Source organism: Malania oleifera, chromosome 9, assembly GCF_029873635.1.
Source record: "Malania oleifera isolate guangnan ecotype guangnan chromosome 9, ASM2987363v1, whole genome shotgun sequence".
Lineage (NCBI taxonomy): Eukaryota > Viridiplantae > Streptophyta > Magnoliopsida > Santalales > Ximeniaceae > Malania > Malania oleifera.
The window spans coordinates 96,477,600-96,621,778 of record NC_080425.1 but is presented as its reverse complement, the minus strand read 5'-3'; the positions used below and the strand labels follow the sequence as shown (position 1 = coordinate 96,621,778).

General features: G+C 36.1%; 6 protein-coding genes and 2 long non-coding RNA genes across 13 annotated transcripts; 4 read left to right on the top strand and 4 right to left on the bottom strand.

Annotated features, from left to right (window-relative positions):
• Positions 1 to 25,621: 25,621 nt before the first annotated feature.
• LOC131165083 (O-fucosyltransferase 20-like) lies at positions 25,622 to 30,090 on the top strand. The gene is made up of 6 exons (XM_058122748.1): positions 25,622 to 26,604; positions 27,409 to 27,577; positions 27,908 to 27,997; positions 28,226 to 28,509; positions 28,625 to 28,883; positions 29,316 to 30,090. Exons 1-6 carry the CDS (start codon positions 25,913 to 25,915, stop codon positions 29,550 to 29,552), a joined length of 1,731 nt encoding a protein of 576 aa, XP_057978731.1. The 5' UTR covers positions 25,622 to 25,912; the 3' UTR covers positions 29,553 to 30,090.
• Positions 30,091 to 31,439: 1,349 nt separating this feature from the next.
• Positions 31,440 to 42,563, top strand: LOC131165082 (thioredoxin-like protein Clot). The gene is made up of 2 exons (XM_058122747.1): positions 31,440 to 31,824; positions 42,174 to 42,563. The coding sequence occupies exons 1-2, from the start codon at positions 31,680 to 31,682 to the stop codon at positions 42,425 to 42,427; spliced, it is 399 nt and encodes a 132-aa protein (XP_057978730.1). The 5' UTR covers positions 31,440 to 31,679; the 3' UTR covers positions 42,428 to 42,563.
• A 1,209-nt stretch (positions 42,564 to 43,772) lies between these two features.
• LOC131165081 (multifunctional methyltransferase subunit TRM112 homolog A-like) lies at positions 43,773 to 49,356 on the bottom strand. The gene is made up of 2 exons (XM_058122746.1): positions 49,078 to 49,356; positions 43,773 to 44,486 (listed from the first exon to the last, which is right to left on the bottom strand). The coding sequence occupies exon 2, from the start codon at positions 44,412 to 44,414 to the stop codon at positions 44,046 to 44,048; it is 369 nt and encodes a 122-aa protein (XP_057978729.1). The 5' UTR covers positions 44,415 to 44,486; positions 49,078 to 49,356; the 3' UTR covers positions 43,773 to 44,045.
• Positions 49,357 to 50,586: 1,230 nt separating this feature from the next.
• On the bottom strand, positions 50,587 to 59,070 carry LOC131165080 (small ribosomal subunit protein cS22). Its single transcript, XM_058122745.1, has 4 exons — positions 58,513 to 59,070; positions 51,534 to 51,635; positions 51,114 to 51,413; positions 50,587 to 50,893 (listed from the first exon to the last, which is right to left on the bottom strand). The coding sequence occupies exons 1-4, from the start codon at positions 58,804 to 58,806 to the stop codon at positions 50,855 to 50,857; spliced, it is 735 nt and encodes a 244-aa protein (XP_057978728.1). The 5' UTR covers positions 58,807 to 59,070; the 3' UTR covers positions 50,587 to 50,854.
• A 19,736-nt stretch (positions 59,071 to 78,806) lies between these two features.
• LOC131165079 (uncharacterized) lies at positions 78,807 to 97,242 on the top strand. The gene is made up of 3 exons (XR_009139420.1): positions 78,807 to 78,911; positions 80,345 to 80,568; positions 96,934 to 97,242. It is a non-coding gene; the product is annotated as an uncharacterized LOC131165079 (long non-coding RNA).
• LOC131165078 (WAT1-related protein At5g07050-like) lies at positions 92,627 to 97,699 on the bottom strand. Its single transcript, XM_058122744.1, has 7 exons — positions 97,402 to 97,699; positions 96,199 to 96,261; positions 95,947 to 96,063; positions 95,539 to 95,779; positions 94,253 to 94,411; positions 93,124 to 93,275; positions 92,627 to 92,920 (listed from the first exon to the last, which is right to left on the bottom strand). The coding sequence occupies exons 1-7, from the start codon at positions 97,695 to 97,697 to the stop codon at positions 92,800 to 92,802; spliced, it is 1,149 nt and encodes a 382-aa protein (XP_057978727.1). The 5' UTR covers positions 97,698 to 97,699; the 3' UTR covers positions 92,627 to 92,799.
• Positions 97,700 to 98,685: 986 nt separating this feature from the next.
• Positions 98,686 to 127,148, top strand: LOC131165077 (uncharacterized). 6 transcript variants are annotated; one of them, XR_009139416.1, is made up of 7 exons: positions 98,686 to 98,936; positions 100,341 to 100,557; positions 100,670 to 100,744; positions 100,881 to 100,988; positions 123,740 to 123,874; positions 126,160 to 126,283; positions 126,685 to 127,148. It is a non-coding gene; the product is annotated as an uncharacterized LOC131165077 (long non-coding RNA). The 6 variants fall into 6 exon arrangements; XR_009139417.1 differs by having other exon boundaries at positions 126,653 to 127,148; XR_009139415.1 differs by lacking the exon at positions 126,160 to 126,283.
• Positions 103,140 to 126,165, bottom strand: LOC131165076 (WAT1-related protein At5g07050-like). The gene is made up of 8 exons (XM_058122742.1): positions 125,928 to 126,165; positions 124,268 to 124,330; positions 124,033 to 124,149; positions 123,614 to 123,854; positions 111,674 to 111,832; positions 104,553 to 104,704; positions 103,543 to 103,667; positions 103,140 to 103,417 (listed from the first exon to the last, which is right to left on the bottom strand). The coding sequence occupies exons 1-8, from the start codon at positions 126,143 to 126,145 to the stop codon at positions 103,386 to 103,388; spliced, it is 1,107 nt and encodes a 368-aa protein (XP_057978725.1). The 5' UTR covers positions 126,146 to 126,165; the 3' UTR covers positions 103,140 to 103,385.
• Positions 127,149 to 144,179: the final 17,031 nt, after the last annotated feature.

Here is a 144,179-nt window from a genome sequence, read left to right as displayed (position 1 = left end):
CATCCTTTAGTATTTTGCACATAAATTTTACTTTATAACTCCATATTGAACGTACTTGGTATCAACAGAAAGCTAAGGGAAAATTTCACAACTTTTATGTTGGACACTGTTTAAGATAAGGAGTTATTGATAGAGAAATGTGCCATCAATGCGGAAGAAGAAACATGAAGGGCTTTTTTTTTTGAAAAAAAAACTTGTTTTGGAAAAAAATGTTTTCATGAAAAGTTTATGCCCCTAAGGTCAATCTAAGGTCTTGGTCATCTTGTGAGAGCTTTAATTCAAATCATGTAATTATGCATACACAAATTGAAACAAAATTACTATTACAACTTAAAAAATAAATAAAATCTTCAGGCTTCTACTCCTTAATACTCCATGGAATACGCCATAATTTGTGCTCGATTAGGTACTCCTTGGCTTCCATTTTGCGTCCCTCATTTGTGCCTTCTACATCATAAATCTGCTTAAAGACTAAACACACAAATGAGAGGCTGTGATTTTTCATAATCAAAATAGGGATCGGACTCAAAAAGTCAACACAACGTACCCAGATCCTAACCCATTTACCCATTTACCCAACCTAGTTAACTAAACCTAGGCCTAAAGCCTACACTTAAGCCCAGCCAACCAAAAGCCTTAGGGCCAACTGCCCAAAAACCCAGCCCAAAATGTAAACAAAACCCTAAGGCTCAATCATAACCTAAAACTTAAACCTAATCCCTTAGCCCACTTGGCCCATATCCTAAAACCTAAACCAAGCCCAGAGCCTAACAACTCATTGCTAATCGAAAACCTTAGGGCAAACTACCCAAAACCTAAGCCCACTTTAAGCCGCCAGCCCAACCCAATTCGAATTAGACCCAACTTATGTCCTAACTCTAACCAGTCCAAAACTCAGCCTGAAATATAAACTAAACTCTAGGGCCCAATCCTAACCTAAAACCTAAACCTAATCCCAAAGCCCAGTCAGCCCAAATCCTAAAACCAAGCCTAGAGCCCAACAAGTCACTGCCTAGCCTAAGCCTATGAACCCAAATCCAAAGCCCACTTACCTTGAACCTAAGCTTGGTAAACTTAAACCTAACCATAGTCCAACCCAAACCCAAGATCTTTGTTTGGCTTGCAAGAAAATGTGAGAAAACCAAGGAAAATTGGAGAAAAGAAAGTAAGGAAGTGAAAATGGGTTTGGGACAGAAAGCAAAGCATAGAAAATAATAAAGGGGGGAGTTTACCTTTGAATTAATCTAAGTCTTGGATATGAAAGCAAAGAGCCCAAGGCTCTCAACTCATGTCTCCTTTTAATCAAAATCTACAATGAAAGTCATAAAGGAGTGAGATCTGGGATCGAAAAATATAGAAGAAGAGAGATTGAAAGAAAGATCCTAAGAAAGAGAGGAGTGAGGTCAAGAGTGAGGTTGAGGAGTAAAATAGAAAGAGAAATTGAAATATCAAAGAGAGAGGGCTTCCTTGAGATCGCCAAAGATGCAGATGTCGCCATAGGTTGTGGAAGCGGCTGGTGGCTTTGGGTTGCTAGGTTGAGAGAGTGACGCAAAGAGAAAGAAAGATTTTGAGTGAGTTTGGGAAAAAGGAATAACAAAAAGAAAGAAAGAAAAAAATAAAAATACATATAAGTTTTTTTTTTGGTAGTGAGCCATGTGTTACCCATCGGGTGGTGACATATGGCATATTTAGTCCGCACATTCTAAGTGATGTCACCCAATGACGTGGCACAATCTTGGTAATCCATGTTTTATTTTTCTATAGGCAGCTGAATCACTGCCATGTCAACAATCCCTGTGAGACATCCAATAATGTGGCCACAGAGATGGCCTAACTGATGAAATGTGTTGATGAATTATAGGAATCACAAAGACATCAACAAAGTTCAATGGTGGAAATGTCAAAGGACTTTCACCACACTGTGGTGACCTTGGAAGCTTAAATAGCCGATCTGATTGCAAAAATGAATATGATGGTCCTTACTATGGGAAACTCTGGAACTCTAGGGTTTAGCAAGAACAAGGTACTAGAACCTAGAACGTATGGGGGTGCCTATGATGCTAAGGAGTTGGAGAACTTTTTGTTTGATATGGAGCAGTACTTTCGCGCTTTGAGGATGGAATCAGAACAGGTAAAAGTGGATACTGAGACTATATACTCGGTTGGTGATGCTAAACTGTGGTGGTGTACCAAGGACAATGAAATTGAGAATGGTCATTGTGTAGTTGATTGTTGAGCATACTTGAAGAGAAATCTCAAAACCTAATTCTTTCTTGAGAATGTTGAGTATAAGGCTAGAAGAAAGCTGAGAGATCTCAACCATACTAGGTTAATTAGGGAATGTGTGAAACAATTTTCTACTTTAATGTTGTATATTAGGGGCATGTAGGAAAAGGACAAGTTGTTCTATTTTCTTGAGGGGTTGAAATCGTAAGCAAGGACAAAACTTCGTAGGCCAAGAGTTCAAGACTTGCCTAATGCACAAGCTACCACAGAATGCTTGATTGACTACACTGGTGATAATACTACTTCGTTTAAAGAAAGTGGCATAGGTGGAAACAACATAAAGTCTTTCTAAAATGGAAAAAAAAAAAGTGGGGAAGGTTGCAGTAAGGTGTCAAATTCAAAAGAAGCTTCATCGTCTCGAGGGTTCAACACACCAAATGGAAAGGGTAAATTTTTATGTTACTTAAGTTATGACCCTCATAGAGTTGTTGAGTGCCCTAACTAGTCATCATTTAATGCCTTACAAGCTTCCATCACGGAGGGGGCATTGGAGAGTGATGAGGAAGAGGAGAAGACCCCAAGGATGGGTGCAATACGGTTAATGAACGCAATGAAAAAGTAGGTGAAAGCACATGAAATTACACTAGTGAAAGAATTGATGTTTGTGTACTTGAGGATCAATGGGAAGAGTACCCATGCTATGGTGGATACCAGTGCTTCCATAATTTTGTTTCATAGGTAGAAACAGGGAGACTTGAGTTATCCTTGGGGAAGGATTAAAGACACATGGAAGCGGTGAATTTTGTAGCCCAACCTACTCTAAAAGTAGCCAAGCAAGTCATTGTGAAACTTGGGCAGTGGGCAGGTCATGCGAATTTCACAGCGGTGCCATTGGATAACTTTCAAGTCATTTTGGGAATGGAATTCCTGAGGGAGACTAAGGCAATGTCGATTTTTTTTTTTTTTTTTTTTTCTGGTTCTCTGTGTCTAATGAAAGATCACCTTTGAATGGTGCAAGCCATTGTGAAGAAAGGAGATAATGAGAAGTTCCTTTTAGCCATGCAACTTAAGAAGGTATTGTGAAGGGTGAACAGACGTATCTCGCACGGTGGTGGTAGAGGAAGAAGTAGGCCACGAGTTAGTGCCTACAACCATCCAAGTTGTGTTGGATGGGTACAAAAAGGCGAGTCCGGATAAGCTACCTCAGAACTTGCCTCCACGACGGGGTATGGAGCATGAGATCGAGTTATTGCCAAGAGTGAAACCACCTATTAAGGGGCTATGTCGGATGACGCCTTTAGAGCTACCAGAGTTGAGAAAACAACTCGATGGTTTTTTGGAAGTGGAATATATTCATCATTCCAAAGCATTATTCAGAGCACCAGTGTTGTTTCAAAGGAAATATGATGGCAGCATGCAGATGTGTGTAGATTATCGCATGCTCAACAAGGTAACAATTTGCAACAAGTATCCTATTCCATTGATTGCTGATATGTTTGATCAGCTGAGTCGTGCCAAGTACTTCACTAAACTTGACTTGAGATTAAGCTACTATTAGGTGAGAATTTTTTATGGGGACGAGCTAAAGACAACTTGTGTGATATGGTATGGGGCATATGAGTTATTGGTGATGCCATTCATGTTGACGAATGTGACTGCAACATTTTGTACCTTGATGAACCATATATTTCATGAGTACCTAGACAAGTTTGTCATGACGTACTTGGATGATATTGTTGTCTAGAGTTCCACTCTAAAGGAACATAAAGAGCATCTACGGAAAGTGTTATAAAGAATGAAGGACGAAAGTTTGTATGTGAAGAAAGAGAAGTGCTCTTTCGCTTGACGGAGCATCAAATTCCTTGGTCATATGATTGACTAAGGTTATATCAGGATGAATATGGAGAAGGTAAGAGCTATTCAAGAATGGAATATCCTAACGACTGTAAAGGAGCTAGTTGCTTTCCTGGTCTTGCCAACTATTATAGGAAGTTCGTAGAGGGTTACTCGAGGAGTATTTCTCTTTTGACAGAACTACTAAAGAAGGGTTAGGGGTGGAACTTGATAGAGAAAATGTTAGGGAGCCTTTGATGACTTGAAGAATGTCATGATGAGAAATTCGTTGCTTGCTCTTTCAAACATCATGAAACCCTTCGAAGTATAAATAGATGCATTGGACTATGCGTTTGGGGGAGTCTTATTATAGGAGGGACATCCTGTTGCGTACGATAGCCATAAGCTTAGTGAAGCGGAGCGGAAGTACACAACTCAGGAGGAGGAGAAGCTAGCGGTGATCCATTACTTCACATGTAGAAGCATTATTTACTTGGGTCAAGGTTTGTGGTAAAAATGGATAACTTGAGTGTTAGCCACTTCTTCACATAGCCGAAGTTGACACCTAAGCTGGGCCAAAGGTAAGAATTCTTGGCAGAATTTGATTTCTCATTTGAGCGCATAAGGTAAGGTGCTTAAACCAAGTTGCTGCAAGAATACCAAGCTTAACACACTTAACACTGAGTACCCTTATGTCGATGATGCAAGAGCACATCAAAGAGAATTTAGCCAAAGATTCAGTTACACAATTACTTATAAATCTAATAGAAGAGGGGAAAGCACGTCAATTATGGATAGAAGACAGATTGCAAATGACCCATGGTAGATGGCTCTTTGTGCCACAAGCTAGGGATCTGAGGAAGACATTGCTGATAAAATGTCATGATACTATGTGGGTTAGACATCCAGGATGATAGTGCACTTTGGAATTACTATAGTAAAGGTATTATTGGTCGTACATGAGTGATGATGTGGTTGATTATACCCAAACTTTTCTTACTTGCCAACAAGACAAGGTGGAGCGGAAGAACATTACAGAGCTGTTGGAGCCTCTACCAGTACCATCCAGACCGTGGGAAAGTATCTCATATAACTTCATCACCAACCTACCCAAAGTGGGGGATACATGGTCTATACTTATAGTTATAGACAGGTTTTCGAAGTACAATGCGTTTATACCTGCACTAGAGTATTGTTCGGCAGAGGACAACGCAACTATTCTTTAAGCATATCATGAAATATTGGGGTGTTCCCTAAGATATTATCAGTTATTGAGACTCAAGATTCACTAGCAACTTTTGGACAGAACTTTTCAGAATCCTTGGTTTACAGCTTGACATCTCTTCAAGCTATCACCCACAGATCGACGAGGAGATTCAATAGGCGGCTATTAGAAGAGTACTTGTGCCATTTCGTCAACACCATCTAGAAGAATTGGGTGCAATTACTTGATGTGGCTCAATTCTGTTTCAATGCTCGAAAGAGCTCAACAACCAACAAAAGTCCTTTTGAGCTTGTTATAGGCGAGTAACTGTTGCTACCTCACACAATGGATGAACTGTATAGAGGAAAGATTTCCAAAGCATATATATTCACCAAAGCATGGAGACAAAAATTAGAGATCGCTCGAGCCTACCTGGAGAAAGATTCTAAGCAGATAAAGAAGTGGACAGATCAGGGGGGAAGACCCCAACACTTCAATGTAGGTGACTTGGTGCTTGTTAAGCTCAATCTTGAATAGATCAAGTCACTATGAGGACAAGATAGGAGACCACTTCGTAAATATGAAGGACTAGTTCCCATCTTTGCCAAATTTGGGAAGGCCTTTTACATAATTGACCTGCATGCTTGGATGAAAATGCATCCCATGTCTCACATCAGCTACCTCAAGCCATTCAACATTGACACCAAAGATCTAAGCATAAGTCAGTCAACTATAGTAGAATTGAAAACAGTGCAACTCAACAGACAAGAAATTAAAGACATCCTTGCAGACAGAAGTTCACATCCTCAAGGAAGAAGCAGCATGAGTTCTTAGTGAAGTAGAAAGGCCTTGGCGAAGAAGAAATAAGATAGGTCCCGTGGAAGATATGCAATTGTACATGGACAAAGTTGAAGTGTACCTAATGTTGAAGTCCACGAGGATGTCGACCGCATAAGTGGGGGAGCGTCACGAGTCGAGCTTGCTCAAGGCATTGTGCTTACGTGTGACCGCTTGTATCATACGTTTGAGATAAGTTTCTATCATGTAAATACAAGTGTAGGGCTATTTCAAAGATAGTTTTTCCCTAAGTTAAAAAGGGGAGTATGACTCCTCGATCATATTGACATTTCCTAGTGCTAGAGTGAGAATAGCATAGAAAGATCTTTAGGGGAGGGTGGGTGTTCATCAACTTGTAAAACTCACTAGCTACTGTAAACGTATTTAGCCTACTTGTCTTCTTCGCTATACACATGTTGTTAATGGAGGTGTTGATAATGAATTACGTTGCTTCAATATTTACTGCTTACATGCCATTATTTTCATAAGTTACTTATTACTTCCACATATATTTGCTTGAATGACAATGAAAGTGCTCTATTGGTGAATTGGGGTAAACGCTAGGCTCACTAGTTAAGCAAGAGTGCTTTAACTAGCACCACACAATTCTTTCACAAAAGTGTGAAATATTCTGCCCATGACACCCTCCCACGTGTCATTTCCCTTATTTTCAAAAAAAAAAAAAAACACTCTAGCCATTCAAGTGTGGCCACATGTCACCTCGGATGACTAACACGTGGTGAACTCTAATTCGTTCCAACCTTCTTCTCTCCTTTAACCTGAGCTAACCTGAGGTTTCTCTAGTTAACCTGGTCAAATTGAGTCAATCAGTTTGACTAGGTTTATCTCCCTTATCTGCCCCCTATTTTTTAATTAATAATAATTTTAAATCCATTTAATTAAAAAAATTAGAAAAAGTGTAGAAAAATAACAAAAAGAAATTAGAAAAAATCAGGAAAAATTATTTGAGTCTTTTTTAACTCGAGTGGCCAAAAAAATAAAAAAAATAAAAAATAATTTACAATATTCGAACTTTTATATACTGTATGTATTACACACACACACACACACACACAGCCTCGACGGTGAATTAATAATCTCTATGTTGTCTTTGGCAGTACAAATTTCGAGATTTGAATTTGAATTTGTGAAGAAAATCAATATAATTTTGTATATATTTTATTTAAATTCACAAATACAAATCTAATATTCCAATTTCATGCTCTAAACATAAGGATAATTTGTTTATGTAATAATAATAGAGAACCATTGCAAATAGACTCACTAAAAAATAATAAAATAAAAAAAGGTGTGACGCCCCGATTTTCATACAATTTTTTTTTGTATAAATATTAATAATCAAACATTTGTCACGTCACAAACTCTGATACCATTCCAACATAACCCGACCGAAATGGGTACCGGGTAAACAGTCAATCTTACATAAACATGCCTAACAGCCGAAGTCAATATTTACAAACCATCTAAAATACAAATAACCAGAGTTCTATATATCCATACACATCCCCAAAAATCCGTAACATACTCTAGGAAATCATACATTCCTAATACAAAACACTTACCCTGACTATCAGGGTATTAGCTCCCTTTTATCTCAGAGCTCTATCTACTGGTCTGTCACGGTTTCCTGAAATATTTAAATATTTGGGTGAGACACCTCTCAGTAAGACGGAATAAATTATTTACAGTGTGTGGCGGTATGAGATTAGTTATATAATAATATATTCATTTAAGTGGTTATATCATCTGAGAAAATATATAGATATGTACTCATAATCATATAGATATAAAACATAATTTCATAAGCTTTGATACCATTTCTCATACTCATACATATGTAACCAATATTTATCAGCGAAAGTTCCCGAGGATGGGGGAGATTATATGCCCATACATGTAACGCCCTTCTGCTATGATATTGTTTGTATCCTTGCCCAATTAATTTGGGTGCGGTTACAACTGATACTTATCAGGGCACTCACCTTACTCAGTAAGGTCTTGGGTAGAGAGTTTTACTTTGCCCTAATTATTTGTGCAATTAAATTCACACTCTTTCATTTCTCATATTAATTTCACAATCTAACTCATGAGTGTCCACCAGTATCAAATACACATTTTGTCTGTAACTCATGGCTACCCTGAGGATATTCACATCGTCATGTATACACCCCCATTAACGGGTTGTGCGGCCCGAAGGTTGGACCTAACCGCGGTTGGCCTACCCATTTAGATCAAAACAAGGAATCTGTTTGTAGTACGTTTGACCTTCCCACTCATGGTCCAGACGCCAGGTGGCAAAACTAGCCTTCTTATTAGCTCAATCGACAGCCACACCACACTCTCCATGAGATCGTGTGGTTGCACTAACACCTCGCTAGCAACGGTACTGTGCTCTCTATCTAACTCTAGTCCATCAGGGTTTTCATTTCCACATTTCAGTATTTGCAATTCAGTATTTACGTTTCAGTATATTGGCACATTCATCACATCAGTAATAATCTCATCATTTTCTGTATCATTTTCATCATTTCAGTACACATTTCATCTCATATCAATATAAATTTAATTCAATTCAATATTTCTGTATAGAACATTTCTACACCAACATATCTCTATATCACATATTTCATCTTTTCAATAAAAACACATCTGTATCTCATATTTTATCATATCACTGTAAAAGCATATCTATATATCATATTTCATCATTCCTAGTAAAAACATATCTTTGTTTGACATTTCATCAATTCTATATATAAACCTCGTATCATTATACTTATATATATGCAAATATTATAGGGTTTCCATTTCTTCATATCTGTATAAAATATTTTAATATAATCATATCGTAGTCTCATTTCTTAGTACAATTCACATATTTCAATTTCAATTGCATTCCCAGTATTAAACAATCATTTCATATTTCTCATGCCACACCATTTTAAACTATTACTCATAATATAATATTATTCACAAGAAAAGATTCATCTCATAATTTCCAAAACTATATACCATATTCGCATTTCACATACTTTAATCAATCCTTTAATTTCCCAAAAACTACTGTTATAATTTATTTCTCTTACCTAGCTTACTGAGAAGGTGTTTTCCACAATCCCTAATTCCACGCCCGCAGCGTTTGAAGCTCAAAGCCCCGAAAATCATTCCCCTAGTTCAAACAACATCAACCTATAATTATTATCATTTAAACATCTCCAGGCGCAAACACACCATTAAATCAATTAAATACCAACATTTAACATCCTTACCTAGGCTTTGGAGTGGTGTCTGGAATGCCTAAATTGAAAATCTGCTTTGATTAAACTGCTAAAGATCACTCCTAGGATCTCGTGGTAGCTTCTGATCTTCAATTCGGTCTATAATCGGAACGAAATTGTAGAGAGAAGGGAGAGGGTGCCCGTAGGGTTCCGAGAGAGAGAGAGAGAGATATTTTTATTTGTTTAAAACAAATGAAGTTCGCAGCCCCCTTTAAAATCAACATTGCAAACAAAATCGTTGATGGTTTTCTACATTCCTCACAAAACCGTTGATGGTTTGGGTTTTTAACCCGCCATTTTTACCATTTTGCCTGTAATTGGCCCACAGTAAATACAAAACCATCGACGGTTTTTTGGTCTCCCATCAAATCGCCGACGATTCGCTCTACACCAAACCAAAAATCCTCTTTTCTTTTATTTTATTATTATTTAAATTTTCCGAGTCTCTATAAAAGGTCAAGAATCTTTTTTTTTTTTTTGGAGTTTCTTGCATTAAGAAGTGCTTCAAGTGTGCTCCGTGACAAAAGCAAGTTGGGTAAATTGGAGAAGTGTTTCAAGTGTGCTCTGTGATCATAGAATACCCTTACAATTGAAAGGAAAATTTTATAGGAAAGCTAAGACCAGTTATGCTATATGGCTCAGAATGTTGGGTAACGAAGAAACATAATATCTAAAAAGTAAAAGTTGCCGAAACGAGAATGCTTAGATGGATGAGTGATATAATATTGAAAGATAAATTAAGGAATGAATATACTCGTGGTAAGTTAGGTATAGCTCTTATAGAAGATAAGATAAGGGAGAGACAACTCAGATGATATTGACACTTGCAACGTAGGCCACATAGTGCACCAGTGAGGAAGATTGAGTTAGTTAGTGTGAGGGGGTATTAGAAGGGGTAGGAGTAGACCTAAAATAACTTGTGAGGAGATATTAAGTAAGGATTTAAAATTACTGAATCTATCAAAAGAAATGGTCTATGATAGCATAAATTGGCGAAAAATAATTCATATAACCAACCCACCTAATGGGACTTAAGGTTAGGTTTTGTTGTTGTTGTTCATGCATTAAGAAGCACTCTTATGCTTGTCTTATGTGTGCATTAACTATTTGAATATCCTTAATTGAGAGGACTATTTTATATAGGGTAAAAAATAATGACACCTCTTAAGATTTGATAAAAAGATAAAGATATCCATTAAGATTTTAAAAATTTTAATGACTTCTTGAAGTCCTTAATTATTAGTTTGAAAGGAAATATATATATTGGGAGTGGACATGCAGTAGTGGTGTTGAAGGACATTGGTCGCTAGCTGGCAAGCTAGTGCTGCTGCTGCTGAAGAGATGTACATATACATAGACCAAATAATAATTTGTGATTGAGGACAGAAATGCACATGGGGATGGGGGAGACAAACCTCACATGAAGGGAAGCATGCATGGCCCCATTCTCATTTTGCCTTCCTTCCTTCATTCCTAATTACAAAACACCTTCTTTTTCTTTTTCTTTTTTACAGTTTGTGTGTGTACATACGTACATATATATATATATATATATATATATATATATATATGCAGCATCGTCTAACATGGCATTTTCTTTCTTTGAAGTAGTTGAGATTCAGTGTAGGGCTTAAGTTTCGGTCACCAAATGGATGAAATTAATTTACATATTATGAAAAAAGCAAACAGCAGCAGCTGGTAGTGGTGGTTCAACTCTCTCCTCTCATCTGTTGTGACCTCCACCAATATTCAACTGCCCCAATTATATAAATAGATTTTATGATAATAAGAACAAGAAATGAATGAGTAGAGGTAGTAGTATTAATGGGCTTTCATAAATCCTGAACGCGATTAACTGTATTGGGGTTGCTTAACTAATAATTAAACAAAATTATCTTCCATTGGATCATTACTAATAATGGTCAGTGCAGCGTGTGTGTGTGTGTGGACAAAGACGCTACCAACCTCCACTCATATATTTTTTTACACGGCCATTCGTTTCGTTAATTCAATGGCTTAAATAACCCTCTCATAATTATGACTTTAATTCCCACTTATATGATTAGAATTATCCCTTCGTTTCTACTCTAATTTATATTCTTCATTTATAATACACACGCTATAAGATACAATGAATGAATGCATTGCGATATTCTTATTTGTTTCTGTTTTTTTTCTTCATTTATAGTTTTCTTGTGTCAATCAGAAATATTTTAAGTTGTTAAAAATTTAAGAAAAATTATAAGTGTTTATGATTTAATTGTGACTTATTTAAACGTATTACATATTTACGTTCAATGTAAATAATTAAAAATTATTTACACCTTATGTAGTATTTTTCAATAGTACCTATTTGTCTATTTTTATTTATTTAATACTTTTATAGGAATTTTTTTTAAAAAAAAGGGGGGGGGGGGTTCCAAAATGGAGAAAGATTAATTCCTTTATAGAAAGGAATTCTCATAGTTTCATGTGCACTCTTTACCATACTAAAATATCGTAGCATATTATGTATCACATAATTAACTCATAATTATTAGTAATTGGCCAATAAATAGACATGCATACAACAACAATAATAATAAGCCTTAAGTCTTATTAGACGAATCAATTTACATGAGTTAATTCTTTCTTACCAATTAAGAGCATTTTTCATTAATATTCTTAAAAAATGAATAGCTTCTGTACGTTGTCCATCTCCCAAGCATAAAATCAAGTTAATTCTTCAATAGTTCCATCATATGACTCGTAATCTTAATTCTGTGATAGTTATTAAAATTTTAAATATTATCTTTATTTTTGTATAAATGTATGAGCGTGTTTTTTCTCAATTCCTTTTGAATTTTCTTGATTTTGTATAATAATGTTAAATATATTAGTTAACCATATACTTCGTTATCCCCTAAACATTTCTAAACTTTAATTGGTATGTTATGTAGTCCTATAGATTTTTTACTTTTCCTCTTTTTTTAAGTCATATTAATTTCAAAAATTCTAATTTTGTGAACAAATCGTCTATTTTTAGTCTTTTCCTTATTTGTCATTTTCAAACTCAAGTGTTTAGTTTGATTTTCATTAACTAAATTATCTTCACCACCTCTTTTTCTTATGTCTTTTTTTTTTTTGGTTAAAATATTATCATTCTCATCCTTTATACATTTTACATCATCTAAAATTTTACATTTTTAAAAAAAAAATCTATCAAGTTTATAAATGTCTATTTTTTGCACATGCATGTGTGTGTGTGTATGTGTGTGTGTTTGTATAGGATTAAAAGCTATATGTTTAGCTTACTAACAATATTTTTTTTCACATTTTTTCTTACCTCTTTATGTTTTTCAAGATTTTCAATATTTCTACGATTTTAATATATTTTATATTAGTTTCTTTTTTATCTTTGCAGCTTTTTGTACATCTTGATCTCGTCACCAACTTTTTATTATTGCTCGAGTATCTTTCTTTAGATTCACCTGAAGCCTCTTTTGATATCTTTATGATAGAGTTAGCTATTCTATTCCACATAGTATTTGCATCTACCTTATCTTCTATTGTCTAATCACTCTCTTGAATTATTTAATCTTTGAATTTTGTTATATTGTCTCCCTTTAAACTCCACCACCTAGTTGTTGGGCTTTTTTGGAGCCTAGTTGTATTTGATCCGGATGATGACCCGACCCGAAATAATGTTGGGTGGAAAAACTATACTGCCGCACTTTGTATTTCCCCCCTAATAATAGTGAAATCCTTACAACTCTGTTGACGTAGGCAAACTACTGAATCACATAAATACTGTCTTGTGCGTGTGATTATTTTCTTTTTCTTTGGCGTGTGTTTTTCTCTATTTTGTTTTTTACAAGTTTTTTTTTTCTTTTTAGGAATTTCATGATAATTTCCTTACAACTGGTATTAGAGCCTAGGGTTAGGTTTAAGTGGGAGCAATGGTAGAGGAACCAGGAAAGGTGCCTGAAATAGAAAAGTTTGATGGCACAGACTTTGGTGTGCCATTGGATTCTAGAGGATTAAATCGAGGAGTATCTTTATGGGAAGAAGTTGCATCTACCACTTCTAGGGGAAAACCTGCAACTATGAAGGATGAGGAATGAACTTTTCTTGACAGACAGGTACTAGGAGTTATCAGGTTAACTCTATCTAGGTTTGTTGCACACAATGTTGTAAAGGAGAAGATCACAACAGATCTGATGAAGGCTTTGTCATGTATGTATGAAAAGCCGTCAGCAAACAACAAGGTGCATCTGATGAAGAAACTGTTCAATTTGAAGATGGCAAAGAATGCATTAGTAACACAACATTTGAACGAATTTAACATTATCACAAATCAATTGTCGTCTGTAGAAATTGATTTTGATGATGAGATCCGTGCACTAATCGTTTTGACTTCTTTTGTAACGCCTTGAACCCTTAAACCCGGGTCCGGTGCGTTATACCTGATAAAATTCTTGATAATCTATAATCAACATATACGCAGCGGAAAACATAAATATAATCTCCCAATTATATAATACCAGAGTTTTCTAAATCCATTTACCAACCATAATAAATTAATCATCCACCTGTATTCAAATATATACATATCTCCAAACATTATTTAGTATTCATAATATCAGTATGCTTCACAACCTTTCATAATATTTAGAAGACTTAAAATACAAAACATAAAACATAACATATACATCTCAAAATTAATATCGAAATATACCCTTTTCTTTTTCTATTTCCTAATAATGCTATAAAAACCTCGAGCTCTCAAAGCTCGACCTCGAGGATGTCCTGAAAAAGAAATACATTTATATTCGAGTGAGACACATCTCAGTAAAGGAAGAAATAATATATTAAAAGAGCGTGTGGCCAACATGAGGTAAAAAAAAAATATCATTTTTATTTCATTTGCAAATCATCATATAACATTGAAATCGTTTTCTGAACATAAACAATCATACGCAAATATTTAACCCACGAGATTACCCAAGGATAGAGGTGATTACCCGCCCATACAAGTAGTACCCCTCTGCTCTGATACTTAGGTAACCCTAAGGTCACTACTGAAGCATACCAGAGCACTCACTTTACTCAGTAAGGCCTCAAGTGTTAACTTGATCTCATACTCACGTATTCAACAACAGTTTACCGGTAAAGTCCCTAAGGATAGGGAATTCTACCTGCCCATACAAGTAGGTTCTCTCTGCCCTAATACGTTATACAATTACTGTCACATCTGAAGCAACTAGTGCCCTTGCCTTACTCAGCAAGCCCTCAGACGAAGAGTAAGTCTTGCCCAATCGTAGCACGTTTTACATACATAGATACTTCTAATATCATAATACATCATTCTTTCTATCGTTATTCAATCATTCACATTCTTTCATGTTCATAACTTAACATTTCCTTGTGTTTCACTTTAAGTGACTCTTTTCCATTTGCATCATTCACATTTTACATTTCATTTCATTGCATTATCATTCCTTGTCTTTTTATTTCATAACATTTTCATTTCATTCCTTTGTACTACAGCCGCTCTTTAGCCATCATCGGTTAGTCCACATAGAAATTCGCTAGAATCTGCTATAGTTAGTCCACATAGAAATGCGCTAGAATCTGCTAACCCAACTTTCAGCTGTCGTACCTTTACATGGTTGCATTTAAGATACACAAGTAACATTATCCATATCATATTTTATTCTCATTGCTTTACTTACTTAGCCTGTATCTCATACATTTAACATATAATTTGCACAGATTCTCATGCCACACAATTTAGTAGTAAAATTCATACATATTTCTCATAAAATAAGCCAACCCATATTTAACATTTATATGTTTAAAATACATTTCATTTCTTATTTAATTCATCAGAAAATTCTTTTCACTTTCATTCGTTCACTTTCACATATACATAACTATATCGACAATTCTAAGTTCAAAAAACATAAATTTCATGGCTGCCATTTTAAACTCACATAAAAAAAACATATATACATAAATAACACATAATCATTTTTAATTCATGAAAAACCTGATTTAATATATAAATTTTCCCCTTACCTTGTATCTTGAACTATGTCAACAGGGACCCCAAAAAGATGCTTGCAGCGCTCACCTGGACCTTGAAATTAAATTCCTAGTTCCAATAAATTATTCTTGAATAAAATATTATTTAAATATTTCCTAGGGCCATAATTCCTAAATAAATAATAATACCCGCAAATATACTCAAATTACCAAATTTCCTAAATCTCACTCTCGCTTTGGAGTAGGGCCTAAAAAACCTCAATTGGAAGTTTACCTACACCAAAATGACGACAACCGTGATTAGGACCATGTGGTGGTACCTCGATCGTCGATATAACCGCATATTAATAGCGAAATTGAGAAAATGAGAAAAAATTACCTTTCCCCAAGAGCAATGCCTTAACCATTCCCATGAAAAATCTGCTCTAGTTGAAATGTCGGCAACGGAACCAGAAATTCAACGGCACCTTTCGCTTCCCGATACGCTGCAAACTCATCGAGAAGTTGAGAGAAGGAGAGAGACGGAGACGGAGGTGGTTGGATGTAGGAAAATATATTCAGGGGGGGGGATGTCTGCGCTTTGACTTCTTCTTCTTCTTCTTTCACTTTATATATATTAAATTAAACATTTTTACATTGGATTTAAAAAAAAAACTAAAAAACTAATTGAAATAAGATATATTTAATTTAATAACTAATTATTTAATTATTTAATTTATCTTAATTTAATTTAATTTCTTTAATTTTAATTTTTTTTCTTTTTCTCACGCCATTCCTTTTATTTATTTATTTGTTCTTTTATCTACATTTTTATTATTTCAATCATTTTAATTTTTTGGGTCTTTACATCTTTGCCAAACAGTTGGGAGGCAATGAGGATGATAGTAAGCAATTCTATAGGAAAAGAAAAACTAAAGTACAATGACATACGAGATTTAATTCTGGCTGAGGAGATTCGCAGAAAAGATGCAGGTGAAACCTTAGGATTTGGTTCTGCCCTAAACCTTGAGACAAGAGGTAGAGGTAATGACGGAAATTCAAATCGGGGCAGATCAAAATCCAGAAATTCTAATTGAAATAGAAGTAAATCTAGATCAGGCCAACAAGTACAATGCTGAAACTATGGGAAAACAAGTCACTTTAGGAGGCAATGCAAAAGTCTTAAGAAGAAGAATGAAGATGATTATGCTAATGTTGTAATAGAAGAGGTACAAGATGCATTACTTCTTGCAGTAGACAGTCCCCTTGATAATTGGGTTTTGGACTCAGGAGCTTTGTTTCATACCACTCCACACCAAGAAATCATACAGAACTATGTTGCATGTGATTTTGGTAACGTGTATTTGGCTGATGGTACAACCTTGGATGTTGTGGGTATGGGAAATGTTTGGATGTCGTTGCCCAATGGATCTGTTTGGTTACTGGAGAAGGTTCGAAATATTCCTTGTAACGCTCCAACCCTCTAGGTGGGCCCGAAGTGCTACTAAACATAAATAACACACATATACAACCCGGCTAAATAAGGGAAAAATGGGTGCTCCATACTAATCTGTATAAACATACACCGTGGAAATACATACATCATCTAATACTTACAAGAGTTTGTAACTATTTCCCATATACATCCATGCATAAATAAAAACATAATCTGCTATTACAATCCCCAAAAGATATAGACACTGTCTAATATCCCACCAACTCTGGCAAGGATTGTCTACTATCTAAACTCAGCTCGGTAGAACGCTAGGCTCGATCTCTCGGAGGACTTGAAACAACATTTGTATACTAGGGTGAGACACCTCTCAGTAAGATGGATTAAATTATCATTAGTGTGTGGCTAGCATGAGATTTCGTGTGTACATATACTACTAACATTTAACTACATTTAATTGGCATTTTAAAATCTGTATTGCTTTATAAATTTGAAAATACATACTGCTCGCTCAATATAGCCCTTTTTATAGTAAATATGTCCATATATGCTTAGAAGATACAACCTGATTTTGTAGAACTAGCATCGTCACGTGCGTTCACATACTCTGCTCTAACATGTTTCCCCCCAAGGCAGGTTGTGCAGCCCGAAGGCTAGACCTAGCATATAGCAGACCAACTATAGTTAAGTCAATCTCTATAGTAGTACGATGGTGCCTACCCTTACCCGAAGATGCTACCTGGGTATAGTCATCCATAATTACTGTATTGGATGGAGCCCCAAAATTACTACATTGGGTAGTACTTTACCCAGGTCACCAATCGCCTTTCCCATATCCATGCTTCAACTAAGACGTTTGGTTGCACCTCTTTCCACATATAGCTACGCTACCGTGTTCATAACATATCTCTGATATACACAAGGCTTTAAAAGCATATATGACAATTTACATCATAATAAAACTGAAACATAATTTATTTCATAAAACTGTATACAACATAATCTATACGTATCTCTGTAAAATATCTGTCAAATACTGTCTCGGTAAAAATTGGCGTATCATAAACTCGGCTTTTAGCTGTTATATCTCATATCGGTATATAGCCGTCTTATCATATCTCGGCGTCAAACCGTTACATTTCAGTATTTCAAAAAACGTGCTTATTTAATGCCAATTAAAAATGTACTCATGCCACACAATTTTTCATCTGGTAACTCATAAATAAATCATCTGCTTGAGAAAGTAATTACTGCTGCTAAAATTGGGGTATGAATATCTCTAGGTTGTTATTTTACTAAATATAGATATGTAACTAATTACGGGTAAAATGGAGATAATCAACCCTACCTTCTTTGGTTGGTTTTAAAATAAGCTTATGGTTTAAAATAACAATTTCCCAACCGGCGAAAACGTTCATAAAGTCCAATACTATACTTTAAAAATATCATACTTTAATTTAAACTGTTGGTTTCAAAAATAAAGTCGGTTAACCAAACCTTAGGCTCGGGAACCCTAGAAAAGTTGTAATTGTATATATAAAAACCATTTTAACATTTCATTCAGTTAGAACTCATAAATGTAGTTGACATAATATAATCCCCTTACCTATTTCCTGAAAAACGACTCGAGACGCTCGAAAACCGAACCCTAGTTTTTTCCCCAGTTTAAGAATTCACTTCGCTAGACTTGTAGATATTCGACCCCTAATCCTCGTAGTAACTTCTGATCGTTGAAACGGGCAACGAACAACGAGAGATCGAAGAGAGAGAGAGTGTGGGTGCGGGTTAGAAAGAGAGAGAGAGAGAGATTTCCATTTCTTAATGAAGAAGCAAACAAAATCCTATTTATAGCCCCTTGACTCGGTCAAATTCATTGACGAAATGGCGCCTTCATCGACGAACTACAAAAGGTCGTTCGTCAACGAAAGAAGGGCTTCATCGATGAACCCTAAGCCTAATATTTTCGATCGTTTGGTATCTCTTCGTCAATGACACTCCGAATTTCGACAAAGAACCACAAAAGGGCCTTTGTTGACGAGAACATGGACTTTGTTGACGAAGCCTTCCATTCCACCTTTAAAATTTTCCTTTCTCATTTTCTTATTTAATTTCCAGGTTCGGGTCTCTACATTCCTGACCTGAGGAGGAATCTGATTTTTGTTGGACAACTTGATGATAAAGGGCATGCAGTATTGTTTGTTGGTTGTACTTAAAAGGCTACAAAGGGAGCCAGAGTATTGACTCGTGGAAAGAAGAATGAAGATGATTCTACTAATGCTGTAATAGAAGAGGTACAAGATGCATTACTGCAATTGAGTCTCTTGGACTTGAGGTCATATATAAAGTACTAGTCTTTTTTCCATGAGGTACAAGGGCATGCAATGTTGTTTGGGATCATTCTTTATTCTATATACCACTTGTCTGATTACCTCTTCTCTAAATTATCTCCTATTGATTGATAGTGGTGAGCTAGAGTATTATGATGAAGCCTTGCATGATGAAAATTCAAATAAGTGGGAGTTAGCCATAAAGGATGTGATGGATTCCTTGTTGGGAAATCAGACATGGGAACTGACTAAATTGCTAGTCGGGAAGAAGGTTTTGCACAACAAGTGGGTATATAGAAAAAAAATATGATCGCATGATGGTAGCAAGTATTATAAGGTCATATTAGTTGCCAAAGGGTTTCAATAAAAGAAGGGTATTGACTACTCATAAATATTTTCTCCAGTTGCGAAGATGTCAACAATTAGATTGGTACTGGGAATGATGGCTTTAGAAAACCTATATCTTGAGCAGTTAGATGTGAAAACGACATTCCTTCATGGTGACTTGGAGGAAGACATTTACATGATTCATCCAGTAGGGTTCATTGTTCAGAGATAAGAGAATCTAGTATGCAAACTGAGAAAGAGCTTGTATGGCCTAAAACAAGCTCTAAGATAGTATTACAAGAAATTTGATAGTTTTTGAGACATATTTAGCATAATCCTATGTTTGGGAAAGTTGTTGTATGTAGATGATATGCTCATTGTAGGGTCTAGTATTGAGGAGATTAATAATCTAAAGAAGCAATTGTCAAAATAGTTTACAATGAAAAATTTGGGAGCTGTAAAGCAAATCCTTGGTATGAGAATCATTAAAGACAAGGCTAATGAAGCTTTCACAGTTAGAGTATGTGAAGAAAATTCTCAGCAGGTTCAACATTAATGAAGCTAAACTAATGAGTACACCATTGGGTAGTAATTTCAAACCAAGCAAAGAACAGACACCAAAGACAGAAGAAGAAAGGGACCATATGAGTAAGGTGTCCTGTGCCTCAGCTATTGGCAACTTAATGTATGCTATGGTGTGTACAAGGCCGAACATTGCACATGTAGTGGAAGTGTAACGACCCAAATTTAAATTGGAAATTTGAGTAATAAAGAGAGAGGGAAATAGAGACAAAAACAGAAGGAGGCCGTAGACTCCACGTTCATCGACGACAATGCATTTGGAGAATAAAATAATTTTAAAGAGATTGCCTGAATTCGTCGACGAACACAGGGTTTCATCGACGAAGGCTTAAAGGATTTCATCGACGAACATAGGGCTTCGTCGACGAAGAAATGCCGAGAGGGGTTTTTGAGCTGACTGAATTTCGTCGACGAGGAGTGGATTTCGTCGACGAAATTTGTGAAGGACTCGTCAACGAAGGTCGGACTCGTCGACGAAATCCCCTGTATAAATATGTAAAAACCCGATTTTTAATCAATTTTCACGCTTCTCTCTCTCTCTCCTCTCTCTCCCCTTCGGCCCTCTCACTCTCTCTCTTTGATTTTGGCCCCACGAGTCGTCGGATCAAAGATTTGAGGCTACCACAACGTTCTTGGTGAAGTTCACTACGAGTTTGCCGGAGCGGATCGTTGGGAAAACGAAGTTGGAAATCATCCTTAGGTTGAGGTAAGGCTTTTTAAGACAAATTAGACTTTGAGGTAGTTATAAAAATTGATGTACGCATGAAAATACGGATGTTTAATACTGAAAATTTTGAGTTTCAGGGTATTGAATAGGAAATCTTACGGGGGTCAGGCTAGGAATTTGAGAGGCTTTCTCAGTAGCTAGGTAAGGGAATAAACTAAAGCAGATATTTTCTATGCAAGCTATTATAATTTATGAGTACATTTATTTTCAGAAAAGCATATGTTATATTTTTTATCATATATGAAACGTATGTTTGGAAAATACTGCTATTATGATTAAAAAGTATATGTATGTACGAGATGTTAGAAATGACGATTTTAGAACATGAAGCATGACTTTAAATGGCATATGTGTGGCATGAACATTACTTTTAGGTGAGGTGAATCATGATGTGAACGATTTTACGAGCGAAACATATTTTCAGATATTATGAAACGATGAGTATATGGTGATAGCTTTGACGATTATTTGACGAACGATGTATTTTTAGAATGTAACTACCTGAAACGATTGTGGCGCGAGGCCGTATTTATTATATTGTCGGCACGAGGCCGTATTTATATTTTGGCGCGAGACCACACTTATATTATCGGCGCGAGGCCGTATTTACTATGATTTTGGCACGAGGCCATATGTATGATTTTGGCGCGAGGCCGTATCTATGTTTTCGGCACGAGGCTGTGATGATGTTATGTATGATCATGTACTATATATTATTACAACCAGGATGTTAATTTAGTTCAAACCAGGAGCTCGGTATCGTAGCTATGGGTAGATCAGATTTGGCACGAGGTCGTATTAGTGCTAACCATTCCACGAGGGGATGAGAGATGGATAGTTGATGTGGCTTTCAGTAGAGTGTGGACGTCCACCTGGCAGTCCGGACTAGGGTGTGGCGGGCCCATCGTACTTACAAACATATTTGATTCAGTAGTGGTCGGCTAGCCATTGTCGGGTCTCACCTTCTGGCTGCACAACCCGTCATGGGGGGTAATACATGACATTAACTAGCTATTCATCTTAGGTTGATTTTCAGTATTACGAGTTATAACAGATGTTTATGTATGTTATGATTTATTAACGAATATGAAAATACATGATTATCTAGTATGATATTATGATTATTTCCAGAGTTATTAAATGTATGGTATATGTATAAGCACCTTAAATGTTCATGTTGTCACACAACTGTATTTAGTTTATTTTCCCTTACTGAGAAGTGTCTCACCCCCAACATTGATATATTTTTCAAAAAACCTAGAGAAACCGGCGGGTCAAGGCCGCCGTTGAGTGAGTGGAGCTTCCCTACTAGAAGGGTAAGCTTTGTACTAGAATCAGTAGATTTTTGTTATATAGTCCTAGTGTCCTTTTGATATTTTGAGGATTGTATATATGTACAGTATTAAAAGATGTAGTAAACTCTGGTATTATGTTTTTAGTAATATGTTTTATGGATGGATGTTTGGAATTTTCATGTTTACTATTGCTAGGTTTTTCGCTGTGTATGACAGGTGTCCCTGTACCCACGGGTTCGGGTTGACTATTTTATCCATGATGTGACATTTTATGTTAAGAAATTGAGGGACGTTACAGGGAGTTGTGAGCAGATTCATGAGTAGACCAAGAAAGCAGCATTGGGAGGCAATCAAGTGGATTCTGAGATATCTAAGGGGTTTATCAAATACATGTTTTGCTTTATAGGTGCAAGTTTGAAATTGCAGGGTTATGTAGATGCTGATTTTACTGGTGATATTGATAGTAGAAAGAGTACTACTGAGTTTGTATTTACTCTGGGTGGTACAACTATATCTTGGGCTTCAAATCTATAAAAGATTGTTACTTTGTCTACTACAGAAGCTGAATATGTTGCAGTAACTGAAGCTGGAAAGGAAATGATTTGACTACATGACTTGGTTGGAGATATGTGGTGGTGAACATTTACGAAGGAACATGTAGGCAAAGAGTGGAGCACAAGTATATCAATGGATTTGGCGATGGTGTTAGTGCATGAGAAGCTCACAGATGGGGTGGAGCTTTGATAAGTGGCGACAATGTAGGAGGCTTCCATGACAGTTAGAATTCGCAACTGTAACGATGGCATGATGGCGGATTGACGATCCATAATGCATGGGAAGGGGGTTGTGTGCAACATATGGTAAGGAGAACACAATGGTTGTAAATTGTGTGCAATCAACAATAGATGGTGAAGATTTAGTGATCATGGGGATCGGGTAGGTTCATGATAGAGCGTAAATGAGTCTTTAGCCATAGATCATGTGTAGAAATGATGGTTGATGGTAGAGCACAACTAGGGTATGTTTTAGAGGTAGAAATAGGAGAGGAAAGAGTTAGTGTTAGCGAAGATAGAGCTTTGAAAATCCATGAGACCTTTAACTCCCGCCACCCCCTTCGTGTGTATTTGGCTTTAATTGGTGTGAAGGATGGTTAGTAATTGTTAGCTTGATCGATCGACCAATGACAATGTGGGCAGACTATATAACAAATAAATAGTAAATAAGTAAATAAAGTTTAATTTTAAATGATAGAAAATAAAATTAAATAAAAAAATACCAAAAATTAGGGAAAATTAGAAAGCCAAAAAGTCATGAAAATCCCAAATTTCATAAATTTTCATAAATATATATATATATATATGTATGCATACACTAAATTTAAAAATCAATAAAAATTTGTAGAAAAAGGCATAAAATCTAGAAAAATAAAAAAATATTAAACAATTTTAGCACCTTAAGGCTTGTTTTCTATACACTATAAGTTGTGTTTGACATTTTTGCATGAGCTTTACATTTTATGTTTGTTGTTTTTCGCATGTGCTTGACTTGCTTTTATTTCTTCTACTTCTAATTTCACTGGTAATAAATTTGATGATGGGGCTATTGAGATTATGTCTTCTTATTCCATTTCGTTGCTTTTATAAGATGAAAGTTCATTTGATAAAAAAATCATTTTTTGATGATGGACTTTATGAAATTAATAATTGAAAATAATATTAGCCTTAAAAATTATCACCAACTTACATTTTATTCCGCCATTTATTTATAGTTTAAATATTCTCGTGCCTCGCCACTATGTGTACGTGTATGTAACAAATAAAATAAAGTTCATGTGTTGCGTGCACGTCGGTTCATATATCAAAATACGTAAGTATGCTTTAATTGAATACATGAATAAAAATTTTAAAGACCATATGAGAATAGCTCGGATAAAAAAATTGTTTGAAAAAAAAACAAACAAAAGAAATGAACTTATTTTAATATAATACATTTGGATTTAAAAAAAAAAAAGATAATTATCTTTTCGTTAAATCTGGATTCTTTTTTTTATTTCTTTTAAATGATTCCAAAATTTCAACCTCAGTAAGTGTTTAGGACCATTGCAGAATCTAAGATGTATAGTGGTTTGGACAGGGAAACAAATAATATAATAAAAGGTGGGGGGGGGGGGCGGGGGGGGGGGGGCGCACAGTACAGGCTGTGAGCGCCAGCAGATGATCAGAAATCACATGGACATGGGGGGCCCATGGATGCTTATTTATTTTGGGGACAACTGGCCATATTTATTTAACTGGAATCCCTTGCGTCTCAATTTCCAGTTTCCACTTCTCCTCTCCCTTATTTATTTCATTTCATCTTATTTATTTATTTATTAATAATAAGGCTTCTTTCTTACTTCTCAATTTCATACATTCAACAGCCTCCTTTTATTTTTCATTTTAAGGGTGGCTAAATTTTATTTTTATATATTTTATCTCATTTGATTGGATGAGATAGTTCTCGCTCAAGTAAAATAAAATAAAATATAATTTAAATTTTTAAAAGTCAAGATGATAGTTATTTTTAATTATTCCATTTAAGAAATAATAGACATCTGCATAGTAAAATTTAGACATAATTGTTCTTTATCTATTCCTTATTATTATGAACTCATAAAATATTTCACATTATTGTTCAATGAATTCGCATTATTATTCAATAACATAATATCATGTATAAATAATTGTAACTTACTAAAATTAATATATTCTTGAGAAAATTTTTTTTTACAAATCAAAGAAAACCTTATATTTTTACTTTCTAAAAATAATCTTTTGAATTATCATACTTATTTTAAAAAACTAGTAAATAATATACTTTCTTTTTTTAAAAAAAATAGAGAGAATATTCTATACATTCAATAATAATTATGTCTTTTCTTTAACCAACTTTTATTTATATATATATATATATATATATATATATTCTTTTCGCACAGAAAGCAATGTATTGCTACAGCTTTAACCTAACCCATATAATTCGTTATCCATCCTTAACAAACATATTTATAAATTAAAATTCAACTTTTAGATCCATTAAAGGTAAATAATTTGTTAGAAAAACATAACGAATTATAATATTTCTCAACATTGAATTAACATATGCATATACTAAAATATTGACGTAAGGTCCACGTCATAACAAAACGTATTTATTTATATGTTATTTTTAATGGCAAAATAAATCAACAAAAAAAATGGTGAACCGATAATTTAATATTTAAACAAATTAAAAGTAAATAAATTAAGTGGAATATTTTACGTGTAAACAATGTGAGGCAGTAAAGTCTAAGAAATTGAATGGAATTACTAGCAAGAGCGAAACGGTCAACGAAGGATACTCGTTTGGTATGACGACACAGGAAAAAAGAAAATCCACTTGTCACTTGACATGCGGAGCTACTCACACGGTCTACAATTAGACCTCCTTACGGAAATAAAATATATTTAAGTGCGCCCAATTTCCCATTCCCCCATTTCCCATCTCCGTCAATCCGCCCACCTTCAAAACGCAAAACAGTGAATCCATCTCCCTCCCTCCCCCTGTTCTGTTCTCGCTTGCATCTTCAACGCGTATTTATTGGATTTCGTGTTCCCGCCGCCTGCAACCTTCTCCTTCAATTCCTTCGACTTCTCTCTTTCTTTCTCTAAGCTCCGAGTAAGATCGAGCTGTCAAAGAAGAATACACACACACACATAGACGTTGCTTCCAGTTAATTAAAGCGGGTGGTCTAGATAGCTGAAATTGGGAATTCAAAATGGCAAAATTATCAAAGAACACCAAGAAGCTGTCTTACATTTCAGTGCCGTCCCAGATAATCACCTCTCTATCATCCTCATCTCTCCATTCCCTCCTCATCTCTCCCAAGAAATCTTCAAAGAATCAGTTCAAGCTATGGAGAAGGAGAAGCTTCAGGTTCTGGTTCTTGTCCCTCTTCTTCTTCTTCGCTCTTCTCGGGATGCTGAAGCTTCAGGGCCTCAATATCGACCCTCTGAATAGCCCCCCTTTTCCCCCAAACCCGTGCTCATCGATTCGCCAACCGACGGACGCCGTAGTTCCAAATTGGTATGTTGATGATTCGGGTGTACCGGGTATTCGATCAAAAATAATCTCAGATGGGAACGGGCACGGGCACGTTGATTCTGCCGGCACGGGTGTTCATAATGGATCCAAAACGGAGATTAGTAGCGTTGAAGTTGAAGACAGTCGTGAGTTTTGGAAGCAGCCTGATGGTTTGGGGTACCGACCCTGCCTGGACTTCAGCAAGGAGTATCGGAGGTCGAGCGTGGCGATTGCGAAGGACAGGACCAAGTATTTAATGGTTGTGGTTTCGGGTGGGATGAACCAGCAGAGGAACCAAATCGTTGATGCTGTTGTGATTGCAAGGATTCTTGGAGCTGCTCTGGTTGTTCCCATCTTGCAAGTCAACGTCATTTGGGGAGATGAAAGGTAAGGTTTGGCTAAAACCCATTAAAATCTTACTAGGCTTTTAGATTATAGTTTTAGCAAGCACCCTTTTTTTTGTTCCTCAGATGTTATTATTATTATTATTATTATGTTTCAATTTTTCTTTTGCTCCATCCATAAATTTGTTTTGTTTCTTTTTGGTGAGGGGAGGCTGATAATAATAGGACGAGGCAATTCTCTTTTTATCCCTCTCAAAATTCAAACCCCAGAGGAAGCAGCAGTGAGACATTTATTGACGAAAGTTTTAAGATTCTAGGAAGCACTTTTTTTTTTTTTTTTTCTTTTACCATTCACTCATTAAAGTTTGGACAAAACCATTATTTCCTTACCATATTTTTTTCTTTGCTAGCCGCGAAAGCTTTTAGGCTTTTAGGAAGCACCATTTTTGTGGGATATTTTTTTTGGCTTCAAAATGTTGGCCCTATGCATGAACTTGTATCATTTTGGCTCCTGTAACGTCTTGCCATTTTTGGGTAAATTGCCATTTAATTCGATTTAGCAGTTTACAAGTTTGTAAGCTATTCATTTAATGATCCTTTATTATTTTGATTCCAGTCCTAATTTTTGTACGGAAAATGTTGTAAAATTGCCCATATACCAACTTATTTTTGGGCCACAGCATTAATTTGGGTCCTTGCCGGTTAAACCTGGCAAACAAGAGTTTGTATTTTAGTTGCTATTTTATATGGTAAGGCTTTTAGGAGCATTGTCTCTTTTTTCTTGTTCATAACCCCTAAACAGAGGAGTGATATTTTTTTTTTTTTTTGGGGGGTTTGATTGGTGCAGTGAATTTTCTGATATATTTGATTCGGAGCACTTTAAGAGGGTTCTCGCCAATGATGTCCGAATAGTTTCTTCCTTGCCCTCTACTCACCTAATGTCAAGGCCAGTGGAGGAGAAACGCACTCCACTTCATGTCTCACCTCAATGGATTCGTGCTCGTTACCTCAGAAGAGTAAGAACAGATGATGATGTATTTGTTATTTGAGGAATTGGAAGTAATTAATATAAATGGATAGATCTTGAAATTTTGAATTTGTCAGAACAAATATTTCAGTAATCCGAAGCAATAAATTTATGAGCTGTCCGTGGTCGATTTGCTAAAAAAGATTAATACATTTAATCACCGGCATTTTGTGAAATATTTAACTGTCTCCAGTTCATTGCCAATTCATCTTGGTGTTTGGCAGCTTCTGTGAGGGCTGTATAATTGAAACCATGACTTGTGGTGCATGCCAACTGCTGAAAACAGACTTTGACTCATGTGATTTGTTGGCTTGTACAGCTGAGGAAGGAGGGTGTTTTGTTATTACGTGGTTTGGATTCGAGGCTATCAAAGGATCTCCCTTCCGATCTGCAGAAACTTCGATGCAAGGTATTTGTTGTTCTTATGTCTCTGTTTTTTGAATTTTTTTGTTTTCTTATATTCTTGGCTGGAGAGCCTTCATATGGCATGCATCATAAGTAATTGGTAAGCTACTCGATACTGCTATGAAATTGTCCTGCACTCTGAAAATACTGAATCTGTAAACTTTCCATTAATTGTTTCCCTGTACTCAATATTGCTTGTTTGATACCTTTTTTCTTTTGGCTGGGACCTCAGGTGGCTTTTCATGCGTTAAGGTTTGCCCCACAAATTCTAGAACTAGGTAACAAGCTTGCTGACAGGATGCGGAGCAAGGGTCCCTACCTTGCTCTTCATCTACGAATGGAGAAGGATGTGTGGGTGAGGACTGGCTGCCTTCCTGGTTTGAGCCATGAGTATGATGAGATAGTACACAATGAGAGGAAACTCCGGCCAGAGCTCCTAACTGCAAGATCGAACATGACTTACCATGAACGTAAGCTTGCAGGTCTCTGCCCCTTAAATGCCATGGAGGTTACTCGGTAAGTATTAACACATACTTTAGAATCCTCTTCCAGTTCTTTTTCCTTTTTTTTTTTTTTTTTTCAGGAAAAAAAAATGCTTGATGGACTATATTCTTCCTGTTTGGTGTTTTAGGCTGCTTAAAGCTCTCGGAGCTCCAAAAAATGCCAAAATATATTGGGCTGGAGGACATCCTTTTGGTGGGAAAGAAGCACTACTACCATTGATCAGAGAGTTTCCTCATTTCTACAACAAGGAAGACCTGGCCCTGCCTGGGGAACTCAAATCCTTTGCAAACAAAGCCTCCTTGATGGCTGCCATTGATTATATAGTTTCTGAAAAGAGTGATGTTTTTATGGCATCACATGGGGGAAATATGGGCCATGCAATTCAGGTACAGCCACTGTTCCTTTCTTTGCTACCATTGTTACTGTTGTCATTTATTTTGGTTTTCCAACTGGGTCTTCCTCATCAAGTATGGTGCGATCAATGCTTGGATATGCATGGTTTTTTAATTCTTTTTATTTTTAACATTTTGGTACTGAGGATAGCTGCAGACGCAATCTACGAAGGAAGGATTGCTTCCTGACAATATGGGGGAAAAAGTGCATATTATATATTGGTCTTACAAAATTTAGAACATCTTTTTCTTTTATACATCTCTTCACAATCAAATGGGAAAACCGTGTATGAATTTCTACTCTTTGGAAACTGAAAATGAAAAGAAAGAAAAAGGAAATGAAAAACGAGAGGGGAAGTGAACTTCCCTAGATATTGGAGCATGTTAAATCTATTTTGCGTCTAAGTCTGTGCATGGCTGATGCAGGGGCATAGGGCATTCGCAGGGCACAAGAAGCATATAACCCCAAACAAAAGGCAGATGCTGCATTATTTCCTCAACTCTTCCCTACCTGAGGCCGAATTCGATAGGATTATAATGGAGTTGCACCGTGACTCCTTAGGGCAGCCAGAGCTGCGGACTAGCAAATCCGGAAGGGATGTTACCAAGTATCCTGTTCCTGAGTGTATGTGTAACGATTCAAATACACATGCATTCTCATGATTCCATCATGAAGCCTTGATAATTACAGCAGACCACCTCATTGAAATTTTAACGAGAAACAGGAGCCGTTTGAATTAAAGTGGAAGGCTTCTGAGACGGCGCAGCATCTTAAAGAAGGTAATTTATTCACGGGAATTGTTTGGATGGAGGGAGGGAGGGAGGGAGGGAGGGAGGTGGGGGGCTGCTCTGGAGAGGGTGGCGACATTCAAAATTGATGCCCTTGTATGACAGCCACAGCAGTACCATGGAATATTTTTTGATTCTTTTATGAGAGGATTGTGTTTAGGAATTAAAGAGATACGTTTTTTTTTTTTTTTTTTTCTATCCTCTCCTTCCCTGAATTCTTTGAACTGCATTATATGCAGAGTAACTATACATGTATATTTGTGTAAAGGGATATTCTTTTTTAGTTTTGCATAGCTACCATATGAATGCCCTCTTTTGCGATTTGCGAACAGCTGATGTTAGAATTCAGAAGGGCTGAAAATTGTTATTCGATCATCTTGAACCATTTGGAATTTATGGCAAATTGTCATTTAGTTGCGAGTGTGAATTGAATTCCAATAAAAATCCATTTCTCGCCACTTGCTATTAATCAAAATTTAAAAAATAGTCGAACCAGGCACTGGAACTGTGACAACTGTCCCTCCTTAATTGACCTTAATTTCTCCTCTCCATCCACCGCCACATTTGATATCACCAAAATATTTTCCAATACCCCCAATTTTCAATCCAAACTGCATTTGATTACTATTATTTTTTTCCCTTATGGATAAATAACTAATAGCTCTGTCTCCTTTTTTAAAATATATTTTTTCATATACTTTTTCTTTATATTGGTAAAAAATTTGACTGGATCCTAACATTTAATCAAATTTTAACATGTTTGAGATTGACTCGATTAAACTAAAGTTTTAAATTGATTAAATGAGTTAAGTTTAATCTTTCTTTAAAATCGACTTGTTTATAAATTAAGTTTAAAACGAGCTATTATGAATTAAATATAATGTTAATTTAGAAGGATCTCTATGTTAGCACCGAAAGAGTCCATGGGTAGACTTAATACATATATAAGTGAGTATCAACTTGACTCAAAAGCTTAAACTTATTGGGTCTTAGGTCCAACCATGTATATAAGTACTCATCATCCATTTAATTTTTTCAATGTAAGATAAATTCACAAGTTCTAACTGCACCCCCTTGAACGGAAATCGTTTCCATTATGAAAGTAAGTTTAATTCTCCAATAATTGTTTAAGTGGGTCTTACTATTACGTCTTACGTGTCTCGGATTGCATTTCACATGCCTCCAAATCAATCTTACCTTCCACGTTTTGACCCTATTTGGATCCATCTTGCAAGCTTAGATGATCCTTATTGGCATCTATCACACACTTGGTTCTCCAACTGTTAGCTCGTTAGGAGAATTAGTTTCACGCTTCATTTTACGAATGCCACTCACCTAGAATTACAAACTATTAGCTTTGATATGAAAGAATTTATAAATGAACACTAACTTGACTCAAAAGTTTAAGTATATTGAGTCATGAGTCCAACCATATATATAAATGAGTGAACACCAACTTAACTCAAAAGTTTAAATCCATTGAGTCATCAACTTGACTCAAAAGGTTAAGTATATTGAGTCATGAGTCCAACCATATATATAAACATCCATCATTCACTCAATTTTTCGATTGTGGAATAAACTTATAAGTGGAATTTTTAACACTCTAAACTAAATATGTAAGTTAATAAATTTTTTAATAAAATAAAATATAGCATAATTTATATATATAAATATTTAAATTTCACACATTTTCAACTTCAATAATTCACAAATCGTATATTGCCTCGCATATTATGCAATTATTTTTTTAAAAAAAATAAAATTGTCAGACTAGGGGGTCCAACCGCGGAGAGGGGCATTCCGGGGATTTTTGCAGCGGCTGGTGGAGGAGATAAAATATGTTTGTATAAATGGCCGACCGGTCCCGGCATCCGCTCCGCCCAAAACAAAACCAAAAATCCAAATCAAAATCAAAAAGCAAAATCACCCATCTTTTGTCCTTTGGTTTCAGGAAATTGAGGCCTTGTGATCGAAACGAAGGGCAATTCAAAATTGAAAATGCCTCTGAAGACTTTGGACGCCACCGTTTCGAGCTTCGATAATGTGTTTGAGAAATTCCGAACTGAAGCCCCAAAGAACAAAGCCAATCTCATCCTCTTCTTGGCCGACAAAGACCCTTCTACTTCTCTCAGCTGGTGTCCTGGTATATTCTACCTTGTATTTATTATTCCCCTCTTCGCCCCCCCCCCCCCCCTTCCTATTTATTTATTTTTATATACCCACGGTAGAATAATTTATGAAACGCGCATATACCCATCTGGATTCTACTGGAAGTTAAAAAAAAAAAAAAAAACAATTGTGGTGGCATTTTATTTATTCTAGTTGGAGTTGGAATGTCATTTTCTGCATCTTCTTCCTGAAGGGTTTTTCCTTTTTTAAAGAAAAATTGTTTTCTGGTGAGTTTTGTACTTGTTTTTTGTATTTGAAGATTCCGTGTTACTGTATTTTTTAGCTTCCGCTGGTACATCTCAAGAACAGTAAATTAATAAATTAATAGAGATAAGAGGAGAAGAATTTTGTTTCTTGATGAAATTGTATTGTTTATAGCCTTCTTACGGTGGACCATATATGCGTTGGAAGAATTTATAACTGTGCATTTGGTTGTTGAGATACTTGAAGAACATTTTACTAGGCCTTTGGTTCAGGAATCTTACATATGGGAATAGTATGTCATGGATATAGAAATCCAAGATTGTCAAAGAGAAAATTGGATTTATTCATTTCCATGTTATGTGGGCATATCAGTTTTGGGGAAAAGCAATGCAATGAATGAACAATGGAAGGTTGAGCGTCAGTTGATTCATGAATGCCACATATCAAAATGCACCATAGGTGGGTTTCTGGTTTGCACCTGCATGCTGCTTGTTTTCACCCTGCAAATGGTTTGAATCTTGGCACACTTGAATGCTGCATCATCTATCTTCGCCTATGGATCATGAAAAATCCTGACCCCTCATTTGGGAGCTTAGAATTCAAACTTTTGATATGTAGTTATGTGAATTTGAATAAAATGCAATACAAAATTTTATTGAGTTGCAGTCCATCCATGAGAGAGAGAGAGAGAGAGAGAGAGGGAGGGAGAGGTAGAGTACACAAAACCAATAGGTGTTCCTGGCTATACCATTGCTTGCCTTGTTTTGGTGGTGAAATGAAGGCAACTATTGTCCAAGCATTGATGAGGTGTATAAGCAGGGGTCTGTGTGTTTAGGCAATGGAAAGTTGCGATGCTATGCTAGGGGCACAAATTTTTTACTCGGACCATGAACGAAGCCTCATGTTAAAAATAAAAAATAAAAAATAAAAAAAAAAACTAAAACTCTAACAGCATATATATATATATGATAGAAAAAAAGAAGATAATTTTTTGTAAGTGGAAAATGGTGTACATAATGTGAATGATTAGGACTCCTCTCCAACCAACTAGAAAAGATATAAAAAAAACTATAAACAAGGAAGGTACCAATATAAGAACAACAAAATACAATACAAAAGAGAAATCATTAAGTCTCTAACAAGTTTACACAATAGAAAACTCCTAAAAAAACCTAAGGAGTGCACCCACAAAAAGGCAATGAAAACCACTCTATTTGATAAAAGTCGTGAGGAAGTTGATTGATTTCTAAAAATCCTAGCATTTTTTTCTATCCACAAGGTCCAAAGAATAGAAAAATTGGTTGCATGCCATGGAGCTCTCCCATTCCTGTTCTTTCCAAAGCCCCATAAGCTAACCTGAAGCAAACCTCTCACGTTTCATTGAGCCACCCATTCTTCCCCAGCAAGAAAAGAAAGCCATTCCAAAGCTGTGATGCCACCTTGCAATGCAAGAAGATATGGGCATTGGACTCACGGTTTTCACAACGCACAAAGCACATATCAAGATTGAGAGCCACGTAGCTTTTCCTCTAAAGCAAATCATGCGTGTTGATCCTTTCTAGAATCATAGTCCAAACAAAAGCCCGTACATTCACCGGCACCTTAACCCTCCAAAGACAGTGTACTAAGGAAAAGGATTAGGGGTATAGTTTTTTAGTAGATAGGAAAGAAAAGATTTAGAAGAAAATATACCTAAATACTCCCCCTCTTACACTCTCTCAATGTCACTAAAAGAGGGATTGTGTTGGTCCAACAAGGAAATGAGGGTAGCGGGCTCATCAACGTCTCTTTCATTGAGATTTATGAAGCATTGGAAATTCCAATAAGAATGACTGCCCTTAGAAGGATAAGGGAACTGATAGGAGCATTATGAAGAGAAAAGAGCCTAAAAAATGAAGAACCTTTAGTTTCAATGGCTATAAAAACAAATTTTAAATCTTAGTTACTTGATGCTTTTAAGAACTTGTCTTACAATGTATGAATTACATCATGTATGTAGCTATAAGGGTTTAAACAAGTTCAACAATGTTCTATTATTCAATTAACAATATTATGCAGGGATGTTAGTCAACCCCCAATCATTGGCACAAAAGATTACTCTTTCAAGCAGATAGAGTTAAGATGCGCAAACAAATCCCTATAATTAGTGTGCACATTTACTCAAATGCATATTTCATGATATGGTATCATGATATGTGTCAACGTGTTCTTCTATAAATTGGTTGTAGAAGTGTGTTATGCATATAGCAGTACTTGAAAACTATTGGTGGCTTAATAATATCATTGGAAGTTAGGAGTACGCTACTACAAGCGTGTCAACATAGATTATCCTACTTCAAAACCACCCCTTGCCCTACCATCCAGCCCTTTAAAACATTGGAGCGATCATCGATGGGTCTTTTGTCTAAACTTGATGGCCTTTGTCAATGGTTATTTTAGTCATTTAGTATTATTGGTGTGTTGGTATTATGTTAATAAGTGAGAGTTAGTAAGGGTATTATGGTCATTAGGATGTATTTGATATATGTTATAAATAGAGAGAGAGACTTATCGTTGTGTTAGGTCTTTTAAAATTTCAACATTGTATCAGACCAAGATCCAACCTTAACTCTATCACCAAACCAAAATCAGTTGTTGCTGGAAAACTCCCGTCACTGCCCTTCTTAGAACAACCAAAACACTTTCATATTTCACAAAACCAACCACATAGTCAAAACAGCACCCTCTGAACTGTAACCTTGTAAAGTCCCATCGCCGAAAACCACCCCATGCACCCCCATGTGCTGGCCAACTGCCAATAGTTCGAACCCACACGCCGGCGTGTGAGATAGTTTCCAGCCACCTTTTGCTGCATTTTTTTCTCCACCATGTTTTGATTCCTTTCATAGACCATAACTTCAATTTTTTGGGCATGTGTTTTGTTCAAAGGTCCAATTTTTTTCAATCATGCACTTGTGGCAATCTATTAGTTGTTGTTCGGTATTAGTAAAGGCCATTGGTGAGTCTCTTGGAGTAATGGTAGTATTCATACGCTGATTTTGTGAGGTTGTGGCAATTTTATTTTAGTTTGTTGGTGACTTGTTTGTGGTTTTTTTAGTGGTGCACCTTGTTTGTGGTTATTCAGGTTAGTTTGATTGTTCATTTTGTTTGAGAGTGGTCTAGTTTGTGAATGTTGGGATGGAGTCTATGAATCCCCAAAACATGCTTTCTTCATCGCTACCACCGATAACAACTGAAAAGTTGGATGGAAAGAATTATGTTTAGTGATTTAAGGCTATTGAGGTTTATTTAATTGGATTAGGAAAATCTAACCACTTGTTCCAATCTAGGCCTTTTGATGAGAAGAGAAAAGAAGTGTGGATTCAGGAAGAAGCTTTGGTTGTTTCCCTCTTGTTCCAATTTGCACAAATGGGCATGCATCTGGACACAGGAAAGGAGTTTTGAGATTATGCCAAGCTTTTGTACTCTCGTAACATTACACATATATATATGATTTATCCTTGGAGCATTTCAGTTACAACAGTATTTTGGAGAGATGAAGCGTATTCACGAGGAGCATAACATTGTGCAACTTATAACCGCCAATGTTCGTGAGATGCATCAGATGATAGTTCTTCGAGTTCTAGCAAGTTTGGTAACCCAAGTGTGAGGCGGTCTAGTCCCAGCTACTTGGTAGTCTAGAGTTGCCATTGTTTTTTGATGTTTGTTCTCACGTCCTTCGTGCTTCCTCTAGCACACACTCCCTTGCTCTTACATCTAGCTTCAAGAAGAAAGCCTTTGCCACGTAGGGTGACTTAGGTTTTCAACCACAAAAGTTATTGAGTTGGTTCGAGCAGCTGTGGTGGAAGAGATAGATGAGGTAGAGGCACTCCTTACAAATTTTCTCATTGTGGATGAGATGGTCATACTATTGAGCAGTGTTGGGATCTCCACTGTCCACAGTAAACCTTCACATGTTGCCAATGCAACCACCATAGACTCCACGCCTTTGGGGGCAAGGGGGGAGCAGCGTACTATATATATGTCAATGGAGGAGGATTCCAAATTCCAACAGTATCAAACATCCCAACAATCTTCTTTTACCATTGCATCCCTTGCCCCAACAAGTAACCCTACAGATTGCTTGTCATCTAGTACTTCTTGCCCTAGTCCTTAGGTTATAGACTCCATCCACTAATCATATCATAGGTATACTCTTCTACTTTCTAGTATCTTGAAAACTTACCTTGTTTTATTCTTGTTGATGGATCCACCACAACTTCTAAGAGAATTGGGACTATAAATCCCAATTCCTCTATTTCTATTCTTTCAATTTTGTATATTACCAAGTTTCTTTTCAATGTTATATCAGTTAGCAAGATTCCCAAATCCATGTGTTGTTTACAAACATTCTTTCATGATTTTGTGGTCATTCAAGATTTGAAGACAAGGAAGACAATTGGCGGAGGGCATGAAGTTGGTGGACTTACTCACTTTGAGCTATTATCTCCTTCTACCTCCTGCACTACAACTACCACACCTCTCCAAATCTATTGTTGCTTTGGTCATCTTTCATTGGAAAAACTAAAACATCTAGTTCCTGATTTGAGTCCTATGTCTAGTCTTGATTGTGAGTCTTGTTAGTTGGAAAAGCATCATCATGTCCCTTGTGCTTCTCGAGTCAATAAATGGGGAGCGAGCCCTTTCGTGTTAGTGCATTCTAATGTTTGGCATCCTAGTCGAATTATGTCCAAGTCAAGTTTCCAATACTTTGTAACCTTTGTGGATGATTAGTCAAGGATGGCTTGGCTATATTTAATAATGATCGTTTTGAATTTTTTCATATATTTTGTCTTTTTCTGAAAGAAAGACTTTATTTGGTTTGCCAATTCAAATACTTCAGGATGGTAACGGTAAAGAGTATTTTAGTACTCAATTCACTATTTATATGACTCAATTTGGTATTGTTCATCAGTCATCTTATGCCCACACTCCTCATGATGTAGAGAGGAGTAATATACGCATCCTTGAAATCAATCTCACTTTATTAGATGCATCTACCTAAAGTATTTTGGAGTGATGATGTGCTTGCTCCTTGTAATCTTATCAATAGGATGTCGTCCTATGTTCTTAGTGGCAAATTCCCTACTCCATTATCTTCCCTAATTCACCTCTATTCTCTCTACCTCCTCTTATATTCAGGTGTGTGTTCCTTGTTCATCAGCTAACTACCGGGGTGGATAAGTTAGATCATTGTGCTATAAAAGTGTGTTTATGGGCTACTCGTACACTCATAAGGGATATCGTTGTTGTAGTCTTACTCTGCATTGCTTTTTTTGTTTTTTCCAGTGTCACTTTATTTGAGTGTACACCATACTGGTCTCAATCCCTAAGTGCTTTTGATCTCAATTAGTCTCCTCCTCTGCCTAATCTTCTAGATTCTAGTTTGTTGTCCTTACCCAAATCCACTTGTGTCTCCATGTAGTTTGAGGCCTTCTCATCATCTCGATCGTCCTAATTTGCATGTGTATCGCCACAACGGCTCCAAGGAAGAGAGTCCCCTCTAACTTCTACTACGACACCTTTGGTTTTCTTGTCTAATGATCATATTTCCCATAATGTTGATCCTCCTATTGCTGTCTAGAAAGGTAAAAGCACATGTACACAACATCCTATCTCCAACTTTGTTTGCTATGACTTCTTATTACCCTCCTATTATTGTTTTGGCACTACTCTATCATCTGTTGCCCTTCCTAAATTTGTTTTTGAAGCCTTAGCCCACTCTGGGTGGAGGAATGCAATGGTTGAAGAGATGAGTGCCTTATAGCAAAATGATACTTGGGAATTGGTGCCTCTTCCTCTTGACAAATTTGTGATTGGTTGTCGCTAGGTATATACTGTGAAAGTGAAACCTAATGGTTTTATGGCTTATTTGAAGGCACATCTTGTTGCTATGGGGTATACGCAAGTGTATGGTTTGGATTGTTCCAACACCTATTCCCCGATTGCTAAACTTACATCAATATGCCTATTATCTCCTTAGCCACCACTTGTATCAGTTAGATGTGAAGAACACCTTCTTGCCTAGTGAACTTGAGGAGGAAGTCTATATGGAGCAACCACCTAGGTTTATTGCTCAGGGGATTCAGGCTTAGTGTGTCACTCAAAAAGGCATTATATGGTTTAAAACAGTCTCCAGAGCATGGTTTGGTCGATTTAGTGTTGTAGTACTTGAGTTTGGCCTTCGACGGTGAGCAGTGGATCACTCTGTTTTTATTGTCATACTTCATCGGGTAGGATTCTTCTTATTGTGTATGGGGGCGATACTATAGTTATCGGTGATGATGATCAAGGTATTCAAAGTCTAAAACATTTTCTATAAACTAAATTTCAAACCAAAAATTTGGAACCATTGAAATACTTCTTGGGATCGAAGTATCCAGATATCGTATGGGAACGATTTTGTCACAAAGGAAGTATATTCTTGATCTTTTTGTTGCCTAAATGAGGACAATATTGGAGACTTGTTGGAAAGTTGAATAATGTCACAATCACTCTGCTGAACTTATCTTTCGCAACAAGTGTTGTGTGCCAATTTCTAGATTCTCTGAGGACAAGTCATTAGGACACAGTAATTCGCATCTTGAGATATCTCAAAGGTGCACTTGGGAGGGGTCTCTATACAAAGATCAAGTCACATTTGTATTCAAGGATATATTGATGCAGATAGGGCTGAATCACCTTCAAGCAGAAGATCCACAGCTGGCTACTATATCTTTGTTGGTGGTAACTTAGTATCCTTGAAGAGTAAGAAACAAATTGTAATGACCAAGTCAAGTGCTGAATCAGAGTATAGGGCCATGGCTCTCACTACATGTGAGCTTGTGGTATTGAAAAACATGTTGGAAGAATTGGGTTTTCCACATTATTAATCTATGGATTCGATGTATGATAATCAAGCTGCTCTTCATATTGCCTGCAGCCCGGTGTTCCATGAGCGAATAACACACATTTAAGTTGATTGCCACTTTGGTCGGGAGAACCTTATGCTGAAGCTCATTGCCACCACTTATGTGAAGTCTGATACACAGCTTGCTCTGATTTATTTACCAAAGCTTTGGGTAGTGCTCATGTTAAATTTATTTGTAACAAGCTAGGAGCATATAATATCTTAACTGTAACTTGAGGGGGAGTGTTAATGGTTATTTTAGTCATTTAGTATTATTACTGTGTTAATGTTATGTTAATAAGTGAGAGTTAGTAAGAGTATGATGGTCATTAGAATGTATTTGATATATATTATAAATAGCGGGAGAGACCTATCATTGTGTTAGGTCTTTCGTTTTACCAAAAATCTCAACAGCCTCTAAATAGAGACCATCTTTAAATTGTTTGGGTGAGGTTTGGGTGGCTCCATAGACTGTTCACAATTTTATAACAGTGAACTTTTGGGGTTTCAGAAAGGAAAGAAGGAGAATTTTTTGGAATCGTGCAGATTTTGCTACATTGTGGACACTTTAGCTTGAAAGGAATGCTAGAATTTTTAATGACCAGAAGACAACTCTGAACCTTCTTTAAGAGAGAGTTACTTTCCTGGCTTCTTTTTGGGCTCATTCTTTTGCAGTTCTTGAGGGACTTTCCCTGTCTAATATCCAGACTGGAAGGCTGCATTGATATAATTCTGAAGGAAATTGGATTCGTCTGTTTGTGTGTTTGAAGAAGCTCCAATATCAGTGACTTGCACAACGTTGCATCTTTCGCTTAATGATATTCAGACTCCCCACACTTCACTTTCACAATATAAACCACCTCCTCACCCCATCCCCACCACCTTCTCCCATCATCATCCCCACTGTGAACAAGGACAAATGACCTCACTGATGTAACCTCTTCATCTCCACCATCTCCTTCCATTGCAGTCCCTACTGCTTCCTCCCATGGATTATTCAATGGTGGGTCTCTGTTCCAAAATCAGATTGAGGGTGATCTGGATCCCTGCCTTAGATATATCTTGATGATCCGATTTTGGAAGGTGATTCGACTATCATAGAGACCATCGGACTAGTGTCTAGCAGATGAAAGCCGCAGAGTTGTGAATTGTGCTTTTTTTGTGATTCTTCTGGCTGGTGCAATCTTGTCCCTTTCTTTTTGGGTAAGATCTTGATATGATTTTGTATTTGCAAACCATATATATATATATTCTGTGATGCATTTTTTTTAATCAGTTTAGTGTAAATTGTATTTTTTGGCTTTTGTGTTTTGAGTTATTCTCACTAGTTATTCTTGCTTCTAGGCATCTTTTTTTCTTTTTTCTTTTTTTTTTTTACTACTGATCTGTTTTTTTTTTTTTTTTTGGGGGGGGGGGGGGGGGGGGTGTAATTTTGGTATTTAATTTTTCTTTTTTGGCAATTAGTATTTTTTGGAATTTGTGTTTCAGGCATTGTCACTGGTTATTCTTGTTTCATCCTTATTTTTGGCAATCAAACTGCTTTTGTCAACAAATATGCATATTCAAATGTTTTACGAACAAATAATTTAAATTGCTCAATGTTCAGTGCTTCAGTCAAACTTTGAATTCTGGTTCATTATTCAGACTTAATTCAGATTTTAGAACTTCAACACTTAGGGTAGTTTGGTAAAATTAAGTGAGAAGTGCTGAACACTGAATTTAAATCTGATTCTATGAACCATTTCTGAATTTTAACCAATGTCTGAATCTAACTGCTGAATTATTTTATCTGTTTGGTATTTAATATCTAAAAATGTGTTGTTTTTTAATTTTAACCCTTTGCACTATCTAAAACAGTGTTGTTTGATAACATTAAAAGGTAATTGCATAAATCAATGTTTTTTTAATACAATAATATTTTTCTTGTTATATATTAATTAATATTTATAAATAAAAAATAATATTATTAAACAGAAAGAAAAATTTATTCATCAAGTTTGCATGATAGATACTTATATATATATATATATATATATATATACATATATGTGTGTGTGTGTGTGTGTGTGTGTGTGTGCATTGTCTAATAAATCCCAAGCCTAAGGCTGCCATTTATTATGGCTTCCAAGCCCCATGCTCAAGGACTATGAAGTACAACAGCATGAGAGGAGAACGACTGTGAAGTACCTGAGAAGATGTTGCCGGAGGAGACCTGGAGCCAACTGGATTGCTGCCAGATGAGCGTGAGCAGCAGAATAGTATGATTATAAGAGGGGGATAGGGTTAATTTGTTTTTGGTTTATTGTTTTGTCATTTTTAGACCAGCTATGCTATATGGATCGGAATGTTGGGCGACAAAAAAACATAATATCCAAAAAGTAAAAGTTGCCGAGATGAGAATGCTTAGATGGATGAGTGGTATAACATTAAGATAAATTAAGAAATGAACATATTCGTGGTAAGTTAGGTCTAACTCCTATAGAAGATAAGATAAGGGAGGGACGACTCAAATGGTATGGATACTTGCAACGTAGGCCACATAATGCACCTGTGAGGAAGAGTGACTTAGTTACTATGGGGGGCAATAGAAGGGGTAGGGGTAGACCTAAAATAACTTGGGAGGAGATAAGAAGGATTTAATATCCTTGAATCTATCAAAAGAAATGGTCCATGATCGCATAAATTGACGGAAAAGGATTCATATAGCCGACCCCACCTAGTGAGACTAAGGTTTGGTTTTGTTGTTGTTGTTGTTTTGTCATTTTTATTTTTCTATGAGGGTAAAAATGTAAGTGAAATCTCTGATTTTTTTTTAAGACATGTCTCCATGTCTGATTTGGTTAGAGGATTTTAAAGAAAATTAAGAGCTCTCATCAAACAGTCTGATGTCTAATCGGTTCACTTATTTAGTGAACCAGCTCAGACAACCTCTATTTAAAGGTTATTCAAACAAATGGCCCCTTAATTATATTTCTAAGGTACGTTTGTGTCCCTCCAGACAATCTCCAACTTGTTTTTTTATTCTTAACAAAAGCAGTTTATATCAACTGGAATTTGAGGCAGACAGTGGGAGGAACATGAATTTATTAGATCCACGTACCTCCGTTAATCTTTCATTTCTGCCTTCATTCAACACTCATACCATATGCAAATTGCTGTGTCATTTCCATTTGAGAACTCATTCTTTGCAGACTGTGTGAGAGCTGAACCAGTGATACACAAGAAGCTGGAAGCATCAACTGGAGACGTGACACTCTTGAGAGCTTATGTTGGAGATAGACCCACATGGAGGAATCCCCAACACCCATGGAGAGTTGACTCAAAGTTCAAGCTGAGGGGAGTTCCAACACTAGTTTGCTGGGAGAATGACACAATCAAGGGTCGCCTCGAAGACTATGAAGCCCACCTTGAGAACAAAATTGATGACCTAGTTTCTGACAAATAGATTTGGATATTTTTCCAATGCATTTCAAGTTTATGGTTGTGTTGCTCCTGGTAGTTTGTATCGCATCCTGCTGTCTGCTACTGCTGGTCAATAATGTTGCACTGGAACAGATGATGAAATAAGCGTTTTGTGTCTATGATGATATTGCAATCGATATGTGTGTGTGAGCATGCATTAGCTTCTTGCCTCTACATAGAAACATTACTCTTCTGCTAGTAGGATGATGATTGTAGGACACATTATGGGGACATACGAGATCAACATCTTTATTCCTCATGCATTATTTTGCTCATAGAAGAGGATTTCATGGTGACAAGAACATGTAGTGAGGGAGGGTTTTCCTAACTCCCCCACCAAAAAATTACCTACTTGAGATTAAAGAGTCCATGGTCAGGCATGCTCTACTTTTGCCTCCTTCGGTTCTACTTTTACAGAAAAAATGTTGGCATGTACATTAATCCCATGTTTGGGAACTATTCAATGTACTTGGGTTTTATATTTTGTTTATACTCTCATTGATTACCCATTCTTGCAACTACACAAAATATATTTTGTTTATACTCATTGATTACCCATTCTTGCAACTACACAAAATCTTCGAGAAGCTTTTATGTATAGCTAATCTACTGACGTAATAGAAATGTAGCTTGAGGTGAGAAGACTGAGAATGTTCACTATATGCTTTGTATAAATGCAACTTACATATCTGTGTGTGTAAGGCAGCTCCAAGAGAAGACAAAATCTAGCAAATAAACCCAAAAAAATAAAATGTACTAGGAAAACAAACTACTAAGTTAGCTAGACAGTAGGAGAACTAACAGTCCAAAAGGCGAATGAGCAACCCAGGGTTCAAAAAACTTATAGAACTTTTGGAAGTCAGTTTGAATTGCCATTCAGAATTACCAACGTTTCCTATAACTAAATAAGATGTAATTTTTTTCCTCAGGCTGCTCGTCTTCAACGATACATCATTGCTTATAAGTTCTTATCCAAAGGATAACCTCAAACAAAGTACAGATCTGAAACATTTATCCATGAATATCAAAATGTACGCAAATCACAAGAATAATGTATAGAAAACAGCATATATCTTGGATTGAATAAAGAAGCAGCCATATATTAACTTTTGGAGGGGGGGGGGGGGGGGAGAGGCTAGATTGAGACGAAAACAAGCATCATCTTCTCGTAACATCAAACTGAAAAGTTCCCATTAGAAACCCAAAAACATAAAACCAACTTTCAGAGCTCTATTGAAACCTGTCAAAAATTAAAATCTACCCATAAAATTAAAAGGGAAAAAAATTAGCCCTTTCAGAAAGAAAATTCATGGTTCAAAACCAGTGCATGCACAATAAATTTAATGCATTTAATGCACATCAATCAAAATGAATATCCAACATGCATGTATGGAATTCTTATCCTTGAAATCTTTGTTTGGATAGGGTTGCAGATATAGAAAGGGCTGTAGTGATGAAAGCTTCAGGTACTGAATTATTTGATCATTCCCTAAAAACAAAAAAGCGAGAAATTTCAGGAACACAAATGGGTCAGGAACAAAACTCCCACTCTCTTACTAATGACCAATATATTACAAATGGTGCAGACTGATCAATACGTTTTAGACCTCATCCTCATGAAGAAGCATGTTCGGAATGCCCTTTTTGACCTGGAAGCGGCGACCAGTCTCTGGACAAACAAGATCACCCTCTTCAAGATGGAGCTCAAGGAGGGCATGGTGGAACTTCTTTAAGAATTCTTCTTCTTCAAGCATTGATGCTTCAGCCTCCTCTGGGAGCTCAGTGTAGCCCATCGATTGTGATGCATCAACAAAGGCTTTCCACTCAATCTTGGGGAACATGTTCTTGAGGAAGTCAGCATTGAAGTCCACCTGCTTCTCAATGATTTTCTCTGCTTCAATGCGTAGAGGGAAACCGTTTGTCACCCCCTTGATGTTGGAGGAGAGCATGTTATGTGTTAACAGCCTCATCTCTATCACAGCTTCTATTTGTATCCGTCTGTCTCTATGCAAAGGACCTAGCACAAGCTCCGAGTGCTTTCACTGTTCAGCCAGGTCAGGATTGAACGTTTATTAGCATATGAAAACACAATATCTTGTTGATTAATTTATAATGCATGAATTAAAAAAGTGAGACCCAATTGGTTAAGGAGAAACAAGGATGCCTACTTAGACAATGATTTCAGGTTAAATAGAAGATGACAGCATTTCTTCTAACGATCAAAACACCAACTTGATTATATAGGTGAAAAATGATGCTACATCAAAATTTGAAACTAGTATCCTTTTCTTTTGTCACCCCTAATGATGTTATTTTAAATATTAACATTTGTATATGTATGATAGTGCTATTAGTTTTTACTGAATTCAAAAGACTGAAGGTAGCGTCATCCATCGATTTATTTAATAAATCTAAATCAACATTTTAATTAGTATGAAATTTCCAGATTTCACTGATCTATTTCTTTTCACAGTATTAAAGATGATGGGTGGGTAAACTATAATTTTCCTCTGCCAATTCCAATAATTAGTTAGTATCCTAATTTTTGGAGCAAGAAAAATAAATAAATACTAAATTAATACCACATTCATTTTTGTTGTCCTTTTTTTTTTTTGGCTTTATAATGTCATTAATGTGCTAGACATAAGGTAGAGTGCACAAGGAAAAGTCATACATAATTTAGGGATTTGTGTTGCTTCATTTCAAAGCAAAACAGGAACAGCTAGAAAATTATACAGCAATTATTAAAGAATAAGCAAATTAGAGCAGAGCAAGGAATACTAATATACAACCAGACAAAGGTTACAGAGGGGAAAATGTAATGACTAAAGAAGGGTATCTTAATCCCTAAATACAGAGCCTGAACCTCCCAAAATTAATACATGATAGAAACTTGGAATTTCTGTGAAAATTTATAACCCTAAACTCAAATACAATCAAATAGTATATCAAATGCCTAGTTTCAGTTTAAAAACACAACAAAACAAACAAAGCATTAACAGCACAATAGTTTCAAATATGGGAAGAAGAAAGAGTCATTTGGAACAAGAAGTACCTTCTTGCGGCGGCAGATGGACTTAGCATTCAGTAGCAAAGAAAGTGAAATTTGGGATGAAATCATGAAAGGAGGGAAGGAGGGGTGAACGTTATTTACAGAAAACACCAGGTTTCTACTAGCGTTCCTCCACCCCAAGAGTTACAAGTTGACCAAATTAAGGTGGTATAAAGTTACAAACATTATTTTAAAAAAGAAAAAATGATGATGTCTTTTATCATATCTTTTAAATGAGGGAGCTCAATATTAATTGTACATGCCCAGATCAATTTAGTAGTAGGAGAGACAATGAGGCACATCCATGTCACAGAAAATTCAATTTAATTATATTTTTATCAAACTAATTAATTTAGTTTTTAAAAAAAAATGTCAAAGCACCCCCAGTATAGCAATTGAACTTTAGACAAAGAACTTTTCTCCTAATTTCAAATTTCATTACATAATTAGAAATTAAATACAACTATTTCTTTTACCAATATGAACCCCCACTTGATCCATATTCTGCTCAAGATCTAAAACAGCATCATTGTAATAGGTATGTTACAAGTTGAACGAGTTAAGGAATTTTCAAAGGTATAAACATTATTTAAAAAATAAAAAAATAAGAAAGAGTTGATGGTGTCTTTCATCATATTCTTTATACGAGGGAGCTCGATATTAATGGTACATAATCATTTCAATACCGAATCAAATTAGAAATCGGAGAGAGAATGAGGCATATCCCTGTTGCACTCAAGCAAGCCAATTTAATTACATTTCTATTGACTAATCAATTTAGTTTAAAAAAGATGTCAAATTACTCCCAGCATAGTAATCAAATTTCATATAAAGAATTTTCTCCTAATTTCAAAGTTCATTGATCATTAGAAACCAAACACAACTATTTTGACCAACATGAACCCCCTTGATCCATATTAATTGGTCAAGAGCTAAAGAAGCGCCATTTTAATAGGTCTGCTAATGCCCCTAGAAGAAGGCCTGTTAAAAAAATTTAACAAAACAAGAAATCATAAATTTCACAGAATAAAATAAGGAAACAATATAGAAGATTAAATCAACATACAACAGGAAAGAGCATGAATACCCAAAAAAGAGTGCAACATAAAAAGTCCACAAGAATGCAAGAACCTTTTTTACAAGGGAGGGGGGTGTCAATCTAAAGTAACAAACCAGATCCGCTTTACCATCCATCATCCCTAAAAGAATAAACCAAAATCCACACAATAGTAATCTAGATATAAAAACTGAACTTTCACGGATGGGCTCCAAATGGGAACGAGGCAAGTGATGTTGGATTTTATTGAAAATGACATGTGAAATACATTGCCAATTGTAACGGTCTTAGGCCCAACTCCAGTGAGGTATTGTCCGCTTTAGCCCAATGTCCTCATAGGTTTGTCCAATAAAAGGCACCTCACATAGTTGGAGCCCAAACCATCCTTATAGGCCCAAGATCTTCCTAATACACATCAGATGTGGGATCATGACAGGCTCTTCCATCCGATATCTAATGTCCTCGTCGGGGTGATCTCCCTAATACACATCTGATGTGAGACCGTTACAAGCAATCCCTTCCAATCTTTGACATCCTCGTCAGAGTGGCTAACATCTCTGTGTAGGATCCATTTCACATTATAGTACGCCCAAGGTGGATCCACTCACGTGATAGTACTCCCAGGCTAGCTCTAATATTAAATGTAACGGTCTTAGGCCCAACTCCAGTGAGGTATTATCCGTTTTGGCCCACTGGCCTCACGAGTTTGTCCTATAAAAGGTGTCTCAAAAAGTTAGAGCTCAAACCGTCTCTATACGCCCAAGATCTCCCTAGTACACATCTTATGTGGAATCGTGATAGGCTCTCCTGTCCAATCTTTGACGTCCTCATCAGAGTTATCTCCCTAATACACATTTGATGTGAGACCGTGACACCAATCATTAAATGCTTTATCAAACAATCATGATGTTTGTTTTTAAGTGAAATTAAATTGCTTCCCCTAGTAAAGCTTAGATAACATATACGTACTACCCATGGAGAATGAGGTTTCTCTGCTCTATGCTGAATAAAAGCCCAATTTAAAAGTAATATCACAGCAAGCTATTTCTGATCTTAAACTTAGATGTGCAAGAATTAAAGGTTTTGACTCTCTAGGCTTCTGAACTGTTTGCTTGGCCATCCTAGTGGTTCTAGCATTTTCCCTGCTTTCATAATATAAGATTCTCATTTCTTATAAAAAAAAAATGAAAAAAAAAATAAAAAATGTGAGAAGAAGAATCACTGAAATAAAGAAAGAAGAATCTCTCTCTCTCTCTCTGGCATCCTCTAAACTATTCAGCAATAAAAATCAAAATCCCTGTTCTTCTTCCCATAAAACCTAAAGCCCTACATGAACTTTAAAAAATATTCATCCCAACAAAAACTCCAATTGCATCAGTTCAATACAAAACTTTCACCAACATTTTGCCTCATCCCCTTTTGAATTCAGAGTTCGAAGATGATAATCAACCTCACCACTCTCCTATCAATTTCCGAAGAAGACAAGAATCTTCCATTCCTATTACTACACAACCCCAATAGTCACAATTTTTAATGCTGCTGCATTGCTTGAAACCAAGAGTTTTGTTTCTTCACCTCCCAAAACCCAGACCGTGTTTTCAGGCTTGAGCAGCCATAGCACATCTTCCACATCTAGCTCACCCAAAAACTAACCAGTATGCTCAACAAATCCACCTAACCCTCCAGCGAAAAATTAAAATATATTTTCTTACTTGTACTATTAAGTGAAAATCATTTTAATCCATATCTTTTAATTAGAACAATCAAGGACCTGCACTAATTTCACATAATTAAATTAGGTCTGAAGGCATTATCGGAACTTGCTGCAAGAAAAATGCTGACTAACATTACACTTTGTTGTAGTACAACTAGTTGCTGTGAGCCTAGCCTTAAATTAAATAAATAAATGAAGAAGCTCCAGGCGTGAAGTGATAACTTTAAATTGCATAAACATTTAATAATAGAAGTCCTTACTGGTCCTATGAAAAAGCAAAGAGATTAAAATGGTTTGTATGAATATTACAAGGAATAACTTATGATTTCACTCTTTCCTTAACTTCCAAATACCTTGTTTTAGCAACTATCATTTCTAATAAGCCGTTAGAATAATTAAACAAACCTCGGTAGTGGTTGCTAGTTTTATAATTATAATATGGAGTAATCCGCATGTATTTTTACAAATGATTATTAATTTTTTATTTCCTACTTTTAAATTCTCTGATTTTATTTTATTTTTACTTAGACACGTTTATTTTTCCTTTCTTTTTTAATTTTTGCATTTTATGCATTTTTTTTCACTTTTTCAAAATTTCAAATACCAATCATGATAATAGACGAAAAATAATAAACAAGATTTATATTTAGGTTTTTTAATAAATTTCTCGCAACAACAACAACAACAATAAAAATAATACCTCTTGAAAAAATAAAAAATAAATAAATTGAAATTGGAGAGCCTCAGCCCCCATTTCTGCTTTACGAACAGAGACGGAGAGAGAGAGAGAGAGAGGGAGGGAGTGTGCACCAGGGAAGGGAGCGCAGCGATGACCAGCGAGGCTGCTGGAGGCGGCGCTCGGGCGTAGAGAAAGTGACGGCGGCGGTGCGACAAAGAACCGGGAAAGGAGGTCGTCGGCCTCGATCTCCTTCTCCCGCGTAAGGGAGGGTGCTGCTCGGCTGGGCGAGGAGCAGAGCAGTGGCTACGGCGGCAGCGACGAAGAAAGAAAAGATTGTACGGGAGTGAATCCAGGTTAGGAATCTTCCATCTGCAAATACTAAGCCTGAAGGAGGAAATGTCTAAAAGCCCAATCCATACTCCACTCCGAGGCAGCACATGAAGGGTAAAATAGTCATTAAACAATTATTAAGGGACGTTTAGCCATAAGAAATAGTTTTTATTTTTCATTCCAATTCATTAAAAAAATTATAAAAGGTTAGATAATTTTTCTTTATTTTTAAACAAATGAACAACAATAAATCATCTTAATATTATTTGCTTGTGAAAATATTTTTAAATAAATATGTAAATGTCACCTTATTTTCTAATTTTTTAAATTTATATAGAAAGTTGGAAGATACTTTTTCATTATTTTTTATATTTTTAACTCTTAATTTGTATATCAGAGTATAGAAATCGAATTTTTTACTTTGTAGATAATGTATACGATTTTTTCTAAATTCATACAAATTCAAATTCAAACTCCAAAATTCATAATCTCAAATGTTATCTTATATAAAATTCAGAAAATTAGAAAATAAGTCGTCTATTTTGTGATTATTTTGAAACATAAAAATTTTGAAAAAAAAATTTATTTTGTATATTTAAACAAACTCTTCATTGTATATCTTGTCAATATGAACCTTGAAAATTTTCAAAATAAGCAAAACTTTTTATAATTTTTTGGAAAACTTAAAATTAAAAATCAAAAAATGTTTTCCACAATAACCACTTCATAGTTTCACCCCTTTTATGCAAAGACTAGAAATGGGCACATATTATATGCATTTATTTTTTTTTCTAAAAGTTTTAATTTATTTAAAAAATAATTACAAATAGAATAAGTAAGAGTTTAAAGACTTCAAAATTTGTTTAAAAGTGTAGTTTTGACAAAATTATAAAGGCATTTTAGGATATTTATTGATAGATACAATGGCATTTTAGGTAAAGATTTGAAATTTTTAAAGAGTTGGATTTGTTTCTCTTTTTTTTTTTTTTTTGCAGATATATACTCAATTATTTCACAATATTTTAAACCCATGCTACGATCCAAGAAAAAAGACTTCAATAAAAAATAAATAATTTTAATTTTAATTTTTAAAAAATAAAAATAAAAAGAAGATAAGATCATTTTACATTGTGAGACATCAAATTGGGTAGGAATCATTTTAGGTGTCAAATTTAGTACCAAGGTTCAAGAGGTATAAGAACCGGAGGGTAAGTAATAAAACTGGGGAATTGTCCAAGCATGCATGCTCTGGGCTTGCAATCAAAATAATATTGTTCTAATTCATCCCAAATCAAATTCTTCCAATACCATTAGAGAATGTCCACACTATATTTCTTCTCTATGCTTCTTGGTGAAAAAGGACACATCATTCATCACTGTTCAGGGAAGCCCTTTTTTTTTTTTTTTTTTTTTCTTTCAATTCTTCACAATATGATACAGATAGTTCAAAATGATCAACACATCAGGTACAAAATAAATCTAAAGATCATTATAAATTTTCAGTACAAGGGATAGATACAGAGTAGGCACTGAGCTGCTACCAGCTACGGGATGCTTGCCCACACCTGCTCCGCTATACTACGCTTTATTTACACGAAGCTGCTGTTTCTCGAACCACTGTAATTAACACATAATTAAAAAAAAAAAAAAGTTAAAACTTTTAAACACCTACCAATATAGATAACCCAAAAAATTAGTGGATAAATGAAATGTGGGGGTGGGGGTAAGTGTGTGCACGCGTGCTAAGAAATCAACTTCAAAAAAACCCTCAGCTTAACTGTTAAGTGGACTCTAGGTTATATGAGGAACCACAAGTTGGAAGGTGAATATAACTTACACGATTGTTAAAAGCCGTAATGGCAGCTTCTACCTCTTCCTCTGAAGAGAAAGTGACAAACCCAAACCCATTGGATTTTGAAGTCCCTGGAACTCGCGAAACTTTTGCACCAAGGACCTTACCCTTTTCAGAAAATAATTTTTTGAGTGTATCTGTCGTTACTGTCTTTGCAAGATTACCAACATAAACTTTGTGGGGGCTATCAATGAATTCGGATTCCTCTGCCTGGAGAAGAGACAAATCAACAGGTACAAAAGGTTTCTCTGTTATATTTACTTTGATCTGTCGTCCTCCAATTTCCTGATAAAAGAGACAAACAGCTCCAATCAATCCAATACTTTGAAATGATATACAGGAACCAATTAACTTTGCAATGACTGAAAATATATTCTTGTACAATGAAGTATAGTCATGGCTTACCATGCCATTCAGTTTCTCAATAGCTGCATTTGCATCCTCAACAGTCTTCATTGTAACAAATGCAAATCGGCGGCTCCTCCCTGAGTACTTATCATACATCACCTAATCGGCAGAACTTGGACATAGTCACCTGAAATTGCATAAGCGCAAGCACTTTTCTCCTGTGTGTGTGTGTATGCAGTGTGTTTAGATTGGTTTTTCTTTGCAAGATATTACTCAAATTGAATGGTTTGGAATAAGGTTGTCTAGTTATTTCACAATTCTGCCCAAGAAACTAAACCAACACAACCATTATGGCACATTTGGACAGGTTAAAATAATGGAATTGTTCCAGTTTGATTTCGATAACATATGAGAATGACAAATTCGAGGTTGTGAATTTGATATTGGGTAAAAATTTGCACAAGACTTTATAGAACTTTGTAAAAATAAATTGTCCAAATTCACAGCTCCAGATACGTGCTTACAAATGCCACGTGAAGGAATTGATCCATACTCATCAAGTACAATGAGAAAAGAGAACAGACGAAGCCATTAAAGAAAGGCAGAAATCCTAAAGAGTGACTTGGGATTCTGATAGTGAGTTAATCAGCATCAATCATTTTTTCAGTGAGGATTTTATTAAAGCCATTGTTCTAAAGTCTACACGGAGTAATCTATAGACTATATCAAAGCTCAGTCAGACTGTTTTTAAGCGCTGGAAAAACAAACTGGACTACAGCCTATGTTGGGGATAAACTTGGAACAACAATCACACACGAAGAAAAAATAAAGCACATCCACACTGGTACACCGGATTTACGTGGTTCGGTCGAATCTGACCTACGTCCACGGGAGCACACACCACTGCACTATACTAGAGAAAAAGTACAAGGAGGAGCCACTGCTCAACTCTCTCTGTCTCTCTCTTCTCTCACTCTTATTGCAACTCTCTGCACACGACACAACTCACACCTCTCTCAGCTCACTTGCACACCACAACACTCACACAGCTACACTGCTGCACACACAGTTTTCTGCAACCCACATACACAGCTATATATATAAAAGGGGGGAGTAAAATCAAAGAAGGTGGCTGCAGATTTCAACAAAATCTGCAGAGTAGGTGGCTGCCCATCTTCATTTCAACATAAGCTGCATGGGGAGGTGCTGCTGCCGACGATTCCACACCAGCAATCCCAACAATCTCCCACTTTAAGACGGAGACAGCATCTCAACCAGTGTATAGGCAAATGATGTGTTCATGTCCGTCTTCAAGGATGAAGACCAATTGAAATTGAGCACAACTTTAACTTTTTTGTAATCACCACCTTCGTCAACATGTCAGCTGGATTTCTGCTACCTTAAATCTTTTCAAGTCTCAGTACTCCATCCTCTAATAGAGATCTGATGAAGTGATAACGCAATCCGATATGTTTGGTTCTGGAATGAAATGCAGAATTCTTTGCCAGATGTATCGCACTCTGACTGTCGCTGTACAAAACATTCCTCTCCTGCTTTAACCCAAGCTCTGTCAACAAACCCTAAAACCAAATCATCTCTTTGCTGGCTTCTGTCACTGCTACGTACTCAGCTTCTGTAGTGGATAGGGCAACAGTCTTTTGTATCTGCGACATCCAACTAACAGCTGTTGTGCCAACAGTGAATACATATCCGGTGGTACTCCTGCGGTTATCGATTTCACCAGCAAAATCGGCATCTACATACCCTTTGACTTTCAAGTCTCCTTTGTCGAAACATAAGCACTTATCAATAGTGCCCCTGAGGTACCTGAAGATCCACTTCACTGCTTCCCAGTGAGTCTTCCCTAGATTAGACATGAATCTACTGACTGCCCCCACTGCTTGGCCAATGTCCGGTCTGGTACAAACCATGGCGTACATGAGACTTCCAATGGCTAAGGCGTAAGGTACCTTAGCCATGAAGTCCTTCTCTTCATTTGTCTGGGGAACCTGATCCTTGGAGAGGCGAAAGTGTCCTGCCAAAGGTGTATTTCCTGCTTTGGCATTGCTCACGTTAAACCTCTGTAGAACACGGCTAATGTACTCTAACTGAAATAACTGCAATGTTCCCTGTCACTTATCTCTGGAGATCCACATCCCAAGTATCTGCTTCGCTGAGCCTAAGTCCTTCAGGTCAAATTCCATTGACAATTGCTGCTTCAATTTCCTGATCTCTTCTATATCCGGTCCTGCGATCAACATGTCATCCACATATAACAACAGAATGATATAGCTATACTGATACCTCTTGAAGTAGCAACAGTGATCGGCGTTACACTTTAGAAAATCATTCCTGTGCATAAAGCCGTCAAATTTTCGGTACCATTGTCTGGGAGCTTGTTTGAGACCGTACAAGCTCTTCTTCAACCTGCACACCAAATTCTCTTTACCTTTCTCTGAGAATCCTTCTGGTTGATGCATGTAGATTTCTTCATCAAGATCACCGTGAAGAAACGCCGTCTTCACATCTAACTGCTCAAGATGTAAACCTTCTGAGGTAACAATACTCAGAACAGATCTGATGGTTGTCAACTTCACAACTAGTGCAAAAATGTCTGTGTAATCAATTCCTTCCTTCTGCTCGAAGCCTTTAACTACCAACCGAGCCTTGTATCTCCTGGAGCCATCATGCTCCTCTTTGATTCTGTACACCCACTTGTTGTGAAGGGTCTTCTTACCTTTGGGCAACTCAGCTAGTTCTCACGTTCTATTGGAGGTGAAGGACTTCATCTCGTCCTTCATTGCAAGCTCCCACTTGCTCGCATCTCCTGCCTGACATGCTTCATCATAGCATTCGGGCTCTCCTCCATCTGTAAGAAGTAAATAATCTATATACCTTCTGTTTAGTACATGGGGCCGAGTAAATCTCCTAAGCTCCGGAGCTGGAGTAGAAGGCGGTGGTGCGACGATCTGCTCCACTGGTTCCTCCGCCTGAGGATTCTCGGCATTCTGCTGTTATGTCCCGACACATTCTGGGACATCATCCGTATCTACATAAGTTGATTCTCTCTGTACTGGTTTGGTGGATTCTGCTGTGTGGCTGTCTTTGTACATCACCTTTTCATCAAAAAACACATTTCTGCTTCTGATCACCTTTTTGTTTTCATCATCCCAAATGCCGTATCCAAATTCATCTCCACCATAACCGATGAAAGTGCATTTCCGGGATTTTGGATCCAGCTTATCCCTGACATGATCATTGATATGTACATATGCAACACAACCAAAAACTTTTAAATGTGAAAGTCTTACTTCTTTGTTACTCCAAACTTCTTTTGGTAGGCTATAGTCCAATGGTACTGAAGGACTTCTATTAATCAAATAAGCTGCTGTGTTGACTGCATCTGTCCAAAACATCTTTGGCAAGCCTGACGACATACGCATGCTTCTAGCTTTTTCTGTCAACGTTCTGTTCATCCGCTCGGCTACGCCATTGTGTTAAGGCGTACCTGGCATAGTCCTTTCCATTCTGATACCATGCTCAAAGCAGAATTTCTTGAACTCGGTGTCAACATACTCTCCACCGTTATCTGTTCTCAACTTCTTGATTTTCAAATCAGTTTTGTTTTCTACCTTCGCTTTCCAATTTTTAAAAGCATCAAAAACATCAAATTTATACTTCAAGAAGTAAACTCATACCTTCCGTGAATGATCATCGATAAACGTGACGAAGTAATGCTTTCCTCCTGTAGACGAAATGGTTGTTGGTCCCCATACATCTGAATGGACTAACTCAAGTCTCTCCTTCTTCAGGGTACTGATGTTTGTCTGGAAACTGACTCTCTTCTGTTTCCCAAATATGCAATCCTCACATGTGTCAATCTTCACCGACTGTAAATCACTCAACTTACCGTTTGAGTGCATCACCCTGGGTCCCTTCTCACTCAGGTGTCCGAGTCGTTGATGTCATAGGTTGCTATCATCATTTCCTGTAACAATTGTAATAGACATACATGTATCCGGAGTTACATAAAGAGTACAACTTTTCTTACCTCGAGCAATTGTCAATGCACCCTTCGAAATCTTCCATTCATCACCAATAAAAGATGTGTTATAACTTTCATCTGCCAACTAACCAACTGAGATCAAATTCTTCCTCAGGTTTGGAATATACCTGACACCTCTCAATTTCCATACTGACCCATTCATTTTGATCTTCACTGTCCCCTTACCGGCAATGTCGCAAGGTTGATCATTACCCAGATATATACTTTACCGAAATTACCTCATGTATACTCCTCCAGGCAATCTCTGCTGCAAGTGGCATGGAATGAAGCTCCAGAGTCTAGCACTCAAGACTCATTTATGCTCTCCAAAGAGCAGATCAACAAATCATTATTTTCGGAAACAATATTTGCTTCTGTCTTTGCCCTCGTCTCTTTCTTCTAACTTCTACACTGGTTCTTGTAATGACCAGTTTTTCCACAGTTTCAGCACTCAATAACTTTTGTGCTCTGAGAACCTGTGTCCTGAGTACCTCTGGGATTTCTGGATTTAGACCGCCTGGGCCTAGATCTGCTACTGTTGTTTGATCGTCCATGCCTGTTTCCTCTGCCTTGACTCTCCATGTTCAAGGCTAAACTTGAAGTGGAGTCATGGTTTGACTGCATTCTGATTTCCTCCGTCAAAATCATGCTAACGACCTCATCGTATACAAGCTTCAATTTTCCTGCTGAGCTACTGATGGTAGTAACAACACCATTCCAACTTTCAGGCAATTGACTGAGAATCAACAAGGCCCAAATCTCATTATCAAACGTTATCCCGACTGAGGCGAGTTGATCCGACAACTCGTTGAAATTATTCAAATGTTTGTTGAAACTTTCACCTGCGAACATGCTCATCGTAAAAAGTCTTTTCATGAGATGTACCTTATTTGCGGCTGAAGGCTACTCGTACATATTAGAGAGTGCATCTATCAGAGACTTGGTGGATATTATATGCTTGATATTGAACACCACAGATTTCGACAACGTCATTCTGATGGCTCCGAGGGCTTTTCGGTCAAGCAACTCCCACTCGCTCTCCTTCATGGATTCTGGCTTCTCCATCAGTGATAAGTGTAACTCTTTACCAAATAAATAGTCTTCGATTTGCATTTTCTAGAAACCGAAGTTTGTGCCATCAAACATCTCGATCCGAAAGCTCTTTTCTTTCGACATCTCGATTAGCTGATCTAGATATGGAATTAGCTCAATCAGTCAGCATGGTTGGATTCGGAGCGGCCAAAAACCCTAGAAATGGCTTAAGTCGCTCGAAAAACGGACCCGAAATGACTTTGAAAAGCCCGGTCAAACTTTTGGTCAAACCTGGTCAACTCCAGTCAACTTTAACGAAATATTCCTCTCACAGACGGAATATTCTTTGACAGCATTAGTGACACCGTTAGTTGCACCGTTTGCTGACGTGGCACATGGGGTCCACTGTTGACGTGGCCTCGTGGGGCCCACTGTTGACGTGGCACCGTGGGGCCCACCTACTAGCGAGTGAGAGTGGGACCCACTTGGTGGCGTGGCGCTGACGTGGCGTGGGCCCAAACTGAGGTGGCTGCTGTCTAGTTTGCTGACGTGGCGGTGACGCGACTGCTGATTGGCCGCTTACTCGGTGCCACGTGCCGCTAACATAGCGTTGCTGACGTGGCGGGTCTCTGCCTGCAGGTCGGATCCAGTTCTTGCGGACCAGGTCGCGAGTCAACCCAATATGTGTGTATATCCGGATCGGGTCGGGTTCCCAGCGGGTCGGGTTGAGTCTGTCCGGGCGAGGAGGACGCGTGGGCGCGCGTGTGGCACGTGATTAGCAGGCACCGGCACGTTTACGGGGCATGGGGTGGCATCTTTCTCCAACTTCTCGCATGGTGGCGCGTGCAGTGTTTTCCGAGCTCTGTTCGAGTTCGGGTTACAGCTGTTGGATTCGTCTCGGTGAAAGGAGGTTGATGGTAGCCTCAAAATTAAATTTTGAGCTACTGGACAGAGGTTCAAAATCCGGGAATTTTTCTCCGATCTGGCGATTCTACTCCAACCAAGCTCTGATACCAATTGTTGAGGATAAACCTGGAGCAACAATCACACACGAAGAAAAAATACAACACATCCACACTAGAACACCGGATTTACGTGGTTCGGTCAAATCTAACCTACGTCCACGGGAGCACACACCACTGCACTATACTAGAGAAAAAATACAAGGAGTCACTGCTCAACTCTCTCTGTCTCTCTCTTCTCTCACTCTTACTACAACTCTCTACACTCTGCTCTCTGCACACGACACAACTCACACCTCTCTCAGCTCACTTGCACACGACAACACTCACACAACTACACTGCTGCACACACAGTTTTCTGCAAACCACATACACAACTATATATACAGAAGGGGGGAGTAAAATCAAAGAAGATGGCTACAGATTTCAACAAAATCTGCAGAGTAGGTGGCCGCCAATCTTCATTTCAACATAAGCTGCACGGGGAGGTGCTGTTGCCGACGATTCCACACCAGCAATCCCAACACAATACAATAAATATAAGAATCAAAAACATGGAACAATTTCATGAGCATCCCATCTCCTTCCCCCACTTCATATGTGTTTCAATTACTATCATTGCAATCAATAACTTTAGGGAAAAAAAAAGAAGCTAGGCTTTCAAATAAAAAATTACAATTATTTGACAGTCTAAAATATCTCCATACAAATTCTAAATTTTAATAAATAAATAAATAAAAATTACTACTGTTTAACGATATTTGCCTAGGAACTAGCAATAATTCATAGTGGCTTAGACAATAAAGCTAATATAAAAAGAAATAGACCAACAAATCCCCCCCCCCCCCCCAAAAAAAAGAATTAATTAATTTGATTAAAAAAAACTAAGATGAACAAAAACAAAGGCATATACACAGGTATACATAAGCGTGCGTCAAAGCTTGTTACCCCTCCAATTCAACAAAAAAAAACAGTGCAAAAAGATGAAATTAAATACCTCAGCTTTCTCAACTGCGCCATGCTCTTCCACAATGCCCTGGAGCTCCGAATTGTCGACGGTGCGCGGAATGTTACCAACGTAGAGCCTCCTCTCCGTCTCCGGCGACACGACAGATTCTCCGGCGACGGCGTGTACCTTTGCGGGTCCTCTAGGGTTTAGCACCAGAGGCAACACTGCGAATCCAAAAGAAGCAGAAAAGGGGGTCGATTTAGAAGCTAGAAGGGTGGGATTTGAGGGTTTAGCGGTGCGACGGAAAAGAGCGGGAGGAAATAGAGAAGACATTGAAGCCATTCTTGCCTTGTTGGGGTGAATGTGCTAGAGATGGAGATAGAGAAGGGGTTTTACTCTAGGCACTGGGTTTCGGTGGCAGGGAAGGGAAGCAAATAGAAGGCTTCTTCAGAGAGAGAGAGAAGGGGAAAAAAAATTGGAGGGTTTTTGCATACGGAAATGGGGTTTGGGGTTTATCGCTTTATCCAGTAACCGAACTAGAAGTAAACCCACGCCCAGCAGGGTGGGTCGTAATGTTGCCTAGTGCCCACCAATGTGTTTAGGCTTACTTCCTTAAATTTCATTTTCCTATTTAATTCTCTCCTCCTCACATTTTTTTTATTCCTTTGATACGGCACTCACCATTAAAAAAAAAAAAAATCACAATATTTTCACACTCCATTAATTTCAACAAATCACTGATTGTCTGTGAAGAAAATAAATGTATATCTCTTTATTTTTTTAACGAGTCTCCTTATTTTATATAAAAAATAAAATAAAAACATTCTCCCAGTTCAATGGTGTTTGAACAAGCTTGAGTGTTTTATACTTCATTGTATTAAAAGTTTCTTTGTACTACATTTATCTCCAAAGTCATGAGTTTTCAATCAATTAATATAGCAGTATGCATGTTGGTCTAACAAGACTTAATTTCGTTTTAATAATGACAAACCAAGGTATTTAATTGTGATTTCAAGTAAATTTACAGGTATTATATCTTACAAGCACAATAGATCTTATTTAAGTTTAAAAGTCATGAAAAAAAAACAAGTAAAATGAAGAATGGCTAGAGCTCCAACGAAAATAAAGTTTCAAAAGTTTCAAGACATGATGACTTAGTTAATCTTTCATGTGTAATGTAATATAAGTCTCATGTAAGTATTTCTCAAACTTAGGTTTGTTTATGAATTTCTTAGGTTAATTACTTTGACCTAAGTACCTTTTAAAATACTTGGAAAATATTTTTATAAGGTTAAAAGTTATTTCAAAAAGGTTAAAATTATTTTTAGAATAAAAAACCCCAAAATAGGATTCCCTGAATTCCCTTCTTTTTTCTACAACTGCATTGATGTGCGATTTTCTCTATTAATAACTTCTCATATTCAAAAATGTTCAACATGAAAGTAGTAGGATTTTTTCTTAACTTTCTTTTGGTACCAAGATCGTCTTATTTGGTGTTTTCTAGCGAAAGTTATGCCTCAAATGCTGAAAGGTATTTGAACCTAAAATTTCTCAGTAATTTAGGTGACTGAATTGCTACTGCCACTTTGGGAATTCAATTTTAATTGGTTCAGGCAACTAAACTCCCAGTTTAGGCGACTGAAGTGCACGACAACTCTCATGAACAACGCGATATCTTTCTTATTTTGAGATATATGGTTACCAAAACTTGCCCAAACGGTTATATTTAAAACCTAACTATAAAATGCTAACCCCAAATGTGTTAGGGAAACTCAATAGCAAGAAAATAAATTGATTTCATTCTTGAATAGCTATTGTGCATCGTTCTCCTTCGCTGAAAGTATTTTTTGGTTTTGTTCTTCGATTTCTTATCTTTCAATTCAGAAAACCTAACAATCTCTTGAGCTTCACTAGCAAATTTATCTTATAAAGTATTAGATTGATTTTATATTGTACAAATCCGCTCTTTTGAGAGAGTTTCTCTTGTACAAAAATTTGCTGCTACTTGTATTGCTGTTTTGCAAATTGACGATTTGAGGATAGAATCGTTGCCTAGCAATCCTTGCTAAAGAGGGATCTCCACCTACTAAATGGAGAGATGCGACTCCACCTATTGAATGGAGAGAGTAAAGGAAATCCTCACAGTGGGTTGCTTGAGGTAAGGACGTAGGCAGACTGTGGAACCTTGTAAAAAATTGGTGTTCTTCTTTCCCTTAATCTCTTTAATTTTCTGCATTTATAACTTCATTATTAACTGTTGTGTATGATTTAAACTGATTGGGAAATTTGTTGAATGCTGAGATTGAGTTGAGGTGTAACACCCCGACCCCGAGGGGCCTGGGATATTAACTTTTTACTACTGATTTACAGCGGAAGCAAATAAACTCAATTTTTATTACACCAGAGCGCTAATTATCCATATTACAATCATTTATTTCAAAAGAAGAAAAATTACACAAACATAAATATCTAAAACCATACTAATATTTCTAATCAATCTTTATTTTTCTAATCCCCACCCGCATGCTTGCTAAGCCTGATTTCCGACATTTCCTTCAGAGTTATCTGAAATAAAATATGATTGGGGTGAGACGACGCTCAGTAAGTAAATAAGATTATTATTAGTGTGTGGCTAAAATGAGCTTTTAAAGAATTTCGTAAAACAATATTTAATACTATAATTTCAAGACTGCTTTTAGAATAAATATAAATTTAAAATTTTCTGCATAAAACTTTTGTCATCAATTTCAACAGTAAATTTTTTACAATCATATACTATAACTGCTAAATTAAACTTTTAACTTTAAAACTGTAAAAATATTTAATGATAAACATACATATACTTTTCCTTATACGTTTTCTTTAGATCGTCATTTAAGTACCAGAATGATCATTTTTACGTAAACTTACACTTTTCCTTCAAATCATCATTAACTTTGTACACATAATTAAGTATGTATAAACATATATTATATAAAAATCACCCTTAGGCCCATTTGCCGTAAGTTATGTTTACCCCCATAACTGGGTTGTGCGGTCCGAAGACTGAACTTAGCTGGCTGGCCGACCAAACTAAATCAACGTACGTAAACTTTAAGTGAGATTTTCTTATTAAGTCCTGGTCCGGAACCAGGTGTGCACTCAGGAGAAATCCACTAACATAAATAACCACTCTGTAAACAGTGTGGGTGCACTCTGATCCGTATAAACTTTAAGCCACAGTACCGAACATCTGTAACTTTGAACTTTCGTTGCCATAAGGGGTTTTAAAATCATCTTATTATAATTTATGCAATTTAAAAATAATATCGTGAAAATCTCATCTTTACTCATATTTTCATAAAAATGCAACGTAGAAATAAACTCATGCCACACAATTTTTGTGTTTAAAATATATATAATTTTATTTTTGAATAGAAAGAAATGCTGAAAATTTACCCGAGGGGATTGGAACATTTCTTAACCCAAAAATAGATGCAAGTATATTAAAGATAGAACTGGTATAATTAAATATGCGTAAAAATAAACTCATGGAAATTTTGTAGAATTAAGTACATAATTAAAATTTACGTACAAAATAAACTCGGGTATGAATTTAAAATAAAAAGAAACTAACATAATCAAAATTTACTTACCTTCTTCCTTACGAACACTGTAACTATCTCTAAGAAATGAGATCGGAAAGGGTGGGTGATTGAGAACTTACTCAAAAATTCTCTCTCCACCACAATTTCTTTCACTCACTAATTCTTCTCTTCCTTGGAAAATTGTTGTGAAAAATGAAGGTTGAGAGCTTCCTATTTATAGGAAAATTTTGAGGAAGAAATAAAATTTATAAAAGTGTGGGGAGATTGGTGAAATTATAATTTTTAAAAATTAAAGAATGGGCAAGGGATGGGTAAGGTATGGGTTGAGTATGGGATAGGGATGGAGGCCATGTGGGAGTGCTTGCCACCATTCCAACTAAATAATTTTTTAATTAATTACTTAATTAATTAATCAATTACTTAATTAATTATTTTATTATTTTATTATTTTTTTCTAATCATTATTATCATTATTATTATCATTGTTATTAATTTTAAACTACTTTTAGTATTTATTTATTTTATTATTTATTTTGAATAAGAATTAAATTTAAATTTTGAAAACTCATGTGGGCCCCACATGGTTTTGTGGGCCCCACACAACTTCGAGACCCGAATGGATCCTACGTAACTCGAATAACTCTTATACGATTTTATGCATCCTACATAGCTTTGAGACTTGTGTAAACCTCCATACGGCTTCGGGACTCATGTGGGCCCCACACAGTCTTGTGGGCCCCACATAGGATACCTATATTATTATTATTTTATCATATATTTCTTCAAATTATATCAATTAAAACATTATTTTATGTACTTATTTACGTATATAAATAGTGTCTTGTGGCTCCGGGACTCATGTGGACCCCACATAGTCTTGTCGGCCCCACATATGATACCTATATTATTATCATCTTATTATGTATTTCTACAAATTATGTCTGTCAAAACACTATTTTATGTATATATACTTATTTACGTGTACAAACAGTGTCTATCCTGTTTATCCTATGAAATTCCATTTTGACCAGGCCGACCTCCAGGGAGCAACTGAGCCGCAATGGTCTCTGAGCACTCGCTAAGACAAGGTCTTTCTTAGGCATTAAACATGGAATCAAGGATCCTACAGAAAAACATTTCTGTATTGATATTAACTTAATGACTATTTTTATTATTTTATTATTATTGTACTTTAATTATATATATATATATATATTTTTGGGTCATCACAATCTCCCCTCCTTATAAAAATTTCGTCCTCGAAATTTGCTAATTTAAAATGAGTATTGTATAATTGGTTTGCGCTATTAGAAAGAGTAAATTGATTAATGATTTAATTAAGTCTTAGAATAGATTGAGGGTCAATTTGACGAAGTATTTTATTTTGGGAATTGAAGTGTGAATCGTCGATCTAATAGTGGTTGAAATGGAAAAGAAATTCAGAAGATGTGGAAAAGGATAATTATATATATATGTATATATATTATACATGTCCTATAAATAAATAAAAAATATACGAGATCTGGCCTTTAGAGCCTTAGATCAACGTCAACATCTATCGCAGTACTAGCGGTGTCACTGCTAACCGCTTGGGTTCTTTCTTGGCAGAGTTGACCTCTTATAATGTCGCCGGCTTAGGTCGGAAAAAGGGAGAGGACGCCCATTTGTTCGGCGAAGGAGGAAGAGCTACTTTCTTCCCTAGTTATTGGTGGCCCATATATGAGTCTCATTGCGAATCGGGTTTCCTTGAAATGGTGAAGTAGGCCAGCATTATCCGAAACCCTTAGTGTGGTGACTGCGATATTGCCATTGTAAGGGATATGGCTCATTGGTGAGATATTAGTTGTAAGTTTCACAGTCGAAATATTCTCGATAGGGAAGAGGGTTGGAAGAATGGCAGGGGCACTGCTCGGGTCGGTAGTGGCGGAGGAGGTGATATGGAGAATTGTTGGGGCAGTAGTTGAGATAGTGGCTTCTCCAACTGATCCCCGCCTACGCCTACGGTTCTCAAACCAAAAGCATATATTTTTCGGCTCGATTGGACCATACCGTCGGAGTTGTGCTGCAAGCAAGATAGTCTGCTCCACTGAAGGGAGTTCCCCTTGACTGTTGTGGAAGGCCTCCTCTAGAATCTCCAGCTGTGCCTTACTGGGTTTCCATCTTTGAATCGACGATCTAGTGCTGCTCTCAGCAACTTGGGGAGTTGGGTGATTTGGCAACATTTTCGAGTAATAAGACAACTAAGAGAAAAGTTGGGAAGAGCTAATCACTACAAACCGAAATGTGATTGTTCAAGATGATAGAAAACTGTGATGCTTAGAGTTCGAGGAGGGCGTACCCTTTTTATAAGGGGATGACCGCGTGTTGTGGAAATCGAGAGAGAGCGATGTGTGTCACGGATATCGAGCAACGTGTTTTGCACAAATCGAGAGAGAACGATATGTGTCACGAGAATCAAGAGAGGGCAACGCGTGTCATGGATATCAATCAACGCATTTTGCACAAATCGAGGGATAACGATGTGTGTCGTGAGAACCGAGAGGGGGTGACGCGTGTCACAGATATCGATTAACGTGTTTTGCACAAATCGAGGGAGAACGACGTGTGTCACAAGAATCGAGAGAGAGCGACGCGTGTCACAGATATTGAGCAACGCGTTTTGCACAAATCGAGGGATAGCGACATGTGTCGCGGAAATTGAGCGAGTGACACGTATTGCAAAATTTGCAAACTCTAGGTTCTTTTTATGTTTTTACATCTTTATTAATGCTTTAACTATAATTAATTTCATCCTTAGATCACCACTTGGGTGGGTGGCCTAGTGGTAAGGAACCGGCCGTGCATCCATGTGATCGCGGGTTCGAGTCCCCACTACGCCCAAGTGGTCTCATGCCATGACCTTGCTTCGGGGGTAAGTGAGCTATAGCCGATGATTTCCACCCATGAGGCCCCTTTTTTTTTTTTATAACTACAAGAGTACCCCTTATATATATATATATATATATATATATATATATATATATATATTTATATATGTATATATATATATATATATATATATATATATATATATATTCCATTAACATTAGTATTATTATTATTATTATTATTATTAGATCAAATAAATGTTGGTCATGTTTAGCCGATTGATGATTTGACATTGGTTATTTATTTGAAGGAAATTAATAAATTTTTATATTGCTTTCATTAAAAAAAAAATATTTTTTTTTTTATATAGAAAATTTTAAGTTGTATCAACCATTTCTAATTGTGGCTAACTCCGCCAGCTCCAATGATCCTAATTGAGATGGTTCATTTAAGTCACTTTGCAGCCCCATCTCACCAGAACCTCTCCTAATGTTATATTTACCTTAGCATGTCTGTGAAGCCTGATTTTTCATACCATTTTTTTTATCGTCAATAATAATTAAATCAAACACATCTGTTGTAACGACCCGAAGAATAATGTTATTTAAATAATAAAGAGAAAGGGAAATGGGAACAGGAATAGAAGGAGTTAGCAAACTTCGTCAACGAACGCGACATTGCATTTTGGATATAATAACCCACTAAATTTTTCCAAGCCTCGTCAACGAGAAGATACCGAGAGAGGACTTTTGGGAAGTCTAAAATTTGTCGATGAGAGTGCAGATTCATCGACGAACTTTCTACGGAACTCGTGGACGAGGTGACGTGGCTCGTCGATGAATCCCGCAGTATAAATAGCCCTAAACTTAGTTTAATCGCAGAAAAATTAACGCAACTCCCTCTCTCTCTCTCTCTCTCTCTCTCTCTCCTACGACCTCTCCTCCATCCCTCTTCGATTTCGGCCCCGTCAGTCGCCTGATCGACTATCTGAGGCCACCATGACGCTCCTAGCGAAGTTCTCTCCAAGTTTACCGGAGCAGATCGTCGGTGGAATCAAGTTGAATTTTTTACCAGAATTAGGGTAAGGTCTTTTAGTCAGTTTTTGACCTTATGATAGTTGTAGGAAATGAAGTAAGCAAAGATGTAATGATATTCTATTCTGGAGAATGTTGTTTTCAGGGTACTGAGTAGGAAGCCCTGCGGGTGTTAGACCAGTATACTATAGGGCCTTTCCAGTAGTCAAAAAGGGAAACATGTTATGCTATGAAACTCTTTTATGATTCCAGCATGAATTATATATTTTTATCAAATTATTATTCAGGTTATATATATATTACAATTTCCAGAACTTGATAGTATTTGTAACGACTTCCTATTTATTCAATATTTTTCTTTCTTTCTTTCTTTCTTTCTTCTTTTCTTTTTTCTGAATATAATAAATGTCATCTGTCTGAATACTGATAATAACATCTCAGGCCCAAAGAGCGCTGAGAAAACTCTGTCTATCATATATAACTAAGCAGCAGTACACAAAACTGGGAACTGCTATATACAGCACAATACACCAAAAAACTATACTGCTCTGCAATATATTTACAATACAAAATACCTAGTGACGTCACTACAATCTGAAGACTATCCCAAAAATACTGTTATCTCAAAAATACCTACCCTTCCCACAAGGGCAGCTCAAGTCAATCTCTACTCGCGAGTCTGATCTGCTCACCTAGCTTGATCTCCTGAAAAATGCTAAGTCACTGGGATGAGACAACGCTCAGTAAGTGGAAATATGCTATTACTAGTGTGTGGTGGCTGAGTTAAATAGTTAAAATACTGAAATAATACTGATATATGAGAAAACTGATAAACTGTACAGAATATATCTATCTACCATGTAATCTTTAAAACATGACTGTGTATCTGAGTTTACTATCTAAAGGTAGTGCTAGTATAATAATATAAATTGTTGTTATGTGATATATTTGTACATAGGAACTTCTGCTATACGCTGGGATCTGTATATCATGATATATGCCCTCATGATAGGGTTGTGCAACCCGTAGGCTGGACTTACTCTAGTCGGCCCTCTAGGTAAGTCAATCTCTATTATCCACCATTCTATAATGATCTATGTAGATCCTGGCCCACTGCAATCACTCCGGGTTATCTCAAACCTCTGTCATCGTCTAACCGGCTACCTCAACCTAGCATGCTGGGGAGACTGCAAAACTCTCCTAGCACAGTTAGACGGAATCCACATGCTATCTAAGTCATGTGGTTGCACGTGTCTGAAACTAGCAACGGTACTGTGCTCTACTGTAATTGTATCTGTCTATAATTTCCACAGGGATCTAATATTGTGTAATACTGTATACATATATATATATAATTATATACTCATCTTACTGCTTTTAATATGATTTTAAAAACAACCATAATACTATGTTTCTGAGCTATATTATCTAAGATATCTGACTGAAATATATATATTTTCTATTTGTATCATCTATGCTTTCTGTCTGAACTATCTGTAATATCTGTATAAAATATTTGTATATAATATCTGAATATTCTGTATATAGTATCTGTGTGCTTTGTATATAATATCTGTATACTCTGTATATAATATCTATATGCTCTGTATATAATATCTGTATACTCTGTATATCTGCTGTAGCATCTTGATGCTATCACTGTATAATCTGTCTGAATAAACTGTCTGAGTGTTATGGTCTAGAAATCATGTTTTTCTTTGAAAATACTGTAAGTCTCATTCATTTCTAATATTCTGAAACATCTGAATATTTGTATATCTGAAATACTGTAAGATCTATATATGTAGGGTACTGTAATAAACTCATGCCACACATTTGAATAAACGTAGTCTCATGCTCAATTTCTGTAATTTCTGCTATAAGATAATATTCATAATTCTCTAGAAAATAATCTGATATACATGCTTGAAGCACTCATTCATAATATTCTGTATACATATTAAAAATTGCTAGCATAACATATTTCCCTTACCTTAACTTTGAAAAGCCCCTACTAAATTTTGGCCCTATACCCGCAGGGTTCCTAACTCAACATCCTGAAAACAATATCCTCCAAAACAAAACATCAGTATTTTCTTACCTACAACATTTCTTATAACTATAAGGAAGGCATAATCTGAATAAAATGTCTTACCTTGGATTTGGGATGAATTTCAAATCAACTATCCCCACGATTTGCTCCAGTAGACTTGCAGAGAACTTCACCGGGAGCATTGTGGTGGCCTCGAATCTTCAATCCGGCCAGAAATGGGGCCAAGATTGAAGAGAGAAGGGGAAAGAGTCGTAGAAGAGAGAGAGAGAGAGAGAAAAGGGTTTCTGCGCTGAAACTTGATTAAAAATTCGAGTTTCGGCTATTTATAGGGCTAGATTCGTCAACGAGACAGGTCACCTAGTCGACGAGTCCTATAGAAAGTTCGTTGACGAGTCTGCACCCTCATTGATGAGTTTCAGTCTGCTATAAACCCTCTCTCGGTATCTTCTCGTTGACGAGGCGTGACTTCATCAGCAAGGTCCCCTTATGCGCTCATCGACGAATTCCCTGTGTTCGTCGACGAAGCCTACTGCCCCCTTCTATTCCTTTTTCCATTTCCCCTCCCTCTTTATTATTTAAAAACCAATATTTTTTGGGTCATTACAGTACTAGTATGTATTTGTGTGGCTTGAGTTGATAACAGAAACAGTACTATATTTATAGAATTTGTGAATACCATGTTTATAGCCATTAACAGAAATACCATGATATTTGCATGATATAGAATGACAATTTTTTCAGTGAACAGTATACTCAGAAATATGCATTTTTAGTAATTATAGAATAACATGTTTATTAGTACCATAACACCCCAATATACAGATATTCATACAACAGTTCAGTTATACAGAAATCAGATTTTCAATAAGGTTATTAAGAATTTCAGGTAAATTCTATGGGGTATGGTTATTTTAGAAACCACAGTAAAAACGGTATAGTACAGATATCTGCTACTTATATAGTATTAGACCCTGATGGATCAGACAGCAGAGCACGGTACCATAGCTACAGATATTCAGTTCAGAGTGCAACCACTTTACTTAGACAGTAAGTGGTATGAGGTCGATCGTACCCACGTCGGGACAGGCACTCCATCAGATATGGATTGAGGGTGTCGATCATACTGTCAGAGCTCAGTTGACTTACCCTGGTTGGTTAGCTAGGATAGGTCCCGCCTTTGGCCGCACAACCTTGTCATAAGGGGTTAAATCATAACATACAACCATCTAGGGAAATTTCTCAGATATTATGAGTACTATCAGACTTTCAGGAATAGTAGTATTAATATGAAAAGTAGTTTCATACAGATTGGCGTGTTAAATAATATAGTTAATGGTTTTATTATACGTTATGTAATATCAGCATTTTTAGATTTAATTATTCATATTCTTCCTAAATTAGATTATTTTTACCAAACTATAGCTCAGCGGCCACACACTAATAACATGTTTCATCTTACTGAGAGTTGGCTCATCCCAGTGTTGAATTGTTTTTCAGGTGAACCAGCTAGGCGAGCGGAGCAGGCTCGCAGGTAGAGGAGCTGTTGTACTGCCCTTTTTGAGAGTGAGTATTACTTTTTGGGTGGCATGTTTTGTAAACCCTTGGTATTAAAAAGGGTAGTTTCTAGAGAAATAGTGATGTTTGTATATCATGGAATGATTTGACACTCCGGTATTGTATTATATGTGGACTTATTTTATATGATGGCCTTCCACTGTTTAGGTTATTGTTGGATATTAAAAATAAAGGAAAAGAATTTTATTTTATTAGCAGGTTGTTTCAAAACATCACATCGGCCACGTCAACAATTCTGATACCACTCACATGACTCGACCCACATTGGGTAGTGGGTAAATAGACATTTTATTTATATTAACCTAATAGCAGAAGACATAATGTACATACTATCCAGAATACAATACTAAGAGTATCTATATCCATATACATACATTTCTATCTTATATCCAAAAACAATACAACCCTAGGGGAATCACACCTCCCTAGTCCAAAAACTCACCTTGTATATCAGGGTCCCAGCTCCCTACTATCTCGGAGCTCTATCACCTGGTTTGTCTTTGTTCCCTAAAAAATTTAGATAATTTGGGTGAGAGACATTTCAGTAAGATGGAATAAATTATTTATAGTGTGTGGCAATATGAGTTCAGTTATAACACATTTTACTTTTCAAAACATCAATTCATTTAAGAAAAATACACTGATATATATGCTCATAATTATTTAAATATGAAACATAAGTTTTTATAAGTTTTAAAACCATTTCTCAAGTTCATTCACATACAACCCATATTTACTAGCGAAATTTCTAAGAATAAAGGAGATTGCACGCCCATACATGCAGCTCCCCTCTCCTCTGATATCGTTTGTATCCTTACCCGATTAACTCGAATTCGGCTACAACTGATACTTATCAGAGCACTCACCTTACTCAGTAAAGCCCTCAGACGGAGAGTTTTACTTCGTCTCAATTATTTATGTTATTAACTCACACTTATTCATTTCTCAATTTCATCATTCTTTATTTTCTCATTTTCCATTATTTCTTTCATTTCTCATTTCAACCCATCTTTATCATTCTTTCACTTTCCATTTTCATTTCCATTTCACTATCCAACACATGAGTATCCTCGGTACCCAGTACCAACATCGTGTCTGTAACTCATGGTTGCCTTGAGGATCTCTTTTCCAAACTATGCTTCCCCCCATGGTCAGGGTTGTGCGACTCGAAGGCTGGATCTAATCGTGGTTGGCCGACCCAATTAGATCAAAATATCATATCATATATCCCGCGTATATAGTACCATTGACCGACCTATAACCCTAATCCAGACTCAGGAGGTATAACAACTCTACTAAACAGCTCAATCGACTGCCACACCACACGCTCAAAGTGTCCGTGTGGCTGCACTATCACCACTAGTAGCGGTATTGTGCTCAATATCACAACCCATCATTAGGGTTTCCATAACCATCCATCAGGGTTATCATTACCACATACTCGCAATCATTATGCGGTATTGACATTTCATCAATCACGTTTCAATGATCACATTGCAGCTTTCGTACTTTGTAATGTTCACATTTCACAGTATTTATGAATTCAATCATCACATTTTAATTTCCATATTTCAATATACACATTTCAAAAATTCACATTTCAATTTTCACAATTTAATGTTCATATTGCAGAATTTTACATTGCAATATTTCCTATGTGAATTACGGTGTTATCCCAAGAGGGGTGTTGACTTTGGTGTGATCCTAAGAGGGGGGGTGAATTGGGTTTTAAAAACTTTTCGACTAATTTAAATATTTCTCCGATTTACCACGTATCATATCCCATTCAACATATGCACGTGTATGTAAAAAGATTTTAACACTAAGGCAAAACATACACGTGTGCAGTATCTTATTTAAATCAAATGTGTGTATGCAAATAATTATTACATTAAATAAACATTCATACACATGCTAAAATTAAAGTGCAGGAATTTAAATAAGATATAGAGAGCGACACTGAATTTGTTATCGAGGTTCGGCCAAACCAGCCTACATCCCCGCCTTGGGCATACCCCCTAAGGATTCCATTAAACCTACTCACTTACGGGTGGAGCATAAACTGTAATGACCTGAATAACAATGGTATTTAAATAATAAAGAGGGAGGGAAATGGAAACAAAAAAAGAAGGAGGAAGTAGACTTCGTCGACGAACACGAAGCGTTTGTCGACGACATTGCACTTTGGGAGTAATAATTGAGGAATTTAGATCAAGGACTCGTCGACGAATACAGGAGATTCGTCGACAAGGATAACATAGGGTCTCGTCTACGAGGGTGAGTTTCGTCAACGAGAAGATACCGAGATGGGTTTTTAGGCAACTTTGAATTTCGTTGACGAAGGGGAGAGTTCGTCGATGAGGAGCCTTCTTGACCTCGTCGACGAGGTGACATGGCTCGTTGACAAAGGCCACTGTATAAATAGCTCGAACTTCATTTTTAAGCATAATTTTCGGTGCAGAACTCTCTCTCTCTCTCTCTCTCTCTCTCTCTCTCCTCCCTTCGATCTCCCCCTCCTCTCCCTTCGATTTTGGCCCCGTTAGTTGCCGGATCGACAATCTGAGGTCACCACGATGCTCTTGAGGAAGTTTTCTCCAAATTTGCCAGAGCGGATCGTTGATGGAAGCTAGTCAAAATTCATCCCTGAGTTGAGGTAAGACTTTTTATTCGAAATTTGGTCTTTCCACAGTTGGAGGAATTGATGTACTCGAATAAATACTGAAGTTTAGTTATGGGAATTATCATTTTCAGGGTACTGCTTAGGGTTTCCTACGGGTGTAAGACAAGTATTATAGAGGGGCTTTTCAGTTGCCAGATAAGGGGATAAATTAAAACAGTTAATTTTTCATTGAAATTACTATTATTTAATAGTAGAATAATTTTCAAAGAGCATGTGATTATATATGAGTATAATTGAGAAAATGTAAGTTTGGGAAAATACTACAATTGTATAGGAAATATGATTTCAGAACAGAATATATTATTTCATTCAATTCGTGTAGCGTGAATATTATTTTATAAATATATATTATACCATGTTAAGTTAGATTTGCAAAATAAAGCATGTTTACAAATCTTTTCAGGAATAACATGATAAACGCAGTAAATTATGATTTCTGAATATATGATATGTTCGACGCAAGGCCGTATTTATTTATGTTTTTCGGCACGAGGCTGTAATTATTATGTTAATATAAGATTCAGAATATGTTATTATTTGATTTACGATAAACAGTATATGTTTATGTACTATATGTTTTTAGAACCCGGGTGTTAGTTTAGTTTAGTTTAGTTTTATGAGCACAGTACCATAGCTTATAGATCAGATATCTATGATCAGATTGGTGCTAACCACCCCACCGAGAGGGTGGAGATGGATAGTCGATTTGGCTTTCAGTGTAGAGTGTAGACGTCTACCTGGCAGTCGGGACCAGGGTGCGGCGGGCCCATCGTACTTATAGACATTTTGACTCGATAGTGGTCGACCAGCCATTGTCGGGTCCCGCCTTCGGTCTGCACAACCCTTCATGGGGGGTAATACATGACATCAGCTAACTATACATCCTAGATAGTTTTCAGTATTATAGATTATATCAGATAATACATGATTTGTATGAAATTATATGTTTATCTAATCATATTATGATCTATGTTTTATGGTATGTGAAATGCATGGTATATGTATTACAACATTAAATATTCATGTTGCTATACAACTGATTTTAATTTATCTACCCTTACTGAGAGGTGTCTCACCCCAAGTTTAAATTATTTCAGGAAACCTGGAGAGATTGGCGGGTCAGGGTCGCCGCCGAGTGAGTTGAGCTTCCCTACTAGAAGGGTAAGTTCTAATCTAGGATCAGGAGATTTTTTGTTATAAGATCCTAGGTTTATCTTGATCTTTTGGGGGGATTGTATATATAAATACAGTATCTTTGAGAATATAGTAGACTCTGGTATTATGTAATTATTGGTTGATGAATGTAATTTACATTTACTGCTGCCTAGGTTTCGCTGTGTATGACAGGTGTCCCCGCTACCCACGGGTTCGGGTTGACTATTTTATTTATTCAGCTTTTATTATATGAATATCTAAGCAAGTCGTTACAGAAACCACTTACATCCTCTCCTTATAGGGCGAGAAAAATCTCAGCTCAATTACTAGGCTGAGCCGAACTAGTCTCACTTACGAGGTTGAGACTCCCCAGTTCAATTTTCGGCTTTAACCGAATCGATCTCATTTACGGGGCTGAGATTCCCCAGTTCAATTAATGGGCTGAACTCAACCATTACATTAAAACCATTTTTGTACATGAAAATGCTTATGAAAAATACAAGCAGAAATATACACAATAAAGCTCAAAATACATGCATTCTAATATGATATGAAATATATTCAGTAGAGTAAGAGTGCTTAAATATATTTAAACCCTAATAAGAAATTTTCTCCAAATGGATATTTCAATAATAATATAGGAGAACATAAGGTTTTGCTCTTTCAATAATTTTTGCACAAATAATATATATATATATATATATATATATATATATAAAAATGAGAAATATGTTCTCCAATGAAGAATTTTGCAAATAAAAATGTTTGGAAGAACTAAGATTTTAAGTCCAAGAAAATCTTTGTGCAATAAATAATTTCTTCTGAAAAATATTTATCATGAAAATAATCAAGAGAAACCCAAGTTATATTCTCAAAAATGATTTTCAAAAATAAATAGTATGTAAGAGTATAGCATGTGAATACAAAAATAATTGCCCAAAATAAATATGCTCTCTTACAAAATGATTTTGAAATGAATGGATGGAAAGAGAGTTAGAGAGTTTAGTTTGAAAAATTTTGCCCCATATAAGAAATTTTTGCAATAGAAATAGTTTGGGGTAACTTTGATTAACAAAAGATTGGAGAGAAATTTAGAGTTAATCAAAATTGCTAATCTGAGTTATGAAATGGGTATTTATAGTTTTTCAACAAAATATGACCGTTAGGGACGTATTGGAAATTTTTAGAAAAATTTAATTAAGTTTTAACCTTAATTACCGCACTTAAAAATGAGCAATTAGAGAGTTTCGGTCGTCTGAACATTCACAAAGAGAAAAGACGTTTTTTTGAAGTTCGGGTGCCCGTGGATAGGGTTGGTTGGTTGAACCGAAGGCGATTTCAAAAGATTGCAGTTTGGTAGCCCAGTGTAAAGTTCGGTTACCGAACTTTACGTGTTCGATCGCCTGAGGGTATTTTAAACATGGAGTTCGGGCGCCCGAGTTGTTGGGAAAAGTCAGTACATGTGTTCGGTTGACTAAGGACGATGAAGTCTTTTTTGGTTCGGTTGCCCGAAGTCAAGTCAACACTTTGACTTCCCAACGGTTCGGTCGACCGAGGCGTTTTCAACGCCAAGGTTTGGTCGCCCTAAACCTTATAATTTTACCCTATAAGTTCAGTTTAACCCTTGTTATTTTCCTAAGTGAAGTGCAAGGTCTTAAGGTCTTTTTAAGGTCTAGGCATTTTAATTTACCCTAAAAAACCTGGTGTCGGTCGACCTTCGATCGACTTAAGTCAGCCCTAAGGTCATTTGATTAACCTATGGTCTATTTACGACATTATTGAACAGCCAAACATATCATGCATGCATATGCAATATACTACAGACCATATAGAAAAATAAATGCATATACAACTGAAATATGTCTTCTTCTTTCTTCTTTACTCTTTGACTCCATGGAATATGGTAAATTTGAGCTTTAAGATCTCCCTTGGCTTCTTTGTTTTATTGATCTTATGTGTGACTTGAGTTATACCTGTTCACGTACTTAAAAGCACACATAAGAACCGAGTGTGTTTGTCAGCATCAAAACAGAGATCGAACTCAAAAGGCCAATAAGGGAGGGTGAATTGAATATTTTAAAAATAGGTCTTTTAGGTTCTAATTTTGAAAAAGAGGCGAAAGAGAGAGGGAAGGCGGAGGAGAGAGAGTCGGCGAGTGTCACGACTTGCTCATTTTTCACATTTTTTTTTATATCAATCAACATCATAAAATCAATACCACACATCACACATTTCAGCTCAGCAGGTCACCATCCACCTGGACCCGTGGGTACCAGGGATAAAACAGAACATACAGCAAAAGCCTATGCAGCAAAAAACACACAATAATATGCATTTAATCATATCATACACCACAATATTCCAGAGTTACTACATCCACTGTATTTCCAGACATACATCCTAAAAATAAAATCTAGGGACATTTCCCACAAAATCTAACTGTCCCTACAAAACTCACCCTTCAAAAGGGCAGCTAACAGCTCTATATCAGCGGGGCTTTTCCCGCTCTCCTATCTAGGGCTCCTAAAAAGTTAATAAGATTTAGGGGTGAGACACCTCTCAGTAAGGGAAATAAACTAATACTAGTGTGTGGCAACATGAGTATATCGTGTTCTACATATACCATACATATCATATTCAGTATTGTTTATCAAATCTGGGAAAACATATGTATATCAAAACATGGCAGAACATACTGCATTTTTCATAATCATATTTCATCTCATATAATAATAATAACGTAAAACATTTCGGGTAGGTTAGCTGGCTGTTGTTATGTATTACCCCCACATGACTGGGTTGTGTGGCCCAAAGGCGGGACCTGACAATGGTTGGCCGACCACTGTCAAGTCAAACAGTAGTCTGTAGGTCCGATGGGTCTACCCAGACTGGTCTGTACACTAGGGGCGATAACAGCACACTTCTTGAAAATAACCACATCGACCATCCAATCTCACACCACTCTGTACAGCGGCGTTAACACAAATATCATGATCACGAAGACCGTGGACACATAGCAACGGTACCGTGCAAGTGCTAGCTTAGACCAAGCTAACCAGGTTCTGATATCATATACATATATTAAAATCGTGATACATGGATAACTCATATCATTAATTATCAAATCATTCATATCATTTTTCACATATACATATATCATAAAAATCATCGGCCCGTACGCCGGTATTCCACATTTTATCATAGCTCGGTCCGTACGCCGGCAAATCACATAGCACAGCCCATACCCTGGCAAATCACATAGCTCGGCCCGTACACTGACAAATCTCATCCACATAGCACGGCCTGTATGTCGGCAAACATATCCACATAGCATGGCTCGTACGCCGGCAGACATATCCACATAGCACGGCCCGTACTCTGGCAAATCACACATATATATATATATCTCGGCCCGTACGCCGGTTGTCCATCATAAAAATCCATATCATCCACATTCTCAGAAAACAGTATTTCATAACATTTTTATACTCATGCCACACTGAACAAATTTTCCACGTATTCAACATATTATCATTTAAACAGTATTTTCCAAATATAAATCATATATATAAATATATATACATTTTCCGCAAATCAAATGCTAAATATATATATACATACATTTTCTCAAAAACAAAACTAGCTTAGTTTATCCCCTTACCTGATTCCTGAAAAGCCCTTAAGAAAATTTCCCCTACACCTGCAGGGTTCTCAACTCAATACCCAGAAAATGTAAACTCACAGAATTAAAGTTCAATATTTTCGTACATACAACATTTTTTATAACTACCACTAAGTCAAATTTGGCTTAAAAAACCTTACCTCAACTTAAGGATGATTCCCAACGTTCCTAATCAACACCCCTGGAAATGAAAATTTTCAATATTAAAGTTCAATATTTTTACGCGTATATCACTTTTTTCAACTGTCAAAAATCCAAATATTGAGTATAAAATCTTACCTTGGATTTGGGATGAAATCCAACTTCGTTTCCCTGACGATCCGCTTCGGCAAACTTGTAGAAAACTTCGCTAGGAGCGTTGTGGTCGCTTCGATTTGTCGATCCGGCATAAAACTGGCCCGGAATCGAAGAGAGAGAGAGCACTTCTAAAAAAAAAATCTAAACAAACTTCTTGAAAAAGCTTGCACACTATTATGTATATATATATATATATATATATATATATATATATTAATATCATACTAAATATTAATTAAAGTAAAGCTTATTGAAAAAGTTTTCACACTTTATATATATATATATACCTTTAACCTATATATTAAATATATCTCATAATAACTTACTTTTATATATATATATATATATTTTCCTTATCATACTATTTATTTTACTTGTTAATTTAATAATTTATTTTATTTTATTATTTTATTATTATTATTATTATTTTTTAAATTTTATTTTTCCCGATTACTACAGCGAGAGTGAGAGACAATGGGGGGGGGGTGAATTTCATTCTTAGGAATCAATTTCTCCGAGATTTACATATACATATATATAATGTTATATTATTATAATATTATAATATTATATTATATTATTTAATTAATAATTATTATTAAATTATTAATTAAACAATTTATTTATTTATTTAATATTTAAGTTAATTTAATTTAAATTTTTTTCGTCTTCCATAGATATTAATTTATAAGGCGTTTAAAAAATCATTATGGATAGCATTGAAATTAATTATTTTTGAAACAGATGAATTCCCCAATTCAAGCCTTCAAGATTGACTATATGACCCAATATGCTTATTTGCATATTGTTGGGAAATTATAGTAGTATTTACATTTATAAAATAAACAGATGACATTAAGTGAACATAATATATCGAACTAAACAACATTTGCACGTTTTAAATCTAGAGACAAATTTCAAATATTTGAATTTGGGTAGTAGTTTGATTGATTCTCTAATCCAGCTGAAATACATCAAATTAAAACTTTTTATAAGAAACATGTTCAATATCAAGTTTGTTTAGTTGGTTGTATGTTTTTCTTTTTTAAATCTTAAGAAAATAGAAAAGACATATTGTGTATAAAGGCAATAGCCAAAGAAATTATGTTATTACAAATATATATATATATATAAATTATTTTCTTCTTCAAATTATAGGTCATGAAAAGAAAGAAAAAATGTCATAGCAACAATAATTTTTTTAAAGAAACAGTATGTTATTAGGGGATCTAGATCTAAGCTATTTTTCTTTATATGGTAAAAGCTTAATAAATTTTTTTAAGATTAAGCGAAAGTTTACACTAGATTTGGACGGAAGGTAAAATCATCTGTGTCTCAAATTTTGACTTAATAAATTTTGACTGCCGCTAAAGAGAGGCGAAGCCCAATCGTCATCTTCAAAAAGTTAAAAATTAAAACACAAAAGGCATGGGCTCTAACTGTGAACTTCAGTAGATTGAAAAGAGCTCCAGTAGATTAGGATTCGGCTGAGAAGAAGAGGCGAAGTTCCTGGCGAGTACGAATCTGCATATCGTTTTTTCCTAGTTCTAGATTAGATTTTGGGTGCACTATCCCTTTGTTGCTGTGTTTTATTTTTCCTCGGAGTTTTCTTGTATATACGCTTTGTTCTTAATCGGGCAGATACTTGATGTGTAATTATATTACACACTGATTCCATGGTACTCAAATCTGCCGATTAATGTAGTTACTAGTTTACCCAAAACCACGACCCAGTTTTCGTGCCAAGCAGCTTCAAAAATCTGATGCAACTAAAAAAGGGCCAAAAAAGGTGTAGGCTGCTCATCTTCTGTTTGCCCGCCCGCCAATTAATTCTTGTTGCGCTCTCATTACGCTTACATCCTCTCCCTTCCCTGCAAATCAAAAACAAATTCCCTCTTCTAATCTCAATATGGGTTATTGCAGATATCTGATTACATCTTCTAATATCAAATTCATTCTGATACACTGGTTCGAGAGAGAGGAGCGAGAGAGGAGTGAGAGAGGAGGCAGTTCAGTTCTGCAAGTTCGTTACATTCCATTCCACATAAAAAAAAGGGACCAATTTCAATTCTGATTTTGCCTTCTCAATTCCCATTTCATAAAAAAAAGAAAAGAAGAAGAAGAAGATTTTATTTTTTTGGTGAAATTATCTGTGTTAATTGTGTTTTACTTATATATATTAATATTCTTTTATGATGCACTTGCATGATGGTAACTGTTATTGAATGTAATTCTTTAACAATGCAATAACTTTTGTATGTGTTACATCTAATGTTAATATTTAGAGAAAATCAGTGGATAATTTGAATATATTTAGGTAGCAAGTTGCACACACAAAACAATAAATGGTTTGAACAGTCTTGAATGTATATAAGTTGCTCAATGATAGTCCAAATTGCACCCATATGTTGTTACTAACAGTGCGGCCATGCTTGTGCTTCAACTGATGGATATGGATAATCGTGTTTGAAAATATTTTTGTATTTATTATTTTTACAAGCTACGACATACTAGGTTGGTGATGTGAGTAGATTTGTATATCAACAACAACAAGCCTCAAGTCCCACTAGGTAGGGTTGGCTACATTAATTCTTTTTCTCCAATTCATCCAATCGAGAGCATTTTCCTATACTACATGAAGCGCTATTAAATCCTTCCTCACTACCTCATTTCAAGTTATTTTAAGCCTACCTCTATCCCTTTTCATGCCAAAAATAATGACTAACTTGATCCTCCTCATAGGTGCTCTATTAAGTCTGCGTTTCAAATGCCTAAATCATCTAAGTTGCCCCTCCCTTATTTTGTCTTTGATTGGTGCTATGCCTAAACTATTGCATGTATGCTCGTTCCTTAGTTTGTCTTTTAATGTTATGCCACTCATCCACCTTAACATTGCATTTAAGCAACTTTTACTTTTTGTACATCAATAATTTTAATTTTTCTTTTCAGTTTGGATTCCTAGGAAAACATCTGCACCAAATGCTTCTTCAAATAAACTTGAAATTGAATAATGAAGTTCATCCTTGAAGTATTTACTGGTTTATTGCTGTCACAATGATCTATATAGTTTCTAAAGCCAACATTGACGACTATGGTAATTATTGCAAAGAAGGATGAGAGGGGGATACTATGTATGAAGCTGACCAACCAAATGTCATCAATAATGGAATAAGGTATGCTGTCACCTGCTTTGGAGCCCCATACCTTAATTTTTTTGTCAAATCTTCAGAAATAAAAATAGTCTAATAGAGACAGTTAGGGGAATCATCTATTAAAACAAAGTCATTCCTTTAAATTTTCTTATTTTTTGCTAAGCGCTAAATTTTTTACCCTTCTCTATGATTTGGTAAATTTTGTTTCTTAAGATAGCTTCTTTGTACTTGCTTGGTTATTTTACGTTGATATGTTTAATGTTTGGTAAAAATGCTGGAGTTTGTGATGGTATGGCGCCATGATCAAATTAGGCACATATTTAGGCAAAACTGGTAGTAAAAATGAAATGTTATAGACGTCTTCACCATTGCAAATCTTCCTTTATATTATTGACTATTATAATTAGATTTCACTTATTGCAAAACTATAAAAATATATATCTTGTAATGATGTTATCATCTTATCGTTAGTAGAAATATTGATGTTATGATCAAGTGTAGCATTTGTTTCAATAATGTCATTGAATGCTATTATAACAATTTATGCTATCTATTTGATTGTTTTTATGTGAAAAAAATATATGATAGGAGAATGACAATTGAAGTAGATGTATATTTTTGGTAGTACATAGAGGACTGTTTTTTAATAAAGCAATTTAATTTCTAGGTATTGCAACTTCTTTGAATATAAACAATTATAATCCTGGCATGGCCATCCCTAACTTGTTTATCTAGAAAAAATACAGGGCTAGCACTGGAAGAGCCATGGTTTTAAAGCCCTGATCAGATCAGGCCAAACCATAAATGGTCACATCTGCTATACTGTAAATATTGCAAACCATTGTCAATCTGGCTGAGCCAGGCAACTCAAACTAACTTGGTTGGGTTTGGTTGACAGAAGTAATACCTTATATTTGTTTAGCCAGATAATTTCCTGATCTATTTGTCTTTTTGGTGGGTCCGACATTATTGTTGTTTCTCTTGATAGAAGGTTGATCCGCCATTATTTATCTAGGAATAAAAATGTAGAGCTAACTATGGAAGAACTAGATGACAGATTCCATTCACTGATGTGGAACAAGAAGCTTGTATTTGGATGGATCATTTTGACCCAATTTGGAGGTCAATTTTAAAGAATTGGGTCAATGGATTTTTGGGTTCTAAACCCAAATGTGCTTAGTTAATTAGTGGTTTATTACACGTGACTAGTTTGTTTGTAGTAGGATTATGTGGCTTAGGGGCTTGTTTGTAATTTTTCATATTTGTGTATTTTAGGTTGTGTTTGTAATTTCATGTATTTCTAGGAATATGTGTGTAATTTCTTGTGTAATATGCTTTCTTATAAATAGTGTGTGAAAGCCATGTAGTAGGTGATTATTGTTTTTTTTTTTTTTTTTTGAGATAAATGAAGGAAACTTTATTGGAGAGGCATCAAAGGGATGCCAGCCCATGGTACTGTCTATCAAGCACCCTGAAGGGTGTCTCACAAATCAAAGATTGCACCATAATCATTAACTGTCCTACAATGCCAGCTTTTGACTGCAGTAAACCAGTGTCCCTTTGCTGTTTTGGATTGCTGAAAGGTTGAACTTTTTAACACTTGCCTATTCCTCTCTTTCTAAACACCCCAGAAAATTGCAAGGGGAATGAGGAACATAGACTTTCTCTTCTCTTTTGTTGCTTGAATCCTTTTCTAGGCCCAGAGTTCTCCTCCCACAGAGTTAGCAATAACCCACCTTTGTCCGATCAGAGTCAGTGCCATATTCAAGAGATTCCTTGCCCAAATGCAGTGAAGGAGGATGTGCTCAACAGATTCTGCATAGGCCATGCAAAGGGGACATCTGTTTGGCTACTGACAGACCCCTTCTTTTCAAATTATCCATAGTCAAAATCTTACCATGGGTTGCCTCCCATGCAAGGAAGGCAACTTTTGTGAGAGCTGTTCTCTTCCAAATCTGAGTCCAAGGGAATTAATGTTGTTTGACTCCAAAGGGAAGAGCTTCCTGTGGAAGAATCTAACAGTGAAGCCCCCCCTTCTCATGTAAGGCCCAAATAGGAAGATCAGTGCTATTATGGTGTTGGAAGCTGTAAAGAAAGCTGTAGAAGTCTGTTAGTTGGTTGAGTTCCCAATCTTCCACATTTCTAAGGAAGGGGATGTTCCAAAAGAGTTCTTGATTTGAGGTTTGAAGTTGCTGATTGACTTTGGCATCTTTATACATGCCAAGTTATAGATGGCCGATGGCTAGAAATAAGACACTAAGGGCTTCTTGATCACGCCAGGAGTCATGTCAAAAATAAATGCTGTCCCCCCTCCCCACTTGAAATCTAATACAAGACATGAAATTATTCCAGCCTTTCCTAATGAAATTCCACACTTCTACACCATGTGGTCCTCTGTTAACCTAGGAGATCCATTCGTTATGTTCAAGCCCATATTTCACAGCAATAATTCCCTGCCAAAGGTGGTCTTTCTCAATCATGAATCTCAATATCATTTCCCTAACAGTGCTCCATTTGAAAATGTGGAGGGACTTCGAACCGAAGCCTCCTAAATGAAAGGGTTGTTTCACCATGCCTTATTTGACAAGGAGAAATTTGAATTTGGCCTTGAAGTTTCCCAAAAAAAATCGTAGGAGGTGGTTATTGTTGAAATTGGATATAGAATTAACACGTGATCTTTCCCCGCAAGCGTATCTCGTTCACTCTTCTTCCCCTTCCTGTCTCTCTTCAATTTCTTTTAAGTCCCTTGGAAGTCTGACAAATTCTACACTTCTGAATGTAGTTGGTCAGATAACTGTCTTATCGCGATCCAAGTGCTCATTCAGGCCACCACCATGTAATTCTGAGATCAGCTTATCCCTTAATGACCCATAAGGGATGCGCTACCTATGACCATAGAACAAAAACTCACCACTCAAGGTCATCAATCTTGCCACCTGGTTGGATTGGCACTCAATTCACCAATCTTGAAAATCCTCATCTTCTGCATACAACTCCTTCAAGCAACCAAAACCCCACTACTTCTATGTGCATAGTGAGCAAGTAGGAAGCAAGTCAGCTAAGTGCATTGAGTCATTAACCACTTTGTTCTGTTGGCCCTACTTATGCCTGAACAAATTGAAATACTGCAAGTAGAAAACTGAGAATGCACATTTGCCTAGATTTTTCTGACTATTAAAGTACTCAAAGCCTAGTGGTTGGTGTAGAGTATGAACTCCCATTGGAATAAGAATTGCTTTCAGTGTTTGATGGATTTGAAAATTGCTATAACTCTAACTCATATGTGAACTACCACTCTGCCTTCTTGAAATGCTACTCTGCCTTCTTGAGAAAGAATAACACCAACTCTCACAATTGAAGCATTGGAATCTTGCTCGAATGCCTACTTGCATTGAAGCACTAGTAAGGTTGGAAGTTTAGATAACTTCTCTGTTATTTTTGGCTCTTATACTTTGATTTTTGTAAGCAAAGAAGGAAGAGGGAAAAACATGAAGGGGAAGCACGGTAGAGATCGTCGACGAATCCCTGTGTTCGTTGACGAGGAGACAACAACGGTTCGTCGACGAAGGCTCTGAAATTCGTCGGCGGGAAAATACCGAGAACAGGAAATCTCAGACTTTTGGATTCGTCAATGAAAGTTTGTTATCGTCGACGAAAGGTCTTCTACGGATCGTCGACGAAAGGCGTAGTTTTTCTGAAATTTTGAATTTTCGAACGTTGGGTGGTTGGGCAAAGGGGGGGGAACTTTCGAGGAACTTCTATATATGTTATTCTGGGCATATATTGAAGGGAGAATGATCATTTTGAGAAGTGTATTGTGTACATTGTGAATTTCTTAGTGAAATTTGTGGCATTGCTTCCATGTATGTAGACTTTGCCGAACCACGTAAATCGTGTTGTTGTTCTTTTTCTGGTTGTGTTAATTACTTGTTGTGTTTATTTCCGCTGTGCATCTTCATTTTTCGATCCATATTACAACAAATTGGTATCAAAGCGATTGTTGTTATGGCATCGGGATCGTCTTCTGCAAGATTTGACATTATCAAATTCGATGGAACCGGGAATTTTGGTTTATGGCAGAGGAGAGTGAAGGACATTCTTGTGCAATAAGGAATGGCTAAGGCTTTGCTTGATACTCAATCGGAAGGAATGGATGAGGCAACATGGGTCGATTTGAAAGCAAAGGCTACGTCAACAATACGCTTGTGTTTGGCCGACAAAGTTCTCTATCGGGTGATGGAGGAGGATTCTCCAGCAGCTATCTGGCGAAAGTTAGAAAGTCGGTACATGTCTAAATTCCTCAATAACAAACTTTTTCTTAAGCAGCATTTATATTGGCTTAAGATGGTTGAAAGATCAAGTCTAGATCAACACATCAATGCCTTTAATCAAATTATAAGTGATTTAATGAGGGTTGATGTGAAGTTTGATGAGGATGATAAGGCTTTGATGCTGTTAAATTCTTTACCCTCGACTCATACCTACGAAAATCTTGTAACCACTCTTATGTGGGGAAAAGAAACTCTCGATCTGGAAGAGGTAACAAGTGTCTTGTTAAATTTTCATCAAAGGTTGAAGATATGTAATGAAGGAGATGAACTTGTGATAAAGGATAGTAATGATCGAGGCAAAGGAAAGTTTAAGAATGGGTCTAATCAGACCCCGAAATCAATCCAAGAAGAAGAAGGAAATCCGGTGTTGTAAATGTGGTAAAAAGGGGCATGTGAAACCGGAGTGTCCAGATTTGAAGAAGGGACATGCTGAAAAGCATGAGGGGATTTCAAAATCTGTGAATGTTGTTCAAGAAGAAGATTCAGCGGATGGTGATGTTCTATCAGTTTCAGCGGAGTCGGATAATCTAACTAACTCTTGGATACTTGACTCGGCATGTTCTTATCACATGACTCCGAACAAGGGGTGTGATCAGTTCTTATGGGTAATAATGCTTCTTGCAAGATTGTTGGCAGAGGAAATGTAAAGATAAAAATGTTTGATGGTGCTGTAAGAACATTGTGTAATGTGAGACATATACTTGAGTTGAGTAAGAGTTTGATATCTCTTGGCACTTTGGATTGTAATGACTTCAATTACAAGTACAAAGGTGGAGTCTTGACTGTATGGAAAGGTAATCTGACTATAATGAAAGCGTAGAAACTGGATGGGAATATTTACACGTTGTAGGGAACTACCATTGTAGGTGGAGTTGCAACCATGGATGTTGAATCAGATGAGACCATCTTGTGGATGTTGAATCAGATGAGACCATGGATGTTGAATCATATAGGGGAACATGGCATGAAAGAGCTACTCAAGAGAAAATTGTTAAAAGGTTTGAAATCATGTCAGTTGGAATTTTGTAGGTTTTGTGTTCTTGGAAAACAGAATAGGACAAAATTCAGATAAGCTATTCACAAAACGAAAGAAATTCTTGACTATGTGCATTCAGATGTTTGGGGCCCAGTTAGAGTTGCATCAAGGGTGGACATGTGTTTTATGTGAGTTTCATTGATGATTACTTATGGAAAGTTTGAGTTTACTTCATGCGTCACAAATCTAGTACGTTTGCCAAGTTTAAGATTTGGAAGGCTGAAGTGGAAAACCTAACAAGGAAGAGAAGCAAATACTTAAGGTCTGATAATGAGACCGAGTACGCTGATTCTCGATTTATGGATTTTTGTGCAGAGCAAGGTATCAAGAGACATTTTACAGTGCACTGGACACCTCAGCAAAATAGTGCGGTGGAACGGATGAACTGAACTCTTGCTGATAGGGCTCAGTGTCTCAGATTGAGTGCAGGGTTATCGAAGAACTTCTGGGCCGAGGCAGTTAGTATGACTTGTTCTAGTAAACTGATCACCAAGGGCATCACTAGCGGGTAAAGTGGCGAAATAGGTTTGGACGGGAAATGCAGTAGACTACTCCGTATTGAAGGTATTCGGGTGTCCAGCCTATGTCCACGTGTCTAGTGAGGAGAGGTCTAAACTTAACTTGAAGTCTCGTCCTTGCACTTTTTTGGGATATACAGAAGGTGTAAAGGGGTATAAGCTGTGGGACCCAGTGGCAAATAAGGTGGTGATCAGTAGAGATGTAGTCTTTGACGAGAAGATTGTGGTGAAGAGTACTTAAGAGTTTGATGAACAGAAATAGGAGCCCGAAAGTTGGGGTAGTGATGAACATGTATTGCGGGTGGAGTTGGAAGTTCATGGCAATGAAAATGATAATGGTCCTACAGTTGCAGGAAGCTCTAGCTCGGGAAACTAGCAAGTCGATGATATTCCTATATGGAGATCCGGACGCACTATCAGACCTTCATCAAGGTATGGTTTTGAAGAGTTAGTATCTTTTGCTTTCCTTATTTGTTGCAACGATCCAACTACTTTTCAAGAGGCAGTGCACGGCTAGGAGAAAGATAGGTGGATGGGAGCGATGATTGAGGAGATGAAATCACTACATAAGAACCAAACTTGGGATTTGGTGGAGCTTCCAGATGGGAAGAGACCGATAGGTTGCAAATGGGTATATAGAAAGAAGGAGGCAATTTCAGAAAAGGAAGGAGAGAAATTCAAGGCATGGTTGGTGGCAAAAGGATACTCACAAAAGAAGGAGATAGTTTATGATAAGATCTTTTCTCCAGTGGTCCGACATACTTCTATTAGAATTGTGTTGGGGTTGGTAGCCCATTACGATCTTCATTTGGAACAAATGGACGTAAAGACAACATTTCTTCACGGTAACTTGGAGGAACAAATCTACATGGTACAACCAGAGGGATTCATTGAAACGGGAAAAGAAAATTTTGTTTGCAGGTGGAAGAAATCTCTTTATGTGCTGAAACAGTCTCCAAGGCAATGGTATAAACGGGTTGATTCTTACATGATCAAGATTGGCTACAAAAGGTGTGGGTATGATTGCTGCGTATATGTGAACAAGCTTGAGGATGATTCTCTTATTTTCTTGTTGTTATATGTCGATGACATGATGATAGCTGCAAAGAATTTAACTGAGGTGAATTAGTTAAAGGACTTGTTGTATATAGAATTTGACATGAAGGATCTTGGTTCAGCCAAGAAAATACTTGGGATGGAGATTCGCCGAGGCAGGACTGCGAGGAGATTATGGCTATCTTAGGGCGGTTATGTGCAGAAGGTGTTGGAGAGGTTTAACATGACTGATGCAAGACTGGTGTGTACACCTCTAGCGAATCATTTCAAATTGTCTACTGCAAATTGTCCAAGTTCGGATGAAGAAATCTGGGACATGTCAAAGGTCCCCTATGCTAGTGTTGTGGGGATTTTAATGTATGCCATGGTGTGTACGTGACCAGATTTGGCTCATGCAGTGAGCATAGTGAGCAAGTTTCTCTCTAATCTAGGAAGGCAGCATTGGGAAGCTGTAAAATGGATACTCAGATACTTGCAGGGTACATCGGGATATGGCATCATGTTTAGCAAGCAACAGGGTTGTCCTTCAGTTATGGGGTTTGTTGATGCAGATTATGCTGGAGATGTGGATGACAGAAGGTCTACAACAGGATATGTATTTACCCTTATAGGAGGACCGGTATGTTGGAGATCCATGGTACAGTCTCTAGTTGCATTGTCCACGACTGAAGCGGAATATATGACAGTTGCCGAAGCTGTAAAGGAAGCCTTATGACTTACTGGTTTAGTCAGAGAGCTGGGGTAACAGTAAGATGGTGTAGAGTTTCATTGTGATAGTCAGAGTGTCATTTACTTGGCGAAGAATCAGATATGTCATGCTAGAACCAAGCATATTGATGTGAGCTTTCATAGGGTTCGGGAATTGATTGCTTCGGGTGAACTTGTGTTGGAGAAAGTTAACACGTCTGAAAATGTAGCAGATATTCTAACCAAATCAGTTACTTCAGAGAAGTTCAAGCATTGCTTGGACTTACTCCATGTCTCCAAGTGATAGAAGGGAGACAAGCCCAACCTAGCGTTTTTCAAGTTCAAGATGGAGTAGCTCATGTTTTTCGGGATTCCCCTAAGGGGCATATAATCGCCAAGGTGGAGATTGTTATTTGTGGCTTTTATACTTTGGTTTTTGTAAGCAAAGAAGGAAGAAGGAAAAACATGAAGGGGAAACACAGTAAAGATCGTCGACGAATCCTTGTGTTCATCGACGAGGAAACAACAATGGTTCGTCGACGAAGGCTCTGAAATTTGTCGACGAGAAAATACCGAGAGTAGGAAATCTTAGACTTTTGGATTTGTCAATGAAAGTCTGTTATTGTCAACAAAAGGTCTTCTATGGATCGTCGGCGAAGCCTTGTATTCGTCAACAAAAGGCTCCTGGGTTGCGGTAGTTTTTCTGAAATTTTGAATTTTTGAACGTTCGGTGGTTGGGCAAACGGGAGGGAACCTCCTAGGAACTTCTATATATGTTATTCTGGGCATATATTGAAGGGAGAATGATCATTTTGAGAAGTGTATTGTGTAAGTTGTGAATTTCTTAGTGAAATTTGTGTGTCGTTGCTTCTGTGGATGTAGGCTTTGCCAAACCACGTAAATCGTGTTGTTGTTCTTTTTCTGGTTGTGTTAATTACTTGTTGTGTTTATTTCTGCTGTGCATCTTCATTTTTCGATCCATATTACAACATTTTCTTTGATCATTGTGAAGCTCCATGCACAGAGTATTGGTGTCATGATCTAGCTGAAACCTCTAATAAATCTATGGTAAAAGTTTGCTAGCCCATGGAGGCTTCACACGTCACTAACTATTTTGGGAAGGGACAATCTCTTATCATTGGAACCTTCTCATCATCCACATTTATTCTTATAGCACTCATAACAAACCGTAAGAAAAACAGCTTATTTGTCATAAAGCTAGACCCCTTTAGGTATATCGTTCACTTAAATCTCGTTCTCCTATAAAACACTCAATACTTCTCTCAGGTGATGAAAAGGGTCATCTTTCACTTCGACTATAATTGAGAGTATTATTAAAATAAGCTACAACAAATTTCCCATAACATTTAAGAACCTGTTTCATTAAGCCCATATAATAGTCCAAAGGGCATCACCAACTACTTATACAACTGTCCATTCGTTTTGAAGGTTGTCTTTCATTCGTATCCTCACCATATGTGAATCCGGTGATAGCCACTCAAATTTTGTGAACACCATCAAACCTGCCAACAATTTCCACGCATGGAATTGGAAACCAATATTTCATATTGATGTTATTATCGCTTTGCTGTCAACATACATTTTTTTATTTTCCATCCTTCCTTGGGTTAACAATGCAGGCAGTGCACAATGGTTCATGCTGGATCTTCACTTATCGAAGTAAGTCTGCCACAATCTCTTGTAATGTTGTGTTCCCCTGAGAGCTCATGCAGTAGGGTGCTGGGTAGGAGCTAGATTGATGTGGTGTTGTGTATCATGTATAGATGGTAATCCTATGTGGTAAGTCATTTGGCGTTACCTCCTTGAACTCATCTTGTAAAGTATATGCGGTGGTTGGAACCTCTGGATAGTCTTTTGATCCTTTACCACAAGAGCATAACTCACCAACACTTGCTTTACAACTACTTATAATGCTAGATTCGAGATAGTTATGGATGCTGCCTTCCCTTTGCTAGCTTTGGAGGGAGTCGGATCAGTCAAAGGGCCAATGATAATTCTAGTATAATTACTATATTGTGCGTATTGGCTGAACTAATGACTATTATGATTCCATAATCAAACCAATCTCATGTTCCAAATTAAAGGAATGTTTTGGTAAAACTTTGTTTGAAATGATCTGGTAGAAAGCATTGTACGACTTGGAGGACACGAGATTCTTCCATTCTTAGGAACTTATAGACATTATTCTTACTTGAGTGGTGTTCAAGTCAAATTGCCATGGCCAACTCAATAGTTGATTACATGCAAAACCTCATCTCAATGCTTTCTTATTGGAACAAGAGCTAAGCATCACTTGCTACGTTGATATTGCCAACTGTAGTAATGCAACCAATCTTGTATGAGGTTGAATGCTTCTTAGTTGGCAACTACTATAAGGCCAGTTATACTCTATGGTTCAGAATGTTGGGCAACTAAGAATCAACATTTACAAAAAGTAAAAGTTTTCAAAATGTGAATGTTAAGGTGGATGTGTGGTATAACATTAAAAGATAAATTAAGGAACAAACATATATGCAATAATCTAGGCATGACACTGGTCAAAGATACGATAAGGGAGGGGCGACTTAGATGGTTTGGGCATTTGAAACACAGACCTAGTTGCGCACTTGTGAGGAGAAGTGAGTTGGTTGTTGTTTTTCGCATGAAAAGCGGTAGGGATAGGCCTAAAATAACTTGGAATGAGGTAGTGAGGAAGGATTTAATAGCTCTTAATCTAGTAGAGGAAAATGCTCTTGATCGGGTGAATTGGCAGAAACGGATTCATGTGGCTGACCCCACCTAGTGGGACTTAAGATTTGTTGTTATTGTATCTCTATACATGATGTTATTGCTGCTTACATTGTCTACGATGACATTAGGGTTGATTTTGCACCAAGCCTAAGTCTCCTCCAATCTCCTAACTTCGAACGAATAAGATTCTACTTCTTTATCCTGCACATCACCCAGGTTATTTAACATATTCCAACTGATCATATCTTCACACTTAGGATCATCCTCTAGGTCCGGTTGTTCACATTCAACAACATTTACTGTTTTTGATCCCGTCCTCTATTTCTATTTGGGCACTTGTCTCATACTTTTGACAGCTAAAACACTTATCAGGGACTGACTTGGCATAACGATTCCCCAACTTGTTTTTGTTTCCCTCTGGTCCTTACAACTTGTTTTCCGCTATTGGTTGTGCTATGAGTTGACTCGAAACTGACTTCCTTGTAAAATGAATTTGTGATGAGGCCCTTTCAAGATGCATTTCTACCTTCAAAGTGAACTTATACACCTCATCCGATGTTCTAGTGAAACTCAATCTTGTGTCTTTAGATGAAGATAATTCGTGTACCTCACAACTTTTTGAGTCCCATTCTTTGCTAAGTTATTATGAGACATCAAATTGATCTGTGTATACCTGGAAGGATAAAAAATCTTAGTGACAATTATGGAGCTTCTGGAATAGATATTGTTCATTGTACAAATCGGGCAAAGATTAAAGAGCAACTGCCTCATCCATTGCCATGATGCTGCAGGCTGCATCCTTTGTCACCATTGGTTGACTAGCATTTGATCCCACTGTGTAGCAGTGCCTGTCTTGAGTTTGTATGCCACGTACTTGGCCGGCTTGTCTTTTGGGATGCTTGCATGGTTGAAGAATGTCCTGGCTACACAGATCAAATACTATAGTCCCATCCTTTCGAAGTTAGACAATCTGGTAGACCTAGTTTGATCTGATAGATAGCAGTCATCAAATTGGATCAACCGCTGGATTGGTGCCCTCCTTATTTGAATCATTGCTAATCGTATCCATTCATTCTGGAGGTTTGAGGGTCTGGCTGTGCTCATTTAGACATCCCTCAACACCCATGCAATCATGCTATGTAGGGTTCCTTGAGTGTTCACTGGACCAATTATGAACCTTTCTACTTATAAATTCAGCGTCATCTGTTTATACAATTACACATATTCCATGAACTTGACTTGTAAGAGTTGCCCACAAAGTTGTTGCTTCTCTTCTGTTCACCATTAGTAAGGGTAAGTTCGGTTTGATATAACTGTCGCAAAATGGAAGTGTAGGGTTTAAGGAATTAATCCTATCCTAGATCAATTCTAGGTTTTCTTCAAAACAGGGATAGAACAAAACTGTATTTTATTAATCAAATAGTGTTGAGGGATATTGACTTTGCAAGGCTATTTAAGGCCCTCAAAACCCTTAGTGTAAGCATAAAAATACAAAAATAAATTTAGCAAAGAATTATGCCTGAAAATTTTTAGCTTTCTAGACAACTCATAAAATACAAAAAAAAAAAAAAAAAAAACCTCCAAGACATCAATCGTATTATGCATCTCTGTGCATGTGTGTGTGAGCACCTGTGCATGTGTGCGTGTGTGAAAAAAACATCGTTCAAAATAATATACTTCTGTTTTTTGGAGAGGTACCAGGCCATTCAAAACACCAGCTTCGTATTGATGCATATCCTGTTGTTTACCTCTTTCACCCATAATAATGACATTTAAGATTAAAAGGTCATATGACCATACAGGAGCAAATTTAAAATCAAATGATCATATTGTTCCATGAGTATATCATATATTCCAGTGCATATTTATCTACCTATTCTCCTTCATTGTTGCCTTCAGACATGATATGCTCCGATAGCTTTTCTGCCTTCTCATTTTGCTTTCCCCATAGAGTTGCATACAAACCAAGAATTACCAATGTTGCTCCCAGAACACTAGAAATGTTTTGAATGAGAAATATAAGAAATAACCATCTGAATTTCATTGCCTTTTCATTTTTGTAGGACAGTTCTTATTTTTCAACATTTTCTGAATGTCTCCATATGTGCGTGTTTTTTTGGGTGGTTGGGGGGTGGGTGGGGAGGATGCATTTTAACCACTTTTTGGTTTATTAATCAAAAGCAATGAGTACACATACCTTCCCAAGTGCAGTGAATCCTCTAAAATGAACAATCCCATAACGGCTACAATTATAGTGACCAATGGTCTAAATGATGTCATGAAAACTGGACCCTTCTTCTGCATTACTAATGTCTGAACATAAATAACAATTCCAAATACAACAACTCCCTGCAAAATGCCGTGTAATTGCTTCATTAATTATAATGCACTGCACAGCTGACCCTCTTCTAATTAATGTTCATGGTTGGTGGAAAAATATGAAAGGCACTAGCTAATTAATTAAGTCTGTATAGCTTCTATAAATAAAAAAATATTAAATTCATAAGATTTACTAGTAGGACAAGGTAGACAAATTTCAGTTCTCAAGTGACTTTTTAACTGCAAGTCTCATAAATTTTAGCAAGAAAGGAAAAAAATTAGGTATACTCTTTAGTTTTAAAAGAAACATTCTTTTTGTAGTAAAGAATGTTAATTTTGCCTAACAAAAGGGAAAGAAAAAGGAATGATGATTCTTTTTTGCCCTTTTATACCTTAAACTCCCCTCATTACTTGTCAACTTAACAGGAATTTGTAACAGTACAATAATTTGCACAAGTGAACTCATAGAGTGCTGAGAATCCTATGGATCTAAAATTCAAAAAGAAATATAATTGAACATATACTCAAAATATTTAAACATATGTAATTTTTATTCAGATAATTAATGATCTTGAATTTTTTTTTTTAACCTTAATTACTAATGAAACATAAGAGTCATAGATTATAGGATGTGTTAAAGCTTGATATGCATTGTTGGCCTACAACCTAACAACTTAAGCTTTTAGGTAAAGTGGTAATCTAACATGGTATCAGAGGTGGTTACCAGGAGGTATTGGGTTCTAGTCTTGTTGCCTGCATTTATAGTGTGGTGTTTAAAAAATAATTGTATTCACTGTAATGGGTTTCTATTGTTTGTTCATCTCTCCCCGCGCTGTTGGGCTGCATGTATTGTTGGCCCTCAACCTAACAGCTTAAGCTTTTAGGTAAAATGGTGATCTAAAAGGACGTAAACAAAATTCTGCTTTACCAGAACTATTAAATATCAGAATATTGAATCTCAGAGGGCCCTAGTCTGAAGAAAAAATGGATCACATTCAAAAGCTTACACTGTAGATTGGAGCAAGAAGTGTGATGTTCCATGACAACCTCCATGATGATGCTTTATGATCCAAAATTGCTGTCATAATTGTCGAGAGTATAGCACCCGATAAGCATGTTAATGATGTGAGAGTTATTGGTGCTGGGAACATTTTCACTGTAACCGTCTGCAATAGTCATCTTAGTCATATAGATAAACTAATATATATGAACACATGCACACACATTGCTTAAGGCCTTAAACTAAAGGAAAGTACACATTAGCATTTCATTGTGGTCTGAAGTTATATGAACTCGTTATAGTACCTCGGAAGCCCGAGGGATCCAAAGAAGCAATGTTTTCAGGTATGAAAAAACATTTAGCTTTGACTGTTGGCTCAAATTCATAGCAATCTGAAAAAGTTTTACTGTGGTTATGCCTTATGAGCTATGGAACACAACTTGCCTCCTTCATCTAGGCTGAGACTAGTTTAAAAAATGGTTTGAACACTAGCAATGTAATCTAGATAATGAACCAGTGAGTAATAGTGATTTAGTCAAAGTTAGAGGCTGTTGGAAGGGGAGGAGCAGACTAAGATAACTTGGAAGTAGTAAGAAAGGATTTTAGGACACTCCGATGGTTGGAGGATGATGTCCTAGGAAAATGGACATGGGGGGATAGAGATGAAGTAAGGAATTTTCCTTTTTCTCTCTCCTTGGTGATTGGAGTGAAAAAGAGGAAGGAAATTGGGAAGGATGAATATTCTCCATCAGTACTTCAGGTGTGTGGCATTTCAAATTATTTCGGCTAACCAGGCACAATATTCCATTGCACAATTTAAAGTGCATGTGAATATTTTAGATTCTAATTATTGATGCTAAACATTATATACCTAAGAATTTAGTTTTTATGTTTTTATCTTCTCTTAGAAATTGTCATCATTTCGAAAGACTCCTGATATAAATTAGTCAATGTGTTACTTCTAACATCAATTTTTTATGCCTTTCATATTTTAAAGACAAACTTTTATAGAAAATGCAAAACCAGACCTTGTTATATATAAATGGGTAGCAGAATTAGGATGCTTTTCAGTGTGAAAATGTTTTACGGTTCATCGATTAACAAAAATATTTTCCTTACATTTCCTCACATTCAGTTTCCACCACAGCAAACTGCTTTTTAATGGGTTTGGCTTGTGTATTTTCTTTTGAACTGCTTTCCGTTGTTCATGATTCTAGTTCCTTTGTTCATTATCCCATTGCCTTAGTTTGTTTGGTAAATATGATTTATTTCCTTGTTTTGACTTTGAATCACCTGTAAGATAAAGAAAGCTGATATGGAAATATATGAAATAAGAAGCATGATGGAGCCCTTTATCCAATGTTTGGTTGAGGATGCTTCTGAGGTGGCATTTTGATGCAAGTGCTTCTTTGTATGAAGTGAAATCAAAGTGACTCCGTTGTAGAGTGTCATAAGTGTTGCACCAGCAAAAGCAATAACTGTTCCCCCTATCTTTGCTTGAGAACTGCGCTTAGAAATCTCTACCTTCTCCATCCTGGGTGCACCAATGGCAGCTTATGGTAAATATTTCTTTATGGTTCTCTCTCTAAAACAGGAGCACTTATCAAGAACAAACAAACTGAAATGCAAAGATAGGCTTTTTGTTTTTTAATTAAAACAACTATTTTCAACTGGTGCAAACACATATTATTGAACTCATACCTGCACAAAACTGCTAAGATAAAGGTAATAGATGGAATTAAGTTGATCATGGCAGCTGCCAAAAGTGGTGAAGTGTATTCTAGCCCTGCATAAAACAATGTCCTCCCTAGTACAGCACTTAATAAAAACAAGTAAATTTAAGTGTTAATATATGAAAAATTGGCTGTTACAAACTTTTATTTTTATAATAACTACGACACAGTAGAGGTGACCAAACGCCTGTGCGAATATACTGTTAGATACTCTACTCACCTGAGCAAACCCAAGAAGAAAAGATTTCGTAAGATTGGCATGCTAATTTTGCTATCATTCTTCCTGCAATGTAAATTCCAACTTTTAATTAGCCAGATGTGCTTTCAGGTGCTTTTCTTTTTTCTTAAGTAATCATAAAACTTTCTTAAGTAATCATAAAACTCAAAAGGTGAATGCTATTTTCGTTTTTACTGAAATATCTTACAAAATTTAATGCAGAATAAAGAGGAATTCTTTTGTTATGATGTCTATTCACGTCCTACATTTTGTTATATCATTTTGTACTTTTTTTGTTAGTTTTTCTGTACGTTTACATAGGTGCATATGAATTGAGTTGAGTGGACAAAACGGGATGCTCAAATTCTCGACTCAATAAAGCTCGATTTAGTTATAAAATAATATTGAATATATGTATTATATATATATATATATATATATATGTATAAAAATATATTAGATATTCACACAGGGTTGAGGAAAATGGCCTGTGTGCTTGCTTTCCCTTTTCCTAGATGGTGAGAAGCTTTCACAAAGGGACTGACAGTAGTCCTCTTCTTTACCCACCTCCCATCATCTTTCAGTAGTCCATGTTTTTGTATTCATGCTCAAAATTAGTTTTAGCTTGGTGCATATGATTTTTTGGCATGTAGGCATCAATTATTGGTGATTTGTTATATTATGTTATGTTGTTTATATCTGATATGGTGATGCCAAATGGATTCCTGATGCATGCAGCCGTGCAGGTTATTAAATTAAGTTCATGCTCATGCCTACCCAAGATTGATGATGCGATTCCCACCAGGGTCTTTGGAGAAAGCTTGCTTGCTTTGAAGTAGATTGGTGAAGGGCTTTAATCATATGGAAAAACAAGTCTCTACGTTACGTGTGATTAACTTGTAGTGTGTGGAAAGTTTCTCTCTCTCTCTCTCTCTCTCTCTCTCTTTTTTGTCTGTTGCATAAAATTAGAAAGGGGATGTGCAGGCATGTAATGCGAATAGAATGAATGATAAAATGCCACATGATGCTTAGGAGCCCGTTGTACAATTAGTTTTATTTTGAAACAGTTTTACTAATTAATTAATTATGCAATGGTAAGGCAGGGTTAAACTGATAGTAAGCTCCAGTAGGATTCATATCTGCTGAATTTAAAACAAGAACAGCAAAAGTGAAGGGGGTGGAGAATGAATGCATTGAGCAACCAACCTTTCAAACAAGAAAGCAAGAATGGCGGTAGAAATGGCACCAAAAGCGTGCCCATAGGCAACAAGCACATAAGGATTGATGCCGTCGTCAAGACAGACCTTGGAGATGATGTTGAATCCTGCATAGCACAAGTTTGAGAATATACAGTATGCATATGGTTTCAGCTCTTCCAACTCCCACTCCCACACCTTTAACCAAAACCACTCTGATCTTTTCCCATCTCCTCCTCTTCTTTCCCTTTTCTTGCCTTCTTCTTCCATGCCTCCCTTAATTTCTGATTTCCATTGACAGGCCATACTGCCCATCCATCCATAACCCTTGTTTTAACTAAACTCAGAACATTAAAAAAATATACTAATGATAACAATTATATTTTGTTGGTCTCAGTAATTATGACTATTTGATTTGCTTTTTTGGTAACTTTCAACTCTTATGAACGACAAAGCAAATGAGATAATGCCCACTAATGACATGACTGGATCCCAATCGAAGGAAATTAGGTCTATTATAGTGATAAACCTCAGTCATTGGGTGTGAAATACTGATGTCATAGGAATCCATCCAACCCACTATCATCCCTAATGCTTCCGTAACCAGCCACTCAAATCTCAACACAACAAGGTCAGTTTTAACTTTCTTCAGTGTGTGTTTATCTCTCTCTCTCTCTCTCTCTCTCTCTCTCTCTCTCTCTCGTGATTGAAAATTCATGCTGCCCAATTCATTTTCCATCCCTATAACTATTCTTATTTTCTCAAAATTGGAACTTAAAATCTCAAAAGTTGGAGGGAGGTTTAATATTGGAATTCCCCCTCCTGGGACACCCTACTTTCCCTCTTCATCGATTTTTGAGCAAAGGAAAATGGAGGGAATGAAAACAATAATATATAGTAAACATTTTTAGATAATTGCCGAGTGGGAGCTTGTATTGGAGGAGGAGTTATGGAGATAATGATCAAAACACAACAACAACAACAACAACAATAAAATCAAGCCTTAGTCCCACTAAATGAGGCCGGCTATATTAATCATTTTTCGCCAATTTATATGATCATGAACCATTTCTTTAGATAATGATTAAAACACAATAGCATAAAATAAGTCTTTGCCTAATTCTACTCGACATTGATTAGAATAATTCATTACCAAAAAAATTACAAGTAATCAACAATTAGCAGCCAAAATCAGCCATACAACCACGAAGGCACCAAGGTTTATATACGAAACTTTTCCCTGTGAAAGAAAAAAAAAATACGAGAACAAGATGTTACAAAAGTAGGTTACAAAAGAATTACAAATCTTGACAATAAAGTAATATGACATTCACCAAGACCAAGACATTCAAATAGACCGTTAGAAACCTGTGGGACGAGTTTCCTTTCGACATCCTTGGGCATGCAGTTGGGGCTAGAGGGGCCGTCTGGTGGTGGACAATCTGCGAGCGTATTTGCAGATAATCGATACTCACTCTGTGGGAGTTTCCTCGATCAATGCTGCTCTGGTCCAGGCTACTAAAGAAGCCACGCAGCAAATGGCGGGTATCTGTCTGCGTATCATCTTCTCTCAGATTAGATTTTGATTTTTGGGTGCATGTTCCCTTCGCTTTTTTTTCCCCCATTTCTTTTTCTTGGAGTTTTCTTTTATATCTACGCTTTGTTCTTAAGTTGGCTGATACTCGGGGTGTAATTATGTATATATTCCATTATGCTCAAATCTGGCAGTTATTTTGTGACTAGTTTACCCAAATCAACCATGAATTTTCATGATTTGGGTGTTACATAATCAACTTATTTGCAATATGCTATTGAAAAATAATAATATATTTGCCTCAAGTTAAGACTTGTAATAACATTGTGTTTGGAAACATGGATTTGGGTCTTAAATTTATATTTGTTTGAATTTGGACAAAATTCAGCGTAATTTTGGATTAAATTTTCCTTTTATATCTACAAATATCCAAATTCAAGGCTTCTTCCAAACATAGGTTCAATATTCTGAAATATTTTATAAAATTTTAGAACATTTTGTCTAAATCAACACATATCCAAATTTAATGTGCACAATTAGTTTTAGCTGTTTTAAGCAAGGCTTTTGTTATACTTGTGGAAAATTTTTAATGAGTACCAAAAAAACCCATAAACACCGTGCAAAACTAGGCTTTTTTAAGCAGTTTTTTCATTATACTTCTGTAAAGTCAAAGGATTTTCCTCTTACTATAAATTTCATTGTTGTCAGCATTGACATGTAGAATGGGACTCTATCTTTATTCTTGTCCAATTAATCAGTTCTTCAAAAGATCTATCTGATTGTGGAATGAATAATTGGATCAATGAATATTCAATTCTTTCTTCAACTTGGAATCGATTAACAACACTTCTTTCATTTTTTATGTAAAAAAATGCAGATTCGGGTTGTCATGAACCAGTTTTTTATAATATGAATTTTTTGATAGGTTCTATAGGAACTGGACGGTTGGTTCATCAAAATTAAATCATTTCCATAAACTCGTTCACGGGAATTGTTCAAAACAGAGCATAAAACTGAAACAAAAATGACTTTGACAGCCTTTAGGGAGAAATAGAGGGAATGAGTGAGGAAGATGGAGAAATGACAAATACATGATATTAATTGAAGGAAGGTCAGATAAAAACTATCCACCCTCGCAACTCTCCTACATTTATTCAACATTTGGCTTGTAGATTAGTTATAATAGTTTAACTACAACTAGTTGTATAAAAAATTGTATTGATTCCAGAAAGATAATAATGTGTAACTTTTTATGAGTTCATAACAAGGACTAGATAAGGAATAATTATGAAAATGTTTATTTATTTCTTATTATAAAGAACATGAGTCAATACCTACATTGCCAAAATTTTCAGTATATTTCATTCTATTCCAAAAAATAGCTATTTCACGGCGTGAACTAAACATGCCCTTAGGGTTGTTTATGATGAAGAAGAAGGAGGAGGAAAGGAACAAGTTGATCCGACTATCATCACCTTCAATCTGCAGCAAAAATGAGTCATCCTCTTATCCTTAAAGCCCTTGACAGAGACACCCAAAGCTCTACTAAGACCTTCAATTCTCCTCCAAATAGAATCATTTGCTACTACTGGGTCTGGTTATAGTCTCAAAATCAATAGCAGTAAAGCAAAGGTAAGTAGTCCCTTGAATGCTCATGTTTACATTTGTGATTAGTTAATTAAAATTGATATTTCAGGATCTGGGCTATAATTTTTAATATGAGATATTTGCAAAATTCTTGCAGCTTTGCTTCATAACTGATCCACAGAATTGGATCAGTTTCAATTATATCGCCACTTGAATGGACAGCAGATGCTTGGTGAAGTTTTTACACCATAATTACTGGACTTCTAGAAAAAAAAAAAAAAAAAGGGAAAATGAAAAAGAGAAAAGAAATGAGCTGTTATATGACAGGTGTAAAGCTGATTTTTTTGAATGTTTGCTTGGTAAATCAGGGTTCAGAATCGGGTGGAATTCTGAAAGCTAGTGTATGGTGATAGTTGCAATCCTCTCCATGTCTCTTTTCATAAAATTGGTGAAAATGGCTTTGAATTTGTCATGAGGTATGCACATCTTCTCATTTTTTGATAAAGATATTTCTTTTCGTCTGTGTAGTTCACAATGTATGCATAATGTTTTTCTCAGTTTTATTGGTTTGTATTGCATTTTAACTACTTCAATTTAATATTTTCTGGTTTTTCTCTTTTGCTGGAACCGCCTCCTCTGATTTTAAAGACCTTTTTAACTTCTCATCTGGATAATGATTCATTATGATTGAAATTCTCATTATCTTAATGACCTTTGCCCTATGTTTGGAAGCATGGATTTCTAGCTTGGATTTGGAATTGTTGTGGATATTAACGAAATGCAATACATCAAATTCTGCACAAATCCAAGTTGAGGCAATCGAACGATTGGACCAATGCTTTTAGTTAAAGCAGAGCCACCATTAATGAGAGACTCACATTCACAACTAATAAGCTTGCACTTTGGGGTGCCTAGATGTCTTTCAACCTCTTTGGAGAATTGAACTCGGTTATGCAAGTGGGAATTATTTAACTCTTGCCCCGTCCCCAAATTCATCATCTATGATTCTAGATTTAATTGGTAGGCAATTATAGATGTTCTAGAAAATCGTGACAAAATTAACAAAAATATCTCCCTATCTGACAAGTTGGAAATTAGTGGTAGAACTAGAGGAATCGGATACAAAAAAGCTATATATCATTGAGGGAGGTAGTTGCTAGGTGAAAAAGAAATTTTCTTATGATGGGCTATGGTGAGATTCTTAGCTTTGACAAGGTCTTTTTTTCCCCTCAATTTGGGTTTTAGGACGAGGGAACCCTCTATCCCTCTACTCTTTTGGCCGTGGAGATGCTTAGTGTTAGGGTCTTAAAGTTTTGCAACCCTAACACATGGTTTTGGTGTATGATTATCGAGTTGGAGGTATGGTCAATTAACCTGGATGCGAATATGTTGTTATCATGGGGATTGTTTTGGCATGTCTCGGTGACGTTGTGGTTGGTCCAGATAGTTCTCATTGTGGTATTCTCGAATCTAAGATGTATAATCATTAGATCCCTGGTGGTTATTAATGTGTGACCAAGAATACTTCAGAGAATGACTCTAAACCCTAAACCCTAAACCCTAAAACCCTAAACCCTAAACCCTAAACCCTAAACCCTAAAACCCTAAAACCCTAAACCCTAAACCCTACCTCCCCTAGTATTTTGATGGGTACTAAGTGAGCAACCCTGAGGAATGCTCAGGGGCGGGCTCTCGACATTCCTTGAGGATTTTCTTGGGCTTCCGTGTGGGATTGGGAGTATTGGGAGCCACATGGACGATTCATTTGGGAAGGGGATTGTGTGAGTACTCTTGGTCTGACGGTTTGGATGTATCCCTTTCTTAGCCATTGCCTATACAATTGGGTGGTATTATTTGAGACCCCGATTGTGCTGAGGGGATAAGAGTTACACTTAGTACTGGTAAAATATGAGTTATTTCCCTTACTATTCGAGTCCAGGTTCCTTAACTATGACCTAAGTTGGTTCAAGGGTTGTCGATTCATGAGACTTGATCACTTAGTTAGACACTTGAGTGTTTCCTTGGATAAGGAGGAGTATAGCTGGGCTGGAGTTGGTGTAGTCTTGCCGCCGCATGGGCAGGTCTCCTTAACACTTTGAGACGATTTTGGCAAGGGTGATTCCTTTTGGTCATTGAGAACTCCACGTCTGTGACACTTAGCTAAATGTTGAAAAAGATGGAGGACTGCGAGTTGTTTCTAGGTTTCATGCTAGGAAATCGGAGAGGTTAAGTGATTAGGATCTCTCACTTACTTTTTGCAGATGAGGCTATCATATTTTATGTCTTCACGATGCAAAAGAGAGAAAATTCTGAACCTGAGATGTGTCCTTTCTTTGAGGGCTGAAAACGAATTTGGGGAAGAGTACCTTTGATCTAGTGGGGAGAGACGTTAATGGGCAGAGATGATGTGTTTTGTGGTTCCTGGAGTGTTCAGCTTCTTTTTTGTGTACTGTCAGTCTTTGTGACAATACAATTAATTTTACTTTTAATAATAATAAAAACAAAACAATGCATGCATCTCATACTTGCTTTAATTTTGGTCCAGATGGTCCACTGTTTGTGCAGGTGCGTGTGTGGTTTTTTGGTCATTCATCTTTTGCGGATATGGATTGTGATAAGGATTTTAATTTGTACTCACTAGAAAGTCAAAGCCAAATTTTATTGCAGTCACATTTGGTACCAATGCATCTTATCATCATCCCCAAACTGGTTAGCCACTTTAAGCCCCTTGTCTTACATGTTTCAACCTTTTTCTCCCTCCCTTCCTCTCTCTCTCTCTCTCTCTCTCTCTCTCTCCTTGGAAACATGTCCACTCTTAAGTATGTAGCATCATCCTTTTTGTCGAATATCAGCCACTCAAAAGGACTGGCTTCTTACTGATGCATTTCTTTCACTTGTGATTTTCCTAGTAACAACACAAAAGGTTAAACTATATAGAAGGTCGCACACATGACACTGCACACAGAAAATTTGAAATCAAGTGATTGTATTGCCACATGCATATAATCTACAATCTCAGTGCATATTTACCTGCCTCTTCATCTTCTTTGATTTCATTGCCTTCAGGTATGGTATGCTCCAATAGCTTTTCTGCCTTTTCCTTTCCCCATAGAGTTGCGTATAAACCAAGAATTATCAGTGTAGCTCCCATAACACTAGATGTATTTAGAAGGAGAAATGTAAGAAATAACAATTTGAATTTCTTCACATTTTCATTTTTGTAGGACAATTGAAGGCCATTTGCATCATTGACAAAATTTATGGAAAAAGAGAAAAAAAAAAAAATCTAGCAATTTGGTTGATTAATATTCCCAAAATTTAAACAAATTAAAAATCTAATTCGAGGCATAAAAGCAGGGGTAAGGGTGCATACATAGTAACGACCCTCCCCCTACCCTTGAAAGGCGGGGAGCCTTGTGGCTTGGGAATGCCCTTTTTATCAAATAATAATTAATAAATATAATATGAATAATGAAAATGCAGAAGAATAAAAATTAAAAGATACTTGGTAAAATAGAAATTTACCCTGACTATTTTTCTGTTAATATTATATTTTTCAAACTCATACATAGTGCTCTAGAAACAATCCTTTTGTGTATAAGTTTGAAAATGGTGAAAATATCATTATAAAAATTTGTTTTTTGTTTTTTTTTTTTCAAAATTTTAGAAAATTTAATAATAATGTGATAGTGTTAATTTTAATTTTATTTTAAATTCACTTGGCAATTATTATCGATTTTTCATTAAAAAATTTAACAATGATTAAATCCCCAAAAGTGAATATAGGATTGTGGTTACAGGTTTCCACAACTAAAAACTAAAAAGTTTTTTAGTTTTCAGCCACAACAGCTCGAAACTAACTACAAAACCTGAAAAATAGCAATGCTGCTGACTAGCAACTACATGAATAAAAGAGCTCCCTTACATTTTTCAACATTTCATCTTTCCTTGCATGTGTACGTGGGGGAATGGTTTGCAATTTAACAATTTTAGTTAGTCAATCAAAAGCAAAGGATGTACGTAGCAATGAATATACATACCTTCCCAAGTATAATGCATCCCCTAAAATGAGCAGTCCCATAAAAGCTACTATGATTGTGCTCAGTGGTCCAAATGCTGTCATGAAAACTGGACCCTTTTTCTGTATTACCAATGTTTGAATATAAACAGTGATTCCAAATACCACTACTCCCTGCAAAATGCCATGTAATTACTTTATTAAGGTTAATCACTGCAAAGTCTTTTATATTAATGCTCATGGCTTATGGAAAAAATAATTAATTATAAAAATTGTTAATTAATTAACTTTAAAAGCTCGATGAGATAGACATATTTGGGGCCTGTTTAGTTTTGGAAAACGCTTAATTATTTTTTTTACTAGTTTTCCAAAGAATTATAGAAATGTCACCTTGTTTTCCAAGTAGACTTTTTTGTTTTTTCTACTTTTTCAAAATTTATACGAAACTTGCTATAAAAAAAATTATGAGACTTGTATAATAATAAAAGATCTTTTCCAACTTCCCTATTCAAATTTTGGAAAATTGAACAACAATGTGACATTTTTGTAATTATTTGGAAACTAAAAATGAAGAATGAAAATTGTTTTTCACAATTAAACAGCCTTCAATTCTCATTAATTTTTTGCAAAAAGGAACAATGTCAAGAGTTCTCATTATGTTTTAAGAAAGAATTACCTTTTTTGTTTTTGTTTTTGTTTTTTTATTAGTAAAAATGTTAATTTGGTTTGCTTGCATAAACCTTAACTACCCCCATAAACTTGTCACGGAAACAAAGTTTGCGGCAGTGTCATAAATTTTGCAAGTGAACCAATGCTTATAGTTTGTAAAGAATTCTACTAATCGAAAATTCTAAAACAAATGTAACTGAGCGTACATATTCATAACTATTTATGAAATTATAATTTTTTATTAGTATAATTAGTGATCTTGAGGTGTTTTTTTTTTTAATGAAACTCCATTGCTTATCAAATATTAGAAATTTTAATTATATGTTGTACACAAAAATTGGTTTTACTATTATTAACAACAACAATAACAACCAAGCCTTTAGTCCCAATTGGTGAAGTTGGTTGTATGAATTCTTTTTGTTGATCTATATGATCTTGGGTAATATATGCTGATGAATAAAGGGATGCAAAATCTTTACTCTATATCTTATTCCAAGTTATTCTAATTCTACACTTACACCTTCCATTGCCACTACCATTAACTAGCTCTTGCATTATTCGGCCTACATTGTGCATGTCTAAACCGTATTGGCTGCCCCTGCCTTATCTTATCTTTTACGGGTGTTGTACCAAACTTATCAAAAGTGTGTTCATTCCTTAATTTATCTTTTAGATTATGTCATTCATTTACCTTAGCAGTCTCATTCAAACAACTTATACTTTTTTGATATGTAAAAGCACCTGTGAGGAGGAGTGAGTTAGTTATTGTTTCTAGCATGAAAAGGGGTAGTAGTAGACCTAAAATAATTTGGAAAGATAGTGAGGAAAGATTTAATAGCCCTTAATATTATAGAGGAAAACGCTCCCGATCGGGTGAAGTGGCAGATTAGGAATCATGTAACCAACCCCACCTTGTGGGACTTAAGGCTTTTTGTTGTTGTTTTTTGTTGTTTACTTTTTTGATATGTTCTTTCTTAGTTGCCCAACATTCTGATCCATATAGTGTGCTGGTCTCATAGCTTTTATATAGAACTTTCTTTTTAATTTTAAGGGTATTATACACTTAACTACATTCTCGAAACACTTTTTCATTTTACCCAACCTTTGTTAACTCTAAATCTATGTATGACAACTTCTTCATTTTCTCCTTTAGCTTTCATAATAAATCCAAGTTATTGAAATCTATTATTGCCATTACTTTCTTGTCCATCAAGTTTACTTTCTTTTCCTCCTATCATGACTACAATTACATTTCATATATTCTCTCTTAATTTTTCTTATCTTAACATTTCTAGATTCTAAGGCTTCTCTCAACGATTCAAACTTAAATCCTACTCCACCCCTAGTTTCATCAAGTAAGACAATATCATCTGCAAACAACATACATCATAGAACCTTATTTTGATACTCGTAGTAAGTTCATCCATCACTAATGCAAAAAGGTAAAGCATGCCCTTGATGTCCACCTATTTCCTTTCTATCATACATATCCTTAACAACATCAATATACCTACTTCATACTCCTTTATTTTCTCGAACCCTCTATCAAACTTCTCTAGGCCAATAAAAATCATGTGTAAGTCTTTATTTTTTTCTTTAACTTTTCCATTAATCTTCTTAATAGATATGTAGTTTCTTTAGTTGATCTCCTAGGCATAAGCCAAACTAATTTTTTGAAACCCTCATTTATAAACTAAATCTTTGTTCAAATAGAGGTTGTTTGGTATCATTTTAAAAAAAATTTATGCGATTGGTTAATATTTTTGAAACTAATAGCAAATTAAAAATTCGATTGAACAAATGCTCCTTTTGTCATTGGACTAAGTAACATTCAAAAAAAAAAAAAAAATGGTTAAAATACAAAAAATAAAAAAAATAAAAAAAAATCCAAAGCTTATGATAAAAATACAAATTTTTTAATTTATTTTACTTGATTTTATATATCAAAACTCACTTTTTAATGATAACAATTGTATTGTATGTGACAATTGAAAAATAGGTTAAGTATTTTTTAAATGACTTTGATTATTTTTACCAAATTTTTTGAATTTTTTTAAATATTTTTGTTTAAATTATATTTTAAACCATGTGATCATTAATTAAAAATAATGTATAGAAATTGAATGATTTGATTCACAAAATTAATTTTGGATGTTAAAGTATTGTGGTGTTGCCACAACAACTTAAACAAGAAACAGGAAACTAGCAGCATAAGCAATTGCGTTGTCATAACCTATTCTTTTATTCCACAAAAATGAAAATGGAAAACAAAAACCAGAAATAATATCAAACAGACCCTTATACTTTTCCAAAGTTTAATTATATGACTAATAAGTTTAATTCCATGAGAGTTATTATAATTTTGAATCTCTCTTATATTTTTGTATATAGGTATTAAAGTGTTTTTTATCGGGCATCTTCATATTTCTTATAATTTTGCTTAATAAATTAGTTGACCAACTATGCCATTATCACCTAGGCTTTCCAAACTTCGATTAGGATGTTATGCGGTCCTTTGACATTTCTATTTTTCATAATTTTTTATGCAAATTTAACTTCATTAGCATTAATTTTGTGGATAAATATCAAATTTTAACCTTTTCCTCGTTTTTGATTCTATGTTAAAGCCTTCTACTTGGTTTCTATTAAATAGCTTATTCAAGTAGCTTCGGCATCGTTTTTCTTACGTCTTCTTATTTAACCAAAAGATTGTCGTTCTTATTCGTCATACATGTCATATTACCTAAGTCCCCACTCTTTTTTTCTCTACTCTAGTAAGTCTAGATATGCTTTTTCTCCTTCTTTTGTATCTAGTTTGGTGTAGTCTTGCCGTCGTACAGACGTGACTCCTTGACACTTCGGATAGATCTTGGCAAAGGTGATTCCTTTTAGCCTTTGAGATCTCCACATCCATATCAATTGGTATCAGAGTGGATCACTCGATCTTGAATGAAAATGAGATTGATGTTGTTGGCATCAACTTGATTGTGGGATTTTGGTTTGACACATTGAGTAGGGGAAGGAGCAAGTTATCTTTGAGTAGATTCCTATCTTGCGCTCCCCACTTGTCATGTGACCCATTGCGCTAAATGAGGCAAAAGTTGGCCTTCAATTGTCATCTGGTGAATCTTAGGAGACTTGATTGTGCCCTGTACTCTCGATGAGGGATGACAGTCGAATGAGGGAAACTAATATGAGACTAGGTTGTGCCTTTGAGGCGGATATTATAGCCACACTTTGAGGGTCATCCTATTGTGGTTGGCATTGGAGCTTAGATGGCTATCCATTGAGACTTTGTGGTGTCCTTATTCCACTGATGAAGGTGATACTCTTAGATCCAGTGGAAGTGGACGATTGGAGGAGTTTTCCAAGAGTGTCATTCATGGAACATAGGAAGTTCATACCCATAGAGAGAAGTGATATTCTTGGATCTATGGGAAAGAATGAGTTATAAGTTCTCTAGATAGGCGATTCTAGCCACAAATGTGGCTATGTGTTGGTCACAGTGGTGATGTTTACCTTATGGGGTACGAACTCGAAGGGAATCACGAATATTGATCATTTGACTTCATCGGAACCCAAAGGTGTCTTTATGATTTGAGTTCCAGTGGGAACATAGTTGGAGATTGAGATTGTGGAATTGACGGGAGTGCTTTTGCATCATTGGCCTTTCGGCCTTATTGATGACCCAAGCTAGACGACATTGGGATGAGTTTTGGCAGAGGGCATTTCAGCCATGTTGCCAACATGCACATGAGTTGTATTGGCCAGAGGGCCTTGCTGTTTGTTGTTGTTGTGTAGGCTTGTGCAGCACATCGAGCCATAGGGCCACCTTTCAGATGAAAGCTTGAGTTTGAGCCAAAGGGCAATGGTAGCTGAATTTTAACCACGACGGATTGCGGTTAAGACTCGTTCGCAGTGGATTAGTGATTAGGAATCTTGAGCTTTGCTTTGGGTTAAGCTTTGAATGTTTGAAGACACAAGAGTTTGATAACGACATGGAAGATTGTCACTTAAGGTGTGACTCGAGATTGAACCTTGAGGACGTGAGGAAGTTCTTGTGGTTATTGTGTGGTTGGATTTTAGTTGGATGGTTAAATTTTGGAATTTTGGAATCCATGAGTATGTTGGATTCACCATGAGGAATTGGGTTGTGAACCACAGATGTTGAGATCATTTGTGTTTTGGGGGGTTCCTTGGTGTGGACTTATCCTTGGAATTGTGTATTGTGAGACTCCTCGGGTGGCGACTCATCTCTAGAATGGTATGTCTATATCATGCTTGGTTGTTTTGCTGTATATGGTAACCGTATGGTTTTGAGATTGGTTGTATGGATTAGAGTCCAGAATATGGATTCATCTTTGGAGTTGTGTTTTGTTAGACTCTTGGGTGAGAACTCACTTTGGAAACGGTATGTTGGTTTCGGGCTTTGATGTTTACTTTGTTGTTTAGCTGCAAAGCGGGTTGATGGTCAAACTTGGAGAACCTCCAAGATAGGATCTATCCTTGGAATTGTAAGGTTGGTATGGAACCTTAAGCTTGAATTTGGATGTCGAAACTTCGACAACATTGAGAAATAGAAAATTCTTCAGTTTGATATGTGGTTAGATAAGGGATTCAAAATATGACCCTCATACTATGAGAAGGGAGTTGGATAGTTTGTTAAAAGATTGCAGATTATCAAAATTGGGTTATGAGGGGGAAATGTGACCAGAATGGGTACATGTGTTGGTTGCTTCTTGGGCCGAATTGAGAGGAGTTTCAAATGGTTTCAAATTGAGTTTAGCGTTGCGAAGTGGTTTGCCTCTGTGAATCAGTGGGTGAATGCTCTTCACTGAAGTAAGAGTTTTGACTTTTGAGAGACAAGGTTGTAAATATGGATCTGTATCAAGGACTTGTGAGTTTGAGTTCTAGAAGAGGGTTAATCTTCAGAATAGTTGGTATGTTGGTTGGTTGCTAGCTTATGATTGAGTTGTGACCTTGGACATCAGAAGTTTGGGTTGAATCTGAGATCAAAGTATGGTGCTCAGTGGAAGCTACATTTGGTTTTGGATCTAAGTTTGGGTTGAAGACCTTGGTTTCTGAGTTACTTTGCACGAGTGTCTCCGGATTAGATGAGGATCAAGTTGACAATGAGGTTTGAGACAAATTTTGATGATGTGAAGAGTTTTGGATTGCGGGTGGTTTTGAAGGCTCTTGTTTTGTGGTTTTGGGAGTGTTACTGGAAATCAAATCTTGTATGTTCAATTAACAAGGACATTGATTTGATTAAGTGGTGGAAAATGTTAGGGTCTTAGAGTTTTGCGACCTTGACACATGGTTTTGGTGTTTAATTCTGACTTGGAGGGAAGATCGATTAACCTTGATGCGACCATGAAAATGTTATGGGGATGGTTCCGTTATGTCTTTATAACATTGCGGTTGGTTTGGATAGTACTAATTATGGTGTTCTCGAACCTAAGAAATATGATTATTAAGTATTTGGCCGTTACTCGTATGTGGACAGAAATACTTCAAAGACATTACTTTCATGGGAGCCCCACAGACTATCCGTTTGAGGATAAGATTGCGCAGTACTCTCAGCCGGAGGTTTGGGTGTTCGTCCTTGTTGGTCATCAGCTATACAGTTCGGCGGTGTCATCCAAGACCCTAGTTGTGCTATTTGGATGAGAGTTACTCTCAGTGCTTGTGCAATGTGAGTTTATCTCCTCAACTGTTCGAGTATGGATTCCTCAATGATGACCTTAGTTGGATCAAGGGCTTTCAAGTGGTGAGATTTGACCTCTATGTTATACATTTGAGTGTTTCATTGGATAAGGATGAGTACGTCTGGGCTGGATTTTGGGTAGTCTCGCTGCCGCACGGGTGTCACTCTTCCACACTTTGAGCAAATCTTGACAAGGTTGACTCCTTTTGGCCTTTGAGATCTCCACATTTGTGACACTAAGCCTATTTGAGGAGCATAAGCAATGATGACATCTATTATACCCTACTGCATTAGAAAAAATTGCAGCTTCTACCACTACAGTACAATACTTGTCCTTTATACATGAGCTATGGCAAGTGATGCAATCAATCATTTGCTCTCCAAACAAGCGCAGGCTTATCACCAAATGTCTCTTTTATTATGAAGACCACCTGGTTGCAAAGCTTATCGAGCAGATGTTTTTTATTTGTATTAACGCCTTTTGGAAAGAACCGCTAACTCAAGTTGTCATTTAGGTGAAGTATGACTGCTGTAAGCCTGTACCGATAGTTGAGACTCAAATGGGAGATTTTTCAGCTTATATTCCTACTAACATAATTTCCATTACCGATGGACATATTCTTGTTTGCTGATCTCTTCAACGCTGAAATAAGACCTGCTATTAATGTGGATATTTTGTTTCTCGAGTATGATCAGAAATTATCATAATATTAAATATTAAAGGACCAATTTGCAAATAAAAATATGGGTCACATTCAAAAGCTTACACTATAAATTGGAGCGAGAAGTGCAATGTTCCATGACAACCTCCATGATGAAGCTTTATGATCCAAAATTGCTGTCATGATTGTTGAGAGTATAGCACCTGATAAGCACGTTAATGATGTGAGAGTTATTGGAGCTGGGTACTTTTTCACTGTGACCATCTGCAACAGTTGAATACATGTTAGTTATACACATGCACACAGCACACAGCAAAACACACACACACACACACACATATTGCTTAAACTTGAAGGCAGATAAGTGTCTACCTTAACTAAATGAAAATTATATATGTGGTGTAGCCATTTTTTTACAATAATATGAAGCACTGCCCGAGGGATTCCGAACAATTTGTATAGTGTAAAAGTTATAAAACTCAAAGAAGCAATATTTTCAGGGATGGAGATGGTAAAAGAGGATTTTATGGCACTCCAACTTTTGGAGGCTGATGTTCTAGATTTTTGTAGAATTGTGGAAACTTTATTGTCAACCCCACCTTGTGAGACTCATAAGGTTTTGATGTTGTTGTAGTTTTTATGCTGCATTTGTCCTCCCAGTATTGCTAGGGAAAGATCAAAGGATATAGGAAAATGGACATGGTTGGATAAAGAGTTGTCATTTTTTCCCTTTTCCTTGTTTATTGAAGTAAAATGAGGAAGAATATTGGGAGGGAGGAATGTTCTCCATCAGTATTCCCAAACTTTAGGCCCATAGTATTCATTCTGCTCAAGTTAGTTCATCAGACACAATACTCAACTTAAATACACTATTGAAATGCACGTGAAAATCTTTTGGTTACTAGTTAAGGATGCATGTTATGTAGGTTTTTATGTTTTTTTATCTTCTCTTAGGAATTGCCTTCATTTCCGGGATTCTATATCAAAATTAGTTAAGACCTTGTTTTCAGCATCAACTTTTATATACCATTCATAATAAGACAAACTTTTAAATAGGAAATGCAAATTTCAACCTTGTGCTATGTCTGTATAGGTAGCAGAATTAGGACATCACTCTCTATGAAAATGCTTTTTCATTGGTTAACAAAAAAATAGTTTATTCAAATTCAGTTTCTACCATGAGAAACCACTTGCCTTGTATATTCTCCCTTACGATTCTATTTCATTAATCTTTTTTTAAAATAAATATTATTTAATTTCTTTAATTGTAACTGTTAGAGGTTATTTATGTCTTTTAGTATCATTAAATTTGTTAGTATGTTAATCAATGAGAGTTAGTAAGGGTATTATTGTCAGTGTTTGATTTGTATTATAAATAGTGGGAGAGACCTATCTTCAAGTGAGATCATTCATTTAATCAAAATCTAAACATCTTATCAGAATGTGATCTAATCTAAACCTTATCATACTAGCCATTGCCAGAAAACACCTTCCCATCACTGCCCTTCTCAGATCCACCTCCACCCTTCATTATTTCACAAAACCAACCATATAGCCAAAAACAGAACCCTCTGAAGCCTACCTCCACAAAACCCCATTGCCAGCAAGTGCCCCACGTGCAGTTCACGGTCACCTTTTTCATTTTTTTTTTTTCCCTCTGCCATGTTCTGCTTCCTTCTCTAGACCATATTATCAAGCTGTTGGGCATGTTTTTGGCTCAAAGATCCAACCTTTTTCAACTACACACTCGTGGTAATCCATTAGTTGTTGTTCAGTGTTCGTAAAGGCTTCTTGGTGAGTTTCTTGGAGCAGTGGCAGTGTTTGTAAGTTGAGTTGTGAGGCTGTGGCAGTGCTATATCAGTTGATAAGTCATTCACCTCATTCGTGGTTGTTTTGGTGCTTCACATCGTTTGCGTTTGTCCCAATTAGTTTTGATTGTTCTTCTTGTTTGACATTGGTATGACTGCTAGTTTGTAAGTGTTGGGATGGAGTCTATGAATTCCAAAAACATGTATCCTTCATCGCTGCCACAGATAAAATTATGTTCAATGGTCTAAAGCTATTCGGGTTTATTTAGCAGGATTAGGAAAATTTGACCAGTTGCTCCAATATGATCCTTCTGATAAGAAGTGTGGATTCAAGGAGATGCCTTGATTGTTTCCCTCTTGTGGAATTCGATGGAGCCACAGTTTGCAAGGATGTGCATGCATCTAGATACTTGCAAGGAGAAATGGGATTATGCGGAGCTTCTATACTCTAGTAACATTACACGTATGTATGATTTATCCTAGGAGTACTTTCAGTTACAACAAGGAGATAGGAGCATTACAGATTATTTTGAAGAAATGAAACTTATTCATGAGGAGCTTAATGTCATGCAACCTATAACCGCCAATGTTCGTGAGATGCAGAAGCAAAGGGAGCAAAGGACAATTCTCTGGGTTTTAGCAGGCTTGAGACCCAAGTTTGAGGCGGTACGGTCCCAGATATTTAGTAGTGTAAAGTTTCCATCATTTGCTGATGTTTATTCTTGTGCCCTTCGTGCTTCCTTTAGTACATATTCTCTTGCTTTTGCATCCGGCTCTGAGAGGACAGCCTTTACTACACAGGGTGATTCTAGTTCTCTACCAAACAACCACAAAAGTTATCGAGGTGGTTTGAGTGGTCGTGGTGGTAGAGATGGACGAGGTAGAGACACTCCTCGTAAGTGCACTCATTGTGGACGAGGTAATCATACTATTGAACAGTGTTGGGATCTCTATGGCAGACCTTCACATGTTGCCAATGTAGCCACCGCCAACTTCACACCTCTGGGGGTAGCCAATGTTGCCACCACCGACTCCACACCTTTGGGACCAAGTTGGGGGCAACATACTATATCCATGTCGGAGGTAGAGTATTCCAAGTTCCAACAGTATCAAGTGTCACAACAAGCAGCTTCTCTTCCCATTGCATCTCTCGCCCAAACAGGTAATCCCACACTATGCTTGTCATCTAGTACTTCTCGTCCTAGTCCTTGGGTTATAGACTCTGCTGCCAATTGATTGTATCACAGGTATTCCTAATTTTTTTCTCTATTCTTTAGTATCTTGTAAATTTACCTTATGTTACTCTTGCTGATGGATTCACCACCGTCGTCGAGGGAATTGGGACAGTAAATCCCACTTCTTCCATTTCTCTTCCTTCGGTTTTGTATATTCTCAAGTTTCCTTTCAATCTTACGTCTATTGACAAGATTACTAAATCTCTTAACTGTTAAGGAGCATTCTTCCCTGATTTTGTGGTTATTCAGGATTAGAATACGAGGAAGATGATTGGTGGAGGGCGTGAAGCTGGTGGACTAATTACTTTAAGTTGTTATCTCCTTCTACCACCTGCACTATTGCTGCCACACCTCTCCAAATTTGTTGTTGCCTTAATCATCCTTTATTGGAAAAGTTGAAACGTCTTATTCCTAATTTGAGTTTTGTGTCCAGTCTTGATTGTGAATCTTGTTAATTGGGAAAACACCATTGTACCCCTTTCGCTTCCTGAGTGAATAAATAGGCTGCAAACCCTTTCATGTTAGTAGGGGTGGCAAAACGGGGTTACGGGTCGGGTTTGGGCGAGTCGTAAATAGGTCGGGGTTAAACAAGTTCGGGTTCGGGTTGACCCATTCATTAACGGGTTACTACTATGTAAACCCAAACCTGGCCGTTAATAAACGGGTCACCCGTTTAAAAAATATAATTTATTTATTTTAAAATTTTATAAACATTCCATATAAAATGACATTTAAAAAAAAAAAAACACTCCATTTTATTTATTAATATCTAAATAAAAAGAACATAATATCCAGGAATAAAATTTTATGCAATTTTGTGTTACAATTTTAAAAAGCGTCAATTTGCACAAATTTTAATACAAATTTGCATTATTATTTTTATTTAAATTCAAGCTAGTTAAATTTACAATTTCAAATATATATTCCAAACACAACAATACGAATTATAGATTATTGAATAATTGAACAAAAATAGAGAATAATTGTTGAGACTTGGGGAAAGAGTAAAATAAACATAATAATGAAAATATATAGGCAGATTTGAGCAAACACATATCTGCTTCTTTCCTAGAAGATGAATTTTTTCCCATAACAGAAGAACCACCTCACGTCCTCACCATTCACCACCTTCTTTCTCTAACACTAAATATTTCCTTTAACACTGAGATCCTCACTTGATTCTATTGCGTAGCCGCATAGGGGGTATTGGGATGCGAGCTTGCGAGTCTGCGACAGGCTACGACTGACGACTGCTTAGAGGTCGCGAGGGAATGAGGGAGAGGTTTTTGTTGGAGTGCCGCTCCTTGCTGTTGTGAGCCCGTGACTCTGTGAGCATGAGGCCGTGACACTGACTTGTGAGGCTTGAGGGATATCTGGAGATGAGATGGCCAGATTGAGATAGAGATTATTCAGATTGGGGAGTGAGGCCGAGGGAGAGCCTGAGAGCCGAGAGGCTTCTACAACTCTGCTTGCTTCTACGCCCGTGCGTCGCATGCTGCTGTGCTAGTGATGCTAGGGTTTGGTCTCAAGACTCTTAACTTTCAAATGCTCACTATGTGCTCAGGTTTCAGCCTTCCATATAGACCACACTCCACAAGTCCACAGAATATAAAGTATATATGCAGATAAACAAGTCACCCGGCGGGTGACCCGACCTGAACCCGCCTAAATAATTTAATAAACGGGTCCGGTTCGAGTTGACCCATTTATAAATGGGTTAGCTTGGATTAACCCAAACTAGGTTTAAACTCGCAGGTCACAGGTCACCTGTCGGGTTTCGACCCGCTTTGCCACCCCTACATGTTTGTCTATGATGTTTGAGTTTTTGGTACTTTGTAACCTTTGTGGATGATTATTCAAGAATGACTTGGTTATATTTAATAAAAATCATTTCGATTTATTTCATATATTTGTGCCTTTTGCTTTAAATAAAAACTCAATTTGGTTTGCCAGTTCAAATACTTCAAAGTGATAATGCTAAAGAGTATTTCAATTCACAATTCACTAGTTATATGACTTAGATTGGTATTGTCCATTGTGCCCACACTCCTCAACAAAATGAGGTTGCAGAGAGGAAAAATAGACATCCTTGAAATTACTCACTCCTTACTTTATCAAAGGCATGTACCTAAAGTGTTTTATAGTTATGCTGTACTTAAGGCTTGCTATTTGATCAACATGATGCCATCCTCTGTTCTTAGTGGTAAGATTCCCTACTCCATTCTCTTTCCTAATTCACCTTTATTCTCTCTCCTTTCTCGTATATTCAGGGTGTGTGTCCTTTGTTCATCAACTATCTCTTAGGGTGGATAAGTTGGATACTTGTGCTACAAAATGTGTCTTCCTAGGCTACTCATATACTCAAAAGTGATATTATTGTTATAGTCCTATGCTGCATCGTTTCTTTGTTTCTTTTGATATTACCTTCTTTGAGTCTACACCTTACTAGACCCAATCCTTGAGTGCTTTTGAGCTCAATGAGTCTCTTCCTCTGCTTAATCTTCCAAATTCTACTTTGCTATCCTTGCCCAATCAACCATTTGAGTTTCCATGTAGTTCGAGTCCTTCTCATCGTCTCAATCATCCTAATTTGCAGGTGTATTCACAACGACGATTCTAAGAAAAATAGTCCTCTCTAGCTTCAACTACCACGCCTTTGGTTTCCTCGATTGATAATCATATTTTTCTATTCAGAAAGGTAAATGCATATGTACCCAACATCCCGTTTCCAATTATCTTTGTTATGCCATCTAGTCACTCTCCTATTATTATTTTGTTACCGCTCTATCATCTACTACCCTTCCTAAATTTGTTATAGAAGCCTTAACCCACTCTAGGTGGAGGAATGCTATGGTTTAAAAGATGAATGCTTTACAGGACAATGGCACTTGGGACTTGTTATCTCTTCCTCCTAACAAGTCTGTGGTTGGTTGTCACTGGGTATATGCTGGGAAAGTCAACCCTGATGGTTATGTGGCTCGTTTGAAGGCCTGTCTTGTTGCTAATGGGTATACTTAGGTGTATGGTTTGGATTATTTTGACATTTTTCTCCAATTTCCAAACTTACATCAGTATGTCTATTCATATCCTTAGCTACCACTTGTCATTGGTCTCTACATCAATTAGATGTGAAGAATGTCTTCTTGTATGGTGATCTTGAGGAGGAGGTTTATATGGAGCAACCACTTGGATTTGTTGCTCAAGGGGAGTTAGGCTTAGAGTGTCGGCTCAAGAAGGAACTATATAGTTTAAAACAGTCTCCCAGAGCATGGTTTGGTCATTTCAATGTTGTAGTTCTTGAGTTTGGTCTTCGATGGTGTGCATGGATCGTTCCATATTTTATCGTCATACTTCATCAAGTAGGATTCTTCTTGTTGTTTACGTGGATGATATTGTTATTACAAGTGATGATGATAAAGGTATTCAGAGTCTCAAACTTTTTGTATAGATTAAGTTTCAAACCAAAGATTTGGGACTGTTGAAATACTTCTTCAATATAGAAGTATCTAGATCTTGGATGAGAACTATTTTGTCACAAAGGAAGTATGTTTTTTATCTGATGGATGAAACTAGATTGTTGGGATCTAAACTGGTTGATACACCCATGGATCCTAATAGCAAGTTAGTGTCAGATATGTTGGCGTGAGTTGTCATTCGAGAGATTATAGGGTTATTTCAAACTGTAATAAGAATAGATAGTTGTAAATCCCTTGATATAAGGATCAATCGTAATTATAGCTTAGAATTAAGTATAGCCTAGAATGGATAGAACTCTTTGCTATATATATATATACACTAAGTCATGTACAGAAAAGTTAGAAGAAAGGAAAATATTTTTTCCATGAATTGAAACATGGTATCAGAGCAGGTTCTGATCATATGCCCTACCTCCCTTCTCTAGCCATACCTATCTTGACCTAGCCGACCCATTTTTTCCCTTCTTTCCTTTCCTTCACCTCATCTTTTCTCATGGCAACTATAGGCAAGATCGATCAAACCATTGAACCCCAAAACTAACACCAACCAAGATCCATTATCACCAAATTGACCAACAAAATGACAGAAGTCTTAACCAAGGCTTCGGCCTTGACCCAGACCACCAAAACTTCCACTCCTCCGATCGACATCAAGTTGGATGGCACCAACTATGCTCTTTGGTCCCAAGTAGTTGAGATTTACATCTCCGAAAAAAGATAAGTTGGGATACATCAATGGCGATTTCCACCAACCTCCACAAACCTACCCATCCTTTTGGAAGTGGCGCACATACAACGCAATTGTCAAGGGATTGCTAATCAATTCCATGGACCCATTGTTGATCAGCAAATTTATTCGATTCCCAACTATGAAACAAGTGTGGGATTCTATTGCTACTACCTACTTTGATGGAAGTGATACTTCTCAAGTATATGACCTCTGGCGGCGTGTGATGCGCCTGAAACAAGACAGTGGTTCTCTTGAATAATATTTTACTGACCTCTAGGGATTATGGCGTGAATCCATCATCCAAACCCCATGGAATGCATTGTTGATATTCAGCACTACAATGACATGCGTCAGGAAGACCGAGTATATGTCTTCTTGGACGACATCGATGATCGGCTTGATAAGGTTCGAAGTGATGTACTATAGATGTGCCCGTTTCTCACGATTGAACATGCATATGCTCATGTTCACCGAGAAGCTGTCCGGCAAACTGTCATGACCACTGATGGTCACACTAACACTCTAGGAGCAATTCTTGGCTCAAAAAGTTTTAGACCAAGGCAGTTCACTCCGCCTTATACCGAGTCTCTCTCTCTGGACAATGGAAAATAAGGTATGTCCTCCAAGCCGCGAGCCTCATTTGATTGAACCAAGTGTTCCCATTGTGGTAATCTGAAACATACCTGTGACACTTGCTTCAAACTACACGGGTATCCCGATTGGTGGAATGACCTTCAGGCTCGAAAACGCCGTGGTGGAGGATCGGGTAAGGTTCTAGTGGCCAAAGTAGAATCGAGTCTCTCTCTCTCTGCCATCACGTCAAGACCTCTAAGGGAGATTTACCCATCACCGATCCAGGTAAATATGGTATTGCCCTCTATAGTTCTTCTCAAGATGTGGATCATGTGTGTGCTGAATCATGAACCTGTTCAAAAACACTAAATGCACACATGAGATACTTGTGCTTTGTCAGCATCAAAACAGGGATCAGACTCAAAAATTATTTATTGCACAAATATTTTCTTGAACTTAAACTTTAGATTCTCCAAATACTTTTATTTGCAAAAATCTTTGTTGGAGAACATAATAATCATTTTTATATCCACATATTTTATTTGTGCAAATATTATTTAGATAAACACTCTTACTCTACTGAGCACATTTCATATCATTAGAGAGTGCATTTTTTAGAGTTTAAACGTGTACATCTCTACTTGTATTTTTAGAAGCATTATTATGCACAAAAATATTTTTATGTATCAGTTGGGTTCAGTCCGGAATTGAACTGGGGAGTTTCAGCCCCGTAAGTGAGACCGGTTGGGTTCAGCCCGAAAATTGAACTGGGGAGTTTCAACCCCGTAAATGAGACAAGTTGGGCTCAACCTTGTAATTGAGTTGGGGTTTACCTCGCCCTATAAAGAAAGGTTGTAACGGCTTCTGCTCCGCCCGTTTAATTGAGTAGGGATAGTGGAATCCTTGGGGGGTATGCCCAAGGAGGCGACGTGGGCTGGTTTGACCGAATCTTGATAACAAATATCGTGTGTCGCTCTCTTTCTATCTCATTTATTTTATTGCACTTAAATTTCTGCATGTGTAGGCTTTCATTTATTACTATAATTATTTGCATGCACACCTTTATTTTAAATGAGATATGTTTCACGTGTATGTCTGCATCTATCGTTTTATTAATTTTCATTCACGCGTGAAAATGAGATATGATATGTGGTGAATCGGCGATATGTTTAAATCAGCCGAAAAGTATGTAAAACCCAATTCACTCCCCCTCTTAGGATCACACCAATTCCAACATATCCTTCTCGTATGCAGGCCAACATGAGGTAAAGTAGAGTAGAGTACCCTCCTTGTATACGGGCCAGCATGAGATTGTATCCTCCTCGTATACAGGCTAGCATGAGGTAGAGTACAGTAGAGTAGAGTACCCTCCCTGTATACGGGCCAACATGAGGTTGTATCCTACTCGTATATAGGCCAACATGAGGTAGAGTACAGTAGAGTACCCTCCCTGTATATGGGCCAGCATGAGGTTGTATCCTTCTCGTATATAGGCTAGCATGAGGTAGAGTAGAGTAGAGTACCCTCCCTGTATACGGGCCAGCATGAGGCTGTATCCTCCTTGTATACAGGCTAGCATGAGGTAGAGTAGAGTAGAGTACCCTCCCGTATACGGGCCACCATGGGATAGGCAAAGCAGATTTACAGAATTAATTATTGAGCTATAGTATGTTTGAGTAGAAAATATGTATTTTTCAATTATATGGGTGTGAGTTACAGTTATAAAAGCATGTATGTAGATTTATGAGAACAAAGTATTTATTGAGCTAAAATACGTTTGAAAAAGGAAATATATATTTTCAAATATATAGGTGTGAGTACAGTATTAAATGATTTCTTAGCTAAAGATAATTAGTTAATGGATGTATTCTTGCTACATTAAAACTCATCTGCCACACACTGATAATAATCTATTCTGTCTTACTGGGAGGTATCTCACCCCATCATTATATATCATTTTTCAGATGCCCTGTGGAGTATGACAGTAATCAAAGTAGCACAGTGGAAGCGTGGGTGGGACTAGATAGAGAGGTTTAGATTAATTGTTAATCTTGTTATTTTGGTTTATCTTGAAATTCCTAAGGATGTATTAAATTGATATTAGAGACATTGTTGATATTTTATTTATGTTTTTGATAAGTTCAAAACTTCATTGTGATACTGGGATGGATTTATTGTTATGTTGGGGTATTTTAGTTACTATGGTAATTGTTATGGAGATCTTCCGCTGTGTATTTATGTGGTATCAGAGATTTATTTAGAATAACACTCTGGACCTCAGTTTCGGGTTCGGGTCGTCACAGTTGGTATAAGAGAAATTGAACAAAATTTTTCGGGTTGTCACATAGGACTATTGGAGTGTAAGCCTGCAGACACACTAATTGTCCAACACCACAAAATTGGAGTCTATTCGGACCAAGTGCCAACAAACAAAGAGAGATACCAAAGATTGGTTGGGAATCTTATTTATCTCTCACATACTCACCCTAATATCGCTTATGCGGTAAGCATAGTTAGTCAATTCATGTATTGTCCGAGCAAGGATCACATGGATGCGGTGATCAGAATTCTTCGTTACCTAAAGTCCTCTCTGGGAAAAGGGCTTATGTTCTCAAAAAATAATCACCTAAAAGTTTAGGGATATATAGATGCAGATTGGGCAGGGAATATATTGAATAGAAAATCTACCTCCGAATACTTCATGTTTGTTGGTAGAAACCTTGTTACATGGAGAAGTAAGAAGCAGAACGTGATGGCTTTATCAAGTGCTGAAGCTGAGTTCGGTGGGATGGCTAAGGGTCTTTGTGAGCTTCTTTGGCTTAAAAGACTGTTGATAGAAATCAGCTTTGCCCCAAGCTATGAGATGGACATATTCTGTGATAACAAAGCCGCCATTGATATTTCACACAATCTCCAGCATGAACGAACCAAACATATAGGGGTGGATTGACATTTCATCAAGCAAAATCTTGAGACTAAGATAATTTGATTCCTTTTTATTAAGTATGAAGATCAGCTGGCAGATATCCTTATGAAAGCTGTATGCAGCAATATTTTTTACGACTCACTTGACAAGTTGGACATCAGAGACCTGTATGCACCAACTTGAGGGGGAGTGTTGGCGTGAGTTGTCATTAGAGAGATTATAGAGTTATTTCAAATTGTAATAAGAATAGATAGTTGTAAATACCTTGACATAAGGGTCAATCTTAGTTTATAGCCTAGAATTAAGTATAGCCTAGAATAGATAGAACTATTTGCTATATATACATACTAAGTCATGTACAGAAAAAGTAGAAGAAAGGAAAATATTTTTTCCATGAATTGAAACAAGATATAGGTGATTTGTTGCCAAATACTAGACAACACTAGAGACTTGCTAGAAAGTTGAATTAACTTATAGTCACTCGGCTAGATATATCTTTTGTAATAAGTATTGTGAGTCAATTTCTAGATTCTCTAAGGACAAGTCACTGGGACACAATATTTCCCATCTTGAGATATCTCAAAGGTGCACCTAAGAAGAGGTCCTTTATATTGTGATAAGGGTCACACTTATATTCATGGATATAGATGCAGATTGGGTGCCTTCCGACCGAAGATCTACAATCAGGTACTATATCTTGGTTGGTGATAATTTGGTTTCTTGTAAGAGCAAGAAAGAAACTGTGGTGGGTAGGTTAAGTACAGAATCAAAATATAAGTTATGGTTCACACTACTTGTAAACTTGTCTGGTTGAAGAACGTGTTGGAAGAATTGGGATTTTCACATTCTCAGCCTATTAAGTTGATGTGTGATAATCAAGTTGCTCTTCATATTGCCTCCAACCCAGTCTTTCATGAGTAGATGAAACACATTGAAGTTGATTGCCATTTTGTTCAGAAGAAACTTGTGCAAGAGCTCATTACTACCACTGCTGTGAAGTTTGATATGCAGCTTGTTGATTTGTTTACCAAAGCTTTGGAGGGGTTGCTCATGTTAAAATTATTTGTAGCAAGCTAGGAGCAAATAATATTTATGCTCTAGCTTAAGGGGGAGTTTTAGAGGTTATTTATGCCTTTTAGTATTATTATTAAGTTTGTTAGCATGTTAATTAGTGAGAGTTGGTAAGGGTATTATTGTCATTAGAATGTATTTGATTTGCATTATAAATAGAGAGCAAGACCTATCTCCAAGTTAGGTCATTCATTTAATCAAAATCTCAACAGTAACTTTGAATCACCTGTAAGATAAAGAAGGCTGATAGCGCAATATCCGAAATAACCAGCATGCAGGAGCCCTTTAACCAGTGTTTGTTTAAAAATTGTTCTGAGGTGACATTTTGATGCAAGTGCTTCTTTGTATGCAGTGAAATCAAAAGGGTGCCGCTATAGAGGGTCATAAGTGTTGCGCCAGCAAAAGCAGCAAGAGTTCCTCCTATCTTTGCTTGAGAACCACGCTTAGAAATCTCTACCTTCTCCATGCTGAATACAACAAGGTTTAGGTAAATACTTCTTTATAGTTCTCTCTCTCTCTCCCTCTCCCTCTCCCTCTCCTTCTCTCTCAAACAAACAAACAAGAGAATTGGTCAACAAGAAGCCAAAATGCAGATATAGATATTTTTAAGTGCAAATGTGCAACGATAGATTATTGAACCGGTACCTGCAGAAGACTGCTAAGATAAAGGTAATAGATGGAATTAAGTTGACCATGGCAGATGCCAAAACTGGTGAAGTGTATTCTAGCCCTGCATAAAACATTGTCCTCCCTAGTACAGCCCTAAATCAAAACAAGGAAATTCAAATGTTAATATATCAGTCATAAAAAGTGGGCCACAGCATGCTTAGGCATTAGTGGTGAACACAGGCATGATTTAATTGTTTGTTAGTTTACTCACCCAAGCAGGCCCAAGAAGAAGACATTTCGTAAGATTGGCATGCTAATTTTGCTGTCGTTCTTCCTGCAAAGCAAACTTCACTGGTTAAATAGCTAGATATGCTTTCAAATACATTTTTTTAGATTATCTATAGCCTATAAGAATGTACTGGCAAATAATACAGTTTTCATAAACCCTAATTAACCATAAGAATTAGACGATCAATGTCATTTATTTACTTTGCAGCCAAATGATAAATAATGTGTACTGCTTTCCTTTCAAATTAACCCCTAGAACTTCACCTTAGTAAGGAAACCTGCCATGGAGATGGAGGTCGTTGGCACTTGTACATTGCTTTGGCAATATAAAAACTTACATATGTGATGAATTGAAGTAATTAAATTGCTTCATGAATGATCAGGGTTATGATTCCTTACTGCCCCTTTCAAAAATGAAAAGAAAGGATGAAGTTTCTGATTATGCAAGCAACAAGTGAAGTTGTTTAACTTTGCTAGCCCATTGTACCATTCCTATTTTATTATATTTGTTGAGACAGCTGCAAAATATGGGACAAAGAAGATGGTATGAACATAGGTCAGAGGAAGCATAGGCTATAATAAATTGGGTTCTTGGCCATGCGCACTAGTGCTGTCGTCTTTTGTTACATGTTTTCTTGTCTAAGTTCCTAGTGTAATAATACTTCACTGATGAAACGTTATTTAAAAATCTTACAGAATTTGTATACAAAATAAAGAGGAATTCTTTTATTGTGACATATGTGCGCATGACCTTTATTAGGATTTTGCATGGACTTTGTGTGTGTATGGGTGCTTGTGTCTTTGGCATGGAGACACAATGGGATAGTGGGATACTTGAACTTGTCTTTTAAACTCAAAACTCACTTAGACTAGATCAGCTTTATAATTGTTGAATTTGAACTCGTCTTGGCTATGGGTTTTTAAAGTTTGAGCTTGACTTGATTAAATTGAAGTTGGTCATATGATAATATTATATATATAGATATATATATATATATATATATATATATATATAGAGAGAGAGAGAGAGAGAGATATACATAAATATACAAGGACATAAATTTAAATAGACATATATTATATATAGCTCATCACTAATAAAATATAAATTAATATCATAATAAAAACTCGACTAGGCTCTTGAGTACTATCCTCAAATTCAATTCGTAGTATATCAAGCTCAATGCAAACTCAAATGGTGGTGGAACTCACATGGGGTCGGGCATTTAAGCTGAGTTGAGCTTGAGCAACTTGCAGGCTAACTTGAGTCATTTATATATTAATTTTTTTGATTGACATTCTTCTTTAACTAATTTGTTTCGATATAGGTTAATGAAATCATTGAATTCAAGCAATGTTTGGATGAAATATTTTTGAACCTGAAAATAAAGCAGTGGATTTAGAATGTTTCTGTCAAAATTTTCCATAATTAATGGTAATTTTTTTACTCATTTTATTATTAAGAAATTGCAGTAGTGAATGAATTTTTTTTCTTTTTGCTTTTTTTTTGGTTGTGGGGTGGGGGGGGGGGGCAGCGCCGTAATCTTGTTGTCTCATTAAATCTAAAAATTTACGTTATTGAATACTATAGACTTGCATGGTTGTGAATGAATAACAATTAAAAATATGAAGAAAAGGGTAACCTTTCAAACAGGAATGCAAGAATAGCGGTTGCAATAGTTCCAAAGGCGTGCCCATAGGCAACGAGTACAAATCGACTCATGCCTTTGTCAAGATAGATCTTGGAGATTATGTTGTATCCTGCATAGCAGAAATTTGAGAATATACAGTAGATATATGGTTTCAGCTCTTCACATAACCCCCTCACACTGCCTCTTCTCTCTCTTTTACCTTCTTCCATGTCTTCCTTTCTAGTTCCCATTGACATACAATGGCATCCGATATCCTTTTAAACTGGAATCAGTGGCTGTCGAGAAGCAAGATATTTTGTTTGATCATTTCTCAACAATACATCAACATCGAATTCCACTTGAAACAGGTAAATGCTTAATGACGAGGTTCTGTGGGCATTCTCTGTGGTCTGTACAATTATTATGAGGGAGCATGACTTGAGGAAATTAAATGCCACGTTTTCCTTTTTCCTCACTGGTGAGAACTGAGAAGCTTTTACAAAAGGAGAATTTAAAAGTAGCCCACCCTTGTCCCCCTTTCTCCTTTCCCCTTCTCCCTTTTCATTTTTTAGTTGCCTCTGCTTTATAGTCATATTAAAACTGCATGACCTGGTTACAGCATACTTTGTTTTAGTAGGCAGTTCCACAGCATGCGATGACATGCTTGTAATTTTCTGGGCAGGCATCAATACTTACGATTTGATATATTGTTGTGGCTGTTTCTGCCTGATTTTTAGATTCCTATGATTCAAATGGATTCCTGGTACAGATAAGATCATGCCCACTAAGGATGACACGATTTCCACCCATGGGCACTGGGGCTCAGGCTGGCACTCGCAGTGATGAACCCCCTCGCTATACTAGCCAGTACTTTGTCCACAGAAAAGCCATGATAATGAAAATGATTTCGTGATTGTGAGGCCCCATCCACCATGAAAACTGAGTTGATTGCCTTGGAGAAAGCTTTCTGCATCCAATTCCAAGTGGATAGATGAGGGGTGGCCTGTTTATGGTGGAGGAGAGACGTAGATCGATCATGGAAAATGGACGGAAGGAAAATATTAATGAATATAAATTAATATTTTTAATCAACTGGATGAGTAGTTGAGTGTCTTTTAATACTGCTTTCAGGTGTTCGTTTGGATTTGAGTAAATTTGGATTAATTTTAGTATAAATTTACGGACTATTAAAACTACAAGGTTTATATATTAAATCCATGCAAGCTAATTATATCATGAGTATGGTATAGGCAACAAATACTCTTACAATTAAACACAGGGTTCAGAAAGAAAAATTAATATTTATACGAAGAATGAATGAAAAGTTGAAATTATTTTTAACAATTTATTACTCATTGTCTAAGGGACACTTATAATTTTAACTCCCAGCATTAATGGGTTCATTCCACATAATTATTTCTTGCATTTGATTGGAATTTAATTTAATATTTCAATATATGATTACGTGCTTTGATTACCTATCATCAAATTATATAATTTTTTGTTAAAAAAAAAAAAAAATGATACAAGACGTTTGAGGTTCGGCAAAAACACATTAATTTCCTTTGAAATTTTAGAAGTTTCAAGGACGGGGTTCCAAGAATTCCACAAACCCCCTTAAAACAAGACTCCTCAAATTCATTGCTTTTAAAATTTTTGAAAATATTCACATCCATTTAGTTGTCAAAAATAATTTTTAATTTATTTTAAAATTTTAAATTTGTACTATTATAAAGGGAATTTCTCTTTTTTTGATCTAGTTTTCAACTTTTTAAAAACATTTTTATAATTACCGATGAATATTGAAAAAGTTTCTATAACTATCCATAAATATTTCAAAAATATCACTATAATTATCCATAAATATTTTAAAAATACACCATAATCAACCTGATCCCTAAAATAAATTTTTTCTTTAAATATTTATTTTTTAATTTATTTTATTTCAATTATCACTCAAAATCCGTGGAGCATGAGCATTCTCTGTTCCCATGGCTATCAAGTATGAAAGGGTTAACTAATTTTTAAATTTTATAACATTTGTATAAAAATAAATTTTTTTTTGACATTATTCACTTGTGGAAATAAAATAATAATAATAAATGCTATTTTATTTTTTAATTTTCTAAATTTATACAGGAAAGTCATAAAGCATCTTTATTATTTTCTAGATTTTTTTACTTCTTATCTTATGAGTATAGAATTCAGATTTTACTTCTTCTCTTTATATCGTTTTTGAAAAATTAGAAAACAAGCTATCTTTTTTGAAATTAATTAGATATCTAGAAACAAAAAATAGAAAACTATTTAACACTGCTAAAGAGACTTATTTTCTACCTTTTTATATTTTTTTTTTGAAAATAAATAAAATCTGTTTTTTGCAATTAAATGAATCCTCAAATTTTCTCATGTTATAAAATTAATAATAGAAAACTCAATATTTTTATTTAATAATTGTTGTGAAAGCAATCCCACATCGGCTAGGAGGTTAGGAGAGTTCCGTCATTTAAGATGGTTGGTCTCTCCCCTATCTGATGCGTTTTAAAATCGTGAGGGCCTGAGGCCCAAAGCGAACAATATCAGTTGGGCCTTGAAGGCTGACCCACTCCTTTCTTGGTGGCCCATGCAGCTCCTGAAGACCTCGCATGTGGGATTGAGGGGGAGTGTTGTGAAAGCAATCCCACATCGACTGGGAGGTCGGGAGAGTTCCGCCATTTAAGATGGTTGGTCCTCTCCCCTATCTCACGCGTTTTAAAACCGTGAGGGCCTGAAGCCCAAAGCGGACAATATCAGTTGGGCCCTAAAGGTTGACCCGCTCCTTTCTTGTATATATATATATATATATATATATATATATATATGTCAGTTGCTTAGAAAATTAAATAAACATGTCAATAGGTTAGAGTCATAACGTGTTATAAAAAAATGTAGATAATTAACAATAAAATGAATGGAGAAGAGATCATGATTTTACGTGGTTCAAATATACCTACTCCACTGGTGGATGGGATCAAACTCTACTATGTTAAAAGGAATTACAATATGTATTTGACTTTGTACAAATATCTCACTTCCTCACCTTATACAAAATATCTCACTTTCTCTTTTCTCTTCTGCTTCTCCTCTTTCTGTTTGAGTTTACCTTCTTCTTAGTCTAATTTTCCTTTGATTTCTGGGCACACTCCTCCCCTCAATTGTACCTCCTTTTATAGTCGCAGAAGGAGCATGTGAGGATAATATTTATTTTGTCTTTGCTTCATCATTCAACGGAAATGGAAGAGGTGGATGATTGATTGAGCAAGAGTGATGGGAGTAGTTGGAGGTATTTATTCTAGGGATGGGGACATCCACCATTTATTTCACCGCACTCCCCCTTGGATGTCACCCATATGTTAACTTATCCTGCTAAGATCTTTAAGATGTCTCATTCCAATTAGATGGACCAATTTCTTGAATGTTGTAGTTGACAAAGCTTTGATGAATAAATCTGCTAGATTATCACTTGATCGGATATGTTGTACATCTATATCACCATTTTTTTGAAGTTCATGTGCATAGAAGAATTTTGGAGAGATATGTTTTGTTCTGTGGCTCTTTATGTATCTTCCTCTCAATTGAGCTATACATGCAATGTTGTCTTCATATAAAACTGTTGGAATATCTTTAATTTATTGAAGACCACAATTTGCTTGGATATGAGAAATAATTGATATGAGTCATATGCATTCTCTACTAGCTTCATGTATAGCTATTATTTCAGAATGATTGGAGAATGTTACTGTAATCGTCTACTTCACTGATTTTCAAGATGTAGCAGTTTTTCCGTAAAGAAATACATACCCAGTTTGAGATTTAGCATTATGAGGATCAGATAAATATCTAGAATCTGCATATCCTATTAGTTGAGATTTGGAATCAAATGAGTATAATAGATCCAAATCAGAAGTACCTATCAAATAGCGTAAAATGTATTTAATTCCATTCCAGTGTCGTCGAGTAAGAGCAGAGCTATTGCTAGAGGATTCATAGCAAATGCAGTGTTGGGTCTTGTACAATTGGTCAGATACATTAAAAAGCCAATAGCACTAAAATATGGTATTTCAAAACCAAGTAATTCCTCCCCCTCATCATGAGGTCGAAATGGATGTTTCTTAACATCAAGTGATCACGCCATCATTGGAGATCCCAAAGGATGAAATTTATCTATATAGAATTGTCTTAATACCTTTTCAGTATATTTAGATTGATGAACAAGAATTCTGTCATTTACATGTTCAATCTGTAGGCCAAGACAATATTTGTCTTTCCTAAATCTTTCATCTCAAATTCCGCCATTAAATAATTAGCAACTTTAGTGAGCTCTTTTGGAGTCCCGACTAAATTCAAATCATCAACATAAACATCAATTATAGCAAATCTGGATTCTAATTTTTAATAAAGACGCATGGACAAATTGGATCATTTATGAATCCTTCTTTTACAAGATACTCACTTAATCGATTATACCACATGCATCCAGATTGCTTTAATCCATATAAGAAACGTTGGAGTTTGACTGAATATAAATTTTTGAGTTTTATTTCAAGCAATTCAAATCTTTCGGGGATTTTCATATAAATTTCATTGTCCAACAATCCATATACGTATGTTGTTATTACGTCCATAAGACGTATGCTCAGTCATTTAGTGACTGTTAGCCCAATTAAGAATCTGAAAGTGATTCCATCCATTACTAGAGAATATGTCACCTCATAATTAATTTCGGGTTTCTGCAAGAAACCTTGTGCCACAAGCCTTGCTTTATATCGAATAATTTCATTATTTTCATTTCGCTTGCACACAAATACCCATTTGTATCCAATGGGTTGAACATCTTCTGGTGTTTGGACTATAGGTCCAAAAACTTCTCTTTTTAATAGAGAGTTTATTTCAGTTGTGATAGCCTCTTTCCATTTTGGTCAATCACTTCTATATTGACATTCATTAACAGATTTAGGTTTAGGATCCTCATTACTTCTGGTAATGTCAGTAATTACTGCATATGCAAATGTGTTGTTGACAGCAACTTTATTTCTATCCCACATTTCTCCTGTATAATGTATTGTGAAAACTAAGGTTTAGTCCCAAGAGGGGGGGGGGGTGAATTGGGTTTTAAAAGTTTCTTTTAACTATTTTTATGGATTCACAACTTATTGTATGTTAAGTATGCAAACAAGGATGATTTGAATTACAATATAAGCTAAAATCAATTTTCACTTTTAAAACTTTAAAAATGAGTAAATTGATCTTGCAACAATGTCAATTAACACCCAACCAAAGATTTTGATTCAATCAACACAAACTAATGATTCAAAATATAATACTCTCAGCTTTTGAATAATTCAATCAATCAATCAAAACACAAGATACTTAACCAATTGTAAGAGCTGCAGCACTTCCTTGATCAACGTTTGCAAAAACTCAACTTAGAGTTTTAAATATAGCCCTGTGTGAAGGAAAATTTGTGCACTTATTTTAACCAAGATTTCCGCAAATGATTAATCAACGTACTCCCTTTAAGGTTTTTGCAAAAGATTAATCAACGTACTTTCTTAAATTAAAAGTTTTCTCAATCTCAAACTTTCAGCTTCTTGCACTTGAACACACAACCACACAATTTATAAATGCAAAAAAATTAAAGAGAAAAGGTAGAGAGTGAGACTGAGTTTTTTACGAGGTTCGACTTATACTCAGCCTACGGCCTCGCCTTAGGTAAGACTGCCTAAGGATTCCACTATAGCATTCCTTTGCTGGTGGAACAAACCATTACAATCCCTTCTTTAGGGTGGAATTCCCTCTCCAAGCGATACCCCACACTTGGTACAACGATCCAATAAACTTGAACCGTCAAAGAAAACAAGGAAATAAGAAAGATTCTTGTGTACAATATATGCTCTCAGATAGAGCTTGTTAGTACAATTTATAGCACTAATATACTTCAAAGTAAATATCAAAGAGAATGAGTTTTGAAGCTTAAGAACGTATCGCTGGAATTCTTCTCTTGATATGAATCAGTAACTCAAAAGTTTGAACTCAAAGAAGAATGATAAGAGACTTAGTATATCTCAGAAATTCTTAGTATAAATATGTGAGCAAGAGAGCTTTGAGAGAGAGTGAGCAATATGACTTGAAAATTGATTTTCAGTTCTTGGTACTAATTTGATTTGAGAAACCATGTATTTATAGGCTCAAAAAGTGTTTAATTAGTGTTGCCCAAATTACTTGGAGTGTTTCCCAAGTTTATACGAAGTTAGGGGCACAAGCAACATAAATTTGAATTTAAAAACTTTTAAAAATAATAGTCGTTAACGAGGGTCAGTCGCCTGAACCTTCTGAACACAATGTAAATTTCAGTTTAAAACAGGGTCAGGCGCCTGAGGTTTCAGGGGTCAGTCGCCTGGACCTTTACTTCCTATTCAAAATTTGTTTAGAAAAATCTTTAGTCGCCTGAAGTTTAAAGTTCAGTTGCCTGAACATTATAAAAACTGTTTTTTGAGTTTAGTTTCCAAAATCCTTAGCCATCTTACTTTGATACATTTTAAAAGCATTTTTCAGGATTTTCAAAACAAGGTCTCTAAGTCCATATCAACCCCCAATGAACTTCAAAGCATTCAAAATGATATTTATAATGAAGTACTTACATAAGACTTCCTAAAGACTTAAAAACTCTCTAAGCTTGAAGTCTTCGTGTATTTCTTTACTTTGAGTCATCTTTGTCTGAGCTTGAGTCCTCTTTAAGCTTCCACGTTGCTAGCCCTGTCAGCTACACTATCTTGGTTTATATGTTTTGATGATATTAACCTATTTGTTGTTTCTAGTATTTTCCATCCTTACAGATCTTATCTAGTATAGGTACAAAGTGTCAGATACACAGAGGTACCAAATCAGAAGCAAAGATCGGACCTAGTAGACATCAAATTGAAAAGATCAGAAGGACACTGACTCAGAAGCACCAAAGCACATCCCGGAGTTTTTATTGTGTATAAATTAATTGTAATAAGGGTTGTGTGAGTGAGTGCGTATTATAACTCTTACAGTGTGTATCTTGCATGATTTTTGAGTAAGAGTTGAGCCATTGCATAAGCATACTAGGACACATGAGTTCATAGGCTTGCACTAAAGACATAAACACAAACTCACCTTTCATGGCTTTCTAAGTTAAAATAAGAGTTTGTCAAATGAATCCAAAAACTCAAATATGTTTTCAAAGGGATAAGTTTTTAACATCCTAGTTTTAAAAACATTTTTATATTTAGTCCCGATTGTGTTAAAACAAGTTTAATGTCCTAAAGGTTCAAAGAAAGTCAAGTATATTTACAAAAGGACATACTAAGCATATAAGATATCAAAATGAGTTTTCAAACGTGTTTTATTAATTAAAATATCTTATATTCAAAATGAAACTCATTTGGATAAGTTTTAATCTTCATTAGACTTAATATATTTCATATAATTTTGTCCAAGAATGTTTTGAGTCATTAAAACACTTTTTGACAAGGAGAAATAAAGTAATCGTCACTGTCGTAGTGCAGTCTTGAGTCCTGAACACCTTACGGTATTTTGGGCATAACTTTTTCTAAAAAAGTTAAAATGAGACGATCTTGGTGTCCCTGGAAAGCTAAGACAAAATACCACAACTTTAATTTTGGTGACTTTTTCTGATTCAGGGACCTCGTCGACGAAATTCAGATTTCGTCGACAAATTCAAAGGGCGAAAAACGGCTAGTTTGCCAAATAAAATATTTTTTCTTCCTCCCAATTGCTAATTAACGGCTCCTAAGGTTCTTGGGCTATAAATACAAGCTTTTAGACTTGTATTAACATGGTTTTGAACATTTTTTTATCATATTTGTGAAAAATATCATTTTATCCAAAACCTAAGCACTTTGCACTTTGCACTTTACATTTTAGTTATTCTTCACAAGTGCCCAATCCTCTCTTGCTCACTTATCTTGTAAGATTCATTCCTTGAGAGAATAAAGTGAGGATTTGGTTGTGTTTCATATTGACTCATTTAAGGAGCATTAAATTGTATTTCCAATCTCTTGAGAAAGGTTCTTTGTGAACCAAGTTGTAAGGTTCTTTGTGAACCGAATCAGTAAAGACTCTTTGTGAGCAGTAGGGATTTGTTCCTAAGTTTGTAAGGCTTGCTCCGCTGCGGAAGGAGCGATTATAGTGGATTGTGGAATCCTTGACTTGGTGCTAAGGTGTAACAACCGGAACCCTTAATCCCGGGTTCGGCGCATTATACCTGATAATCCACAATCCATTATACATGCAGTGGAAAACATAATCATAATCTCCATATAACATAATACCAGAGTTTACTAATTCTAACTACCAACCATAATAAATTAATCATCCACCAGTATTTAAATATATACATGTCTCCAAAACATTATCCACTAATACCAGTATGTTTCACAACTATGCTTTCATAACTGACTTAAAACATAAAGACATAAAACATAAAATATATATATATCAAAATTAACATAAAAATATACCCTTTTTCTTATATCTTCCAAAAAAATGTTATAAAATCTCGAGCTCTCAAAGCTCGATCCTAAGAAATCCTGAAAAAATGAATTCAAATTCGGGTGAGACACATCTCAGTAAGGGAAGAAACCATATATTAAAACAGTGTGTGGCCAACATGAGTTTATATATGACATATTATTTAAAATTTGAAAATTGTTAACAGAATTTCTGAAATCATTCCCTGATCTTAATCAAACACATGCAAAAGTTTAACCCACGAGATTACCCGATGATAGGGGTGATTACCTGCCTATACAAGTAGCACCCCTCTGCTCTGATACTTAGGCAACCCAAAGGTCGCAGTTAAAGCATACCAGGGCACTCACCTTACTCAGTAAGCCCTCAAGTGATAAATTAATCTCGTACTTACACCGTTCAACAATAGCTTACCGGAAAAGGCCCTAAGGATAGAGAAATCTATGCGCCCATACAAATAAGTTCCCTCTACCCTAGTACGTTATGTAGTTACTGCCACATCTGAAGCTACTAGTGCACTCGCCTTACTCAACAAGCCCTCAGGCGAAAGGTATGTTTCGCCCAACCGTAACATGTTTTACCTACATACATACTTCTATTATCATAATACATCGTTCTTTTCTGTCATTATACAATCATACACATTTGTTCATATTCATGGCTTAACATTGCATTGCATTTCACTTTAAGTAACTCTTTCCCATTTTACATTGTTCACATTTCACATTTCATTTCCATTCCATTCGTTTCCCTTTTCATTTCATTTTCATTTCATACTCATTTTTATTTTAATTCATAAATACCAACATCTTTCCAGCCATGGTTGGTTAGCTTCGGCATCTTTTTAGCCGTGGTTGGCATCTTTTCAGCTATGATTGGTTAGCTTCGACGTCCTTTCGGTTGTGATTGGCATTTTTCAGCCGTGATTGTTTCCATGATTGTATTAACACTCACATGCAACATATTTCATATATCATTTTCATGCTCATTTCATTTTCTGTATAACTTGCATCTCGTATATATATAACATAATTCCATACAAAATTTTATTTTACTCATGTCACACAATTTAATAATAAAATTCATACACTACCTATAAAATAAGCCAACCAACATTTAATGTTTATATACTGAAAATACCTTTCATTTCTTACTTAATTATCCTGAAAATATTTCCTACTTTCATCAGTTCATTTTCACATATACATATATAATAAACAGTCCTAAACTCAAAAAAAATATGATTTAAACAGTTGGCATTTTACCTATACTGAAACATACACACGTACATATAACACAATTTATTTTTTCATTAAATTCATAAAAATTCTGATTTAATATATATTTTTTCCCTTACCTGGTTTCTTGAACTACGCCAACAGGGACTCCGAAAAATACCTGCGGCGCTCACCCGGATCCTGAAATTAAATTCCTATTTCCAATAAATTATTCCTGAATAAAATATTATTTAAATATTTCCTAGGGCCATAATTCCTAAATAAATAATAATACCCTTAAATTTAGCCAAATTGCCAAATTTTTTAAATCCCACTCTAGCTTTGGAGTAGGGCCTAGAAAATCCCAATTGAAAAATTACCTACGTCAAAATGACGATAACGACGACTAGGACCCCATGGTGGTGTCTGTTCGTCGATTTAACCACATATTAACAGAAAAATTGAGAAAATGGGGAAAAATTACCTTTCCCCAGGAGCAGTACCTAAGCCGTTCCCATGAAAAATCTGCTCTAGTAGAAATGTCGGCAGCAGAACCAGGATTCCAACGGCACCTTCCGTTTCCCGATCCATCACAAATTCGCCAAGAAATTGAGAGAAGGAGAGAGACGCAGACGGAGGTGGCTGCGGCTCGCTGAAGATTTGCAGAGGTGGGGGGGGGGGAGCATGCCAGTTCTTCTTTCTTCTTCTTCTTCTTCTTCTTCGTTCTTCTTTCTTCTTATCTCTTCTTTCTGTCAATTACTTTATATATATATATATATATATATATATATATATATATATATATATATATATATATAAAGTAAATGACAGAAAGAATATATTTCTCTTATTTCAATTAGTTTTTTTTTTTTTAAATCCAATGTAAAAATATTTAATTTAATAACTAATTATTTAATTATTTAATTTATCTTAATTTAATTTATTTTTTATTTTTTTTCCAAATCATTTTAATCCTTTTAAATTTCCGGGTCTTTACATAAGGCGTGGACGTAGGCTTGATGCCGAACCACGTAAAAATACCAGTGTTATTTTTTCTCTCCCTTACACTCTTTATTTTATATCTTGTGCATGATTTATATTTATATTGCGATATAATTTCTTGTATCTTACCAAGAGTTTTTATTTTGTAGAAAAATACATATTCCGTGAAAAGAGTCTATTCACCCCCCCTCTAGACTATATACTCCCAAGTTAGGACTTCCAACACACGTGTTTTGAACATCTTGGTCATTTTGAGCTTTCTTTTGATCACTTTATTGATGGAGTATGACTTTATGGTACTTGTGATCTTGAACTTTCATTTCTTTGATCCTTTTGAACTTTGTCATACAAGGTTTCCTGAAATATCATCACTTAAACAACACTTTGTTAAATTAACCTTTATTTTTTATCATCAAAACAAGATTCAAAAGCCATGTTAGGCTAACATATTGATATCTCATTATTACTTCCAGGTACCTATCCCTTTTCAAGGGATGTCTTTTCAAGAGTTCTCTCTTCAGAAGATTCCTCTTCAGGAGGTTCCTCTTTAGGAGGAGATTTCTTTTCAAGAGATTCTATAATAGGAATATTATTTTCAAGAGAAATGGGTTTGTGAATATTGATTGGATTATTTACCTCTGTAACCTCTTCTGAAGTGTTTACAAATTTCAATTTTCTCATTTTGGGAGTTTTATCTTTTGCACTAACAGGCCTTCCACATTTAACTTGCGGCTTAGATTTATTAGCTGGATGTTGTCCTTCATGGACATCAATATGTGCTGGAATATTTGCAGCAGGTATATGAGATTTTAGTATTGCCTTGGTATCTGTAAAAGAATCTGGTAACTGATTAGCAATCCCTTGCAAATGTACAATCTTTTGAACTTCACATTCACTTTGATTTGTGCCGGTATCTAAATGAGATAAGCTCATGATATTCCACATGATTTCATCTCGTGCTTCAGGCACTGATTTTTCTCCCCCTAATATAGGGAACACTGTTTCATCAAAATGACAATCTTGAAACCATGTTTTAAACAAATCACCCGTTAAAGGTTCAAGATATCTAATAATAGAAGGAGAATCAAAACCAACATAGATACTGAGCTTACGTTGATGACCCATTTTAGTTCTTTAAGGAGGGGCAATAGGAACATATATGGTACAACCAAAAGTTCTAGAATAAGAAATATCAGGTTGTTACCCAAAAACTAATTGCATGGGTGAAAGATTATTGTAAACAGTTGGCCTTATACAGACTAAACATGCAACATGAAGAATAACATGTCCCCAAATAGATAGGGGCAATTTGATTCTCATAATCATAGGTCTAGCAATGAGTTGAAGTCTCTTAATAAAAGATTCAGCTAAACCATTTTGTGTATGGGTATGAACAATAGGATGTTCAACATCTATTTCAAGTGACATGCAACAGTTATCAAATGTTTAGGATGTAAATTCACCAGCATTATCCAAACGAATTGATTTAATTGGATAATCAGAAAAATGATTTCATACTATGATCAGTTGAGATAAAAGTCTAGAAAAAGCAATATTACAAGTAGAAAGCAAATAAACATATGATCATCTAGTAGATGCATCAATTAAAACCATGAAATATCTAAATGGTCCAGATGGTGGATGTATTAGTTCGCATATATCACTATGAATTCTTTATAAGAAATTGGGAGATTCAAGACTTACTTTTGAAATAGAAGGTGTTGCGTGTAATTCCAGCTGATTGCTAATTCTATTTTCAGATTTTAATTAATTCCAAATCAGCCCCAATAACACCTAAACATAAACCTATTTATTTTGACGCGTGTGTGCTAAGCCTGATCAAGAAAAATGTACGTTCATCAAATAATATACAGCAACGCATAAACATGTCACAAGCACAATCCACAAGAACACATTTACGTGGTTCGGCCCAAAACTTGGCCTACATCCACGGCAGAAACTCACCTCCAGAGATACTATATAAAACCGGTGAAAATAAATACAAGTACACACTGATTTACCCTTTCTTGTCTTACCGATTTCTTCTGAAAATCAGCCCAAGAACAACCCAAGAAATCTACCCTTCGCACCTGCGAATAACCCTAGGTTTCTTCCTATTATTCTCCCTAATTTCCCTACAAGAAACCCCTCCCAAGAAATCAAATCTACATGTGTCTTTACCTTCCCTTACCAGTGCGTGAATCTCTATTGGAGATTGGAGATACCCAGCGCCGCACCTCCTCCTGCCGGCTTCTTCTCCCGTGCGGCCTCACTCTCCCGCGCGACTGCTGAAGCCTCTCGGTCCTGCAGGTGCTCGCTCGGCTGGGAAGTCTCCTGCTGCTGGGAAGAACTCGCGGCTAGCTGTGGAGGAAGATGGTGCAGCGTCTCTCTCGGTTCTGGAGCTGCAAACACACGAAGAAGAAAACCTCTTCTGTGCTGCCGTCTCTCAAGGCTGCTCTCGCTCACGGCCGTTGAAAATCCTCTCTTGCGCTCGGGTGCGGCTGCCCTCTGAACCTGCAAAACAGAAATCTCCAAGAACCCCCAGTGCTGCTGTTTTTCTTGAAGCTGCAAGACGCCTCTCCCAGATCCAGCGCCGCTGTCTCACACCCCTGCTCCCCGTTGTGGTTTTTTTTATTCATTTACAATTAATGTCAGGCAATTACATCACTACCCCTATAACAAAAGTAAACAAAAAACAGCCGTTGGATTTGGGTAAAGAAATGGACAGCCTGGATTCTGTTTCAAGCCTTGACACTCCAACAGAAGGTTTGACAATTAATTTCCCTTGAGAGCAGGCAATACACATGAAATCACTTGACAAAAGAATCTTCTGATTCTTTAGTGGATGACCATGTGAATTCTCAATGATTCTTCGCATCATTACATCATCAGGATGTCCAAGACGATCATGCCAAAGTGTAAATAACTTTGGGTCATTGCACTTCTGGTGCAAGATATTATATGATTCTATTACTTTAATCTTTGTATAATATAATCCAGAAAATAGAGTTGGTAGTTTTTCTAAAATTTGTTTCTTCCCAGAAACAATAAAAGTAATATAAAGAAATTATTTATTGCCTTCATTTGTGGTTTCAATATGATATCCATTGAGTCTTAAATCTTTAAAGCTTAACAAATTTCTTCTGGATCTGCTGGAATATAAAGCTTCATCAATTTTAAATAAAATACCATTGGATAACTTTATATTAGCTCTTTCGAAGCCTTCAATAAAATTTGTAGACCCAGATATTATATTAACATTTGTTGACGATATATTCAAATGGTGGAAATATTTTCTCTCTTGAAGAATTGTGTGTGTTGTAGCACTGTCAGCTAAACAAAGTTCTTTCATAGACATCTTAGACTCGCTCAAAGCTTTAGGACAATCACTACAATACATATTTTAAAAAATCATTATTATAATTGATCATAGCAACAATGAATTTAAAACCAAATATAATATATTGCTCACTTTAAACTATTACATCATTATTTTCATCTTAATTTATAGGAAAATTAGCAACATCAAGATATACAGAGTTGGAAGGTCCAATATCAAGGTCCATTGGAACAACAAAAATTGTTTCCATTTCTCTACTATTTTCCTTTATAGAAGCTTGGTATAGATCTACCAAGTGCCTAGGCGTACGACAGGTACACAACCAATGACCTTTTTTTCTACATCTGTAACATCCAGTTTCATGATGCCTGGATTGCTGTTTTTGATCATTAACCTGCCTCTAATGGCCATCTCTCTTCTGGGGGTTATCCCTCTTCTGGGGGATTGTTACCTCATGTCGATGTCAGTGATTATTTCAACCACGACCATACCTACGACCATACCAACGACCTCATCCTCAACCACGAGATGTGTTCATATTCACTTTAAGGAATAAGGTTGAACCAATTGGACGAGATTGGTGATTTCTCATCAAAAGCTCGTTATTTTTCTCAACAACAAGAAGACATGATATAAGTTCGGAAAATTTAGTAAATTTTTTTTCCTTATATTGCTGCTACAAGAGCACATTAGTGGGATGGAAAGTAGTAAAAATTTTTTCTAACATATCTTCATCAATAATATTTTCTCCATATAATTTTAGCTTAGAGCTAATCTTATGTAGAGATGAATTATATTCGGTTATTATTTTAAAATCTTGCAACCTTAGGTGCAACCATTTATATCAAGCTTTTGGTAAAATCATAGCTTTTTGGTGGTCAAACTATCCTTTAAATTAGTTCATAGGATAAGTGGGTCTTTAACAGTGAGGTATTTAGTTTTTAACTCTTCCTTTAAATGATGTTAGATAAATATCATGACTTTTGCGCGATCTTGCAAGGATGCAATATTTCTATCTAAAATACCATTTCTCAAGTTCATTGCATTTAAATGGATTTCAACATCAAGAATCCATGATAGACAATTGTTGCTTTTGATGTTAAGGGGAACAAAATCAACTTTGCTTCGATTCGATATCTGAATAAATTAACAATAATAAAGCGATTTAGAAAAACAAAATGTAAAAACAAAAATAATATTGAGATAACAATATAATATTTTCACCCTTTGGGGGTTACTTAAATATGTTTCTTCAGGAACATTATTTTATTTTTCTCAATTTGTACTCTTCAGGAGTATTATTCGAATTTACAATATTAAATTGGGTAATAATTCATCATCTCTTCTAGAGATTAAATATATAGATAGAAAATTTAAATATATAGCATCTCTTATAGAAATTAGATATATAATCTATTCAGGAGGACTATTTTACCATCTCTTATGGAGATTGGTACTCTTTAAACTTTATATATATATATATATATATATATATATATATATAGGCGATATAGAAATAAAACCGGCTATTAAGGCGGTATTAATAAACAGAAATAATTGATGATTTTATTTCTGTATATTTATACTGCTTTAATGGACGATTTTATTTCTATTTATTAATACCACCTTAATGGCCGGTTTTATTTATGTATCGCCTATATATATAAAGTTTAAAGAGTACCAATTTCCAATTGGTTAGAAAATTAAATAAACATGTCAATAGGTTAGAGTCTCATGCTGATAACGTGTTATAAAAAGATGCAGATAATTAACGATAAAATAAATGGAGATGAGACTAAGATTTTATGTGGTTCAGATATACCTACTCCACCGGCGGATGGGATCAAACTCCACTATGTTAAAAGGAATTACAATATGTATTTGGTTTTGTACAAATATCTCACTTCCTCACCTTGTACAAAATATCTCACTTTCTCTTTTCTCTTTTTTTTCTCCTCTTTCTGTTTGAATCTACCTTCTTCTCAGTCTGATTCTCTTTTGATTTCTACGCACACTCCTCTCCTCATCTGTACCTCCTTTTATAGCCGTAGAAGGAGCATGTGAGGATAATATTTATTTTGTTTTTACTTCATTATTCAATGGAGCATGGAAGAGGTGGATGATTGATGGGGCATGAGTGATGGGAGTGGTTGGAGGCATTTATTATAGGGATGGGGACATCCACCATATATTTCACAACAATAATTTTATAGTTCTTGATTTAACATATTATTTTTTTATAATTTATTTTATCCATGAACATGGGAGTCACATGACTTATGTGCAAACATATGCCCGTTAATATTGTGTACATGTATAGGTACGTATATCTAAATGTGATAAGATACATAAATATTAGGTGAATTAACTTAGGCTTGCACATCTCCCTATACTAAAGTTGAATATTAAATAGATTAAGATGAGTTAGGCCAAGGCAGAATAAATAAATATAAACACACACACACAAAATATTTAGTTAAATATACATGTGCATATCAGTTATATGATCAATCGTGTAATATGGATTAGAATCTTGATTAATTAAGAATCAACATATTTAAAAAGTAAAAGTTACAAAAATGCGAATGTTAAGGTAGACGAATAATATAATTTAAAAGATAAATTAAAAAAAGAATAGATTCACAATAAGATAGACATAATTACACTAGAAGATAAGACAAAAGATGAGTGACTTATAGATAGTAATATTTGAACCATAGGCCAACTAGTGTTTTAGAAAAAAGAGGTAGGTTAGTCATTGTTAGTGGATCAAGAATAGGCAAAGATAGAACTAAATTAACTTGAAATAAGGTAGTCAAGAAGGATCTCATAATTCTAAAGCTAATGAAAGGAAATGTCCTTGAGAGGGTGAATTGGTGAAAAAAATATTTATATAACCGATACCACCTAACAGGACTTAAAGCTTGTTGTTTTAAATATACATGCGCATGTACAAACATGTACATAAATGTTTGTGCACAAAATTTATTCTAAAATAAAAATGAGGGAAAACATAAAAAAAAGAAAAAAAAAACTTTTTAATTTTTAAACCTAATAATAATGGTAAAAAATAAAGTTCTCTAATCAATGATATAAAAGTTCTAAAATTAAATTATAAGGTGAAAATTTTAAAATTTTTTTTTTGTAAAAAATTAAAGATAAAAAATATAAATTATTTTTACGATTATATAGACAGAAGGGGGTGTTTGGTTCACGAAATTTAACATTCCAACAAAAATCGATATCATGTGAATTAAGTTAGGCTTGCACATCTTCCTACATTAAAGTTGAGTATAAATAGATTGAGACGATTTAGGCTAAGATAATATATATATACATACACACACACACACACACACACGCAAATTATTTAGTTACATATATGCGCATATCAGTTATATGATCGACCATGTTATATGAGTTAGAATCTTGAGTAATTAAGAATCAACATATCAAAAAGTAAAAGTTGCAGAAATGTGAATGTTAATGTAGACGAGTAGTGTAATTTTAAAGGATAAATTTAGAAAAAATAATATATATGTTGATTGCAATAAGAGATAAGATCAACGATAGATGATTTATATGTGGTTTTGGACATTTGAAGTGTAGACCAAATAATGCTTCAGTGAGGAGGAGTGAGTTATTATTAGTGGTTTAAGAAAAGGCAAAAATAGACCTAAAATAACTTGAAATGAGGTATTGAAAAAAGTTCTTATAACTCATGAATTAGTGGAGGAATAATGTCCTTGATAAGGCGAACTAGAGAAAAAAAATTCATATAGCCACTCCCACCAAGTTGGATTTAGGACTTGTCGTTTTTGTTGTTTTAAATATACATGTGTATATACAAACATCTACACAAATATTTGCGCATGGAATTTATTCTAAAACAAAAATAATGAAAAACATAAAAAATAAATAATAATAAAAAACGTTCTAAATTTTTTAAAAAAAAATAAAGAAAAAAATGATAAAAATAAAGTTTACTAATAAATTATATAAATGTTCTAAAATTAAATAATAAGGTGAATGTTATAAAATATGCAGGAAAATAAATATGATGAGACATAAATTTTATGTGGTTCGACTATGCCTACTCCACGGGTGGATGGGATAAAAAACTTCACTATCTTGGAAGGAATTATAAGA

Coding starts and splice junctions, on each gene's coding strand:
- LOC131165083 (XM_058122748.1), top strand. CDS start 25,913: ATGGCAAAATTATCAAAGAACACCAAGAAGCTGTCTTACATTTCAGTG. Junction 27,998..28,225: donor TGCAGAAACTTCGATGCAAG/GTATTTGTTGTT, acceptor CTGGGACCTCAG/GTGGCTTTTCATGCGTTAAG. Junction 28,884..29,315: donor ATATGGGCCATGCAATTCAG/GTACAGCCACTG, acceptor TGGCTGATGCAG/GGGCATAGGGCATTCGCAGG.
- LOC131165082 (XM_058122747.1), top strand. CDS start 31,680: ATGCCTCTGAAGACTTTGGACGCCACCGTTTCGAGCTTCGATAATGTG. Junction 31,825..42,173: donor TTCTCTCAGCTGGTGTCCTG/GTATATTCTACC, acceptor CATTCTTTGCAG/ACTGTGTGAGAGCTGAACCA.
- LOC131165081 (XM_058122746.1), bottom strand. CDS start 44,414: ATGAGGCTGTTAACACATAACATGCTCTCCTCCAACATCAAGGGGGTG.
- LOC131165080 (XM_058122745.1), bottom strand. CDS start 58,806: ATGGCTTCAATGTCTTCTCTATTTCCTCCCGCTCTTTTCCGTCGCACC. Junction 51,636..58,512: donor GCGCAGTTGAGAAAGCTGAG/GTATTTAATTTC, acceptor TCTGCCGATTAG/GTGATGTATGATAAGTACTC. Junction 50,894..51,113: donor TTACGGCTTTTAACAATCGT/GTAAGTTATATT, acceptor TGTTAATTACAG/TGGTTCGAGAAACAGCAGCT.
- LOC131165078 (XM_058122744.1), bottom strand. CDS start 97,697: ATGGCCTGTCAATGGAAATCAGAAATTAAGGGAGGCATGGAAGAAGAA. Junction 96,064..96,198: donor TTCTTCTTGGGTTTGCTCAG/GTGAGTAGAGTA, acceptor GTTTTTATTAAG/TGCTGTACTAGGGAGGACAT. Junction 93,276..94,252: donor TTCTTGCTCCAATCTACAGT/GTAAGCTTTTGA, acceptor GGCATTTTGCAG/GGAGTTGTTGTATTTGGAAT.
- LOC131165076 (XM_058122742.1), bottom strand. CDS start 126,145: ATGGAAGAAGGTAAAAGAGAGAGAAGAGGCAGTGTGAGGGGGTTATGT. Junction 123,855..124,032: donor ATCTTAGCAGTCTTCTGCAG/GTACCGGTTCAA, acceptor TGTTGTATTCAG/CATGGAGAAGGTAGAGATTT. Junction 104,705..111,673: donor TTCTCGCTCCAATTTATAGT/GTAAGCTTTTGA, acceptor GGCATTTTGCAG/GGAGTAGTGGTATTTGGAAT.